General features: G+C 37.1%; 2 protein-coding genes across 3 annotated transcripts; one reads left to right on the forward strand and one right to left on the reverse strand.

Annotated features, from left to right (window-relative positions):
- Positions 1–16,433: 16,433 nt before the first annotated feature.
- Positions 16,434–20,119, forward strand: eef1a1b (eukaryotic translation elongation factor 1 alpha 1b). The gene is made up of 6 exons (XM_026204374.1): positions 16,434–16,700; positions 16,798–17,103; positions 17,189–17,406; positions 17,510–17,766; positions 18,107–18,341; positions 19,284–20,119. The coding sequence occupies exons 3-6, from the start codon at positions 17,256–17,258 to the stop codon at positions 19,406–19,408; spliced, it is 768 nt and encodes a 255-aa protein (XP_026060159.1). The 5' UTR covers positions 16,434–16,700; positions 16,798–17,103; positions 17,189–17,255; the 3' UTR covers positions 19,409–20,119.
- Positions 20,120–20,284: 165 nt separating this feature from the next.
- On the reverse strand, positions 20,285–114,286 carry kcnq5b (potassium voltage-gated channel, KQT-like subfamily, member 5b). 2 transcript variants are annotated; one of them, XM_026204372.1, is made up of 14 exons: positions 113,410–113,762; positions 44,201–44,291; positions 42,002–42,128; positions 38,561–38,736; positions 38,250–38,375; positions 37,042–37,152; positions 35,951–36,046; positions 34,865–34,959; positions 33,943–33,969; positions 31,425–31,645; positions 27,583–27,691; positions 25,486–25,617; positions 22,832–22,958; positions 20,285–22,080 (listed from the first exon to the last, which is right to left on the reverse strand). In XM_026204372.1, the coding sequence occupies exons 1-14, from the start codon at positions 113,760–113,762 to the stop codon at positions 20,956–20,958; spliced, it is 2,916 nt and encodes a 971-aa protein (XP_026060157.1). In that variant the 3' UTR covers positions 20,285–20,955. The 2 variants fall into 2 exon arrangements, with proteins under 2 accessions (XP_026060157.1, XP_026060158.1); XM_026204373.1 differs by lacking the exons at positions 33,943–33,969; positions 34,865–34,959 and adding an exon at positions 35,140–35,228 and having other exon boundaries at positions 31,440–31,645; positions 113,410–114,286.
- Between the last annotated feature and the right edge of the window lie 3,613 nt (positions 114,287–117,899).

The raw sequence follows: 117,899 nt of genomic DNA on the forward strand, positions 1-117,899 counted from the left end.
TAGGCTACTGACAATTCTAGATGATAAATGACTCATTTATATAACAATCATAATTCTGAACCACATCCATGATAACCCGAACAGAGATTTATTATCTGCTGTTATGATGAGCCTATCATGTGAGTAGCCTACATGTATGTTTACTTTTAGCATGACTCTGAAAATAGTATTACTTTCATCAAAATTTATTTGACATATTGTAAATAAATTAAGAGGAACTGAAAATTATAAAGTATACTGAGCTATTGGTTGTCGCCTTACATCTGAGTGCAATTAGACAATAAATAACTTATTTGTGTGATTAATTTAGTCTCCGTTTTCTTGTTGTAGGCTGACTGTAACCCAATGAGAGCCCAGTGATGGGTAAGGAGAAGCTCCATATCAACATCGCGGTCATTGGCCATGTGGATTCAGGGAAGTCCACCACCACCGGCCACCTCATTTACAAGTGCGGAGGCATCGACAAGAGGACCATTGAAAAGTTTGAGAAGGAAGCTGCAGAGTAATAGCAGGCCAAGTATTCAAGATCAAATAGATTATGCTACAATTTGTCGCACTTATTATTAATGCATAAAAATACTTCAGAGAAGCCCACTGTATGTAAGATGACCTACTTAAGAAATATCAAACAAGCAAGAGTTCTGAGCAACTAAACATCAGCACAAATCACAGATTAGAAATGATCCTATAAAGTATGTGTCAGACACAGACGAGGACACAGAGGATTCAGTGAAACAGTATTTAATGTGAATCAGAGGTTTCAGACACAGGTGAATCTTGACACGTGGAGGACACAGAAACAACACAACTTTCCTTCAGGTGAGTGGTGGTGCAGACGGTGACTCAGACGAAGACGATGGTAGTAGAAGTTCCGATGAGGATGAAGAGGGGAAGGCAGATCAGGTAGGTAGATTAATGTCGTTCAGGTAAGTGAGGAGATCGGTGCAAGACCAGACACTGAGTGATGGTGACTGGTGGCTTTATATGTGGTGCTGGTGATGATGCACAGGTGTTTAGAATTCGGGTGATTGGGGATGAGTGGGTGTGGCGTAAGTGTCCGATCCTGGGAGTGTAGCAGGTGTGGTTGTGACAGTACCCCCTCCTCCACGGGCGGCTCCTGACGGCTGGGATCTTGTACGACGACGGGGTCTACCTCGGCCACGGGGAGCGGGGCGGTCTGGATGGTCTCGGTGAAAGTCAGTGAGAAGGCTGGGGTCCAGGATGTCGTTGCGATTAACCCAGCAACGCTCCTCCGGGCCGTAATTCTCCCAGTCTACCAGGTACTCCAATTGTGGACCCCGTCGTCGAGAGTCGAGGATAGCTCTAACCCGGAAGATGTCGTTGTCTTCTTCGATGGCTGGAGGAGGAGGTACGGCATCATCACCAGGCTCTGTGGATGGAGGAAACAAGGGTTCAGTGAAGGGTTTGAGGAGTGAGACATGGAATGAGGGTGAGATGCGGTACTGTGCAGGTAGCTGGAGTCGATAGGTCACTTCATTCAGTTGCCGTTCAATGGTGAATGGTCCGATGTATCAGGGACTCAGCTTACGGCAGGGCAGCCGGAGGCGGATATCCCTCGTCGAGAGCCAGACTCGCTGTCCAGGTTGGTATTGCGGTGTAGGTCTTCGAGCGTCCGCTTGCTCCTTATGCCTCCGCACTGCCCGCTGGAGATGCACGTGAGCCGAGTCCCAGACCCTCTCGCTCTGTCGGAACCAGTGATCTACCGCTGGGACCTCCGAGGGCTCACCTGACCATGGGAAGAGTGGAGGCTGGTATCCGAGGACACATTGGAAGGGGGTGAGCCCGGTGGTGGATTGCTGGAGGGAGTTCTGAGCGTATTCGGCCCAGGGTAGGTACTGGCTTCAACAGTTCTGGTTACGGTGGCAGTATATCCTCAGGAACCTCCCAAGCTCCTGTATCTTACGCTCCGTCTGGCCGTTGGTCTGTGGGTGGTATCCGGAAGAGAGGCTGACGGACACCCCTAGAAGACGGAAGAAAGCGGACCAGACTCTGGAGATGAACTGGGGACCCCGGTCGGAGACGATGTCCTCAGGAATGCCAAAGTGGCGGAATACATTGTGGAACAGTGCCTCTGCCGCTTCAAATGCAGTGGGAAGCCCTTTGAGAGGGATGAGTTTACATGACTTTGAGAACCTGTCAACCACTACCAGCACACAGGTGTAGCCTTGAGAAAGAGGGAGGTCAGTCATGAAATCTATACCTATATGGGTCCAGGGACGTTCAGGAATGGGCAGAGGCACCAGTTTACCCTCCGGGAGTCTTCTAGGGGTGTCTGCTATGGCGCAGACGGAGCATCCCTTGAGGTAGCGGACGGTATCCAGAGCCATCGATGGCCACCAGTAACGTTGTTGAAGGAGCGAGAGGGTCCGCCTCCTGCCTGGATGTCCAGATCCCGGAGAGGTATGAGCTAAGTCCAGGAGGGTAATCCGATGTTGAGGGGGGACGAAGAGTTTCCCTCCTGGACCTCCCGGCGGAGCTGGGTGTTGAAGGTTTTCTTGTTCAATCAGATGATCAATGTTCCATTGGATGGGACTTACAATCATGGCTGGAGGGAGGATTGGTTCCGGAGATTCGGGTTCAGGATCTGCTTGATGAAGACGGGAGAGGGCATCGGCTCTATTGTTCTAAGAGCCAGGACGGTAAGTGACCTTGAAGTTGAATCTCGTGAAGAACAGGGCCCATCTGGCTTGGTGATTATTCAGTCTCTTAGCTTCACGGAGGTATTCCAGGTTCCGGTCGTCTGTTACTACCTCGAAAGGGAACTGGGCTCCCTCCAGCCAATGACGCCATTCTTCCAGAGCCAGCTTGATGGCCAGTAGTTCACGGTTACCGATGTCATAATTTTGCTCCGCCGGGGATAGCTTCTTCGAGAAGAAGGCGCATGGATGGAGTCTTGGAGGATCCCCCTGCCGCTGGGATAGGACTGCTCCGACTCCGGTTGAGGAGGCGTCCACTTCCACAATGAACTGTTGCTTAGGGTCAGGGTGGACCAGGATCGGAGCAGTCTTGAAGGCCCGCTTGAGTCGGTGGAAGGCTTCTGTGGCTTCGGGGTTCCAGGACAGAGACTTGGGCCGGTTCCGGAGGAGAGAAGTTAGAGGGGAGCTGAGTAAACTGTAATCTTGGATGAATCTTCTATAGAAGTTGGCAAAGCCCAGGAAGCGTTGGAGGTCTTTAATGGAACCAGGTTGAGGCCAGTGTGTTGTAAGGGAAACAGGTCAATTTAGCTCAAAGGGAATCATTTAAGATTTTAAAGGGAATTTGAACAGAATCACTGTTTCACGGCTGTTCACGGAGACGCGCCTGCGGTTCAGTGAACGAGCCGTTTAACATCAAATCTGCGCTGGATACTAATATCCAAACTATAGTGAAACCACTATCAATTAGCACAGTAACAAGATCGACAGTTTAAGACATTAACTTGTAAGCACAAAACACAAGATACTTCTCTTTTCAATATGAATAAGGCTTTATTAGATAAATCTAAGACATATAAACTAATCTAACACATAAACGCACGCACACACACATTCACACAAGTTGCAGGGAGGTCGAAAGTTAGGGAAAGATGAGTTTAAGAGAATGGAAATATGGAATCCCAAGTTAACAGCAATACGTTAAATTGCATAAACATGAACAACCATCAATCACGTAATTAGCGCTCGCATTGAGTTCCTCAATGAGGTTAAAATTATATTAGATACACCAGTAAAGGTCACAGTCTGGAGGTAAAGTTACTTGCATCTCCTGTGAAGAAGGAGCCTCGGTGAAAGGGCTATCCCGAGGTCGTTGATTGGCTGGAAGTTCAGTCTCTGAAGTGACGTCTTGGGAAGCCCGTGGTTGTTGGGCGTTGGCTGAAAGTGCAGAGTCGTGTTCGCTGGTTGAAGTTGAATGGACGTTACAAAATTTAACTCAGAACACGAAACTCTCAAACGGAAAAGAAAAGAAATAAAGTTTGACGAGACTAGGTTGTGTTCCTTCTCATAGTAGCAGCAGGCAGGCACGCTGGAACCGCGCTCAAAGAACAATGATGACTACCGCATGGCTAGATGCTACAAGCTAAAGCTAGGTAGCAAAGCTACAAGCTAAAAGCTAAGAGCAGGCATGACTGATAGCACAAGCCATGCTAGACTAAAAGCCGACATGGCTAATAGCAGCAGCTAGACTAGAACTAAAAGCAGACTAAAAGCAGACTAAAAGCAAGGCATGACTAAAAGCAGAATTACATCGTGTCCAAAGTATTTAAAACTTCCTGTTGGCCACCCCTCAAATGTTGCCTTGACCAATCAGATATGTTCTTGAGTCTTGGGTATCATAAATCATTTGTTTATCTTACCAAGCATGTGGTTCTTGCCTCACAGGGTCTAATTTTGGACATGATTCCTATAACATGATTATGATATATTTTACAAATAAATGATTGTCAGGACAATATCAAGCAAGAAAATGCGATTATTTGAATACTAGACATGACTAGGTATCCTATAGTTATCAAAAGACATACACAATAAGTGATTATACATGATAGTCAAATGTGTGGGTTACACATAAATGAATATGGAGTTAAGCAATAGAATGATTCATTCATAAGTCTTTTTTGAGTTCATTCTGGTCCATATATAATGTATAAAAAGGGTTTCTTTGCCATTCTCTGGCAAAGGACTTTTCTGTGAAGACAAAGGTTTAAAGCCCTTCCCCCTTAGGAATTTCAGTCTGGTTTCACTGGCTGGGGGGGGAAGTCAATGCAAGTATTTAACTTGATCTCCTGGGTTTACATGTGATGTCCAGCGTTGCATTCCAATCACGAACAATAAATTTGACAATCTCTTTTTTGAATTAAAATTGTCAATAATTGTTCTATTGGTGTTAATGTTGAAAGCTGTTGGGTGAACAAGTTGGTTGGTTGGTTATCTTGTTTGGTTCCTGTGGCACTAGAACTGATTTATGACTTCCTGAGGAATTCAGCTCATGTTTCAATGCACACAGCTCTGATAGACTCTTTGATTTGTCTGATTTGACTCATTTCTGCTACATATATCCCCCTTTCGATCGGCGAGGTGTTTAGGTGAAGACATCGTCGATCGCTGGAGAAACAAAGGCAGAAGAAGCAGACAAACACAGCAAACAGCAAGACAACACCTCCATGACAGTTACTGTACTGGTGCAGGCATCAGGTTATTTAGGTACACGTGGTTAAGTTCAATTAGTCAATGTAGTTTAGCACATTGAGGATAGTTTAGATGGTCTTGGAAATTGTTTTTATTTTGATTCATCAATCAAATTTGTGGTTAACTTTGTTTGGTTCTTCTAGGTTGTCTTACTTTACATGTTTACCATTAGTTTTCTAGTAATTTCATTTTCAATTCAATGGATTGACCTATCATGCATGGAGCTCTCTGGCTTCCATTCAGTTTAGAGTGGCTGGCGGATATTAGGTGTTGCGAGTCAATCCTAATATCAGACCTTCAACCCTCGCAGGGTGTCTAGGCATTTCACCTACTCAGGAAAGAGGGGAAGGAGAAGGATAGGTAAAAGAAGAACAAAACAAAACAAGGCTGCTGTGGGTTTTCCTAGCATGTGTTACAACTACTATTGAGCTAGGATGTCAGGTGCAGCTAGTGTGTCGTGAACCTTAACTTAGTGTCAGGTGTTCTACCTATTGTGAGGATGGCTGCACGTTTCTTCATGGTGGGTATGTGTAACTTTGTTACGCTAAAAGTTGGATATTCTACCTGTGGGAAGAATATGTTTGTTGACTGTGTTATCAGTAGATGTGTTTACCTCTGGGTGTAGGTAATGTTGTGTATTACTGGTGTAGTGCATGTGTGGTCAGATCTGTTCAAGTCGGTGTTGTCTCCCCCTTTTTCTAGCATGTCACTGAAGACTGGCTCTCTGCATCTTTGGCTTGGATGAGGGCGTGTCCATGGTCTAATGAGGGGTCAGTCCAGCAAGGCAGGAAGTTCTTTAGCACGCCGTCGGAGGCAGTTTGGCATGGCTGTGTGAAGCTGAGTTGCAAAACTTGTCTCCTATGTTGCATTCTTCTTGTGATGCCTTCTGGCTGTAACAGACTTTCTGACCTTCTGTGCTCTGGTGGTTGCTGTTGCACAGACAGGGAATGTGGTACTTGGAGTTGGAGTTCATTTGACAGTTTGTTAGTGACTGAGGTGATGTCCTTTAGTACCTCAGATTTTTCATCAACAGTTGGCCGTGAAAGACTTGTTCATTCTGGGTTGTTGTTGAACAGGTGCTTGTCATCTCTGATGCGGTGCACCAGGTGATCACCGGCCTTCCGTTCTGTCGCTGGTCACAGCGAGCATGACTCAACTTTGTGGTCACCTGCATGTAAATTGTCTTGAAGGAACTCTCTTAGTTGTTCCATGACTTGTTCCGTGTCTTCTAATAGTAAGCGGTTATGTTCTTGTGAGTACTCAGCACTGTGCATGTCTGAGTGGTGCTGAGGTGGGTTTTGTTGTCGCTTACCCACACGAGTTGCTCTTGGATGAGTCAGGTGATTACCTTTGGATATCTGGTTAGGTTTCCAGATGTTCTTATCCTTTTGGTTTCTTGAGAAGCGTGGCTGGTCCCATGGATTTTTCCAGCAGTTGGGCTGAAAGCGGTCGTGGATATGGGCGTCACGTTCTCTGTGCTCTTGATGGAAGACTCTGGTGTTGTGATGCCACTGGGTGGCGTCCAGTGCAAGGCTTGAGTCTTTGTTGACAGAGTTCAAGAGTGTGGATGTTTTGTTACCTTTCTTTGAGGCCAACTTCTGCTTGTTATAGGCCTTCTGTGTTAGGTCACGCAACTGTTGGATGGTCATGGAGTTCGGACAGGCCATGACACCTAGATGGTGACTTACTCCGGGGTGCAGATTCTTTAGGAAGAGGGTTTTGAAGTTCACATCCTCTTCAAGGTCAGAGTTGTTGTGTGCACCAAAGTAGGCTTGTCGGAGTCGGTTGTAATAAGCTTGTGGAGTCTCTTGACGACCTTGTTTGGTTTCCAAGGCAGTTAACAGTCCATGTTCAGACTCTGGGTCTGTAAACTCTTTAATCAGGACCTCACGAAGTCGCTGGTAGTTTGACTTGGTTTGACTGGGCTGTCGATCTAGAAAGTTTCGTACCTCGGAACTGGACGTGGCTCTAAGGAGGTATAACCAGTCTCTGTCAGTCACATGAGGTCTCACTTCCAGGTGAAATTCGATATCTCGCAGGTAAGCTTGGATGTCGGGGCTCTCTGTGGAGTTCGGGTTGAACCTGCTGATGTTTTTAGACAGCTTGTTGAGGTCTTTGATGGTCATCCCGTGTGCAGCTTCAAGGCCTTGGACGGGAGGTTTTCTTTCGTTGGCAGGAAAGGGTTGTGTGGCGAAGGCAGGTGAGGTTTTGGGTTGTGGCCCTTCGCTCCTTTTGTCATATGCCAGTTCTTGGACGTGGGACTCTGCTCTGCTCAGCAGTGATGAGGCTAAGAGATGTTTCTCTTTCCTTGGCTCTAGTTTGTGCTTGTAAGCATTTTGGAGTTCTTTTCTGACCAGGTAGAGCTCATCGTTGGTATCATCTAGTTGTTGGGTCAGATTGTCCATTTCAGTTCTGTACCTTTCAAGGTGGTCTTTCAAAGCACTGATTTCAGAGTTCTTGTTTCTGATGTCTAGCTTGGCTTTCTCTAGTAGCTGTTCGGCATACTGGAGTCTGTTTACCAGGTCTTTCTGAGCAGCCGTTGCATGTCGCTGGTCGAGCTGAGCTGCTGCCAGGGCTGCTAGGAGCTTCATAACTTGTTCTGTTGTATCCTGCTCCCTCTCGCTGGGTGCTTTGAGTTGATTTTGAACTTTCACTTCCAGCTTGTCTATGCGACGTTGAGCACCTGTCAGCTCCTCTTGAAGGTGGGTGATGTGCTTGTCGCTCAGTTTCAGCTGGGTTGTGAAGGCATAGCTTAGTGAGCTCGTGATCTTGACTAGCTCCTCGTGGTTGTTGTTCTGGCTTGAATCTTGTGTCAGGAATCTTCTCAGGATTAGGATTATTATTAAAAATAATAACAGTTCAAATGTCTTTGGAGTGAGGCTGTCTGTCATGCCTCTCAGCCAAATGTTCACATCTTCCCCATGGGCAATGGGGTCTGCAGTCTGCGGCATGTTGGCACGCTGGGGAGAAGAGAGACTGACACAGATCTGTGTGGAGTAAAAGCCTATGTGTGGTGGGACAACTAAGTGTTGTATCAGTGATTGTGAACCACTAGTGAAATGTGGTGATGACTGTGTTGGTCTCAGGGTGTCTAAGTAGACTAGAGATGCGAAGACTTTGTCACTCTAATGAGGAAGAGGAAAAGAGAGACAGAGGTGAAAAACAAATTCAAATGACAAGCAAAATTTCTGTTTTTCAAATGAGGAAAATTATTTTTTCCAATTAAATGTTATCAAAAACGTAAATAATATTATTATATTTCTTGCTTTGGACAAAAGTATACAATAATAATTCTGATATCTCTTTTCTTAGTCTGACAGGATTGACACCGTACACCTTTCAGTTGGACCGCTCACCAGGGAGTCAGCGAAGGCGACAGTTGCTCAACACGTATCTCTATTAAATTGATCTCAACGATGGATGAGATGCTAAAACTTGGAATGCGTTTCCAAATGTAGGGAGGTTAGGAAGAACAAATGAGAGGATGATTACAATCAAATTCATAAGGATGATTCGTCGTCTTTGGCACGATTGTGTATTTACTTCACTTAGAATTGATTGATGGTTCTTACATGTCCTACAAATGTAAAAAGAGAAGAGGAAAGTAAAGGAGAGAGAGGACGGAGATGGTAAGTCTCAGAAGCGGTTACCTCAACTACAAGGAGAGCGTTGTGTTAGTTGCTGCACAACTAATCAAACAAAATAAACTTTAAATGAAAGAGAGTTGTCTTTCTAATTTATTTGAACTCATAGTGAGGGATAACAATGTCTCCTTTTAGGGCTCAGGTTTGTCGTTCCCAGGCTAGGATACACAAAGTAAAGAAATGGTAAGAAAAAGTAAAATTTAAAAAATTAATAAATGGGCAAAATATGCAAAAATGAAATAAAAAAAAAAGGAAATCAATAAGTAAAACAATAGTGGTTAAGTGTATAACCAAAATAGGAAGAGGGGTAAAACGCATTCAAATAATTAAAGGTCTGAATAGCATATATTCAGATGGGTAATAAATAAATTAGGAAGAATAAGTTTACTTAAACTTCCAAAGTTCAAGGCTTATTCATTCCTAAAATAATAAGACCCAAAAGAGAATACTAGAAATAAAAGATCATATGAAATGATCTGAGAGGGAAATTTTAAATGATTCAAAATAAATTTAATGTTTCAATTAAATTTCAATTTGACAATTAATAATTGTGAGTCAGTATTTCCCTTTCTAGTAAAATGAAAATAAGTGGTCTAGTGAGAAAACAGAGCGATAAAAAGAAAGAGACTAACAAGTGTTAGTTAAGATGTTGAAAATGGTTAAATCACGTCAGCGTTGCCCAAACACACATTATTCTACCACTGGATGGTAATGCTAACGGCTAACCTTTGAGGCTAGTGGCTTTAGTATAGACTTCAATGTAAATGCAATGGTTTCGTTAGCTTAGCGACACCGCAGAGTTTGTGCGCTGCGCGTGCACAGTTCAGAGTTGCTCCAGAAGTACGTTAGGCTTCCGGGTCACGGTCGTCACTATGGCAACCAAAACACATTCTAGTGGATCAGCACATGAATCGTTGCATTGTTGCAAATACAGTTAAGCATGTTACATGAAATGTCGGCTCATTTCAACACTGTACAAATAACAACACCGCCTTTCAGTTGGTTTTGCGATGTGGCACTTAAACTCTCAGTTTGTATAGAGTTAAATTTATCTTAATTCAAATAGCAGCTTCCTGCTGTAGTTAAGGGAACACAGTTATATCAATCTCAGCAATTTGAATCTCCGTGCCAGTTTTTCTGGACACAAACATAAAAGTTTTCCTTCGCTGTTGGTACACAGTTAAACTTTACTTGATCAAGCTTTTAAAACACTCCCATTCAAATTACTCTCGGACACACGCAGTGTTACGCGAGATTGCATTCACTTTGTGAACGGATACAAATGGGCAAACATTGTTCTCTAATGTTTAACGTTAATTTAGGGGAGTAGAATATCAAATTTGATTCGGCAGTGGAACACGCACTGGCAATCAAACTATATGAAATATGAATACGGGGACTTTGATAAATAGATTGAGGAACCCGCTCAAAACTATTCTTTATTCACCGATTTATATCCCTTTTGAAACACTAACAGTTTAGCTCCGTTCAGCAAACAGTGACTGAGATAGCGTTTGAGACACTGGAACACGCAGTGAAATCAAATCAGCTATAAAACAAGGCATTACACAAATGAGGAACACGCTCAATTTCTACCTTATTGTACGATCTCAGATGTTTACTTTTAAGTTCACTTACTGCTGTTAACAAAGGGGAGACGGACTCGAGTTAAAGTCTCCTCTAGCTCCTTTCATTCAAGCGGGAGGGCGCGCTGGTTACGTCACGCAAACACACACACATACTCAGGTCTCGGAAGCTTTTCATCCGTCATTCCTTTAGCAAAATCAAAGATTAAATAACTTGGTTTATGCTCACAATTTAGGTTAAACTGCCCGCATTCTCCACCATAATAAAATGTAAGGGAAACAGGTCAATTTAGCTCAAAGGGAATCATTTAAGATTTTAAAGGGAATTTGAACAGAATCACTGTTTCACGGCTGTTCACGGAGACGCGCCTGCGGTTCAGTGAACGAGCCGTTTAACATCAAATCTGCGCTGGATACTAATATCCAAACTATAGTGAAACCACTATCAATTAGCACAGTAACAAGATCGACAGTTTAAGACATTAACTTGTAAGCACAAAACACAAGATACTTCTCTTTTCAATATGAATAAGGCTTTATTAGATAAATCTAAGACATATAAACTAATCTAACACATAAACGCACGCACACACACATTCACACAAGTTGCAGGGAGGTCGAAAGTTAGGGAAAGATGAGTTTAAGAGAATGGAAATATGGAATCCCAAGTTAACAGCAATACGTTAAATTGCATAAACATGAACAACCATCAATCACGTAATTAGCGCTCGCATTGAGTTCCTCAATGAGGTTAAAATTATATTAGATACACCAGTAAAGGTCACAGTCTGGAGGTAAAGTTACTTGCATCTCCTGTGAAGAAGGAGCCTCGGTGAAAGGGCTATCCCGAGGTCGTTGATTGGCTGGAAGTTCAGTCTCTGAAGTGACGTCTTGGGAAGCCCGTGGTTGATGGGCGTTGGCTGAAAGTGCAGAGTCGTGTTCGCTGGTTGAAGTTGAATGGACGTTACAAAATTTAACTCAGAACACGAAACTCTCAAACGGAAAAGAAAAGAAATAAAGTTTGACGAGACTAGGTGTTCCTTCTCATAGTAGCAGCAGGCAGGCACGCTGGAACCGCGCTCAAAGAACAATGATGACTACCGCATGGCTAGATGCTACAAGCTAAAGCTAGGTAGCAAAGCTACAAGCTAAAAGCTAAGAGCAGGCATGACTGATAGCACAAGCCATGCTAGACTAAAAGCCGACATGGCTAATAGCAGCAGCTAGACTAGAACTAAAAGCAGACTAAAAGCAGACTAAAAGCAAGGCATGACTAAAAGCAGAATTACATCGTGTCCAAAGTATTTAAAACTTCCTGTTGGCCACCCCTCAAATGTTGCCTTGACCAATCAGATATGTTCTTGAGTCTTGGGTATCATAAATCATTTGTTTATCTTACCAAGCATGTGGTTCTTGCCTCACAGGGTCTAATTTTGGACATGATTCCTATAACATGATTATGATATATTTTACAAATAAATGATTGTCAGGACAATATCAAGCAAGAAAATGCGATTATTTGAATACTAGACATGACTAGGTATCCTATAGTTATCAAAAGACATACACAATAAGTGATTATACATGATAGTCAAATGTGTGGGTTACACATAAATGAATATGGAGTTAAGCAATAGAATGATTCATTCATAAGTCTTTTTTGAGTTCATTCTGGTCCATATATAATGTATAAAAAGGGTTTCTTTGCCATTCTCTGGCAAAGGACTTTTCTGTGAAGACAAAGGTTTAAAGCCCTTCCCCCTTAGGAATTTCAGTCTGGTTTCACTGGCTGGGGGGGAAGTCAATGCAAGTATTTAACTTGATCTCCTGGGTTTACATGTGATGTCCAGCGTTGCATTCCAATCACGAACAATAAATTTGACAATCTCTTTTTTGAATTAAAATTGTCAATAATTGTTCTATTGGTGTTAATGTTGAAAGCTGTTGGGTGAACAAGTTGGTTGGTTGGTTATCTTGTTTGGTTCCTGTGGCACTAGAACTGATTTATGACTTCCTGAGGAATTCAGCTCATGTTTCAATGCACACAGCTCTGATAGACTCTTTGATTTGTCTGATTTGACTCATTTCTGCTACAGTGTAATGGCGTCCACCTTCCCCTGGTCCATCTTCACGCCTTGTGGGTCGATGATGTATCCCAGGAACTGGACTGAGGGCGTGTGGAACTCACATTTTTCCAATTTGAGGTAGAGGTGGTGTTCCCGGAGTTTTCGGAGTACGAGCGTGACATGTTGGATGTGTTCCTCCTTGGAAGTGGAGTAGATGAGGATGTCGTCGATGTAGACAATTATGAACTGGTTAAGGTATTCTCTGAAGACTTCATTCATGTAATTTTGGAAGACGGATGGACTGTTGGATAACCCATACGGCATGACCCGGTATTCGTAGTGTCCGGAAGGGGTAATGAAAGCAGTCTTCCACTCATCCCCCTTCCGGATGCGGATTAAGGTGCTCCTCAAGTCCAGTTTTGTGAAGATCTTGGCTCCGCGTAGTTGTTCTAATGCTGCTGGGACCAGGGGAAGAGGATAGCTGAATTTGATGGTTTGAGAGTTGAGGTGGCGATAGTCGATACACGGCCTCAAGCCTCCGTCCTTCTTGGCCACGAAGAAAAAGCTGGAAGCGGCAGGGGAAGTAGATGGTCGGATGAACTCCTGAGCGAGTGCTTCCTGTATGTACTCCTCCATGGCCTTCTGCTCCGGGATGGACAGTGGATAGACTCGTCCTTTAGGAAGGGTTGCTCCAGGCAGGAGGTCGATGGCGCAGTCCCATGGCCTATGAGGTGGAAGTTTCGTTGCCAACCGCTTACTGAACACATCCTGGAACGCCCGACATTCCGGAGGGATGACATGATCAGCCTCAGAGTCGGGGCTTTCCACTGATGTGGACTGGACCGGTAGGGATGACTTCTTCCCGGGAGGAATGACCTTGGGAATTTTAGTTGGGGGAGTGATACAGGTAGGATGACAGGATTGTCCCCATTTCAGGATCTCATCAGTGGGCCAATGGATGTGAGGTTGGTGTTGATTTAGCCAGGGGCGTCCCAGGATGATGTCTGCGGTGGATTCCTCCAGCACCATAAACGTAATGTTCTCCTCGTGCAGGAGTCCCACGCGGAGGATGATTGTGGGGGAGAAATAGTGGACACGACCCTTGCCCAGCGGTTTTCCCTGTATTGTTGTTATTTTGAGTTCGACGGGGCTTCGATGACGTTTGGCACTTAGACGAGTTAATGTTTGCCGGTTGATGAAGTTCCCCGCCGAACCGGAGTCGATGAGGGCTTGTACTGAAACGGAAGAATGGAGATGTCTTAGAGTAACCCAGGTTTTAGTCAAAGGAGCAGTTAGAGGTGGAATATGGATGGTACTCACCGCTGGGCGTGGAGGTCGTACTGGACAGGATGGTAAGAGGTGTCCATCTCCCCCACAGTAGAGGCACAGCCCGGTGTTAATCCTCCGCTGACGTTCCGATGTGGATAGATGGTTAGAATCCACTTGCATGGGTTCTGGTGCTGGAGGAGCGACAGATGGTATAGCGGGCGGAGGAAGTACAGCGGGAGTGAGCGGATGACAGGCAGTGAGTCTCTGGGCAACTCTAATGGATTTTTGGATTAGACACTCAAGTCCCAGTGAGTCTTCATATACCACAATCAACTCTTGTACTCTGTCACACAAACCGTGGCGATATGCCGTAATTAAGGCGGTTTCATTCCAGCCGCTTATGTAAGCGAGTGTACGGAAGCGTACGGCATAATCACTCACGGATTCATCTCTCTGTTGGCGAATTGTAAACAGTTGATCATGGACAGATAAGGCCGAAGTTTGTTGACCAAAGACGGATTTTAACGGAGAACAGAAATTTGTTACCGATCCGATAGCTGAGGAGTTAGAGTCCCAGAGAGATTGAGCCCATTGAAGAGCTTTACCTGAGAGCAGGTTGATGATGAATGCGACTCGACTGCGTTCAGTGGTGAATAAATGACAGTACACTGTAGTAGGAACCCGCTGTAATCCTCCGCCGTGCCGCTGTATGTCGCAGGTTTGGCCATGGGACTCGCAGGGGCAACTGAAGAAGTGACCGGCGGTGTAGCGGTGATAGTCGGAGCAGAAAGTTGAGTTTGTTGTAGTAGTGAGGACCGTACAGCGTTAACCAGTTCGGTGAAGGGATCCGCGGTGCGGTCCTCGCCTGTATCTGGAGAGCTCTGCATCTGGTCTGGTCTTCTGTCAGACACAGACGAGGACACAGAGGATTCAGTGAAACAGTATTTAATGTGAATCAGAGGTTTCAGACACAGGTGAATCTTGACACGTGGAGGACACAGAAACAACACAACTTTCCTTCAGGTGAGTGGTGGTGCAGACGGTGACTCAGACGAAGACGATGGTAGTAGAAGTTCCGATGAGGATGAAGAGGGGAAGGCAGATCAGGTAGGTAGATTAATGTCGTTCAGGTAAGTGAGGAGATCGGTGCAAGACCAGACACTGAGTGATGGTGACTGGTGGCTTTATATGTGGTGCTGGTGATGATGCACAGGTGTTTAGAATTCGGGTGATTGGGGACGAGTGGTTGTGGCGTAAGTGTCCGATCCTGGGAGTGTAGCAGGTGTGGTTGTGACAGTATGTTAATAACATAAAGCAATTGTTCACCCAAAAATATTCTGAGAACTTACTGACCCTCAGGCCATTCTCATTCTGCCGGCACCCATTCACTTTATGGGATCCATTGCTGAGCAAGTAATGTAATGCTAAATTTCTGAAGAAACAAATTCATATATTAGATACTTTATTTATTAGATTGCCTGAAGGGGAGTACAATTTGTTTTGGACAAACTATTCCTTTTAAGTTCACCCAAAAATGTATATTTTGTCATCATTTAAACACCCCCCTGTATGACATTATTTATTATGTGGAACAGAAAAGTTCAACAACACTGGACCCAATTGACTTTCATTATATTGACAAAAACATTGAGAGAAATTGCTCATTTATTTTGCCCGATATTTGTTATATTTCTATATACAGTACACATATATATATTTTTCGGTTACATAACAGCTGAAATGAGTTGGTTTTATCAACTCTAAATTGACTGACTCTGAGTTAAGCGCATGCATCACAAGTATAAAAAGCCATTATCAATGGATTGCATAATTAAATCATATTTAAAGTGCATTTTTCTTATTTTACAAATGATCTGCCAATAGAGTATGAAAAATACGGCAGTGGCTATTTACACTAAGTGACATACTTGAGATACTTTCTTAGCGATAGATGCTATATACAGTAGGCTAAGTGCAAGTAGCTCTAGATGCTATTTACAGAAAGCATGTACAGTGAAAATTGTGATATATTCTATTTACCATGTAAAACAGGCTAAGTGTAAAGAATAATTAGATGCTACAGTAGTTATGCTTTATACTGGCAGATACATTTGCACCTCAGTATTGTTGTACATTAACAGGATGCAATAATAACAGATTGTAAATGATTATATTTATTACATTTATAAATAGTTGTATCATTATTAAACACTCGTTAGGCACTTTACTTCCACTTTTAGAACATTTTGTTCATTTTTATTGAAAATAAATTCTAATGTGACATGTGATGGGAAAAGTGAGAAGAACTAGCTCGGCAAAATCTGGACTCTAACCCAATCAATCGCGTTACAAGCTAGTTTTCCGTGCCCAAAACATTACTGCCTACACCATTGAAGCCGTTATTCACATGTTTCATATTTAACCTTATGTGTCGATGGAGGGTGGAGCTACAGTAGATTTGCACTTAGTAAAAAAGACTCAGAATAATCTTGCACTTAATTTAGACACACAATCACAACTCAAGCCATGTGCTCACAGAAAACCACAGTGCCATCTGGTGGCTTTCCTGGGCACACCAGCTGAAGACTGTGACATACAATGACAAGACTGTGCTGAAACACTAAATATCAACATTGTTGGAACACTGCTTGGCCAGTCAAATTGGTGGCCTGAAAATAACCGTTGCATCTTTTGTGACAGAGAACATTTGTTTACGAAATTCAGTTGAAGACTTTTCTCTAAACAGATGTATGTTCTTTACCCTTCATAGATGGGAAAAGGCTCTTTTAAGTACGCTTGGGTCCTTGACAAGCTAAAAGCTGAGAGAGAGCGAGGCATCACCATCGATATCTCCCTGTGGAAGTTTGAGACCAGCAAGTACTATGTCACCATCATTGATGCTCCAGGACACAGAGACTTTATTAAGAACATGATCACTGGACCTCACAGGTTTGTATGTAATCACATAACAACAGCAATAAGAAAGTAGCCCTTTACTCATTAAAGTGTTTCCCTAATCTTAAACATTTAATTTCTTTTGATACAGGCAGACTGTGCTGTGTTGATTGTGGCAGCTGGCGTTGGAGAATTTGAGGCTGGCATCTCAAAGAATGGCCAAACACGAGAGCACGCTTTGCTGGCATACACTCTGGGTGTCAAACAGCTGATCGTGGGTGTCAACAAGATGGATTCTACAGAACCCATTACAGCCAGAAGCGCTATGAGGAGATTGTGAAGGAAGTCAGCACTTACATCAAGAAAATCGGCTACAACCCCGATACAGTGGCATTCGTTGCAATCTCTGGATTAATCGCAAGGTTGGGGGTTTCGATTCCCTGGGAACACATGATAGGTAAACATTGACAGCCTGAATGCACTGTAAGTCGTTTTGGATAAAAGCGTCTGCTAAATTTAAATTAAAAATTAAATCCTAACAGGTTCCCACCATCCAAACCATTCCAAACGGTTACATGTATTGGCTATGATCAGATGTTTTCTCTGTAGATGACCTGGTTCAAGGGCTGGAAGATCACTCGTAAGGATGGGAGTGTCTCTGGGACGACTCTGTTGGAGGCTCTGGATGCCATTCAGCCTCCAACCCGCCCCACTGACAAACCCCTTCGCCTCCCACTGCAGGACGTTTACAAGATTGGAGGTAAGAAGACATCCAAACTGAAAGGGTCTTATATATATATCTAAGTTATATATTTAGTAACATGTCACTCTTTTAGCATTGTGCTCTTTTTGTTGCTATTTAGGAATTGGTACTGTGCCTGTGGGACGGGTTGAAACAGGCATTCTGAAACCTGGCCTAGTTGTGACATTTGCCCCTGTGAATGTGACCACTGAGGTGAAATCTGTGGAGATGCATCATGAGGCCCTATCTGAAGCTCTTCCGGGTGATAATGTGGGCTTTAATGTGAAGAATGTCTCAGTCAAAGATATCCGACGTGGGAATGTTGCAGGTGACAGCAAGAATGATCCTCCACAGGAGGCAGCGAGTTTCACCGCACAGGTAAAGGTCTTAGTGTGCTGTTTTATAGTGTTAGAAAACGATTTATCACGATTTATTATCTACTGTAGATATATGCCTGTTAGGGTCTACACTGAAAAAAAATGTTAAACATGTAAAATAACTGGTTTTATTCAAAATTTAGTCAAAATTATTTATCATTGGATCAAACTATATACATTATTTTAGACCAACGAAACTCATTTCTGTGTATTAAATCAGGTAGAATAACTCTTTAATAAAAGAATTACCACTTTTTACAGTGTAACAAATAAGATTTCGTTTAAAATGTCCGATTTTGACATTACAAACTATTCACTGATCCGCTTTCTGTTCTGGTCAGGTGATCATTCTGAACCACCCAGGTCAGATCAGCACTGGTTATGCCCTCGTGTTGGACTGCCACACTGCTCACATTGCTTGTAAATTTGCCGAGTTGAAGGAAATGATTGACCTTCGCTCTGGAAAGAAGCTGGAAGACAATCCCAAGTGCCTGAAGTCTGGGGATGCTGCTATTGTAGATATGATACCAGGCAAACCCATGTGTGTGGAGAGCTTCTCTGAGTATCCTCCTCTTGGTAAGGGTCATATCTTAATTTGGATTTAAAGTTATGGATTCCTCTGGAATCTTTATTATAACATGCCTGAATTTATTACCAAATTCACTCCCGCTGTAAACATGCCTTAATTTTTCAAGTTCTTTTTACAAGAATATTTCACCATGTTTCAGTGGAGTGGACTTTTTATGTATTTGTCTGCAGAGTTTGAGGTAAAACACTAAGTGATAAGAGAGAAGAGAGGGACAAACAGGAACAGACTCAAAAAATGTAATAGGTCTAAAACAGTGAATATTCATGGAAGAAATTTAGTCATATCAATATGAATCCATCTGGTCATATTCTATAGGGGGAAATCTTTCGCCCTCAAGTGAAGTTTCCAATTGTCCAAAACACGATGGCGAAAGATTTCCCACTATAGTTTTCTCAAAATCTGAACACAAGGATTGAATGGAAAGTACTGAATTTCACCCATGAAAATTAACTGGACACTGATAACAGTAACTTCACCTTAAAATGTTATGTGAAAGTATACACTGTATATGTACGTAAAAATACATTAAGGTGTATATAAATTTAATAATATGGTCGTAAATCTATATTTAATAATGGACTCAAAATCAATATTATGCCAGGGAGTTTCCTGGTCTCTCTTTCTCCACAATCTCTGTTTCTGAACCTGCCAGGTTTCCACAACAAAACCCACCCAATTGTTACGCAAAACAAGCACAATCGCATTTCAAGGGGGGGTAAAATACAAGTTTTTTGGTGGTGTTCCACTAAAAATTCTGAAAATATCACATTTTCAGGGTCGCTTTAAGCCGTGGACATGAAAAACAACCTGCGGCAACAGTGATAAAGTAGCCCAATTCCACAAGAAAACCATGGTTGACCCTTATTTATAATAACTACATTTGTTTTTAATAATACGTTTATTTTTTTCGGATGATCTTCATTTCCCAGGTCGCTTTGCAGTGCGCGACATGCGTCAAACCGTAGCAGTGGGCGTCATCAAGGGGGTTGAGAAGAAAACCCCGACCTCTGGGAAGGTCACTAAATCTGCCCAAAAGGCCCAGAAGAACAAATGAATGTTGTGCTGGGCTGCGAACACTCGGGTCAGCCACACCATCCCTCCTCTTCTCAACTTCATAAACAAAGCTTGGTTAATTATCACAATGCATCGCAAAAGCAGAAGAAGGAAAAGTAAAACTTATGCCTGCTTGACAAAGATTACAGTAGTGATAAGTATATTTATTTTTAATCATATGTTCTGTTTGAATTATCTGTCTTCGTTGTGGTATTTGTTCTATTGTTAAATTATTCGAAGCACTTTAAGCAGATCTGCCTCTGGTGGGAGTGTGGAGTAAGCTTTGTTTATCCTGTAGCTTGTGTGCAATATCGAAACCCTCTTGCTAACATTGCTTGTGTAACCTGGCTTGCAATAGAAGCTAACTGCTCCAGCTTGTCCGAAAGCTATGAGATTTTATCTTAGTCTCTTAAGTTAGTTTGATGTGTTGTGACATGGCTTTAAAATTGAAGTTCAGTGTCTTTTTCTGTTTGCATGAAGCTAAAGTAGCTAGCGCACTTTACTGTCTAACCTGACAGCGCTCTGAACAAGCATGAGCCATCTTGTTTGCACTTGCACTCATGTACCTTAAGGGGAATATGATTCTCCATTATCTAATGTATTTCGGTTCATAACCAACATCAAAATACATTTGAACTCAGATGCCTGCTTCTAAATTACTGGACAAAGAAATAACAAGAAGACATTTTCACAGACATCTTTGATGGTGCTTTTGTATTTTAATCAGACATTTGAGAGCTCTGACACCAATGTTCACTACTGGTGCACATGCAAACAATTTTTTTTGTAAATATCATTATACAATAATTATTTATAATGTATATTGTATAATGATGTATATTTACAAAACAAACTAGATTTTAAGGTGGACTGTGTGAATTGTGTTTGCGTTGTGATCAGAGCTAAAAAAAAAGAAAGACAAATAATAATAAAAAAATAGCAACTGATGTAGAAAGGAAACTATGAGGTGCTCTTCTCATCATTTAATATGCTTTATCAAAACTGTACAATTTTTAGCAGCATCAGTTTCCTACAACATGTCTGGCACTTTTTTTGTTTTTACATAAGAAAAGTAAACAACCTTTTAATACAATAAAATCAATTCAGAAAGTGTGACATATTTCTACTTATGTCTTATGTTCTGACACCTCATTCTATTTTTGTCATATTTTGAATATTGGGTTGATGAGCCATTCTTTAATGAGACTGGAGACATGCAGTGTTCATGCAGTCCAATGGATAGTTTATGCCATATCTGATTTTGATCATTTCAGGAGTTTGATTATTAATCTACCACATTCTATTAGATTTTTTTTTTTAAATGTTACAGTACATTTTAAAAAAAGAACAATGCATGCAATGATATGTCATGTACAGTGGCCAATATAATTTCTTTCAAATAAACCAAAATAATAGAACACGTATAAAAAAAGATCTAAATTAGCCTTGGCCTCATAAAAATACAAAACAATCCAAAATAACTCTCGTATCAAAGTTTCATTCCATCAGAGATGGTTTCTAAGAGTTTGTAATACATTAGTAATGTAGTTATTTTAGTCGAACATGTGGCATGTTCATAGTCTCACTGCTGCCTGTATCGGGAGTATGTCCACTTTCTAGGTTGTGACTAGCACCACCCGTATTACTTGTCCTAAGCAGCTCGGAGGAGAAGGATGCATCATTGGGGGTCTGGGAAAGAAAGTTGAACCCTTGAGTATGTGTCTTAGTTGAGAGCTCAAGGTCTCTATCGCTGATGAAGAGATCAGCTTCTCCCCAGGCCCCTACTCCCATCTCAATGCCCCCAGCTGAAGACTCCTGGCTGCTGCTAACGCTGGTGGAGAAACTCGCCTGACTAGAATGCGTGTCCACACTGAGACCTTCCAGAACAGGCTCCATGAAGTCCTGAACAGAGAGGGATTTCCCTAGTCCTCTGCCTCTACTGCATTGGCCTTGAATTGGGGCAAGAGGAGAGACTGGAACAAGAGGGTCCATCTCTGCATCCATGCTTGTATGTCTCCTCCAAGAACTGTCCTCTTTAGCACTGGGTCTGCTTTTTTGCTGAAGCTTGCAGCTAATACTAGAGTTAAGCCCAAAGTCCATCCCGACTCCTCTGAAGCAGGATTTGGAGTAGTCGGTAGGGTCCGACCTAGAGGGTCCCATGCTGCGAACATGACCTGCTTGTGGAGGAACAGAAGAAAGTTGAAGCTTTGAAGAGGTCGGGGATGAAAGAGGAGGAGGTGGTTGACTGACACATGGAAAGTGGCCTACAGAAGAGTGAAAACTGTTGGCGCTGAGGATTTGAGAAGGACTCCCTTGTGCTGATGGACACTCCATGGATGGGGTTGAAGGAACCTGAAAGGTTGATGGGTTAAAAGGTGAGGCAGAGGCTGGATGGAGCCCGGGAGATGATGCTGTGGAGTTGTTCTGGTTGTGGTTGAGTTCATTGGGGGCTAATATTAGTTGGAGTGCTCTGGGGTGATTACCACAGATGGACTGGCTGACCTGGGAGGAGCAAGAGAGATCTTTACTTAGGATGGTGCTCGGATAGTCTAAAGTCTCCTCCAACCCAAAAGGAGGAAGAGGGGAGAGAGTGAGGGCAGAGGAAGAACCCTTCTGCAGAACCTGACGGTAGATGTCCAGCAAGGAGTCCAGCTTAGTTTCAATAGACTGCACCTATAGAGACGAAACATAGACATACTGTTTGTTGAAATACATGTGTCATGTTCAATACAGTGGTTCTACATTAAAAACAGTTACAGGGAAAATTAATATCTTGATCTTGTGTGTGTGTGTGTGTGTGTTTTTTTTCTTTGCATTAAAATTTTTTAAGATTAGAATTTGCTAAGGGCCACTGCTTTATTATTATATTTAATATGATAGTTAAGAAACTTTGAACCATGAGACAATGACATTAGAAAAACAACAATCTCAAGGTAAATATAATTTCTGAACAGAATATTAGAGTAATTTCCCTTGTAAAAAGAAAATGTAAAAATTTAATATATTATTTTGTATTTAGGATACAAGCTATGAAAACAGCCTTATCATTGGCCAATTTTATTTCAATAATGTTAAACAAATCCATCACCATCAGTTTCACCCCATAATGTTATTAAACACAATTCATCTTTAGAAATAGAAACAACACTGCTGGCCATTTACAAAACTAAAAAAAAAAAAGAAAAAAAGAATGTTATAGCTGGTCCATAAACTAGCGAGAGTAAGAAAAGTGTGTTTTAAAAGACTTTATTTTCTAGAAGTCCACAACTCTAAAACTGGCCATAGTTGAAGAAATAAACACCTAAAAACCAGTGCAGTATTCATAGATTCAATGAAATATGAGATTAATTGATTCAGTGTGTCATACTGTGTGGGACATGTGAGTAAGTAAAATCGCTGTTTAACTGAGTGTCTCTAAACTCACCTGTCTTTCTACCTTACACACCCTTCCCAGCATGCTCACGTCTTCCAGAATGTCTGAGTCAGATAACAGCTTTTCTCTGACCTTCTTATCCATAGGCATCTGGCCCCTACCAAGAATCTGATCCACCCTAAAAGTGAGAGACAGATGTTAGCAAAAAGACTGGATTGAAATCTGTTTAAAGAAATACAAATACGAAAACGAAAAACACTTTTGAAATCGTTACTACTAGCAAACCAGATTCAAGATTTATATTTTTCTTGTACATCGACATTTGATGAATTAAAAATTATATAGACTTTAGATTAATTTGTTGTTCATTTAGACTAGGGGTGTCAAACTCAATTCCTGGAGGGCCAGAGCCGTGCAGAGTTTAGATTCAACCCTAATTAAACACACCTGATCCAACTAATCAAGTCCTTCAGTCTTATTTGAAATCTACATGCTATGGTTGTTGGAGCAGGGTTGGATCAAAAGTCTGCAGGGCTCTGGCCCTCCAGGAACAGTTGACACCCCTGATTTAGACGATGAAGTGAGTCAGGAACTGTGATGTTCTGTTTTGGTCACATGGTGGCACTGGTCTTGCTTCATTATAAACCTTGGTCATTTGACTCCATAGGCTTCAGTGATAAAATAGAAACATATTTAAAGTGACAAGAAGACCTGCCATGGTTATAAAGAGAAAAATGTCTTGAAAAGGGTACTTGGCATACAACGGTCTGCTTATTTTTTTACTTTTTATATTAGACTACATATCATTTCCCAAGGTTTTATGAAATAATGTAATGTTCATTTAGTAAATACTTCAGAATCTCAGCGTTTGCATCAGTGTTTTCAGAATATTCTAACTGATTGTGAACACCGAGTAATTAGATATTCTACGTATTTGACATTTTCCCCATATGTAGCAAGGCAGTAGACATATTCAAAGGAATTTTTGAATCAAAAATGTCCTGTAAATTTCATATTATACTGCAATAATGATACACAGCTTCTCAAATATGCCACATCACATTGTCTGGCAGAACCCCAGGGTTTGACCACCACCCAGTGACCCATATATGACCAAGGAGAAGCACGGCCTCAGGGGCATCAGAACAGATGTGACATGATGAGATTAATGTGAAGGCAACATACCAGTGCGGATATGATATACTGTAGAGGTCACGAATGCGGTGGCTAATTATCTTTAAATGTCATTGTTGAGTAAATGTTTTAATTCACATATTATGCAACACAGACAGATGTTACACAAGATGGATGTACTTGATGTATCGAATCCTTGATTGACTGTGCCATTATTAACCTCTGTTGATTGGGCTGCATGTTTAGAAATGCTTGCTGCTGCTCTTTTTAAATATATGAGCATTGATTGTTATGTGTTATTATGTGTTATTGGTGTAAGGTATAAGTTTATTTATAAGTGAGTATGCTGCAATGTGTTTTGATTGGCTGTATCAGGAATGACTTTTGTTCCTATTGTGCTGTTAGCTGTAATTTATATGCAAAGAGTGAATGCCTAGTGATTAGTACACAAACATGCTTTATTTTGTGCACATGTTGGTGGTGCGATGCAAGTTCAAACCCTTCCTTTTCTGATCTTTTTAAGCGGCAAAAATACCTGCTGTACTTGTGGATCTGCTGTAAATCAGTTGTAAAAGACAACTGATGTCATTATTTAGCTCAAGAGTGTTAATCGATCAAGTATAGGTAGTTTGAGAATAGGAAGCAATGTTGTTATTCAACTCGAGGCAGTTAAGTTCAAAATCAGTTGAGTTGATATTGCAAGATGCGATTCAGCTGTAAAGTAGCTCTGTACTTTATGTAAGTTTTTGACTTTACTAAAGCATAGAAATACCATAATATGTTTGCAGATATTTAAGAAACATGTTAACATGTTTATCTGAAAAACAGTGCTACAGTTAGTTATTCTCCCTGAAAATGTGCGTTCCGGTCGGGAAAGTCTGTCTTTGTTTTGTGAATCCGCCCACTGAAAGCTTACCTAATTGTATTTCGGCACCCTGGGTTGTCAGTTTGGCGGAAAACACAGCATATTTCATTTCATTCATTGTCATGTGCACTTGTGTGCCCAAAGTCTGAGGAGGAGGGGCTGGGTGAAAAAACCTTCTCAAATATTTTGCATTTGGACTGCAATACCTAGTTTAATCACTCAGTGTCAATCCCACATACAGCACCTTTAAGAACAAATGATAATATGTTTTGTAAATAAGGATAAGCCACTCACCATTCGCCACACTAGTGGACATTTGTTATTTGAGGTCATTAACAGCAATTTGGTTTCTTACAGTCCAGTTGTTTCAGTTCATCAAAAGTTTCATGTACTGAAGTCTACATGTGTGTATGCTATAAATCAAAGATTTCTTTGGGTTTGGTAAGAAGTCCCTTCTGCTCACCAAGGCTTATTTGCTTAAATACAGAATAAACAGTGATACTGTAAAATACTGCTGCTAAATTTTCAGAAGACATTTTGTGTAAACCATCACACTTATTTATTTTTTCCAGGATTCTTGAATGAATAGAAATGGAAATCTTTCTACCATTAGAAATGTATTTACTGTCACTTTTGACAATTTAATTTTCAAAAAAAAAAAAGAAGAAAAAAAAAACATGTTTGGACAATTGTTGGGTTGTCCTACCTGGTTTGCAGACTTTTAATTCGGCAGAGCATGTCCAGATGACCGGCTGAATATTGCTCTATTACATCCTTTACATCATATGGTCGCAGAGTTTCCTTAAACTTCTTCTTCGCCACATGGAATTTCATGATCCTACAAAACCATATGCTAATGTTATTCTTCCTTTGAAGTCGTATGAAGCCCAAAACAAATATGTATGCACTAATATCTAAAATGCGAATGTGTCTTGTTCTTTTGAGCAAAATACAGTATAAATTACAATATAAAGGACACAGAACTAAATTATGCTTTTTCGACTAGATTAATGGAACAACAAAACAAAACAAACAAACCATGACCCAATATATTACAAATCAAATTATTAGCAGTTTACATTTAGGGTGACTGAGAACAACCACAGCAATGTTTCTAAAAGGTGATCAAACAACAACACAGACAAATCCAACACCCTGAGAAAGTCTGAGCTTGGGGTCACACAGACGACAGTCCAACCGAACCCCAGCTGAAAGCTACAGGGTTACCACAGCGTTTCACCTACAGCCGGGAATATTCAGTGAAGCAGGACAGCCTAAAGAAGACTGAGTTCATTTTTCATTCCTCATAATCAAAGCGCAAGTGAGAGGCTGGAAAAGATGAGCACATACTGTCAATCTAGCACTGAGCTTTTCACTGACCCACACATGCTAGACAAAACAAAATGAAGAGCGTAGTTGATGTGTGTGAAGTGTGAACAGTATTCTATCGTGATAGTGAAATTAGATAATGAGACACTGATTCATCTCATGCTCTCAGTGGCTGCGAGTATAATTAAATAAGACTGACAAGCAGACAGTGCCATTTTCATTAAAGACAATTGAGCATATTTTTGTGTGTTTATGCTAGGCTATAGAGGTTAAGTAAACCTTTTATAGTTTGATTTCTCAAAGAATTGTAAACACTGCAGATCTGTTGTGCCGTCAAACTTTGCACTCTTTGCTTGAGGCCTGTACCACAAAGTAGGTTTGAGGCAATTTCGAGTTATGTTGTTCAGTTTTGTAAGAATTAGTGGCAAAATCTGAAGTGACAAAATTTAAAGGAATAGTTCAGTCAAAAAATTAAAGCGTGTGCCCAAAATTTACCCAGGAGTAGTTGAGTTTGTTTCTTGACGGGAATAGAATCAGTTACTCACCGATGGATCCTCTGCAGTGAATGGGTGCAAACATTTGATAAAAAAACATCACAATAATCCACAAACAATCCACATGACTCTAGTCCATCAACTGACGTCTTGTAAAGCAAAAAGCTGCAGGTTTGTAAGAAACAAATCCACCGTTACTATGTTTTAACTTGCTGTTATAACTGGTGCCTCCATCCATTATCCATAATAACACCTCCTGCAGAGAAATATGCATAGATCAAGCACATTTTACAAGCCAAAAAAAGTTATAAATAAATATTTGGGTGGATTTTGATGTTAGAGGACAACAGAGAATTGACTTTTTCACTGGAGGATGGGTTATTATGCATTATGGACCATGGAAGCAACAGTTTAAAGTTGAAAACATTTTCTTGAATTTGTTTCTTAGAAGCATGCAGCTTTTTACTTTACTAAACTGATGAACTACATTTTTGTTGATGATTTCTGTATTAGTGTGATCAGCTGTTTGGGCTTTCATTCTGGCGGCACCCAATTTACTGCAGAGAATCCATTGGTGAGCCAGTGATGTTTGCTTCAAAACCCTTCCGTGTGCACACACTTGTGGACTAATCACAAATTTAGGACCAAACCCTGATGAAATTATAAAGAACACTGTGGTATTCTCAGCCAGGTTATATTTGTTTGGGTTTAAAACTAAAAGCAATTACTGTAGATAACCTTGAGTTTGTTCAACTTGTTTTGTGACATACTGTACAAACAACAGTCCAACAAAGCAACACTGGCTCGGCCATTTGTATTGTATGTGCCACAAAAAAAAAAAAGGTTTTGTGTCGAACCCTTTAATGATTTTATGTCAATTAGCACTGAGAGCTCATCAAGTGCTGACCTTCATTTATAATGTTTTGGAGTTCTGAAATACTTCAGCATTGTGAAGTGAAGTGAAATATCGCTGCTCTTACCTCACTGCTCTGATGACGGTCTTCAGTGCGGGCGGCAGGTCCTCTGCTGACATGTCACAATGACACCCTTTCTCATCAAAAGCGTCATCAGCACCAACATTAGCCTCACCTATGACACACACATTGTGTCACAAAATAAAAAAAGTCAAATTTTAACTAAAGTGCATAAAGGAAGTAGGGGTGCATGATAAATATTGGAACTGATAACCAGATGTTTATCATGCACCCCTACAAGAAAGGAGAACTTATGTGAAAACCATCTCCAAATGTAAATAATTTGGGGGAAAACAAAAAAAGGTTTTCATAAAACGAATTCATTTTCATAAAACTAATCATGAAATAGTTCAGGTCAAACTGAATTTAAAAACTGAACAATTGTACAGTACGTGTACTAAAATAAATTTCTAAGAACATGCAGAATTTTAAGTCCATCAGTGTATACAATAAAAGAACACATTTTCAACATTTCCTCAATCATGTTGTAAATCTCTCTTCTTAAAATATATATTTATGCCTGTTTTTCTGAGCTAGCATGTCACATTACATTTCTGTGAATTTTACAGCTGGAAGCACTACTTTAAGCAATCATCTAAATTGGAAATAGTTCACATTTTCTGTGTAAAAAAGAGGTGAATGTAGACTCAAGTGCATTTCTGCAGCTAGAAAGTGGTGTGTTGGATGCACACAGGATTAATCATGCCCTATGCTCCTTGAAGGATTCTCACAACATGACTAGAGAGGCTGCAATCGATCAGTCTAGTGAAAGAGGAAAATATTTACAGCCATCAGTGAGGAAGGAATATATGCTTCTGGCTAAAATCAGATGGTTTTCAGTATGCGATTTGAGGCAAAAGGATTATTGACTGTAGATTTATGCTACTTCTTGAAAAGTTCAATTATTTATAAGATTCCCATAAGTTACCACACTTACTAGATTCTCACGGACCCCTAATAAGGCCCCAAGAAATTCAGAGATTCAGCAACACTCTTTAAACACATAATCCAGTGATTAAAATATGTTTGCTAACTGAAATAATGAAATAATAAAGGAATAATAAAGAAATAAGTCACTGAAAAATGAAAATGTGCTGAACTCACCCTCAGGCCATCCAAGATGTAGATGAATTTGTTTCTTCTCAACAGATTTGGAGAAATGAGGCATTACATCAATTGCTCACCAAATGTCCATCCCCTGTTGCTCTCACATCAAAATCCACCCACATATTCGTTCAGAGCTGTTTTGGCCTCTTTTAGATTGTGCATGATCTGTATATTTCAATGAATTTTTCACTGAAGAAAGAAATATTATGGATTATGGACTGGTATTTTAGTCAGCTTTTCACTTTAACTGATAAACTGGGGCTGTGTGGATTATTGTGATTGTGATGTATATCAGCTGTTTGGACTCTCATTCTGACGGCACCCATTCACTGCAGAGGATCCATTGGTGAGCAAGTGTAGTAATGCAAAATTTCTCCAAATCTGTTCCCATGAAGAAAAAAAAAAACTCATCTTGTTCATGACCCAAGGGTGAGTAGATTTTCAGATTTTGAGGTTTAATATTCCTTTGAAACAAAATAAATAAACAAATGAATAAAAATAGTGGCTGAAAAATCTAAATAAAATAAGCAACTCAAATTATTATAATACGATTCGAATTTAATACAAAATAAAAACTACATTTTTTGTTGTCATTGAGTACTCATATGGTGAATAAATTGACCTGTGTGTCTGAGTGGGAGAAGACATCCCACCTGCAGATGGCGATATGACGTATGATGCCAGTAATATTACTCACACATACTGTACAAAGACAGGCACCAAAGGAATTGAATGATTGGTTATATTTATGTATAAACCTTGTTATATTTTGTTAGTTTGTTACGTGCATGTTTGTTTTATTCATATATGATCATGAAGCAGAAATTAAGCTTCTGAAGATGTTGCTGGGAATCAGAGAGAAGGGGATTCTCAGTCATATTAGACTGTAGTACATGTAAATACATTGTGGATCTCCTGCTTGTTTCCTGAAAGTGCTTCGCGTCTTTGACACAGTAGCATATTAAAGGGGGGGGGGGGGGGGGGGGGCGTTAATGTATTCAGAGTTGTTCACAGTGTTAAAGAGATGAATTTTCATGCTAAACATGGCCAATGTTCTAAAATATAATTTAGAAGAATGACTGAGAATTTCTGTGCCGAATTATTATTTTTTTTTCCGATTGTGGATCTAATGACGTAGACGAGAGCGGAACTCCTTATATGAGCATTTCTCTTGGAAAAGCGCGCCCGCGCACACGTTGACCAGAGGAGAGCGAGACCGTGCACATCAATGTGCTTCAGAATCGTCAGCGACGCTGCATAGGATTTGTTCGAGAATGCCTCCAAATAAGTGCGTTGTTCAGCTTCCCAAAGAACCCAGGGTTACATGAACAGTGGACGCAGTTTGTTTTTCTGGTCATTTGAGTGACAAATGTTTTATAAATTAAATTAATTAAATTATTACATTTATGAGTGAATATTGTTTGTTTGTCTGCCATTGTTTTATGTATGTTGTTTTTATGTATCTTGATGGGTGAGGGAGCACCCCTAATTTCGTTGTACCTTCACAGTGCAATGACAATAAAAGGCTATTCTATTCTAAACAACGCCCAAGTCAACGCTGGATTTGCACATCGTTTGCTATAAAAACATGGAGCCATCTCTGTGATAAAAGATCCCATTAATGTAAGTACAATTGCATCAGATTTCTGTATTTTGTTGGAAATCAGCACATAAGTGAATATATGTGAATGGAAACAACACGAAACATCAGTATTATAGCTACGCCCACGGCACGCCTCCAGGAGCTCTGCTTTTTCCGCAAAGTAACGAAAAGCTGTATTTTTCTTTCATAAATATTTTAAAACTAAAGACTTTTTGAATATATGAAGGATGCAGTACTACTAGGTACTCAAGATTAATATGAGATTAGGTGAAAATGTGTATGTTATGTACCCTTTAAGACACTTAAAGTTGGTAAATAATTTTTAATTAACCATTTGACTAAATGCTAAATGTAGCCTATATGATATCTACCGCTTTCCAGAGGATAAAGACTTCATTAATTATTTACATTAGTGAATCACAGACAAAATAACTGCCAATAGTGTGTCTTAAATTCAGCTCCACACTGACTTCTTTTATTACTGAACGTTTGTATAAAAAACAATATCACATTTGCAGGCCTCTGGTGCCCTCCTGCCATTGGTTCAATAAATAGAAATTCATTAAACCCAATTCTAATCATATCTCCACATGGCATGCTTACACACTGATGATCTGCTATAAACAAAGAAAAAAAAAGGAAAGATAGAAAAGGGGAAGAAGGAATGAGGAAATAAATGGATCCTAGTTTAGTCAATGGCCTTTGGGACCTAATCAGGAAAATATGGACTCACAATGATCCCAATCAGATGGACAAACCATTCTTACCAAAACTACCAAAAAATTATGTTGATTACAATCATAATCATCATAATCATGACAATTATCATTAGCTCGCTAATGTGTCACCATGGCTGGCCATAATTATATTGGTATTTCTATAAATGGTATTTCTCATGAAATTCTGAGGTTTTGGTATTTTAAACTGGAGCAGTCACAATGTTATTTATTTGAAGGAAGAAAAAACTATTTTCCAGTTCAGATTTTGAATTTCATTATGTCTTAGTTCAATATGAATTTCATTATATCTCTTAACTACATAGTCAGTGTAGAATAAAAATGTTTTGAGCTAAATTCTCAATTCAATACAATTAAATCACAGCGGTTCAAAGTAATTCTCCAATCAGAGTGTTGTTCACCTTCAGTAGTGGAGCGTGATTGGCTCTTGAGACGGAGGGAGGGTCTGAATCGGGTGCGGTCATTAAAACTCCAACTCTTCTGGACCTTGGTAGGACTCGATCCATCAGTGCTGATCTCAGCTCCAGGCGAACGTCTGTCTATAACAGATGTCTGCCTGCTTTTAATGCTCTGTCCACGTGGGCTTGCCATTCTTACCCGGTCCTTAAAACTCAGTTTCTGACTGAGAGGGGGGGAAAAGAGAGAGAATAAGAGAGTGGAAGAAATAACAGCACTTTCCTTCCTGCCATGAGCCATGGCAATGATCATCAAAGAGTTGCATGAAGTACAAAAATCGCAGAGGCCAAGTCATTTTTTATGAGTTCTGCATTGCTTGCTTAGACCTCCATATTAGAAGTGCAGTCAAACAATCACTCTAAACAATCATTATGAAAGAGCCCTTCAGGTACAATATGCCAGTGTAAGATGAAAGACTCTAGAGGAGCATCAAGAAAAGAGGGATACAAATCCTTCACATGTGCCTATAATTTTCCATGATATCTACCTGTCTATCTATGTACATTGATTTACTTCATTGTGGCTTGAAAGAAAGTATTTTCACTTGATCACAAATATGTTGAGATAATTATTCAGAGTGAGATTAACTGTTCTCTTATTGCATGAAATGTGAGTAATGAAATGCATTTTTCATGCATGGCTATTAACATGGCACAGGGTCAACACTGTAGATCATCTTCTAGGCTAATTTATTAGGTTATTAAAATCTCTAATGATGAATATCATTTAGTCACATATGAATTTAGAGATATTCACAGTTCACTGATGCAGAGGCCAGATCAAGTCTTTAAAGGTCAAGTTTAAGTCAAATATCATTTATGGTGAATTTTTGCAGGCAAAAAAACGTGACTTATCTCTAGTAACTCTCAGACTAAACAGCTTTCTGTTTGTCAATCCGATGAAATTGCATAGTCAACTTAAACTCAATGCGAGATTTTCCAGACGAGTGGAAATTTTGTAGCCTTCAATTGGAAACTCGCTAATGTGCAGATTTCTATTGAAATGACTGGATTTCAAACGCAAAATTGCATCGAGCAACAGTAAAAAGTGACCATACTTTGTTGGTCAGATTTACTAACAGAGTGCACCAGCGCAAGCACAAGAGAGTTCTATAGAACACTCATCAGAAATCATTATCTGTATTGAGTTTAAGAGAAAATACTCTGCAGTCCTCTCAGTTTCAGGGAAAACAATAGAACAGACAGCTGAACATGAGTCAGAGAAAAGAGCAGCGGCCACTCAAAAATGCAGCACTGCAGTGAGTCATCCACTTCTGCTCAATAATGTCACATTAGCAACTATACTAATTATGGTATCATTGCCTCTTGGTCATTGATGAGCACTGCATCATAAATGAGTGGATGGATGGTCGTTTCACACAAACAACTGGTCAGAACCCACAGACACAACATTTCCAAACACTCTTTGAAATGTTCACTCTCAGACAATTGTCACAGACAAACAATTGAATTTATTTGTTCTGCACTTAATAAATAAATAACGATGTGGAAATTATTTTGTCTGGCCTTGTTCATACTGGCCACGCTAATATGGCTCAATTTGAAGTTGTATCTTAGTAATTATGCAAATAAGTCCACTAGCTCTTTCTTATATCTGGACTGATGAGACTGTACATTAGTAGCTGCTGTGTAATGCAGTCATTCAAACAGCCTGACTTGACTTTTCTCATTATTTCTCTCTCTAATTGAAGTCAAGGCCCCCAATAATCACATTTGTCTGGTAAGTGACAAAACATGAAAACATGAATACATCTCAATTATTGGCTATTCCGTTACATCTGTTTAATGTATACATGGCCAATGAAAATTAGAGTGCACTTCATAACAGATGGCAGTAAACAGTCTCAGACATCAGAGGGAAGATCAAACTGATCAAACATAGAAGCCTGTTTCCTTCTCAAAAGTAAACATAAAAAATTAATCGTGAGATGAAGCTTAAAAAAAACCCCAAGTCTTAATTGTGGTCAAATCACAACTTGAGATATAAAGTTGCAATTGCAAGAAACAAAGCCATAAGTGGACTTTACCTGAATAAAGTCAAACTGCAAATCATACGGTAAGATATAGTCACAATTTCACAAAATTTAAGTCACAGTTACATGGAATGATGTCACAGTTGTGAAATATTAAGTCACACTGCAAATGACCCTGTCACATTTTGAGATTTAAAGTCACAGTGAAAAATAAACTCACAAATATTAGAAATATAGTTGGAATTACAATAAATAAATCTTCGTTTTATATGATAGAAAGTGCCATTGTGAGACAAAGCCTTAATTACCTTTTTATTTTTAATTCCAAGGAAGAAACAGGCTTCCATAGTCAAATGAGGTTTAACACAAGCATAACAACAGCAATGTTTCAAATTCGGTCTCAGCTGTAAATTATTTATAGTGTAGAGTAAATAAGATATACAGTATATAAGATATGGAACAATACAAACCTTGTTGATGACTCTCCTTGATCCTTCCTTTGCGTGGTGTAGAAAGAGAAATACATAAAAGGGAGATGTTTTCAATGAATCTTCAGTAGAGAATAAACTACACATGAAACAGTTTCAGATTCACTGGATCCAGTTTATCATTGAATACTTCATGCATACTAATGCATTAAAAGCAACAGCCAGTTCAAATCATAATGCATGGATAAATGCAACCATTAGCATATACATGCATATCACAACATGCAGTATTGCATGACATTCATAAGCTCAAGCAAACAAATGTGCCATATTTGAAGCCCTACTAAATGACTAGTTTATTCTCTGTGTATTTATAGTTATGCTTTTTAGCAGGTCTATTTACATTTCATGGTGCTGTGTGATATATGCGCACATACTGTATGAATGACAAGCCAAAGGCGCTGAAGTCTTTATCTTAATCAGTTAGACAATTTGACTGCTGCTAATACTATTTACCAAGACGGAGGACTGCTCATGCACTTCATCTATAATTGGCCCATTATAACAGAATGTGGGCATAAACGCGAAATGGAGAGAAACATTACAGTCCATTCGCATCGTTTTTTCCCTTTCCCTTTGAGAGAAAGACTGCAATCAGGTGATTTCATGGACAGCTAGCCCTACATTAGACCTGTTTTTGTCTGTAACAATGGATCCTGGTTTATACTGATTTCTGTGCATGACTATAAACATATGAGATAAATCCGTAATGGACAATGTACTTTTTTTGAATGTTGTAATGAATAGGACGTGCAAACAAGAGGGGAACGTGTGGGAGGCAGGCATAATTATGTTGCACTAAGGAATCAAACAAATATAGGGAAAGTGAAAAGTTTTCCTCTGTGGAAATATAATGAATGAAGCCAGGGATAGACAGGAGATGCTGCCAGGGGTTTGTACCTACTTTGTAGGACTGCAGGTATGCAACGCCTTCAAATGAGGTTTCCAGGTAGCAACGGAAACCGAGTTCTCATCAGCCGCATAGCTACGCCACACACACTACATGCAAAAATATATAAAACCAAAAGAACAAAGGATAAAGGCAGAAGAGGAAAAAAGACAAGAAGAACAAGCCCATAGAAGAGAAAGAGAGGAAAAAACAAAACAAAAAGGAAAAAGTAGATTAGTAAAAAAAAACTACACAGGTTTTTTTCGGTCAGAGCGGGCATCCATACATGCCTCGGGACAGGGACTGTAGACTCATAGTGACGCCAAGTGGCCTCAAGGTAAGGACGACTACCATCGGTGGAGTAATATCGCCACGCAGCCTTATTCAGGGTTAGGGAGAGTAAAACATGGTAAGCTGAAATATAAGGCGCACACACACACACACATTCTCTCGCTGGTATTCCTATCATTATGGGGACATTTGAAAAATAATGTTTTTTCTACTGTACAAACTATTTTCTTTCCCGTTACCCTAACCCTAAACCTACACCTCACACAAGCTATTTTAGATTTTTCAAAATACCTCATTCTAAATGATTTATAAGCTGTTTTCCTCATGGGGACATCTGGCCCTCATAATGTAGGGAGTACCAGGTACACACACTCACACACACACACACACACACACACACACACACACACATTCTTGCATATGTGGTTTACAGCGACTCTCCATAGCCGTAACACACATGTTTTATGAGGACAACTCCCTAATGCATTTTACAACAAACTCTTAATTGCTGGTATCCAAACCAAATCTGTCCATATTAAACCAGTATGTCCAAGCAAATAAAGTCTCTTTGCTGTGAAGTGAACCATGTTTGTCTGTTAGGTAAGACTATCTGCAGTCTCAGCCATTTCATAAAAGATTTATCAGGCAACTGTGGTGCATTCAGACACAAATAACAGATATATACAAATATATGAGACCATTAGAAAACAGTATACAGTATAATAATGACACTACAAACCAAATTATATTGTATAGAATTGTGTAAAATCCCCAAATGTGAGGGCAGATGTGATGACTCTGGTGTCTGACCTGTATGAGGCAGGCAGCAGGGTTCCTTCTCTTCTCAAAGTGCTTCTGTCTGTGCTGTTCTTGAACCTTCAGGGCAAAACCTGAACCCAAAATACCCTGCAATGCAAGTAAAGTAGAACCATGTCACTGATGCTATAGTTTTGAATTAGACAACAGAACTAGGAAACACACACATGCTAGCAGCTCTCTGTAAAAGCATCTTCCACTACCAACAAGCAATAGTATTACATGTTCACTTGACATACAAATATTTCTTAACATATTATGTCAAACTGAATTCTTACAAAGTTGGTTTATTACTACAATTTAAGAAGTTCTACTAGGGATAGTTCACACAAAAATTATGTCACTAATTTGTGTAATCAATACACTAATCAATGTATGTTAGTATATTCCAATATATATTCCAATATATGTATATATATATATATATATATATATATATATATATATATATATACAGTAGTAGCACTTTAGGTTTTATATTGCACAATCATCCAACTGACTGTAATTTAAAATATTAAGTTACTAACTCAGCAGTTTTTGGCTTTGATTATGAATAGTATAACATTTAAAACCACCAAATGCTCTGAAAACAATGTTAAGTAGCATGAAGCTTGCAGGCAGGAATATATAGCATTAACTAAACTAAGATGAGTGGTCAAACTCAGCTCCCTCAACGTTTTATCATTTCATGATAAAAAAGTTTAAGTCCAAAGGGGTGAGCGGTTTAATTCGAAATGAGAACATCAATTTCCACTATTTCCCTCAACTCATTTAGGCTGATTTGTAAATTTGGCTGAAATCCTTGTTGCTCTGACAGGGTAAACAGCCAAACTGCCTTTGCAATTCACAAAGACACCTAATAAAATTCTGCATTAGGAAAATTTAGCAGCCAGGAATAAGATTTCACTGTGTACTGAAGGCTGAAAACCAAGAAGAACATTAGCGACTGTCTCAATTATGCAAATGATTTTCTTTATTGGTGTTGCTTGTGGAGAAGGGACAAGATAAACAAACACTGGATTAATACTGTAGATAGTGTAAGGAAACGAGGTATGAGGATGTTTTGTGCTGTAATTAAGGTTTACCGCGGGCAAAGTGAAGAAAGAGATCCCAAGCATGGCGAAGCCAGCAGATAGCATCCGTCCAGTCCAGGTTTTAGGAGTCTTATCTCCATAACCTATAGTAGTGAGGGTGATCTAATAAAATAAAAAAAACACACACACACACACACAGAGAGGGTCATTAGAGGACTTTCCAGTTTGTATATGTGAACTACATAACTTATATATTAAATAAAGTGTATTATAATAATTTATGACAGAATGTCCTTTAGGACTCAGATGTAAAATAGTTTACAATATTGCAAACAAAATGTTATTTTATATAGATTTTTTTAACTGTTTTGTATTTTCATTTTTATATTTTATTTTAATGAATTTATTAATATTACCACAAACTGCATAGGCCTAACATTAGTTAACATTATAAATATGACATAAACTGAACAAAAAACAATTGGTTTTCTGAATGGCTCTTTAAAAATTGTGCATTATTAACTGCATATCATGGTCGATATAAACCATGTTTATCTTCACTGCAACTGAGCTGTGTTTAGTGTAGTTTGGGTTATTTTTTTTTTATCTTGTGAAATTTTATTGATGGGTTTTGAGGATGATATCAACCAACTTGCCCAGCTGGCATCTGGCTAAATTGGCAAGATTTTATCTATTGACAGACTGAATTTGCGTGACCTCACCATGACCTCATCAGAACAGATGTGCTAGATCATTTTTTTACTTCTGAATGGTGTTTATCTCTGTACTTATGCATATAAATCTATATTTGTCTTTTTCGTTTGGGTTGAAACAGTCTGAAGGAGCCTGAAATCTATTCTCTGAACCATCAAAGGCATCCAAGCGAGACCAGAGATGCCGTTTGTCATTTTTGGCCATCATGATTGCTTTCTATCTCCATGGAAATGGAATCTAATGGTCCTTCGTATAACCTTTATGAAAAAGGTTTCAATTTCCCAAACAAGGTGCAAGGAAATGATCAAAAGGCTGAAAAGTGTGAGCCTGAAATCATTACTGAAATTTGATATCAATGATCATATTAAACTGAAACCAGTACGTCTTGCAGTTTTTCCAGTAATGTTGGACACTACAGCCAAAATTACCCAGAATGCATTAGAGTCACACGTATCTGGCACCACAAGAACTTCTTTTGTAAAGCTCTGTATAGGTGAGAATAATGCTGTGACTCTGGTGAAATGCACCATTGTGAAGAGACTCACCGTGCCCCACCACAATGCATCCGCATAGGTGGCAAAGTCTTTATTGAACTCTTTTTCCACCAGATAAACCAGGAAAGAGGAAAAGATGAGCACAAGGAACCCAATGTACCAGGCGGTGACCAATTCCTGTTAGACAGAGAAGCATTTTGAGGACATTTCGAGGACACCAGGATGATCCTTACAAAAGTACAGAAAGTACTTCAGAATATGATACAGAAGTTTTTGCTCATAAAGCAATGCATGCATTTAAATTGTAAGTAACTCAAAAGCAAATAATTCTAGATGGTGACTTGTCAATGCAATAGACGTACCTTGCTGTGTGCATAAACTACAGATCCCAGAAGCTTCCAGGTTCCTCCACGGCGGTCCATGCGTACCATTCGCAGGATCTGTAAGAACCGTAAGCTTCGCAGGGCAGATGTTGCAAAAATGTTGCTTTGACTCCCAGCCGAAACCACCGCAAAAGAGGCAATAAGCACTATAATGTCTGACGGTTAGGTAAAAGAACAGAAAAAATGATGTCAGAAAACAGTTTACATGCGTAGCATATCACAGGAGATATAATTCGCCAAATGTGTTTTAACAGCATATCAGATTCAAAAATATTTATTTAGTTAGTTACAGTTTAATTTTTTTTTCAATTGTCAATGTAGTTTTAAATGACTATGACATCTCCTCAGCTCAAACTAGACAATTTATTTCTCAAATGAGAGTTCACAACATAGCCATTCTGTTCATGTAAATGATTGAAAAGAGTGATTTCTAAACTGTTATTTTGCCCATATTCTGTGGGAAATGAGGACTGAGGGAGGAGAAAAGAAAGAAAGAGACAGAAAGAACAAGCGAACGGACACGGGAAGTTCACACAGAAACCACATCCACTTGGAGAAGCGACATCAAACCCTCAAAAAGCACAAACAACTACTCAACTGCAATAATATTTTTTTCTCTTTCTGATCCTCCCTCTAATTTCTCAAATACTTTGTAGTCGATGAACTCAAACTTTCCAGAGAAAAGGGCACTCTACTGCTCTGTCGTTATAAGTCAAATCATCACATCGCATGTGTTCTTAAAGTCTTTGGGGAGTCTCGAGCTGGGAGAGAAAATGCTTATTTAGGTGTAGAAGTGCACTCTGGATCTATAAATTATGACTCCGTTATCCAGCACAGCAGAGAGATGACTCATGTACTCAATGAAAAATACATCAGGCCTTCACATGAAACAGACCACCAACACATCAGCCCAATTGAAAAAAAAAAAAGATTGTTCCGCTATCTTTTAAAAATGACAATTAGAAAAAGATTATGGAGTTTCGGGTCCAAAAGCCTGAAACCTCTAGTGACAATGCTTTTATTTGTCATGTTTCTAATATAATGCAGCTTACATTAAATATATAACAATTTCAAATTCCTCATTTTTATGTTTATGCCAGATTTAAAGGACAGCAATATGGATAGAGAACTCATATTTTAGCCAGAAGCAAAGGTTTGACAAACTCATCTACATCTAGGATGGCTTGAGGGTGTTTATTTTATTTAACTACTCCTTTGATATGATAAATTGTATGATTGATGAATTATAAATCTAGTTATACATTGCAGAATAGAAATGTAACAGTTTTGGCTTAAAATGAGTGACAGAATATGTTGACTGTTACTTGGAGTAAGTTTATTCAAATCTGCAATATATGTTTTTAATTTGTGCAATAACTAACTTTAAGAACAGCCAGGGATACCCATTCTTGGTGTTGCTATAAACTGCTGGAGGGTACAACAAAATCCCATACATCATCATCTGAACACCATTCTTTCTTTGACAGGGTTCATTCGTCAGTTTAACACACAAATACCATCTAATGGCAGCTAATAACTTGTTGAATCAATTAGTACACATGCACTCACTTTAAATGTTACAAAGCAAAATAAACCCTGAATAAGTTTATCCTGGGGACAGCTTTGCAACCCATCTGTTAAAAAAAACCTTGAAACTACTTAAAACTTTCCAGCAACAATCATGGTTTATGATGCATGAATGCAGTATTTCCTAAAACATGTTGCTGCTAGTCGATGTTCGCAACAGTATTTACCCTCAGGTTCTGTAAGACCTCTGGGCACATAAACATTCCCTCATAATGAGTTTTAATGATCTAAAATCAATCACCTGTTATTAATTCTTCATGCATTCTGTTTCCATTAACATCATATTGATGAAATGGGGCTTTAATGTGCATGCGTGTGGTATAAAGTGACTTCAGCCAGAAAAGAAAATGACATACAGTAATTCTATGTTCACATGGTATCAAACCAGATTCACAAGGTTCAGAAGTCTCTTAAACATTTCTACGTTCAAATGTGTTTCAAGAAGTAGTCTAATGGTTATATGAAGAGCTTGCACATGGATATGGATATTAAATGGCTAAAGACCAACCATTAATCAAATTGTTATCAGCATTTCAGCTGCTCCCTAGTTCAGTTCTAAGTGCACTAGCAAGAGAGTCAAAATCATTCCAGCACTGAGACATTTGCTCCATATAAATTCCCAGAATGTCTGCCTATGACAAACTGAAAAATATTAAATCCGAATGGTCAAGGAGGAGCACAAGTGTGAATGTGTGAAATAAGTATGAATTTTCTGTTGTGAAAAGAGATTAGGATTTTAATGAACTCTAATATCTCGTGAGCATGAAACCGCACCGATTTCAGAATGGTACTGTACGGCTGAAAATAGCTATGCTTTAATGTGCAACTTTGTACAGTAATTGAGTCATCAGTGTCTCTGATGTTTGGGATCAAGACCTTGGCTAGTGCCTGGGTTTGAGTTCACAGTATAAAAGGGGAATAGTGATCAGATTGAGGTATGGCTTAATAGAATCTCAAAGGACATTTGGTCTGCACACAGACCATTATTAATGAGGTTCATTATCTCCATTTAGATCGATAAGGCCAGGGCTAAGTGTTAGCACTTAAAAACAGACACCACAAGCAACTACACACACTTATAACAAAGCAAGTATAAATGAGCAGGATTTGGTAGTTTTTTGGCGGCCACAACTAGAGGATGCTGGGTAAAAGGTTTGGGGTCAATAGGTAATTGCAGTTAGGTTATTTTAGAGGCATAAGGCACTTCCTTAATGGTGATCTACAGTTATGAGGCTGTTGCCTTGGTTACACAGGAATAAACATAATTTGTGTCATCGTGGAATGATGAAAGCTGACTTGAGCAATTCATTTGTCAGGGAAGATAGTATTAGTGTTATTAATAGCTGCCAAAGCACATGACTAACACGACGAACTGGGACGAGGAATATAAACCTAGCATAGATCAGATTTGTGTACTGCACCATCCAAAGTTTGGGGTAAGATTTTGATTTTTTACGTTTTTGAAAGAAATCTCCGATGTTAACCAAGTCTGTATTTATTTGAAAGCAATTTCTTTCAAATCTCATCTACTGCTGTGATCGAAATGCTGGCCTGTGCTGTTTATGGTAAAAATATATATTTAAAATAATGATATTTACAGTTTCATGGAGGGAAGATATGTTTATGGCTAGCAAATCAGATCAAATCTCTATTCAAACCAGGTTTGAATAGGTTAAATAACAGTGAACCCCTTTTCTAATATGGATCTCACTCTTATCACCTCGTTTAGTTTGGTTAAATGAGAAAAGTCTGGAAAATCCTGAACTTAAACAATGAAAGCTTCATGATTCGCATTTCATGGAGAGAAACTTTGCACATTGATTGAAGGCTCACCTATAACACAGAACGGCTTCCTTGCGAAGCGAAGACGTCCCTGCCATCCTCTGTACCGGCAACAACAACCAGCAGACCAGATTCGAATGATGAACTCAAGCCCAAACACCACAATCATCACAAACTCCTACAAAGACAAAGAAAGACATTTTCAGGGTTGTTTGTGTGGGTGTGCACTGGTATCATCTGTGGTTGTGAAAATGATAACACTACTAACCAGCTACATTACACACATCACTGCTGGAATTACACAGTGAGATAAGTACCGTACATTGCTTACATCAGCACTTTTTAATAAAGAAACACAGGTGGAGGTGTCCTTGCCTGTCAAATATAATCTGTGGGTCAGCTATTTCTTGAAACAAGTGGAACATAACTGGATTATGGATCCATTAGTGAACTCTGTTTTAGTCATATAATGTGTATTTAGTGCTACTTAGAATCCTTAGTTAGACGAGCTACAAGATCCTTCAATTTAAAGAACTCAACTACAGAAGTCTAAATGTTTTCAAAAATGATTTATTCAGAGCATAATTTATCTGGTCAAAAAAATGTAATTTAAATAAATAAACAGTGGAAAAACACAGAGATGAATAGCAACATTCACTGTAAATATACCACATTGGAAGAAAAACATCATCACAAATACAGAACTTTTCTGCCAGGATATTGTTTTCAAATATTTTTTAATATATTTAAGAAATCTAAAAAAAAAAAATGTCCCAAAACATATATTTGCTAACATAACGCTTTATGCTTGACAACAAATTATGGAGTTTTCTGCATTTATATTCACTTTCTTTTCTTCGTTCTTTCTTTCTTTCTTTCTTTTTCTTTTTTTTTTGTGAAAAGATGAACATATATTATACAATTTATATAAATATATTTTTTGGCAATTTTTATATATATTTTAAATGTATATAGATATATATTGTTAAAATATTTAAAAATATATATTTGACCTCTATATTTCAGTCCAAGAAAAGGCATTTTCTTGCCGTGAAATACATTAAAAAAATATATTTTGGTAATTGAAGGTTGAAACTAAATATGTTCTATTTCAAAAACATATTTCATTGAGTTTCACTGTTTGCAAAATATATTTGCCATGTATTTCAAATATAATCTAGCCACATAATATATATATTTTTGCCATATAGGCTTTACAGATATTTCCTTTAACCCTAAAACACAAAGCAATATAATTTATAGTACAAAATACACATAGACCTCTATACAGAAAATCCCATATTAATGCCGTACACTGTACAAATGAGGTGGTTGTGTTTGATTAATACTTAATTTTGCCCACTATAAAGCATTTTTCCTATTATAAAGCATATACAAACATGAGCCAACACAATAGGCTAATGCACACATACAGCAGCAGATGTTGACTGGTAACCTTATATGGAGTCTCTGACTCAATTCACAGAGGTAAAAGCCATTTTAAAAGAACCTCTATTTAGTTTACTTACCTCCTGTCTTTGCATTATCAATTAAAGGGGCAGCAGTATGACTGAATAAAAGAGTCAATAAAACAAATCAAGTCCATTTGTACGGCCATCATTACCAGTACACAAACCAGCAGGCTTCCAGGAACAGAAAAGCAGCATAACATGAGCCTTTGATCCAGTTTTCATATCTCTCACCTGTAGCTGGCTTTTGTCAGGGCTTTGTAATCAAATAACTATTGACAATATTCCATCATTCTGCATTAAAGGGATCAAGTAAACCACAAGCTCTAAAAGTGGGGCATATTTGGTTGTGTTTATATTGTGATTTACTGATTTGGTTAGCTTGACGTGTGTTGTACAGTACTATTAAAACTTCACCATATTTGTCTAAATATGTGTGATACCCATCATAAGACAGATAGCAGCTGAATTTGGTGAAGAGCAGAGGCAATTTACTTTAGAGAAGTAGAGAATATTGCCTTTATCTCCTGTGCCAGGATCTGACTTTTAATTACAGTAACATTGAAAACCATAAGCGTATAAGCATATGCTATTTAACATTATTTAATAAATGCAGGACGTAGCATTAGCGTTTAAGACATACAACTAGCTGTGGTATTAGAGTACAGTTAACACAGAGTTCATGTGATTTAAAAAATAAAAAAAAAACTTCTTAGCATGAGACTGTTCTCATGCTTTATCCTGTTTGGATTTTGTTTTGACACTGCAGTTCAGCTCTTACCAAGATCAGGAGACGTTGAGAGGCCATTTCCTGGTGATCTGGAATGGTTGAGAAGACGGACAGCACCAAGCAGCCAAACACCAGGACAAACCTGTCAAAAGAAACAACAACAACAGGGCGAACAAAAATTACATCATTGAAAGATTTTGTCATGCACAAAGAAAAAAAAAATGGCTTGTATTTATGATTCAACGTCTCTAATAAAAAAAAAAAAACTTTCCTTCAAATATTTCAAACTCTTAAGTACCATAACGTTAATTTCCCATCAACAATATGAAGTATGGCATGAGGAAAACCGCTGCTCAGAGTACAACTGTATCTGAAGATTTGCATTATTGACCCCTTCAGATAACGGGTGGGAGACATCTGTATTTGATCACTGGTCTTCTGCGTCAGCCGCCTGATCTCTCTCTCCCTCTCTTCCATTAGCTTTATCCCTCTTGCTCCATCTAGTCTGGTTCCCACTGTTTCTTTTTCTCAACTACTTCATCTATTTCCCTGCAAATCTCATGCCTCCATTCTTCTTTCTGTCTTGCTGCTATATTCCCCCACATACTGTAGAAAGGTGAAGAGACACTGAGGACATTTATGAACAAAAATAAAATATAATAATAAAATAAAATAACTATCTTGTCAGGCTACATTCGCAGTGATAGATGATCTAAAATGTTCAGTAGCTTGAAATCCCACTTATATAACCTATATACTAGAAGTATCAATAAGACAAATCACTCAAACTTCGGTAAAACCCATCTTCTAAAGCCAAGTAAAATTGCACTGCTGAACTCTGGCATAGAGCTTCACAGCCCAAAGGCCCATGAAACTCATTCCTGTGACCTAATGCAAGTGGACAGAACTGAATAGATCAGCGAAAATACAACCTTGACTGGCCCTTTGACTTGATGATGAACAGTCTTTGCTGCAGCGTGCAGTTATCAAAGAGCGTTGACTCAAGAGCATTGATGCAAAAATCATTAATTTTACAAATATGTACTGCCCTCTTTCCATGTTCTATAACCCTCTGAGGTCTAAGGGTATTTTGGGGGCCTGGAGAAGTTCTTTTTTTCGTATGGATTTCTTTATCACAGATTATCTGTTTTTGGCGGCACTTGTTTAGTTTAAAAGTAGACATGTCAGGCTTTCTATAGATATCTCTCTCATGTCTCTTCGTTGAGTATTCACTGAGTTACACTTCATTTTATTAACGCGTTTGTAAATGAAGATCAGCGCAGACAAAGGCTGCAGACAGCACACCTTGTTTGTTATCTTTATTTCATAAATGCACAGAGTTTTGTTGTTATTATGTCTGTATGCAACGAACAGATTCGATTGATGTATTGCTCTTATCTGTACGATCAAATCTGAAAGTGTAATTTAAGTTATTTTCGGGGTTATCAGGAGAAAATGCCTCATAACCCGTATATGCGTTAATCGACTCCAGAGGGATAAAAAAGCCCTACTTTGTAAAATTAAAATGATCTTCATCAAAAATGTTTACACAATTTTCCCAGTGTTCGACTGAAAATTGAAGCTCTTGAGACTCCTTTCAAGAGGCACCATGTGGTTGAGCTGGACTCTGTTTAACTGACCCGAGTAAACCAGAAGAGGCTGTAATTTAAGCCTGTATGAGAAGGGGCTAAAGGCTTCATTCAGTGTTGGTGCAGCGTTTGTGTGAAAGCAGTGGGCGTGATGGGGCGCTTCACCCTTTGACCTGCCCTCCACTCGGAAACAGTGGCCGAGCTCCTCTACAGAGAACACAGGGCAGAGGGCAGGGGCAGTGTTTTCCATAGGCTGTCATATGGCAATGTCACTGCTGAATGTCTGCATTTGCTCATAATTCCAGTCCTTTCCAAACAATGTAAATACAAAATATTGCATATGCTGTAATTTGGCCATAGGCATGAGGCTGGAAGTAATCACAGACATGCTTAAAGTTCAAGTTCTAATCCGGGACCTTTCCTGATCCCGGGCCCCTCTCTTTTCCTCTCTCTTTCGCCTCCTGTAACTAAACCGTCTTATCAAAATAAAGGCAAAAATTAAAAGAAATAAAGAAAATTATAGAACTAAAATAAAATATAAACATCAGAAGAAAAACGTTTGAGTGAATTATTCAATGTTATATAAACACATATGAAGACATTCACTTGTTTCATTCCTGAACAGAAAGAGTTTTTGGAATAAGTCTGCTTTGATTCAGTGACTCGACTGAAGGAGTCATTGAAAAAAATCCCCACTTTCATTACACAGATTGATAGTTTGTCTGGAACTCACCAACAAAGAAGCAGTGATACAAGCATTAAAAAGTCCCAGTGCTGTTCAAGTCAACCAGTCAAGTATAATTGAGTATAGCAACTAACTTTTGTATAATCCCCAATAAAACCTTGAGAGTGGAAAATAAATAAATAAAGAAAAGAAAAATTACAGGGTGACATTTGCAACAACCACCTATACCGGATGGATGGTTGAAATGAAGTAGCCGAGAAAGTAGACTGCAATAGACAGTACAATTATCTGTCAAACAGCCAGTGCCTGTCTGTTCTTTAGGGCTGTAGCATATAAAGAGAGCTCTTCTACTCTCCTGCCTCTTGTCAGCTCACTCAGACAGGACTATTTCAGTGCAGCGCCCAGAGCTAAAACCCTCTTTTTTTTTCCAGAGGAAAAAGGAAAAAGAATAAGTGCACAGAGCTGAAGTAGCTCCCCTCATCAATCATCTGTTAGCCCTAGCTAATTACACAACCCTGCTCTCCTACCTTGTTCTTTTGTACCTGCGTGTCATTTCCTGCCCTGGTGGGTGGCAGTTGGTGTCTGTGGAGTGTCACGGCCTTTGATGTTGAAAGAGAGGATCTTAACATTTACATGCAGACCACAGTAAACACACACACTTTCGGCTCTCTGAAGTGGCACTTAATAGGCATCGTTTTGCATAATCAAATTGATTTGTTTTGAAGGTGAGTGCCAGGGACGAGTGACTAATGAACCAAATCTCCCTCTCTCACACAGATATGTATCACATCATATCATTATTTCTTATTTGATGTTAAAAACAGCAGATGGAAGCCTGAAATTATATTTCTCCCAATCCCTGTCACTGTAATTTATATAACTAAACATAGTATTATACACAGTTAATAATCAAGTCTCCTACAAATGAGCATCTCTATGCAAATAGCAATGTACTAGTGAACTCACAGCAAGGTGCTGTAAAAAGTATTATTCACACCTGTCTTGTTTGATTTGACTGAATCAAACTCAAGCTCGTTTTCCCCTCTTGGTGTGGATCTTTTTGGCAGGTGTGAATACAGCAATCGCACTCGGGTGCGGACCAAACAACCGAACTGAGACCAGGCTGAAGAGGTGGTCTCGGTCCTCTTCCAAACTAACTCTGGTACGGTTGAATGGATGATCCAATGAATGGAAGACCTTAAGCACATGTGTGGCTTTGTTTACAGTTTCTGGTTCACTCAAAAAAAGGGCAGTGTGAAAGCGAACCGCATTGAACATTGTATTTGGTCCAGACCAAAGCAAGTGAACTAGTGGACATTCCTGCTGTGAATACACCCTAAATGTCTTACAATCACAAAGAATTAAATGCAAAGCAGGGGAAAAGAGAGACAAATCTGGTGTGTGTAGATAAGAGCTTTTTTCTTCACTGCCAAGTGGTCGCTCTAAGCACATGTGTGAGCCACGGGAACAGAAAAGACTGCTGAAGTGTGAGCTGTCCGTGGTCCTGCACGCAATTATAAAAACTGCACAGAAGTAACGAATCTTGATTCACAAATAATGATCACCAAACTCCTCTCAAAGGTGTACTGGCCCCAAGAAAGTTAAAGAGTATGTATGACTCTCACCCCAAAAAGAAAAACTTTGTAAGTAGTTGCCACCAAACAACAAAATCTATGACTTGAATGTAAAACAAAACATGTTTTCATCAGATCTTCTAAACCAGGAGTTTGGGGCCCATTAGGGGTCTCAGCAAGCTTAGAAATAATGCCCTTAAGATGATTTAAAATAGAATAAGACAAAACACGCACAGTCTGAATATTTGAATACAATATATGGAAGACCTGAATATAGAAAATGAGAATCCTCTTTGTGAACTGTAAGTGATTTGTACATCTATGAACAATTGTATAATGAATAAACTTGAACTATATTTTATACCACACTTTTTAAGCATTTTAATATATATATATTAGCAGGTAGAAATAAAATATTTTGTCCTAAATTTTTATCCAGTCAAGAGTCATGTAAATTGAGTAGCTAAACGGTCTTAAAAATTCTGGAATTCTGAATTTAAAATTATTTTAGATATAATTAATTGCAATTATTTTAATTACTTATCTATGTTGATTTAGATGCTGACTGTAAATATACAAGTGTTACCTACAGGACCTTCAAGGAACAAAGTCTCCCAACTTGTCCAAATGCTATACAAGTTATGTTTAGATGCAAGCTACTTTTACAAGTAAACTTGCAACCTTACAAACAACCCAAACAAACAATTCTTCAGACTAGACCAACAAAATATGTTTAGAAGCATGCATGCTGTCCCTGTGTCAGAGACAGAAGGACTCTCCTAACATAAACAAGATAAAGAGTGAGTGCTTTGGGGAGGGACTGTTTATCATGCTTTTAAAAACCACAAATATACAGCAATGCCAGCTGTCCATTAAAGCAAGTGCAGCATCTGTTTGTACAATAATGACATTATTCTAAACCACAAGGCTTAATTTCCAAGCAACAAAACAAACAGTCACCACATAACCCATCAATTAGTCTATATACAGTCTCTCTTTAATTTCATATGCCTACTATTCGCTTTTCAATCATGTCTTTACTTCAGTCTCTGTCTGAGCTCTGTTAGCAGTAACAGGCTGTCGTCAGCCCGTCTCATCATGTGAAGAACACTGCTGCAGTGTCATTGGCTCCTTGTCAGCGTTGCAGCTACTGCTGTGCAATGGTTTTCTCCTACTGAGAGAATGGTTCTTTTTCTCTCTTGCTATTCTTTAAGAAGTAAGTTATTTCCAAACGGATACATTTTTATGGCATTTGAAGACAATGCCATCTGGGATTTGAACCAATGCAGGGAATGTCTGATCCTGCATCCAGCCCAACCAGGACTTAATCTCACAAGAAATATCCTCAAAGCATTCATTTGTCAGTATTGCATAACCAGAAGTTCATCCACCTAGAAAATATAAAAAAATACGGAACTAAAATGTTGATATATGATTTTTGCATGTACATAAAATATAATAATAATCTAAATTGTATGTTAATATAAATGCTTTTGTAATAAATGACTATCTTTTATATTTACTTACTATACCGTAATATAAAAATGTATTGACAGACAAATGGTTCCAGTTTCTAATAGGTTTCATATATGTTTTACTTCATATGACAATGGAAATGTAATATGTACAGTACATTCATTACATCTGTGTATGGGAGAAGCCAAAGCATTAACATTTTGCATGTTTGATCTTTCCTCTCTTAACTCTGAGACCATGTCACTGCACTGTAAACATTTTGTTTTTGTTGTTTGTACAGAAAAAGACTGTACAAATGCTGCAGTAAAAGCCTGCTAATTGGTTTTACAATAACCTTCCTTACATATGTGGTGAAAATTGCATTTATGTAATTCTACTGTAAAATAATGTCAAATTGATAATTTCTGAAAGTACAACCTATGAATCAACATATAATTTAACAGTATATTATTTGTAAATCTGTAAACGTCTCTGCATGACACATCACACACAGTATAAAACATATATGTAATGTGTCTGATAATAAAGTTTCTTCTCATTTTTTAATCAGTAATGCACACTAGGTGTTTTGTGTTGATTGTTATATCATTTACTGTAGGTAATGTTTATTGTATTTCTTTGATGCCATGTGTGTTACCCTGTTGGTGTTTAGTGTATATGACCCTGTGCACAGTCTATGTGAGCGCTGGCCACAATTTTATGCACAGACTGCTACAGTTTCATCATAAATGTGCTCTTCACCAGTATTGCTAAGTGCACAGTTATAATGAAAATGACAGAAAGTGAGAAAGTCAAAGACTGTTACTAAAACCAGCACTGATAACCCTCCAATGTATTGTACAGTCTCCCATGAGAACCTGCTGGTGGGATGTCTGGTCTTTCTGCGTCAACTGATGTGTGAAAAAAGTGAAGGGATGAAAGAGTTGCCTTCCCTTTGATGACAACAGCTCCAGACAGAATTGCTGTTTAGTATATAGCACTAGCCTAAGTAACTTATAGTAGACTGCACATGCAAATGCACTTACATCATAATAGAAGGATGGTTTAGCAGGATTTTAGAGTTTAGTGGCAAACTGAGATACTGTGCCAAAAGCTAATCTTCACAGTGTCAAAGCACTATGCTTTGTCTTAGCACACCGACTCGAAGTGACTGTTGGTTTACCAGGCAGATGCTTGCAGTGAAGATATTTGTATTAATGTACACAGTTTTGTTCAGTGTGGTTGGAAGGCAAAATTCTGATATGCTGCTAAGCAAGAAATTATAAATGTCCACATGACTTTTGCTATTATTCACAGTCTGGAGGAGTCACTGCTAGCTGCTAAAACACAGATTTTGGCTAGTTGGAGTTAAAAGATTTCACTGAAAATTCTGAGACTTTCAAACATTTCAAAGCATGACTTTGTTGTGTCTGGAATGATCAGAATGTCTGGTAGTGTGTGATCTTCAATCATATGTATGAAGCCCATATTTTCTCTATAACCATTTACCAAGTCATTCAAAATCTGTTCAGATAATAGTTGTGTAGTGCATTTCAGCCTTTCCTCAATGCTAGTGTGCTTACAAATGTGGGTAAATGCTTTTTGATAATTTAATATTAAAATAGGTAATAACACAAGCCTGCATGCTTAATAGTAAAAACTATACCAGATGTTTGTTATACAAACAAATATGTACTTTATTAATCCCAAAACGACAATTGACGATTTATGTGATGGCTTATATAAAGTCTTACCTACCTGCAGGGTTAAAGTCCTGAAGGGCTATGCAGCTATAGAGTTAGCGTTTAATCCAAACTAATGATGAATGCTGAGCGAAATGTAGTTCAAGAACTGTGCTTAATGCAGCACCACCTGAAATGTGCTTCTAAAGAGGAGGAAATTAACTTAAAGAGAGTTCATGTAGAAAGTTATGCATGGTTGCACACATTGTTTAAAAATGCTTAAACATTCAACTTTTTTTTAAACCCAGACTCTTTGAACATTAGGAAATTAAGTTTGACAGGACTCCAAGAGACTTTCCAAAGCGTTCAAATATATATAACAAAAAAGCACATACATCAGATTCAAACATAAAACCCCCTCCTGCTGCCTGGCTTCTCTTTCATCTTAATATAAAAAGTTTTTCTGTGCTTTTAAGGAAAACTGTGATTGTTTAGCCACGTTGAGAGAACAGCAGCCCCTGCAGAATCTGTGCCTGAAATAAAGCCCTAGCATAGTAATTGAGGAACTGCAGGGGTCCAGATGCTGATAGGACTAGAGGATTACTGCAGTGCTTCTTCCACTTCTAAACCAGCTGCTTCAGAATTTAACAACTCAATCTGTACAAACTGGTTAGTATGTGCTAAAATCTTCCAAACAGTTTAAGGAGGTTTATGTTTCCAAATGACTGAATGCCCTACAGGATACAATTATGTCACAGCAGAGTCTCTTTAAACATTAAAATCTTCTTTATTTTATTTTTTTGTTAAATTCCCCCCACATCCCCTTGCCTTTGCATTGCAACACCTAACTAGCATTACCCATCAAGCTCCCACTATCTTTCCTTGTATCCCTCCAGCATGATACCTCAGACAAACCACAATTAAAGGATAACAGATGGATTGCATGCGTCAAGCGTCTAATGATATTTAGCAAGGCAGAACACTTGGAGTGAGCGGAACAGCTGGGAACACTAAATAACATTATAATCCTACTAAGTGTGTAGAATAACTTCTGTAAATGCTCTGTCATGACAGTTTGCTCACAGACCATTGAGAGCTAAGTAATCTAGTTAACAGCAAAAATAAACATGAGACAAGTATGTTTAATTCCTTTTTTAAACATTCAAGATCGCATCTGTGTGTTTGATAAAACTGCTCAAACTGTGATATGAAATGATGCAATTATGCCATATTAAACAGATTTTAAAAGCAGCACATCTTCTTTAATAGCTTTAAAAGGCGATGATCGTTCTTGCCCTTTCGGCTAATGGACACATACAGCCGGACTCACAGATAAAACTGAGGAGCAATTTATTATATAAGGATATTGCTGATATACGAGCCAATATATGAGGTCGCACAATAGTCTATTATCACTTCTAATGTTTGATGAACTGTTTCAAGGAAATCAATAAGTAATATAAATGTCCCACATCCATCAAACACTTTAATACACTAAACTGAAAACAGCCTTGATTGCAATAGAACGATTTTAGAAGGTTATGGATAAAATCCCGGTGCTCAATATCTATCTATCTATCTATCTATCTATCTATCTATCTATCTAAATCAGTATATTATAATTATCTGTAAATGGCACTTATTACAGGCCAAAGCAACATCTTGGTCAATGGTGTCAAGGTCTCTTAAACGGTTGCCATAGTTAATACAGTACACAGGCTATAGTACTCAACATGTCTAATTTTATGAACATAAATTAATGAAATGGCAGGAAATTGGTTGAAATGTTAGTATTAGATATTAAGCAAACACATATGCTCACGCAGACTTGAAACTCTGAAAAAAATACTGGACTGGATTCTACAGCCATCTGGCAGTAAAGGCACAGACACTTAGTGCAAACTGTGTTAAGTCTGTCGCCCCACTTTAAACGGCAACCATTCATCAGACCTGTTTATATGTGAAGCTAAATTTCAGCTGATTGATCGTGGCCTTCTCTTTCTGCCTCTCCACAAACGGGTATTAATGACAGAGGGTCACACGGTAATGAGACACCCAGACACCTTCTTCTACTCTCATCATGATGTTGGTTCCTCTCTCAGGGGACAGGGTCTGTGTTGTTCTCTCTGCAGGCTTGTATCCAGAGAAAGACATTTTTACGGGCCGCGCAGCCTTAGTGGAAGATGATAATGGCTTTTAAAATTCCTGACATTTACCGCAGTTGTCAATTATAAATCTTTTATCTGCTTCAGTGACATAATAGAGTGTCTGTAAGGATGAAAAAATGGAAAGACTTTTTTAAAATTGAGTTTACACATGTAAGAAGTTCTTAGTAATGCACCTTTTGTATTCGTGTTTTGCCATATTTTTATATAATTTTCAAGAAAATCGAAATTGAAAACAGTTTAAGTTTAAAATCCAAAAATATCATGTGTAACCATCCAAACACTCTCAAAAAATGTTGGGTTTATTTATTTTCCAACAACTTTAAGTAAATAAAAAGTACTAAAATATTTCTTTACACACTGAATACATGTGAATGCAAATTGGTTTATAAACATTTTTCTAAAATAAATGTATTATTATTATTATTAATCATAATATATATATATATATATATATATATATATATATATATATATATATATAAATTATTAAAATAACCTAAATGTTCAATTTATAATTATTATTACATTTTGAGTTTCACATGATAAGTCATTTCTGTTTTTGAGTCAATTCTTCATGTTTGGAAAATTTTAATTCATTTGGAAGAGAAATGTTTTTATATATATTTGCAGTTATATATTGTCATGTTATTGACCCATCTGTGAAGTTAACACACTATCTCAAACTTGTGACATTTTTAACACTATGCTTTCAATTTGCATTATTTGCAGCTGGATACTGATAGTGTAAAACAAAACAAAAAACCAAACAAAAAAAAAAAATACAGAAAAGGGTCTTTTTGTAACTATGACACAGTTGCTATAGCACAAGGACTAAAGGAGTTTGTTTCCTAGATTGTGAATATACTAGGTTTAAGATGGAGATGATATTCCTGTACGTCATGCAGATATGGATGGGGAGTTAAAGTTCCTGTAAGGCATGCAGGGTCATCAATGAGGTCTGCAACTTCACATATTCAGTCTATCACTACACTACTGTCTAAAATGCTAATCTGTTTGTGTTTATCTTTGTTTACGTGTGTCAGTGGGAGTTATAAAACCATGACCTGCGTGGGATCAGGATTCTAGTGAGATTTTGTATATATATATGTGTAGAATTAGCCCACAAGTGCACACTTCCTTCTCTGTTATAACAGTTTTATGCATTACATGCTCTTAACCTTGAGAAAGCCACCTGGGTGCTTGTTTAGAGTAATGTTCAGTCACAATATTTGAATCAAACCGTTGCCAAATGAGAGTGGAATCAATCCAGAAAAGGAAAGCGCCTGCAGGCAACAATCTCTCTGAGAACAGAGGCAACACTGCAACAGAACACAGATCAGATTCAAAAAGAAAACCTTTTAGCTGTAATGCCCTTGTTTAATGTATTGTTATTGTGCGGCTCTCTGCCCATCAGCTTCTATTCTATTCTATTCTATTCTATTCTATTCTATTCTATTCTATTCATAAAGACATAGTTAATTAATAAGGATAGTCTGATGGACCAAAGAAAGCAACCATTTACCAGCCCTGCTTTATGTTGTTGTTCATGTATGTTTTATTATTTGTATTTTTTTGCAAAAGTATTTTTATGAATTTGCAGCTGCTTTTTCACCTTTTTTCTTTTTCTTTTTTTCTTTTCTTTTTTGTTGTTGTTGTTGTTGTTGAATAAATTAATAGCAAACATTATTAAACAGAAAAGAAAAGAAAAGTAGTGGCTGCTAAACATTCAGCTTTGCCTCACAGGAATAACATTTCATTTTAATATTTATTAAAAAAGAAAACTTTAAATTGTAATAATATTTCACAATATTACTGTTTTTACTGTGTTTTTACAAATGAGAGACTAAAAAATATTCTGAGCACAAAGTTTTGAACAATAGTTTGTATGTTACTAAAATTGTATCATATTTCAGGGCAGGATCAGCCAAAAATAAATAAATACAACTTTGTTGAACCATGAAAGGAGATGGAGGAGGTATTAATCTGGGGTTTACCTCTATACAGTCTGTATCTTCTCTCTTGTCTAAATCTTGATGATGATGAAGAAGAAAGTGTCTGAAGGCACAGCTTCATATAGAACGTCTAGTCTTTCATGAATTAACCAAAAACAGAGATTCTGAAATGGCTTCTCAGTTAAACAGAGCTCTTTCTTTCTGGCTCAGTTACTGTATCTCAGAAGCAAGATCAGAAGCAGTGTGGAGTTTAGACAAACTGACTGAGGAGGACCCTTAATGCAAGTCCACAGTAAAACTTTTTAGTTTGTTTTTTTTCTTCAGTAATTTTTTGGAAATGTGTTTTAATTATATAGTTCAAAATAACATAGTATGCATTTATTTATTATTCTTATAATTCTATTATAATTATGTGTTGTATTTAAGTTTTCAAAGTAAATAAAGTATTATACCAACTTGTGTAAATAAATGAGACATATACTGTACACTGTCTGACCATGCAGAACAAATTCATCACTTGCTTAATGGCAGTGTGGAAAGTCAGTCTTAATGTCTGGAAATGAGAGAAATGTGAACAAAGCTATGATCAGAATTTAGTTTACTGTATAGGGATGTCAATCATTCCTTTTGTTTTTTCTCATTTAATGAGCGATCAGTGTAGTACTTCACTCTCTGAATGCTGATGATCTGATCTCTACACCAAACAAACCACTGAAGTGTTTGAACTGGGGGCCTGAACAGTCCTATTCATACTAATCTCCTTTAGCTCCAAGATATGTTTATTTAGCAAGAGTAAACACAATTTTATGAAACACATGCACATACACACACTTAAGTAGAGCAGTCAGCAGTTCTCAGGGGAGCAAGCTGGAGCACAGCCAGATGCAAAGAAGTCAGTAAACACAAAGAAATTAAATACAGAATCCACTGTAATATAGGTGAGAAACATGATCCAGTACAGAAAAAGAATACAGGTGGTAAGTGAAATATCATTACATTTTATATTGATTATGGAAGCAGCGTTTCTTCAAATGAAGATCAAATAATAGAACAACTATTCATTCCATATATATATATATATATATATATATATATATATATATATATATATATATACACACACAAAAAGGAATTACAGATACATAAACATAAAACATTGTATAGATATATATGTTAATATATGTAACTGTTCCATGTCTAATAGGTTTCATATGTGTTTTTACACCATATGGCAATGTTTCAAATATGTATATATATTTTATTTCCATATGGGATATTATAAACTCCCTTTGTAGACATTTAGTTTTGTAAATTTTGACTCCCAAAATGCATTTAGCACACATTTTGTAAGTGTGTTCAGGCCATTATCTAGTTTGATTCAGGTGCTAAATAACAGACGCAGAGGGTGCAAATACATGGCACAGTTTTTTCCAAGTAAAAAAATCACTCTTAACGCTTTTTGTGTATGCTATACAGTTGAAAGTATTTAGTCTACAAGTCTTCAATAAATAAGTGCATTACCTAAAATAGATCCTCATCAGTGCTGTATGATATAACAGACCTCCTCAGTCCAAAGCTATTTAGCCTAGGCACGACAGCAGGAGATGATGGATGGTCTATTGGTCTATGATAAATGAACTTTTCAGACCCTCTGAGGATTCATAGAAAAGGCAGTACTTTCTGTGTGAGTCATACACACTCATCCAGTACAGTTGCTTATGGACTCTCATCTATTTTATGATTGATCATGGCAGCAGACAGCAAATGACGCCAGATTAAGGATCAATAAAGCTCCTGACACTGATCAATTTCACAAAGATTTCACAGCAGCTTTTAATCTCCCTGGTTGCCAACAAACAGCTAAACATTGTGATGGAGACACATAATAATAAACATGAGAAGGAATGAACTGTGAAAGGTTATTTATAATTAGAAGGCTCCCATAATGAACGGATACTTCTAATAGCCTGTCTTGTTGCAATTTGGGAATATTCCATTTGACGTCAATGTTTAACAAGGTAACATATCTACGGAAAGAATAAACTGAGTCACATATTTGTCATACAAACAACATTCTTTTAGCTGTCCTTCCTGTAATCTCACATCAATTGAGTTTGTGTGTTTGACACGTTCATTAAAGCTAATAAATGGTACTATTAGCACATCATTGGGAGCCTTGCAGTTTTAAACATTACAATTTAAATATTTCAGCACTGAGGTTAAATTATTCATTTGAACAACATAAGAGATAATTAAATAATAAGAGAAAAGAAATTAGCAGCACCATAAACATAAAAATGAGCTCGTTTGCCATTAAACTTCCTTTTTGTACAAGGAAGGAGATGAGCTAAAGGAAGTAAAGCATATTATAGAGCCAAACTTGCACTGATATGAAATTAGTTAATAACTCTTTCCCCGGTGGAATTTTTGAAAAAAGTTGCCAGCCACTGCCAGCGGCCGCCAGTATATTTTGCTGTATGAATATTTGAAATTGTAATACACCAAAATAAAGATCAGAGCCTCTACTTAAAAAAATTAAATAAAAAAACCTTTAAGCACTCTTGTTTTTATCAACACTTGAATATAGGTAGGTTTTACAAAAATGCATAATTTTGAGCAAAATGTTGAGAAGATCGCAAAAAAATCACTTCCATCAATACCTTCAAAGCTTGCACAGATATATAGCACTTCCTAGATCAACATTTTACTCCGTAACATTATGCAGTTGTCATTTATATGCTGTATATTGCTGATGATAGCATTATTTTCCATATGCATCTGTTTACATAAGAGTTTCTCCATCCTGTTCACATGTGTTTTTGTTCGGGAGGTTTTGTACTCGTTCAGAAGATGTGTAATAGCGCCCCCTAGTGTATAACAGTGAAGTTACAAAAAGGCATAAAAACTTGTCAATGTCGGGGAAAGAGTTATCTTGTCGATTAGGCTCGTCCAAAAGAATGTGAAAACACTGAAAAAACAAAACTCCATTTACTCCAAGAGTAAATTATTAGAGTTTTAAAGATTCCACTAGCACGTAAAGTGACCTGCAATTGTTACCATAAAGAGTTAGCTCTACCTGATTTAACCAATAAGATTTTGTTGGTATATATGAATGCATTTAAGTTGATTCAATTATGTTAAATAATATTTTTTGGTTCTTCAATTTTGGATTTTAAAATATTACATTCAAAGGAATACAAATACTACTAAATAAAACGGGAAACTTGACAAAAACATGAACTTGAATTCTTGGGTCAATTCGATGAACATTTGAGCCTTCGTGAAGTTTGTTGTTGAAAACTGGGCCAAGCTGACTGGAAGTATTTTCCTTGTGCAGTTAGAAGAGTGGAAAAGTTTTATAGAAGTAATACTGGAAGATTCTTGATGGTCTCACATAACCCTTGACAAATCAATGTTTGTCTTTAATACAGCTACTTAAGGTTCTTGCCAACACTTGCACTATGGCAGCTGTCTTTTTAAGAGACTAAAATAGTTTTTATATTGGACTGCGGAAAACTTCTTAAATGTGAAAGATTATTTCCAGCTAGACAAACAAAAACAACCTTTTTTTCCCTTAAAATGATAACTGAAGAGAAATATTGGATATTTCATAATTATCTTGAGGACAGGTAAAAATTCTAAAGCGGTTTGCCTACTTCATTTATGAGTTATTAATATTACTAATATCATTAATAATACATTAATAATTAGTAGTCATTTCTATCAGTGAATTATCAGCGTAAAGAAAAAAATTATTGGCAATACCATATATGTGCCATGCCAGAGTAAACCTATTCATCCCAAAGTAGTCTTGTGTTTATTTTACAATAACAATAGAAACGATACTTTATGAATTCAAAATAGGCACATTGCTAACAAGAACCAGCCAGAGTCAGGGTGGAAAGATGATATAAATCCTAAAATGAAATTGACTAATCTAGGCACTTGGTTGGAAGCCCACCGGTCGGAACGTAGTAAAGATATTTTCCATCTCCTGATAGAAGAGCCAGATGTGCGCACATAAGTCATTCCACACATCTTCAGTTCATTTACAAATCTTATCATAATGGAGACAGGCCCAATCATAATTCAAACACACTCAGATCTGCTCAGGGAGGAAAGCAAAACACTCTATCCTGCCAAAATGGTGTGGTCCTAAAAGAGACTGCTAAGCAATACTTAAACGAACAAAAACTGTCCGTATCTTGTGACAGGAAAGAAAATAATGGGGAAAATCTGAAAATAATATCGCAACTATTTCATATATTTCCTCGGTTATAAGGTTTCTAACCTAAAGACGCTGAGATTACAGAGGAACGATAAAAGAATGTCTGAGTGAACATTATGAATGAAGAATGGATGAGCAGACAGACAAAGACGGAGCCAAACAGACAAACATAATAAAATCCAGGAAACTAAAAAGGTACAATTACACCTCAGTCTGAATGAAAAACAGATGTGGCTAGTATTCACCTGATCCTGTACTTTATCCTTAGCTATAGATCAAAATGAAACTACAGAAATTTTTTTTTTTTTTTTTCAAATGCAGCAATGGTAGATGAGATATATATATATATATATATATATATATTATGATATGATGTAATTAAAGTGAATGACAAGTTCATTCATCTTGTTCACTTTCAGCAGGGTCAGGATTGCAAAGACGGTCACCCCAAAGCTTCTTTCACTAAGAAAAACTAGTTTCATTGCTAGCTGATTGAGTGTACATTTGTGTATATGTAGGTCAGTTCTATTAGTCAGTGTCTTCTGAACTCTGTAAAAAAATAAAAAATGCTTGTGTTGTAATTTTAAGTTAGTATAATATAAACGGCTATGCCAGACTTTCAGAAAATATGCCAGACTTTTATTCACAACATGAAAATGAACAAGATAAAATAATGCAAAAGTATGGAAATAAAGCGCTAAAGTTAGCTATTGCTCAGTCAGGGTTTAAAAGTTGGTTTGAGAGAGTAATAACTAACAGGATTGAAAGTAAAATGGAGGACAGGAAAATGTAATTATCACCAATTCAAATTGTTTTAAAACATGTCTTTCTATAACTGTGAATAAAAAAGAAAATAAAAACAGAATAAAAATAAAAATAAAATAATAAACAGTACAGCTCCCAGGTTCTTGGCAACATCTGTTCTTCTCAAATTACATCATTTAAAAAATCGCTTCACTGTGATATTCACATGCTCACTAAATAGAATAATGCGAAAACTAACTTCAATGATATCCATAAAAGTGACTTTGTCCAATATATTTAGATCACAAATGATGATAGCAAAGTGTACTCAATAAGAGAAATTAAATATATATTGTCTGCAGGTGAGGCCGTTTCTTATTGGACATTACTTTTTTTCTGGATGCACATAATTTGCTTTCTGCGACATTAGTATTTCGTTTTTTCACTTTTCTTTATGTTTTACATTTAACTTTCTTTCATTTTAATGCTATGGAAATGGCACAACTTCACACTGGCATAATATGTATTCAGTTTAGATGAGTGTGACTATAAACAAGCTGAGAGAGACATTCATCCTTGGTAAAACAGATGCAGTGATAGGAGTTCTCACAAGCCCATATACCACTAAAACATTTCTAGAACATGATGGGGTATGGTATGAAACAAACACACTGTCTTCCAGCAGAAACGAATGGATGTCCTTTGATAGTGTTTTAGCAGCTGTCTAATCCTTTTCACATTCTCTCTCACTTTGACTTTCTACTTCTCCTCCCTGCTTTCTCTCTTTAATCTCTAACTGTTCCCCTTTCTCTAATCTTTCAGATAGGCTGTGTTATATACTTTTATAAATATCGATAGATCATGCTTTGTTAGAATCCTTTGTTGAATGTGTGTAGTTTCCACAGAACTCAAACAAAACTGACTGTTCAACAGACACTCTTTGTGTGTTGTGAATTTTGAATCTTAATACATTCGCTAGATGTACAGTTAGGCTGTAAACATTATCAGATCACCGTTGTTTACACACTGCACGACTATTTGGGGTAGAATTTCGATGCTGCGGTGTTCACACTGCACAATGGATCTGCGATAGGGAGTTACACACTGCATGACTTTACAATAGGAAAATCACCAACAACTCTGTTTGGTCCTCAAGATATTAAAAATGGTATAGCTCCTGCCAAAGTTTGACTAAACGTTCCTCCCTTTCTTGGGTCCAAATAGACCAAGAAGGAGTCTTTCTCGGAACCAAAGCCATGCTTCCTGATATTGTGGTCTTAACTCCTCCCAGAACTTCCCACTGCCCTGTATCTTGCTCTCATTGCCTGTAGGTCAACGCCGATGTATTTTTCAGTCAGAACTCATTTCAGACAGCAGGATTTTGAATCGCCGACAGGTCCAGATATTTAGCATGGCAAATATTTCATGGGCATCGGTGACAAGCAGGCAATTATCTCAGATTGTGTGTTTGCTAATTCACTAACGTGAACGAGGACCAATTTGCATTTGTTGGCAATTTTGCAAAACCTGTCGGTGAGTGAAAATCGGGGCTAAAATCGTGCAGTGTGAACTCGGCATAACTCTTTCAAGTATTCAGTATCATAATGTTTAGTTAGTTAGTAAGTTAGTATAATACAAACCCGATTCCAAAAAAGTTGGGATACTGTACAAATTGTGAGTAAAAAAGAAATGCAATAATTTACAAATATCATAAACACATATTTTATTCACAATATAATATAGATAACATATCAAATGTTGAAAGTGAGACATTTTGAAATGTCATACTAAATATTGGTTTTCTAGACACGTAAAAGCTTCACAAAATCTTGAGTGAGGTATTACTGATGTATTTTATGTTGTAGAATAAAATGTGAAAATTTCTTGAGCTCTTGTTAAACACAGGCCTTATTTCACACATTTAACCAAAACACATTCAAAAAGTCTATTGATTTCAACACAGTGGAACCAGAAATCCAAAACTCCTACCATGTTTATAGGTATTAGTTTAGTTTGACTCTATTGACTCTGATCCAATATTGTCAAGCTGTTCTGGATGTTAAAAGCAACAGAGTGATAAAGGCACAAAGCCACAGAGAGGTAGGGGAGTTCTGGGAAGAAATGTAAAGTTACAACAATTCTAAAAACAACAAACAAGATTCAATTTGCACACAAATACAAATTCTATTAGGTTTAGCAGGTATGAATAAAGAATACATGTGTGTTTGTGTGCATTTGTCAAACATCTGTCTCCAACCATGCTGTTTCCGTAAGATCCAAAGGTAGAGCTGCTGTAAAGTGTCTGTGGATGCATATGGAAGATTTCATTGTCAAATTTGCCAGCTGAATACACATTACACATTCTCCTGCTGTTCTTGAGCTCTAATCCTGTTAACCCTCCTGTTGTGTTCGGGTCAATTCAACCCAAACTCGATTTTCAAGCTGCTCGAAATATTGGTTAAACTATTTGTTCCAGTTGAGGTCATAAATGTGTGTGCATAGAAGTTTTTTGTCTGTTTTGTTTTTTAAAGGGGGGGTGAAATGCTCGTTTTCACTCAATATCCTGTTAATCTTGAGTACCTATAGAGTAGTACTGCATCCTTCATAACTCCAAAAAGTCTTTAGTTTTGTTGTATTCATAAGAGAAAGATAGTCTGTACCGATTTTTCCCGGAAAAACACGACCGGTTGGAGGCATGACGTGTGGGTGGAGCTAAAGAATCATGAGCGCCAGTAGGATTTTGTGTTGAGAGCATGTGGAAGCTGTAACAGCTGTGAAGGCTGAAAATGAACGAGAGCAGCAGCAGCAACGACTCGCTCCGAGCGGGGCTCGAACCCGGGTCTTCGGGAGGGGAAGGGGACGCACTAACAAGAGGCAGAGATATTTGAAGCAGTTTTACTCACCGCAAGCGGTTCCAACACGCGATCGTGACCCTTTTTCGTTGGGACTGCATTATCCTTAAGAAATAAACGATGTGCAAATCCGGCATCAAATTGGGCCTTGTTTGTAAAACAAGCATCTTCGAAATGCAGGGAACAAACAAAACACTTGCACAACTCCGTTGATGCTCTGTAAAATAAACTCCATCCACTGGTCCCTTAATGCTGTTTTTTTTTGGTAATCTGTGCAGGGTTGTCTTGCCCTGGCAACCAAAAACACACTCCTTTTGTGACATTTTGCGACGCTCTCGCTCTGATCAGTGAATGCCTCTGCTCTCAGTGCTGTGCTATACGGGAGCGCGCGCTCTTCCGGCAGAAGTGTCCTTATAAGGAAATTCCGCTCCATCTAACGTCACACAGAGCCATACTCGAAAAAAACTTTCCGAAACTTGTGACAAACCAACTCTTTAACAGTGTAAAAAACTCAGTATGCATCAAATAGCATTTCACCCCCCCTTTAAGGCAGTACAGCTTTAGCTATGACTTAGAATTGCTTTCCATGTTATTTGCTAAAAATCAACACTTTGAAAAGCACTAAATGTCAGGTAGAAAACAGAAAACCTGTACTGTAACACTAACATATTAAATATATAAAAAGTTATGAAATTTAAGACTGAAATTGAGATAGGTCTTCTGAATCATCCCAGGAAAATTAACAGGTTCTTTATGTAGTTGAGTTTCTCATAAAATGTCAAAGGATGTTCTTGGTTGTTAGCTTTTTGGATATGAATTACTAGACTGAAAAGAAGTATGAGAAACCCATTACCCTCTCACAAACAAAATGCAAGGAGGAAGTACAGATAGCAATAAAAATACCTACTACTTCCCCCCATAGTGTCAATTTTTGGCAATTTGCATAAAAAATAAAAATAAAGTGACTAATAGTCAGTGCTATGATGATACTGGTAGTTTAAATCTTTAATAAACACGATGAATGGTTTGGTGAAAAACTGTATGTTTGTAACACTACAAGACAGAAAGGCAGTTTCTCAGGAGTCTCAAGCTAAGAACGAATACTCACCCGTCTGTTCATGCTTCATCAATTATTCATCAGGGGAAATTGAAAAAGGCTGTCTTTAAATATTACAGCAAATCTGAGACACATCATACTACATAGGCTTCCAGTGTGTTTGTAGTATGCATAGATTCATGCTTTTCTAAGATCACTTTCACTGTCAGGGTTCAAATGGACTTATTAATGGTTTACTATCATTTCCACATTTCTACATTAAACACTGAGAAGATGCTGCTGGTGTAGTGGTGCTCAAAAATACTCAGATCTGCAATGTAGCAGATGCTGGGCTTTCTGTTGCCATGGAGAACCTTGCAGTTTAAGCTCTGCTGTATAATGTGTATCCACCAGACCTGATGTAAAGAGGTGAGCAGCACACACATACACACATGGTGACACTGTTATATTGCATTGTGAGTCCTATCCTATCAGTTTTTGAAAATCATAATGTTATAGGACTAGTTCAGTCAGTTATGAAAATTATGTGATGGTTTTCTTACCCTCATATTTTTTCAAACCTGTATGAAAAATAGAGAAACTTTAAGGAATGTGGTGGTAGTGGTACTAAACTCTTAAGAAATGTTTCTTGGGGATCAAATAAGCACATTAGACTAATTTCTGAAGCATCATGTGACACTGAAAACTGGAGCAATAGGTGCTGTAAATTTAGCTTTGCACCAGGAATAAATTACATTTTGAATTACATTGTTATTTGCAATTGTGATCATTTCACAATATTAAGGTTTTGATATAATTAATGCTGCCATGATGAATATAAAGAGACTCTCAAAAACATCTTACAGACCCCTAAATTTTGATTGGTATAATGAATGCACTTGAAATGAATGAGGATTGGCACTTCTGAGCTTCAAAATGGACACAAAAGCATAAACATACCCTTTCCAAGGGTTTTGGATGGTCCACAAAACAGGTCCAATTGATACATTTAGAAATGTTATATATATATATATATATATATATATATATATATATATATATATATATATATATATATATATATATATATATATATATATAGGAAAATAAGTAACCTAAAAATTATAACGTCTACTGTTAAGTTAACTGGTTTTATTCAAGTCAACAATATTATTTAATTTCACTGAATCAACCTAAATACATCAATTTATACCAACAAAGGGTTTACAGGTTAAATCAGGAAGAAATATGAGGTAACGATTGCACATCACGATCACGATTGATCTACATTAACAATGAATTTTGGCAGATTAAACAAGGCAATTAACAGTACATTCAAGTTTTTTCAAGTATGAGTGCACTCTGGGAATTAAATCAAAGACCTTTAAATGACATGCTCATTTAAGAGCCAAAAAATAACTAAAAAGTATATGCTAATCAATGTGATCCCAGGTGTGAAGGATTACCACATGTATGTGTATGTGTACAGTAAGTGTTTGTATTTAGGGGATTGTTTTAGAGGAGGTTAGCTGCTATTGAGTGAGTCCACCCGAACTCCCGCAGAGACTCTTAACACAGATGTAAAGGTCACAATGGGGTCTACGAAAACCTGAACTCTGCCCATCTGTCACAGACACTCTCTTTCATCTTTTTCTCCACTTCTTTTTCCTCTTTCCTCTGTCTGTCAGAATCATTATCTCTCTGCTTCCACTTTTTAATTGTTCCTCTATTTAAAGAACCCCTTGTTCGCATGTGTTCTCCCGTGGTGCAGTTCTAGCCCTTAGATATATGTTTTACCAGGACTCAAATGATAAAAACACTGAAAAACAATCATGGCATTTATGCAAAGTGCATTTTTATATTTATCTAATTGAAAATCACGATTTCTGCAAATAATACTCCACATGTGAAAAAAAAATAAATAAAAGAGAAGAAAATGGTTTAAATATTATTTTCGCCTGACACCGAGTGTTGATTACTGTTTTTTTTGTAGTAGTAGTAATGCATGGCAGAAAATATTATATTTTAATAAGACACCACAATAAAAATAAAAATTATGGTCTTTGAAAGTTGTCTTAACATTGTTCAAGTATCATTTTGTCTTTAAAGAACATATATTATTTCGGTATGATATATGGACTTAATAAACAATAAATAATCTTTGTATGAATGTTTTTGTCTTTGGAAAAATAAATATTTTTAGTTGAAATTAATTGGCCTAGCGGTTAGAGAGTTTGACTCCTAACCCTAAGGTTTTGGGTTTGAGTCTCGGGCCAGCAATACCATGACTTAGGTGCCCCTGAGAAAGGCACTGAACCCCCAACTGCTCCCCGGGTGCTGCAACATAAATGGCTGCCCACTGCTCTGGGTGTGTGTTCATGGTGTGTGTGTGTGTTCACTGCTGTGTGTGTGCACTTTGGATGGGTTAAATGCAGAGCATGAATTCTGAGTATGTGTCCCCATACTTGACAGTGTGTCACATCACTTAAGGTTTTCACCAAACCATAAAAATAATTTGAGGAAAACTAATACATTTGGCTGTAACAAATTAGAGTATATATTTTTAAGTTGATACAAAGTTTCTTTATTCAGTTTATGGTAAATGCATGGTAAACAAAAACAAAAAAATGAAACAAGAAAAGTTACACAAGTCAGCCAGAGGGATCAACATCTCTGTGAAAATATGGCCTGGGAGAGATGCGACAAGACATCTGTTCCTTCTTCCTCTCACACATGCATGCTCTCGGCTTCCTATTTTCCTGCACACCTCTATTCCTTTTACAAATTTCTCATTCCTCCTGCTCTTCCTCTCAGGCCACTGGCTGGTGTTCTCAGAATTTCAATATGAAATATGACCTCTCAAGGTCCCAAAAATAATATACCCTGATTCTACTTGTGTGTGTATGCACTAAAAAAAGTTACCTAAAAATGGTGAGATCTAAACAAACTGGTCTAATTAAAAGATATTATTTAACATCAATGAACCAACATAGAGTATGTACATAAATTTATACCAACAAAACAAACCAATTGCAGGTCATAACTTTTAACAGTGATGGACTTTTTGTTGTGTTGAATTCCTTGTCAGTTGTAAAAGAAGTGTTCTACAGTATAAGGCCTACAGTGCTACCCCTTTTACAAATAATCTTAGTTCAGGGGTAGAAAAATCTCTCATCATTTTTCTTAAACTCTACTTGTTTTAAACCTGTATGAGTTTCTTTCTTCCACTGAACACAAAAGAGGATATTCTGTGGAAGTCAATGGCTACTGTCAACTGTTTGGTTGCCAACATTCTTCAAAATATTTTCTCATTTCAACAGCGGAAAGAAAGAAACAGGTCTGGAACAGCTTGAGGGTGAGTAAATAACAGATTTTTCATTTTTGGGTGAACAATCTCTTGAAAGGGAATGAGTCAACTTCACCATCAGTCTGGACTGGATAATTGTGAGTGCATTTTACAGGAAATGTTCCCTATCTGTCAGTCACTACAAGGTCACTTGGGGGCCCCAATCATCTCTGACTTTAAGAATTAACACCAATGATATTTGGCTATTGGATTTTGCATACCTGAACCACACCTCATGCATACATATAAATAGGCAACAGGTGCATCCACTTTTCAGATTTTTGCTTCGGAGCCGAATGGATGAACGTGTTGATCTCCACAAAGCCATTCATCATCTGTCTGGAAGCTGTTCTGGTTGGCATGACTGTGCGAACAGCGTTGTCCCTGTCTGTAGCGATTCCCATGGGCACTTCAACTAAAAGAGCAGATTTCCTAAAAGAGCCGTTCCTTCCATGTCCTCTTGGTTGCCGTTGTTACCTGTCTTCTGAGGATGGACACAATCATTGTTTTCAGTGTCTGGGCATCCAACATGCTGAAGCATTTTGAAGCATATGAGCATGGCTTTGCTGCGATCTCGCATTTCTTTTGTAAAAAGAGTGTCACCCTCTGCCGCTACCTGTTCTGGTCTCTCTGGCTTGAGCAGAGAACCACGGCTGGTGATCTGGGAGGTCTGAGGTTTACAGTAAGAGCTTCTCTGCCAGCTGAGTCCCCACTGACCTCTTACTAGGAAGATGACAAAGTGGCTCAGTCGTGGGCAACCCGGAGATGTGAGAATCTGCTCTTTTCAAGGAGACGGCGAGGATAGCACTGCTCCCTCTCCCGGAGGAGACCTGGGTGGAGAATCTTCTGTTTCATTCTGTTTCTGTTCTGCCGCTGGCTCACTTACGGAGTTCTGTGAAGATCAGTCAGAATGTAACATCCAGCTCTACTCCCTGTGTCTATGTTGATTGTTCTTTTGGTGCCACTTGTATATGGCTTGCCCTTCCTAGCTCATCTCGCTTTTTCGCACAGTTCGAGCTTTCATTCAATATGCACATGCAGAAGCGCATTATCAGATGCATCCAACCCCAGGATTGGTTTAGGGTAGGGTTAGGTGATGTCAACAGAATTGGCATTGGACGCTGTCTACAGTGAAACATCATGATGGATGATTACATCTAAGGTGGGGCTGTTTGGTAGGGTTGGGGGTTTTGGGTGTGCCTGAATTGTAAATCCGTATTCAGAAAGGCATGGAAAACAACAATTGGTAATGGTTGCCTGTTACATTACAGTACATAAAATTCTCCAAAAAGGGCCTCCTTTCTCAGGGGCTTGGCACCATATGACACCCGTGTCTAGATCTGTGGAACCTCCATGTGTGGCTCCTGGATGGGACATGGCAGACTTGAGTTGGTGGACACCATCACTCACGCTAGAATTCCCTTGACAAGGCAAGCCTATGCACTGAAGTAGAATCTGTTCACAAACTGGTGTTCTTATACCCAAAAAGACCATTGGAGATGCACGATTAGAGTGGTGCTTTCTGTCCTGCAAGAAAGGTTGGAACGTAGGCTGTCACCCACATAACATAGTTTATGTGACTGCTATCGCAGCACATCATGATGCAGTGGACAGCTGGTCCATGTGAAAGCACGATCTCATCATGGATGAGGCAGATCCAGCCTTGGTGCTGCTGTGTCTGCTAAGAGCGCTGTGCATATAAGTGAACTGCACCCAGAGTTTTAGAAGCTCTGAGCAGGTCTTTGTCTGCTAAATAGGTCAGAGGAAAGGGAAGACTGTCTCCAAGCAGAGGTTGGCCCACTGTATAGGTGATAGTGTCTGGCAGACATCTGTATGGGTTTTTTAAATCTCATAAGGCATTATTACTGTTAAATAAATGAACAAGAATGGTTTTCAATGTGTGAAATGTTTTAACATTGAACACTTTCTATCTACTTTCTATTCTTTATGTTATTTATTATAAAAAATAACTAAACTAAGAAGCTAAAAAAAATAATTTGCTACTTGACTTTCTTGTTCTCAAAACTCTTTAACAACAAATAAAATTTAAAGGGAAAGGAGAGGCAACAGTTTTTGGAGTCAATAGGCATGCAGAAGCAGAACCCCAACAACTGACAAAAGAACTAGTCAAAGAGTTCCAGATCCTCCATTGAAAGAGCAAATTTCACAGACATTATGTACCCTTCTCAGTCTGTTTGTAAGGCAATTCAAACCCCTTACATACCAATGCTGTGTTTTTCTGTCATTTGAGAAATAACCTAATTTCATCTGAAACGAATCAGTAAAGTGTTTTCTTAACACACACTTTTAAGAGGGTGAAAGATAAAATACAGTAGTAACATCCAAGACTAAAGTGGATAACCACATCTGAAACTCCAATAACATGGAGACATTGTTTAATTTCTGTAATCCAAGACTGCTTAACAAACAGACTTAAAGAATTAAACAAAATACTCCCAGAATGAACCCTGTTTTCTTTCAAACCTTACACAGAAAGTACATTAAAATAGGCTGGGAAGGATTATAGTGTTTGCTAATAGAACAATGTTTAATTTGAATAATTTATTTTGTGACTGTATGATACAAGAAAAAAAAAAAGATTTATAACACCGTCTACATTTAGATGATAACAAACCACACAAGTTTTGCCTGAAAGTATATATAAGATTAGCATTAGCAACATTCTTGCACAGAACATTAATATATTTAATGTAAACTTTCATGGAAATTAAATCCAAATAAAGTACTTAATTTCCTCCTGATGCTGATCAGAGCAAAATGAGCACAGATGTTCATTCACTGCATTGTTCTTCCAGTGGTAATTTGTGCCAAAGCTTTGGCACTCTATATATATATATACTGTTTACTAGGTCACAGTGTGTGTGTGTGTGTGTGTCTAGACGCAGTAGCATTGCTAAAAAGTGACAGTCCATAAAGGCTTTGGAAAACCTAACCCCCTTCAAAATTTTCCATTAATAAAATTCCTTGACTCAGAATTAAGGAGGGGAAATAAATCCAGAATGTCCATGTCTGCAAAAGCACTTTTTTTTCCTTTTTTAAACATAATGTGATCAGCAAAGAGTAAAGGGAAAAGACTTTCATTATGTTCCTTTTTCCTCATTTAATCTAAAAAAGAAAGAAAAAAAAGAAAGAAAAGGAAAATTAAATGCAAAGTAGTAATGAAAGCCAAAATTAAAATCCTGAGTGCTGTGGAAAAGACCATATGTTGTCCTTCTAATTAAAATTCTTTAGAAGATTTTGTGTATGGCACTGAAAAATAACACTTTCTTCTAAACATTTCCACAAAAAGACTAATGAATAATTGTAGCTGCTACATAAAACTGAACAATTTTTTTGGGTAGTTTAAATGAATAAGGAATATTTATAATGTGTGCTTCAAAACTCCATTCTAGTTTTTACATTTAATCTAGTTTATTTTTAATTTTTTTATTTTTTTTCTAGAACCCAAAGCGCTACAAACAAATACAATTCAAAAACTACAATAAATGCAATACAAAATAAAAAGTATAAATCAAAAAATATTCATTACACTACAACACAGTGGAATATTACTGACAGTCCATAAAAGCAATTTTAAAAAGATGAGTTTTCAACAGCTTCTTAAAACTGGCTATTGTGTGAGCCTCTCTAACAGCAATGGGGAGCGCGTTCCATAACCTGGGTGCAGCAACAGAGAAAGCTCTCTCGCCCATAGATTTTAATCTATAGGGAGGTTGTTGAAGAGTAAGGGAATCAGCAGACCGAAGGGAACGAGAAGGCATGTATCGGGTGACTAAGTCACAAATATAAGAAAGGGCAGTTCCATGTATAGCTTTGTATGTTAATGTTAGAGTTTTAAAAACAATACGTGACTGTACAGGAAGCCAATGCAAACTATAAAGCACGCCTGTGATATGCTGACGTGATGGAGTATATGTGAGAATATGAGCAGCTGAATTCTGGATATACTACAGGCGTTTGATTAATTTAGCAGGTAAGCCAATGAATAGTGCATTGCAGTAGTCAATCCTGGAAGTAACAAATGCATGTATAAGCCTTTCAGCGTCAGGTGGAGTGAGGAAAGGCCTAATTCTTGCAATGTTTCTGAGGTGATGGAAAGCAGATTTTGTAATACTCTTAATGTGAGAGTCTAGTGTCAGATGAGTGTCAAAAATTACTCCAAGGTTACGAGCCTGCGCAGATGGAAGTACTACACTGTCATCCATAATCAAATTAAGATTGCTACCCTTATGAATAGCTGCTGGTGTGCCAATGAGTAGAACCTCTGTTTTAGAAGAATTCAGTTTTAAAAAATGATGGTGCATCCATGTTTTTATTTCCAGCACACACTCTGAAAGAACTGTTGAGGTGAGAGTAGGATCAGACTTGGAGCTGATGTAAATTTGCGTATCATCTGCATAAAAGTGATACCCCAAACCATATTTCCTAATAATTTGTCCCAAGGGAAGCATATACACACTAAACAATATAGGACCCATTACAGATCCCTGAGGAACACCATGACAGACCTGTCCAAGTTCAGATTTGTTGTTTCCCAAAACAACAAACTGGGTACAATCAGTGAGGTAAGATTTAAACCAGTTTAGTACCATACCAGTGACACCAAGCCATCTCTCCAGCCTGTTTATCAGGATAGAATGTCACACTGTATCAAATGCAGCACTAAGATCCAACAGGACCAGGATGGTGGAGGCTCCAGAGTCAGCTGAGATAAGCAGATCATTCATAACTTGAACCAGGGCTGTTTCTGTACTATGTCCCTTTCTAAACCCAGACTGAAACGGTTCAAAAGCTTGTTGGAAGACAAGTGTGAGTGGAGCTGTGCCACAACAACAGAAAGAACATAAGGGCACATGACCTTTGACCTCTTAATCACTCAACAACCTACTATTTGATCATAAAAACGTAACTTAAAATTCCAAAGTTGTCAGTCATTGGAAAGGTACAGTTAAGTGCAAATCAACTAAAATTACAAATTAAACCAACAAATTTATATTAAATTCAGAAAAAGAAAATAAAATAAAAGCCATTACATATTATGGCAACTGTACTGCATGCAAATATAAGAAATTCCCTAATTAAATGATAATAGGGATGAGAGACTTTAAATTAAAAGATTCATTCAGCAGCTCCTGTAATTAATCAACCAGTACAATACCTTCCTCTATACATCAGTTTTGTGGAGACACACACACTCACGCTCACATTTTCATAAATGTCTGTTGCCTGGAATGAATGTCTACTGCAGGTGTTAATCTAATAGGAAATACAACCTATACCCAACCACTTTCAAAAAACACACACTCACTGCCATGCATTCTTGGGCATGAAAAGACTGTTAGATTCACTCAGATCACGCTGGGAGGAATTCAATAACACAGGCATGTCCTAAAGAAAATATGATCACAGAATTTGGTGCCTTAACATTTCCTCTCCTTTATCTCTCATGTCACCGCATGGAATGAAGTGGCCATTCTGAACTGCTTGTGTATTAGTCTGAAGAGCTGTTCCTGTGCTGCCTGGGGACAGCAGCTGTTGGTCCCAGCACACACGGACTAACAGTGAAGAGCTGTGTGTGTGTGTGTGTGTGTGTGTGTGTGTGTGTGTACAGCATTTGTCAGGTCGGCTTTGTCCGTGAACAATTGGTATGTGCCATTCCTTGTCCTCATGCTAACCCAGCACTAATTGGGATTAACATGCGTCTACACTGGAATACCAGAGGACATAAACACAGGCATAAAACACACTCTCACAAGCCGAGTCAGACAAATATAGTAAGCAAATGAATGTTACGATGGCAAATTATTTGGATATCCTGTGAAGAAATTGTCTTTGCTCAACCAAAAAAACATCTCAGAAAGATCAAGATCACATATTTTGCCCTCCAGTTAGCACTTAAACATGAAAGTGCCTAACATGTAATAACTGGTCTTTATTTTGATATTTTATTGATCACTAATCAAAATGAATAGAATTTCAGTTGTAAACAATAAATCCATTATAACCATAAATCATAATGAAAACAGATTATGATTATTAAGATTTTCTCAGGTACTTTCTCAGGTAATTTCTCATAGACAATCACTCAAAATCTTCTTAAATTCCTCACTCAAAACATCTAATATTGATTTACCTGTGAATTTTTTTTTTTTTTTTACTACTATATACTACATTATACACACATACAGTCACTCACACATACACACACACACATATATATATATATATATATATATATATATATATATATATATATATATAGATATAGTAGAGTTTCAGAGAAAACCAGACAAATTATAGATTCAGTCGGGAGCATTGAAACGAAACGGTTCATTAACACAAATTAACACATTAACAATTGTAACTCAGAAAGGAGATTGTTAAATTTGGGGCAAGTAATCAAGATTGATGGTCAAAGAGATGCACAGCATGACCATCACATGCAAATCCATGATAGTAATCATGATCACAAGCTTTTTGGATTGACATCCCCCCAACTAGAGGACAAGAACCAGGCTGAAATTCCTTAGAAGACCTTTTAACCTCTGGTCTCCACAGAAAATACCCTTACGCAGTGGTGTCAAAAGTACTGGCATTCATTACTCAAGTAGAAGTATAGATACTAGGGTTTAAAAAGACTTTTGTAGAAGTTGAAGTATCAACTCAAGATTTTTAATCAAGTAAAAGTGTAAAAGTACTGGTTTAAAAAACTACTTAAAGTATAAAAGTAAAAGTAATGTAAGGGGGAAAAAAAGCTTAGGCCGCACCACAGGGGCCTATTGTGCACTACCCCACCACCTCAAAAAACATTTTTCTAAAGGCCATAGGCCATAATGACTATAATGTTATATTAAAATGTTCATGTTGAAAAATTTGGGATGCACTAGGCTTCCTGTTTCAGCCGCATATATGAAAATACAAAAATGGTGTGCACATCCCAAAGATCCAATTAGGACGCAGGTGCAAGACAACTAAATGATATAGACAAATAAAGAAGTGAAGTCTGAACACTGAAAACTATTGCTCCAGAGGAATTTAATCAAGCAACGTTTCGACCTTCAGGTCTTCCTCAGCCGCATATATGCCCATTTAAAATGAACGCACTTTAGTACAATGCAAATACATTAAAGGACTAGAGATATGATGACTAGTTGCCAATAAGTATTGTTATGGTGCAAAAAGTCAAACTTCAGAGGCTTGTCATCAATAACTTTTAATGGAATGTACATCCAAGATTAGCTGCAGGAATCTGCGAGGGCAAAGGACAAGAACATTGGTGCAGGCTTAGTAACAATTACTCTTGTATGGTTGTCTATTTACAGTAAACATTATAGTGCTGTCAAAATGAATGATTAATCCAAGTGATTAATCAAAAACTAAAACTGAAAAAGAAATCATAATCCTGATACTTTCTTGATTGATAGCTTCTTGTATTTGGTACATACGTCTGCTATGTCCAGTGTTCGAGGGGTAACGAGTTACAAAGTTGGTATAGCCTACTTACCACAACATTGTCAATCGCATCGTCAATCGAAAACGCTAATTTATTAAAACGTCTCGCTACCGAACTACGTACAGTAGCTTAATTTGTAGAGGACGAAGAAAAAGCACTAATTTGGTAAATGAGCCAGTGAGAAATAATAACTTTTAAGTAGGGTCCAGTGCCTTTTCAATACTTTTAAAACGATACCGGCTCCTAAACGGTGCCTGAACCGATACTTAAAAAAAAAGAACCACAAAAAAAACTATGGATAACTTTAAAGAACATTACAAATATTTAAAATAAATCCATAGCTTGTTGTGCAAGTTGTGCTTCCCTTAATCTAAGGCTAATAAATGTATTTCACAATCTGGGTCATTATTTAATACAAAACCACACATAATGTTTCTACTGTATCTCTGTCACTCACTCTGATATTTAGTTAACAGCACTGTCTGTCACTGTCTTAAATCAGTTCTGTGAATTACTGTATGGTCATTAATGCATTCTTTATAAAGTAGCAACAATGTCGTTTTTAAAATACAGTACTGTGCAAAAGTCTTATGGAAAAAATAGTATTTTCTCCCCAAAAAGGGTTTTAAGCCAGTTATTTATATCTTTTGCTGTAGTGTGTCAGTAGGAAATATCAGTTTGCCATTAATTAATAATAATCTAGTGTGATTTTGAATGCACAAGCAGTCTGACAATGGGAAAATGAATGTTTGGAAATGATATTTGATATATAATGATATTTTATACTGACACACTACAGCAAAATATATAAATAACTGTCCGAACATCATTCTTTTAAGTGATAATAGTAACGTGTCTAAGACTTTTGCACAGTAGTGTATGTATAAAGTACGTATGATTAAATTAAGTATATTTAAATAAGTTTAATTAAAGTATGTGTTCGTTCATATGTGTTAAGGGCTAGATTTTCGCTGGAGGAAACCGGCTGTGGTGTGATGAGCGAAAACTTTACAGATGAGAAACCGACTGCTACCTCGTGACCTTTTGTAAACTGTATTTATGACAAAGAACTGCACAGATATGGATATTCTAACAATCTATCGATAAACACATACCTTGTGTCCTCTATTTGTTTAAGTGCGCATGCGCTGCTCCGTTCGCGCTCTGCGGATTGAAGAGCTGAAAGACGGGAGGAGACCGGTCTGACGCTGCTTTCATGTGAAATTTAAGGGGACTGACTCTGAGGCGATCGGATACCGGTTCCATACTCAATCCTACTTTTAAGATATATATTTTTTGATAAACGAACCCAAAACTGTCTATGTCCTGGCTGGACTGTGATGTGATTTGTGTCACGTGCAGGTGCGATGGATCGCGTACAGACCAATAGGGTGTCGGAATGGTATATGTTTATACTTATCATCCAACCACAATCAAATTCACTCCATCCGGATGGCGCGATTTATCTGGATAGGTTTTTTTTGTTTTTTTTTTGAATGATGACAAGCCGGAATGAAAACAAGCCAAGATGAAATATCAGTAACGAAGCTATTTTTAAAATGTAAGGAGTAGAAAGTACAGATACTTGCCTGAAAATGTAAGGAGTAGAAGTAAAAAGTCGGCTGAAAAATAATCACTCAAGTAAAGTATAGATACCCCAAATTTCTACTTAAGTACAGTAACGAAGTATTTGTACTTCGTTACTTGACACCTCTGCCCTTACGCCACAGAATGGCACATAAACTGCCTTTCCATGTAAACATGCACCTAAATGACACTAAAACGACTTAATAAAATGAGCTACTAATCATTTATTTATTTTTGGTCATCACTTTCAGCCATGCTTTTTGCCATTACTTTTTGTGTTTTTTCAGCGCCGTTGTCTGCTGCTACTTAGCCACAATGAGAAGAAAAACCTAGTCCCGTCAGACTTTACCTCTATTCTTTTACTTAGTTTCTTTTCTTTTCTGTTGAGAGTTTCGTGTTCTAAGTTAAGTTTTGTAATGCTGTGTCTCCGAGTCCGACCTTGAGTGTCTGTCTAAAAATTAAACTCAGCGTCTTCAGACAACGCCCGACCATTGGCTTCCCAAGAAGTCACTTTATCGACTACTGAACTTCCAGCCAATCAGCAAGCTCGGGAAACCCTTTTTCGGCAAGAACAAGGGAAATCCCTAAACCAGCCACACAAGTACCTCCAGATTCTAAACTGGTGCATTTAAAATGACTTTTAACCTCATTGAGGAACTCAATTCGAGGGTTAATTAAGTGATTGATGGTTGTTCAGGTCTATGCACACATATTGCTATAAACTTGGGATTTCACATTTTCCTTCTCTTAAACTCATTCTTTCCTTACTGTCTATCTTTCTGCAACTTGTATGAATGTGTGTGTTCATGTCATAGATTAGTTTATATGTCTTAGATTTATCCGATAAAGCTTTATTTATATTTGAAAAGAGAAGTATCTTTTTCTGCTTACAAGTTAATATCTTAAACTGCCAATCTTGTTACTGTGCTAATTAATAGTATTTTCACTATATTTTAATATCATTGCAGAGTTGATGTTATATGGCTCGTTCAGTAAATCGCTTGCTGACTCAGTGATCAGCCATAAGACAGTGATTCTGTCCAAATTCCCGTTTAAAATCTTAAATGATTCCCTATGAGCTGGATTGACCCGCTGAAAGTTTGATGGGATTGACACTGATGTTTTTTTGTCATCCATGAACTCAAAACCATAATCACTAAACAATGATTTTACACTTACAATACACTAATAAAAAGAATGACAAACTTAATCCAGTGGTTCTCAACTGACTGACAATGACCGAAAAATAGTTTTAATTACATTTAATAAATAAATAAATAGATTTAAAATAGAAATACAAATGTATAAAGCAGGAGAAAGTGCTTTCCATGTCTTTTATTGTTGATGTCAAAGGCATCTATGGTACTGTGATGCAAATTCATCTGTCACTTGGTAGAGGCTAGCCAAATTAGCCAGATGCCAATATGGACAGGTTGCATGATATGTCCTCATCCCAGAAAACCACGAACAAAACTATGCAAGGTAAAAAAAAAAACAAAAAAAAAAAAACAATATGACACACACTGTAAAAAAACAAAAAATTTCCTTGCAGAAAATTACCAGTACTTTTCCATTAAGTTTACCAAAATTTTCTTCAACCTTAAAACACAACACAATAACTTATCTCAACATGTAACTCAAAATACAGGTTAGGGCTGCACGATTATGACAAAACTCATAATTGTCGATTATTCCCTTGAAATTGTAATTGCGATTATATATTACGATTAGCACAATTTAGATTTAATAATTTTTTTAACAGCTTTATGCCATTGTTTGAAGCCACTGCATGCCATATTGTTATATCAAAATAAACCAGCGGAAAACACTCTTCCTGAAAAACTTCTTTTTTTTTTTTAAGCCTCAAATATCATATATATATATATATATATATAATTATTATTATTATTTTATTTATTTATTTTTTCTGAGAAACCAAACCAAAGTAAATATATGCATGGTATTATGTTATATTAAAACAAAGAAATTCAAACAATTGGGAAAAAAAACAGTTTAAGATAATCTGTAGAGAGAACAACAACATATCTTATGCACACAGAATGATGTAAGTGAACTTTTTTTTTTTGTGTAATTGTGCCTTTAAACGATTACATAATTGTGTCATCTGTAATTGTAATTGCGATTACAAATTCGATTAATTGTGCAGCCCTAATACAGGTAAAAAGTGAAAAATTAATACTGAAAAAAAATCCTTTATATTAAAGTACATTAAATGTTTAATGTTAGAGTTTTTTTTTTCTTTTCATTTAACATTGTTTATGTTTGAGAAATAATTGTGGCACTGTGTTAGTTTGTTCTATAGAAAATCTGATCGCTGATGCAAAACTAGTCCCTTGCCACATGCTCATGAATGCAGACAAAACAGACAGAGACACAATGGTAATTTACCTTGGTAAAAATGTGATTATCCTTCTGCTCTATGGAATTTCTGAATGAAATAATAATCAGTTTTAATAATCAATTTTAATGGTGCTAATGTAAATGAACACTGGGAAGAATTACATAAAATGAAAATCACAAACCATATAGTCAACAAATTAAAAATATCCTGACGATGACATTTCGATATTTCCTTTGTTTGGAGCTGTGAAAGGGCAGGAAAAAAGGTGGTGCATAAACTGACTGATTAAAGGAGAGGAAGAAAAAGAGAAACACACACAGAGAGAGAGAGAGCAAAAGAGCAGTACAGACAGTTGTTCTGCCGATTGCGTCATTACAGTTTATTTAGTATCTCCACAGGCGAGAGTGCAGAGAGGAAGGAGACACGCACATACTGTACAGGCACAACACATGATCAGTGGGGCTGGGAAATCTGAGGACCACAGTGTGACGGTATGACTTTGTGTTCAATCCAAGTGCAATATAAGCACAGTGGACATGATAAAAGTGAATGAGGCCAATTCATAACATGATGACAGTCACCATTTCAAAAGTAATTACCAGATGCAAGAATGTTAACGATTTCTGGGTGGGAAATTTTTTTATATGTGTATAAGTTATATCCAATTTTATGGATATTTTATCTTAAAACCCTAAAGTGACTAAAAAACAATGATTTAAAAACTTAACATTAACTTTTAAAAGAAAAATCAGTGCAAAAAAACCGCACCCCTTTGTTTCCAAGTTCCTCGCTTTTAGCTGTTTTTACAGAAAAGGAGGGTTAATAAATATTTTGTTTGGTTTGAGCTTGTATTCGATCAGGAATATTTATTTTACCAGCCATAAAGATGACATCAAAGTGGATGTACTGTTAAGGACACATACCTCTCTACAGATCACATCTGAACAAAGACGGTCAGACACCAGACACAAGTAATCTAAAGACTTCAGACATTAGAAGCAAATTTTGTTAAACAGGGAAGGAAGGAGCCGAGGAAATGAGTGAAATTTCCATGCAAGACATAGCTTTCACCCAAACAGAAGGACAATTAGGAAAAGCTAATGGATAAAGCCAGCACTGGCTCTTCCTGCCTGTTGTTGCACTATAAGACTGTTATGCAGTAATGGTCAATGGACACATTCATTAGGCACATTCACTCATAACATAATGGTTCCTATGTCTCCGTCCTTTTGTCTTGTTTTGAAGTTTAAGTCTGTACTCTGTTCCTATTTCCTCTTTCAGGTTTCCCTTACTGTCAGTTCATTGTTTTCACCTGTTTATTGTTAGTCTATTACCCTTTGTGTTGGTGTATCAGTCTTGTGAGAAGCTTTCTCCTTATGTTCCTAATTAATTTCATTGGTATTGTTTAATATGGTCTCTTTATTTCTAATTAAACAGCTGCTGGATCCTAGGATCCTGCTCCCCTTCATGTCTATGTTCGCCTGTGTTGCACATAGTATCATATGGTTATATTTCCTGAATGCTAGCTCTTATAAAAGCATATGTATGTATGCTTGGTGGCTCAGTGTGAGTCTTTATTACATATATGTCCCCAGCCCCATGGAGGGAGTTCTAGAGGAAAAATCTTGATAACCTAGAATCAATTTGAAAAAAAAAAATTGGATGTAAAATTTTCCACTGAAGTAAAGGTTGATGTTACGGTTTGAAGATGTGCAAGTTGCAATAGTTATTCAGCTCCAGGAAAACACCAAACCTGCTTCTTCAGGACGTTTTTCTGATCTGACTAGTATTGACATGTCATTCAGGCAACCCACCAACTAGTCAATTCTGCAAATATGTCATAATGAGAAATTATACTTAAATGGTTGGTTCAATAAAAAATGAATATTCTGTCATCATTTACTCCCCCTCATGTCATTTCAAAACTGTATGACTGTCTGTCTTCTGTGAAACACAAAAGAAGATAATTATCCCTTTAAGTATGGTTGTCAACATTTTACTTAAAGTATCTAGCTGAGAACATACTGCGAAAGTAAAGTTTTCACATTTTATTATACTTGTGATTTGAACAAATGACCACATTTTTGTAAAATTACAGATTAAATGGATGTTACTGGCTTTAAAAGTTCAGCCATAAGTGTAAATTACATTTGGATTTACTGAGATTTTAATGCATCAGCTTATTCAAATGGACAAAAAGAACAAGTCATGATGACCTGCAGAATTATACCTTTTACTCTTTACTTTATCATTTTAGACCTCATATGTTAGGTACAGTTTTTGGAGGACTAATTGAGCAAAATATTCTGCTTCAGCAGTACTCAAGAAAAGTGCAAAAAAAAAAAAAAAAAACCTGAAACAATCCAAATGTAGTGCAATCACTCTTTATACTCCAGCCTGCATTGTAATTAGATATTCACTTGTGTAGAGCATGTGTCTTTGATTTGATCTGCACACTTATCAGATAATCCGTAAAGGTAAAACTATTCATTAATACTTAAATCATGTATTTTTTTTTGCATTTTCAAATGGCCAGTAACTCTAAATTTGACTTGGGATGCTTTTGTTATACCCTTGACACTGCTCTTACAATGTTTTCTGAAAAAGTTCCTCCTCATCTGTCTGTAGAGAAAACACTTCTGAAAAGCAGTGCACATTTTATGATAGACATGTTAATGCAATTTCAGAGAGTTTGAGATTAATTTACCATGTAAATATAGTAACACTTGAACGACAACGTCTGAAACCAGTGAGTCTGTGTTAAATGCCAATTCAAGAATAACATGTTTTTTAATGAAAAAAGAAAGGGGATGGGGGGAGGAATCATGTTGGAAAAAGTTCAGAGGGGTTTTATTTAATTACCTAGGAGGAAGAACAGCTGCTTCAGAGCACAGCGACAAGATGACTTTGTGCAACGTTGTACTTCAATAAAGCTATACAAGATAATACAGCTGTTCACTCTGATGTCCTAAATTCTGAAAAAGTATTAGCATTTTCAAGCCATGGTTCAATATATATAATATATATATATATATATATATATATATATATATATATATATATATATATATATATATATATATATATATATATATATATATATAATATTGGTTGTTGTTAGACTACAACTATACCTTAAGGAAATGAAAAAATATGAATATAATTAAAATGCTAAAAATGTATAAAAGGTAATGTTTAAAAAAGACAAAAAGGACCCTCAAGACTTACATTTACAACTTTATGTTACAGAACAAAATGTGAAAGGCTCTTCAAGTATTGTTAACCACAGACCTTTATTCATAAAATCAAAAACAGCTATCCTAAAAACCCATAGGATATTCTGGAAGCAATCCTTCCAGATTGGCCTACAAATTGATGCGATGACTGAATAGCTCTGCTACAGAGAACATCATTTAAAAGGAAGTCAGGAATGACATCCATAAAGACACTACAGCGGTAATGTCCCCCCACAGACATCAGGTGACTAACACATTTGCAACACCAGCATTCAATCAATCCTAAAAAGAGAGCCGAGAGAACTTAAACATATGCGAGGCACATGCTTGTTGTGCATCTTTCCAACCTACTGATTCACTACACGCGCTAATACAGTGGCTAATGAGGGGCCATTACAGTGGCCAAAAATAGCCAGAGGACGCAATGCCAGAGCCTACCGTTTAGACTAATAAAAATATATGGACCATACTGAAGCCACATTCAGAGAGAGTGAGACAAAAGGAGAAAGAGAAAAGTGATGGAAATAGAGGCAAATCGAGGATGACAGAGAGAGGCAGTCTGCCTTCTCCTAATCCTCTTTAGATGTATTTTCCATAGGAACTGCAAAACTAATAGGATGTACTGTATGTGTGTCGTATACATGTCCACTGGACAAAGCTGGTTTGTGTGTGCCGGACAACTAATTTTACTTTTACAGTAAGTAGCTCCACTTGGCCATATACCCTTTCCAAGTGTGATATTTACTCTTGCTCTGCATTTTTTTTTACATTTCAATAAATATCCACGCAATGGATTTACTCCAGCTGGTTCAAGTTGGTAAAGCAGATTAATCTCATTTACCAATCACAATCTGCCTTGTTTGAATTTGACTTCTGTGTAAGTTGTGCTTCATACATTGTTATACTATTGACGACAGACAATAGCAGTTATTTATTCATTTATTTTTTTGCAGTGATCATGCCTTTAAGACTTCTATATGAAATAACCTTCTGTTCTAATTGGTCAGTGTTCATCAGAGCAGGCCAAGCTGCTAAATATTACACACTGAATGGTCATATGTCTATCTTCTGATAGAGAAAATGCAGCCCATCATTATGGCAAAATTGAAACCTAGGGTTATCTTGTGACATCCTAAAATGGTTTATTTTCTCATAACGACAGGCGAACCGTCCATTATCCTGCTAATTACATGGCTAGTTAGCATGTAAATAAATAAAGGGCCATGGAAAGTTGATCTGAGTTGAAATTATTGTATTATATGAGAAGAAAAAGACCACAAAGTGCTGTGAGAAACTGGTACAGGGTAGAAGGTAGGTTGCAAAAGACGATAAGCTTAATAATAATAATCTAAAAATATTTTATTTGAACTAGCAGGAGCTTTGTATATTATTTTATTACACAGCATACATCTTACATTTAAAACGAATTGAGTTTCCATGATATGTCTCCTTTAAATAAACAACATTTTGTTGGTCACCGCAACATTATGAAAGTCAAGAGTTTCTCAAACAACTGCCTACTGGTCTTGCGTAACTTTGGTTGTATAGTCTTAAGATGGCAAGGTGATGCTTATAAGGTTACACATAATAAATATGTCTACTTCTGAAACATAAATAGAGCTGCCCAAGTCTAATCTTCAGCAGCGATGATAATACAAACAGCAGACCACAGACACACACTCACACAATTAAGATTCGCTCTGGTCTGAATGACACCTTTATGTACTGAAGGGAAGGTAGGAGTGCAGAGTCACACACAGACTCTGTGTCTGGAGTTGATTTATTTCAGGCCATTGCTTTCTAAACAGGACATGCACACACATTGCTGCTTATTATACTTCACTCTAAATGCTCTTGTAGGTGGATCGTTCCACAAATAACTGCCTGTCTGTGGTTCACGGCTGAGACAAAACTCTGTTGAGCCGTAAACTGTTGTTTTATACACTCCATTATTCTGATGTCCATATGATGACACTTGGTCACGCTGATTGATGACATTCGCTGAACTACAATGGGGCTGTTGGCTTACTCGCATCTCCTGCTGCCATTTTCAAATAAGGCTGGGATGATATTTTTTCCTTCATTTCTTTTTCCTTTTTTTTTACAATGGAAAACAAGTGCTAGCAAGATTAGCTGCAGTGTGTAGACTTTTATGACCACTCTAAAAGCTAACCAAGGTGGAGGGTTACAGCCTGTCGGAGACAATTTTCCACTTACGGACAAGTGGGGGTGAGAGCATGTGTGTGTAGTTTAATGTGGTAGGGTAATTGTTCAAAGTTATCCTTCTTTGTGAAGTTATGATACAAGAAGAAAAAGAGAAAGGGGGATGGAGAGAAAGAAATGCAATAAAAAGACTAAGTTAAAAAACTGTTTGCCTGATGCATGGAAAAATCCTGGAATTTTGTCTCCAGCACATTGGGCCTCATTTATGAAACGAACGTACAGTACAACAGAAAAATGGCTGTATAGTCATTTCGCTTCTATGCATAACTTGGAATTTATTAATATTGACATGAACGGTAGATATTATCAAATCTCACGGGGTGAACTTGAGTGCAGCATAGTAAATCTGCTGGAGAATAGTATAATGATAGCATTGTATTCATTTAGATTATTCTCCTGACTGACAACTGAAGCTCATCATTATGGCAAAATAAAAACCTAGGGTGATCTTGACATCCTAAAATGGTTTATTTTCTCATGATGACAGGCTAAACATACATTATGCTGCTAATTACATGGCTAGTTAGCATGTAAATAAATAAAGGGCCATGGAAAGTTGATCTGAGTTGAAATTATTGTTTTATGTGAGAAGAAAAAGACCACAAAGTGCTGTGAGAAACTGGTACAGGGTAGAAAATATTCTAAATAAAATGCTGTCAAACAAACATAAAAGTTTCACAGCTCATTTTTGCACATGTGAAGGATGATGTTTTATGGCAATATTGGAACATGAAGGAACTGCAATACTGTTCTTCATTTTTTTTTACATAATGAAGAGCAGTTCAGCAATCAAATGTTACAAATAGGAATATTGGGATTCTTCTAGATCATTTTTATTCTTGTTCTGTTCTAAAGAAATAAACTGTGACTGCCTGCTTTACATATTGGTCACATTGCTTTCAAGAAGATAGTGTTTGAACAAAATAATTAATAATTTCAACTTATTTTTTTAATAATACAACAAAAATAATAGATAAAATGTAAAGTTCTAAACAATATTTTGTTAAAAATCAAGATAAAATAAAATTAATAAAAAATGAATAATAAAAAATCTAACAATCTAAATCAATCTTTTTTTTTTTTTTTTTGGCCTCACACTCTAAAAAATGCTTGTTTATTTCCTCAAGCCAAAAGTGTGGGTAAGGAAGCTGGGTTGATTTGACCCAATTTGGTCTGGTAATCCTTCATAATCTGTGTTATATACTTCACACAAGTTTAACCATTCTCTGAGTGACACTTTCACTATCAATGTTCACTGCGCTCATGAAAGCAGTAGGCTATGTGTGGAAAATAGAAAAAAAAGTAATCGAAGCAGAAAGGGGAGAAAAAAAATCTAACTTTTTGGAGAGTTGTCTCTCACACCAAAATCATTTGGTGACCAAAGATAGCGAGTGGACACTGAAAAAGAAAGAATGGCACATGATAAGAGTGAATAGAAAGTTTAAAACCTGTTTATTTGCCAATTCACAAGGGTGTACCTTGACCATAGTAAATGGAAGAAAAAGAAATGGTCAAATCTGGTCTAAAACAATATTGATTCAACAATGTTCACTAAGCGTTTAAAAAGCCATTTCATTACACTGTATAAGCTGTATAACTGCTATTCTTTCCTGCACCTTTTTCTCACTAATGTGTTCATAATATTTTTATTAATTTACACACACACACAGATACAAAAAGCATTCTACTTTCTTACAAATGGATTCAAGCTCACATTCACTTGATCTGCCTCCAACAACTGACGGACAAAATTTAAAACTGAGATTTAAAACTTTTAAAAGAAAAAGCTCAATAAACTACCACACATATATTATAAACTACGAACCAATATCTCTTGCTTTTGTGCTTTGAACTTTTCCATGCGAAGCACAGTGCGCTGTCACTCCGTGTTGCCTCATATGCATTATTCTGCGCTTGGAGGGTAAGCGTAGTCTTGGCTTTTCCCCCCTTTTTTAAGTTCCTCAGTGCTAAACATGGTAGGCAAAGATACAAAAACTTCACACACTCACACACAAATAGATGCTCGCATGTGCACACATACACACTTTAGTTAGGCTTAATCTTCAAAAACGCCTGAGTGCAAGCAGAATAATACTTCCCTTGCTTTTCCTTTCTGTTAAATCACAGAGAAAAAGGTCACAACATTAATACAGTCATAACAACAGCGCTGACAGCATATTGTTCCACGCGTACCCACTAAAGTTATCAGGTTCTTCCAGGGTCCAACATGTCATCTTTACAAAATGTATTTAATAAGACTCTCGTTGAGAGTCACGGGAAACGGGAAGCATCATTATGAAGAGAGGAGATACCAAGGGGAACGTTTGTCTTCCAGACTGATCCTGGACCAGTGTCTCTGAGCTGCTTACTTACTTTAAGTGTTTTATGGATTTTTATGGATTCGGATGATGACGAGTCGAAATTGTGTTAAATGAATAGTGTTTTTGCTTTGTCAGTCTAATGTAACTTTGTAAATAAAGGGATATTACAAGAAGAAGGGAGAATGAGAGTGAGAGACAGAAAGCTGGGTGAACTGGCTTTGAAAATACAGTTACAAGCCCAAGGCCACAGCGCACACACAAACCCAAACAAACACACACACACAAGACTCAGAGCTCACCTTCAACATAATCATTTCTCACTGTGTATCAGTGTGTGTGAACTGGCATGACAGCACAAACAGAACAAGGGTGGTAGCAGTCTGCCACGGCCCCTCTCTGTGCCTGCTGGATGATTTGGGCACCTGCTTTGCCACAACCCTGGCATGCACAGATGTCCTCTAATATGAGCCCACCTACTGGACCTTCCCCAGATTCCCTGAATTGCACAGGAAGAAATAACGAGCAGTAATATCTGTCAGAAACATTAGCTGATCTAAAATAAGATGCTATTAACAGAGATGATTTCCAAAAGTGGCTGAAAGCAAATAACCCAACGCTGTCGATCAGAGAAAATAAATTCTGATAGACTCATTTCAACAAGCCAACAGAAACTAGAGCCATGCTTACCATAATGTTAAAATACCTACAGTAGATTCTACATCAGCAATTGTTCCTAATTATCATATTTTTGCACGCTCGCTCACCATACTGGAAAGGTCAAAATCCACCCATTAACACATGCAAGTGAACTAACAAATGCAGCCCCACACGGTAACAGCCCACTTTAACCAATTTTCACTCAATTTGGCAAATAATGCATGCACAATTGCTGATAACAAACATCTAAAATGATCAGAGTATTGCTAAAACATCCTCATTATGCATATTCAACACAACAGTACACAGCGATGGTAGTGATCAGAAATAAAACAATGTTATAAACCATAACTCAATGTAACAGTTTTCCCCTAAAAGTCATAATATATTTGGTTATTCACAAAACAATTATAAAAGTCAGAACACAAGAAAAATTATGTTGAATTATATATTTTTTTAAGCCCAGCTTTTGAATCATAATATTGTAAAGAGTTTTACTTGCTGACTGATTTGTAATATGCATATACTGTACTAACACATGCACACAAAGATACAGTAGATAGATGGATGAACATTTAACTATGCAAGGTAGCATAAGATAGACTAGATAGATAGATAAATAGATAGATAGATAGATAGATAGATAGATAGATAGATAGATAGATAGATAGATAGATAGATAGATAGATAGATAGATAGATAGATAGATAGATAGATAGATAGATAGATAGATAGACAGATAGATAGACAGACAGAAAGATAGATGTGTGTATTTGTGTTTAAACAGTTAAACAAAAAAAAATATCGATTTATTTTCCAAAATTAGGGAGTATAGTATACATCATAGTTAAATGTTCATCACTTAAATTAAATGAAGCATCATCAAAAAGTAAATGTAAGGTAGCATAGTTTATTATTATAATAATCTGACAGTAAAAAAAAAAAAAAAAAAAAAAAAACTGATATGTTTTCCATTCCAGGAGCAATGAATACCTACATATTAACGAGTAATCTATGTATTAGCATCTATGATTCTCATTCCTTGTCTTCAGTGAAGAATAAAAGGATGCCATTATAATCCAAAGACCTAAAGTGCTTGCCGTGTAAATTTTGTAGTTCGCATCACAACGCTCACTTGCAGACGCTGTGCAAGGTCTGCGACCTGCGACTGTTATAAAACATTCTTTACCACAACCACCTGCCTGAAAGGGTAAATGCTGATCTGGCACTAAAACATGAAAGGAATGGGCATCCATTGTACAAGTGATTGCTGGCATGGGCTTAAATGTTTAATCTGGTTATTCTGTCAAGGCTATCCTGTTTTTCTCCAAGAGCCTGACATTGTGCTGTTGGTTGACTGATGCCTCATTTGGCAGAGTCTGCAGCAGGCCAAGATTAGTAAAGAGCTTATAATTAAATGCACCAAGTATCGCTCGCTGTAAACAGCATGTCTCCTGCAAGACAAAAAAAGCCACCTTGCACGCCTGTCACGACTGTGCTGTAATGTGACCACAATAGCAACAAGATTCATCATTTACTCAGCTTATGCTATTCCAAACTTATGTGATTTTCTTTTTCACAAAACTCAAAAGTACACATTTTAAGAATGTTTTACATCTTTTTGTCAGTACAGTTTTTTTGAAAAAAAAAAAGACCTGGCTTTAAATAAAAGATATCCTTTAATATTGCTTAATCAACGTAAATGCATTCATTTATATTAACTACTGAGTATTATTCTAAACCAAAAAAGCAGAAGCATTCTATAAATATCTTTTATTGTGTTCCACACAGGAAGACAAATTATACAGGTTCGGAATTACATAGAATGAGTATTTGATGAAAGAATATATTTTTTTTTAGAGAAACTACTCCTTCAACCCATTTGAATTTACAGGAATTCAGTTTTTTTTTTTGGTAAAATGTTGTCCTGCGTTAAAGTAGACAGAAGGAATAGAGATCATTTCCTCTGTATAATCATTTAAATTGGCAATCTAATTTTGACAGAGCCCCTTTGAGGGAAGCTGGGGATCTTTTAACCGGAATACAATAATTACTGTTGACCATGATCTCTCACAGCTGAAGAAACTTCAAAACCCTTCAGGCCATTTATAACCTTAGATGTGTGCATTTAATGACATCATGCAACAACACAATTGATATTTTGAATAGTTAATTCTCTTAAGCATGGCCACTAGTCTCATATCTTAAATAATTACAGTTTCCTGACATGCTGCGTTCTGCTTCCAGAGCGTGTGAGAACGTGTCAGAGTGTCTGTTTTAGAGTGTGTGTCAGCTGCACCAGCAGCTACTGAGGATTTCCTATTAAAAGACGGATTAAGTTTTCATTCCTGTATATCACAAAACCTCTTACACACACACATACACATACACACACACACACCAATTTTCAGTTTGGCACAACAGTCAACTGAACATCCAAAATGTACTAAAACTAACAAAACACTTCATATGTCTCAGATCAACTTGCATAACACAAAACTTTTCACCACCCATTAAGCAAACGTTGTTACTCTTAAAACAGTGACCTCAATCACACAAACATGTGGCACAATACAATGTTTTCTTAAATGATTCCCTGTAAAATGTCTTTACAACACAAGAATCCTGGCTCGCTAATGTTTAGAGTTCAGTACAAGCTGTTACATGGTCTATGTGTTCATTACAGAATGAAATTATTTCCCCTTTTGTATAGATGCTAATAGATGGCGCGTATCCCCCTTGGCTCGGTTTGTTTGGGCATATGTGAACATGGCAATCATGCTCAGATCCTCGCCAAAACAATCGGTCTGAGAATGCAGTGGTCTCGGATCGATTAAAAATGAATTCTGGAGCGGTTCGGTTGTAGTGAGAAAGCAATCTGATGCAACAGACCGACGAACCAGGCTATATGCAAGGTATGATGGGTATTAATAACGTAAGTTCTGGGAAAAGCAGTAGACGGTCCAGGCGTCCCAATGGGCATACTATCCACCCTGTCTGACCTATATAGTATTGAAAATTACTAATATCATATAGAATTTAGGATGGATAGTATGCCCATTGGGATGCAGGTGATATTTGTGGGTGAGCACATCTTCGCCATTCAAAATGAAATCATGCTTTTACATTTTATAATGCCGTCTTATTGTTTGTCTTTGTAGTAACTGTTAGGTGCATTTTAAGCTATGAGCGGAATACTGGAAAATAAACCGTGAAACTTTGACCAATGAGAGGACAGTTTACTGGCATGTGACTTGTAGTAACAATTTTGGTCCGTTCAGAAACTTTGCCATGTGAAAGTGAACGCACCAAGAATAAAAAGCAACACTGTAATAATTTTAATCTCTGTTTCAGAACAAAGCAATCTACAGGTGTGAAAGCACACTAACACCTGTGTGGATGCTCAGCTACATCTGTTTTAATAGTAATGTATATTTTTAGATATGATATTACTAAAATATTAATTTGAATATCTTTAAATATGATATTACTGTCGAATTACAGAAAATTATTGTTTTACTTAGGTTTTTGCAAAATTAAACAGTTTTCAAAAATTGGCCTAGCCCAAAAAAACTCTCTCTCTCTCTCTCTCTATATATATATAAACCATATCTCAATAAGCTATTGGTAAGTATGTAGTGATCTGTCTCTGTGGACTGGATTTATTTTCTCTTTATAGCTGTTTGCAGAAGAAGCACAGACAGAGATCACATAAGTCACTTTTTTTAATAGCAAGCAGCTTTTACAAGGCCAACTGTTATGAAATCTGTGAGGGGAAATCGTTCCCTCAAATGAATTTGTATGTGGACTGCTATTGAAATGACTAGATTTTACTCATGAAAAGTAAAAAAATCAAAAAAATAAAGCACAATAGTACACAAGTTAATAGAGAAAATCAACTGCTATACAATTTATTAATGTTATTATTGGAATAGTATGTTCAGGATTACATATTTAACAAATACTCAGTACGACTAAATTAATGTTTACTAAGATTCAATTTTTAAATGCACTTTATCTTAGCCCAGCTTTGCTCTCTGTAACTTTCTCCACTTATCTCATCTGACTAAACTTTAATTTCTAAACAACTGTAAGTCAGCATAAAATCCTTAAACCTCACTTTACATAACAACTAATTTGTCCGTAGTGATGCTTCACAAAAAATACTAAAGTAAACACAACTGCAAGCATCATGGGTCATGGGATCATTTGATTGAATGCAAAAGCCACTAAAGCACCAAAGAAATGCTTCCTCTATTTGTGTACCACACGGGTGCCTGCGGGGCAGCTGAGCAAACAAACTCTTATTTCATGCTTGAACACATTTAAGCCACTGGACACTGGAAAAGGAAAAGAGAAAGAAAATAAAGAAAACTGTTTGCTTGTGTGTAAGAGACATCGTAGCATCAGTGGAACTTTATTTGCATGAGCTAGCAGGAAATTCTTTGAGAACCAGTATGTGTGGGTGAGGAGAGTATAAGGTTCATTCTAAGCTTCGCAAGCTGCTGCAAGCTTAAAGACTGTATTTCTCAGCACAAAATCATTTACAATCACCACTGTACAGTCTGTATTACACCAGTACAATATATAATCATTTGTACAGAGAGAAACATATGATGTCCATATAGTGGATCTTTGTTGTACTGTATATATATAATTCATTCCAGTATATTATATGCAACTGCATTCTCTTTTTCCACCAACAGAATTTATGATTTAATTGTATGATTATTTCCCATAATGTTTCTTATACTTAAATAAGCTATTTGAATGTTAGATTTATTCACCTTTTCAGCCTTATTTTAATGAGAAGTTTTTTACTGGAAAAGAAATGTTGGATTCCGAAAGTTACAGTATACCTTTGTGGTACAATGGATTCTTTTATATGAAAATATCAAGGGAATTTTGATTTCTCATGGTAGGACCCCTTTAAATGCATCATCCCAGGATGACTCTGCATATCTAATTAACATGCCGAATGAAAGACTCCATTCATCCCATCAAAAAAAAAAAAAAAAAAAAACTCTTTGACTGAACTATCATTAATGTTTCAGCTGAAAGACTGCAGCATTCCTCAGGGCATAGTTTACTGTAAACCACAGAAAATGATAAATGAACTATGGTATTACTTGTCATACCAGTAACATTTTGTTATATTAAGTGATTGATGATCATGTGTCTGTCTTTATGTCAGACTTGGAAATGTTTGTGTGTGTGTATAAATACTGTATGAGTCTACACTGTGTGGGCATCTAAGAGGGCTCAAGATGGCCACAGATGTTATTACAGCCTTAGGGTCTCTTGCTCCCTTTGAACCTCCATTCTTAACAGACAGCCACACAGTAGCACAATTAGGGACAGCATTTTACCCAATGACACGTGCATACTACAGCACACACATAGACACACGTGTTTCACTGTCACGATGGGGACTTTCCACTAAATTCTGATGTTTTCAAATTTGCATAAAATCATTATTATAATAATTGTTATTGTTATATAGTGCCTTTGTCAAATTACTTTACAGGATTATCTACAAAAGGGGAAAATAACAGACATTAGACACAAAAACAATAAAGGAGGTAGAAAAAAAATATTAGGTGCAACAAAGCTGTAAATTCTAAAGCCATGATGCATGAGGAAGCATTTTTAAAAAGAAGTGGACCCAACACAGAACCCTGAAGAACACCATGTGAGACAGGGGTAATACGACTGTATATTTCTGTTTAGAAATAAACAAATGACTGCCCTTCAAATATGATGCTAGTCAGTAATATTCAGACAGAGGCAAAAGCAGAGCTGAGATCCAAGAGAAGAAAAATAATGTCTGCTCAAGTTATGAGGTCAGTATGTAGGGTTATTAATTTTTTTTTATTATTATTAAGCCATTTTTGTTTTGGGGACTGTTGGCTTAACCCAGTTTAAATACTTATGTAATATGACATAAACATCAGGAATTTGATTGACATGACAATATTCATTGACAGCAAATATTGTTTATTCAAGGCTATTTGTTTTAAATAATATCAAAAACTGCATTGTTCCTATTGCTGCCATTTCATGCAGTTATATTCAAGTAAATGTTCTCTACATGTGACAGCAAAAGCAATTGCTTTGTAATTGCACTTGTCAGATACACCTCCAGGCACTAAACAAGAGACATGTACTTATGTTTTCTTAGCATTTGGATAATGCTACTAAAACGCTGTGACAAATTTAAAGAACACTATAAAGGCAAACGAACACACACACACACACTGACTCCTGTCGTACAAGTCTGCCTATTAAATAAGCCCCAAAACAGACACACAAGTTCACACACTCATAGTTTTTCACAATGGCCTTTTTTAAAATAAACATTTTGACTTCATATACCATTTGATTAGGCTTGAGGTTCTTTTCACTACTAAAAACTAAATTATCAGAGGCAAGTATGTGACATTGAGGCTGTTTTTAACATATACAGTATTCTCTATGATCTCTTTCTCTCGTACAGATACAATTTCCCATTTCCCCATTTAAGAGCCACTTTAAATCACATCCCATAATGCATTTACATAACCACCCATTCAAATGCAATGACAGCCAAAATCTGAGTGACATTTTCAAAAGTGTCGCCTCATAGCAAACAATCACGAATAATAGAGGGTTGCTAAGCACACATACACACACCCACCGACACTCATAGATATAAAACACATGCTCAAATAAATGTACCCGATGCAATTTTTCATTGATGGACAGGGATAAGAAAAGCCATCATAGACTGATAATAAGGTGTGGTTATGGTCTCATAGCTACCAGATGAGTGAGTCATGTTGAAATGTTTTGGAGGCGAAAACAAAAGACAGTAAATTATTAAAAAATAAACAAATCTTAAGTAAATAAGTTGAAGGGGGAAAAATAATTATAAAGAAAATATAAATGGGATGCTTTATCATCTCTCAAAAACAAATTGCATCTTGTTAGTACAGGACCAATGTTTTGAATTGAAGAGCAAATGGAAGGATGCATTAGAGTTAAGGGACCCCCGATTTAAAAAGATATCAATACAAATGAAAAATATTACATCAGCACAACTTTGAAGAGAAAAACATACAGTACTATAGTCTTCCTAATATGAATGATTGAAATACGTCTTGTACAAAATGTATTTCAATGAATCCATTTTGGTTCCAAGTTATATAAACATATATTTATTATTGCCTGGAGAGTGATCACAAAGTTCAGAACAGAAAGTTCAAAACACACCCAGGGCTGCCGATCCTTGTCTTAACGACCAAAATAATAAAGTTTACAAATAAGCTTTCAATTATGATTATTCACACTCTTAAATTACTATAAATTTCCGTGTTTGCACCTTTGTGCTGAACACTCAAGTTCAAGCAGGTATTTTTTTATGTGTGAAGTCCAGTTCTCATCTCCAGTGATTTTGTCGCTCCATGTTGCCAGTGGTTAAAATCGTAAGTGGCTACTGGTTGCTAGGAACATTTATAAATTACATTCATGGATGTTATTTCATTGTTGAATTTCTTTTCGCTACAAATACATTTTCTATGGCGAAACATTTTTATATATTCCATGAATAAATATATAATATTTTAAACAACATGTTATTTGCAACTTGTATACAGCCAAAGCACAAACCCTATGATTTGTTTATGTATTTAATGATTTATCCTTTCATTCATGTTTTCGTTCATTCCATTCTATCATTCATGTACATTACCGGTATTAGCGGAGCATTTCTCTGTGTGCGTGTGTGTGTGTGTGAATGTTTTCATTCAGTAGTAGAGGGAACAGGGTGTCCATTCAGGTCAGTGCATGATGATTTGTTTTTTAGGACAGTTGTGATTCTCTCTCATCAGGCTCTGCCTGCTGATATAAGCACAATGTAAAGGAACAGATCTAGAACGATCAGCTCATCAGCTCACTAGGGCCGAAAACATGGAAACATATTGAGGAAATTTCCTTCTTCAGTTCAGTTCCTGGTTTCCAATTAAATCAGTTCAAAAACTTAAGACGCCAAATGATTTTTTTAGGTGCAACAGAATAAACATGTTTTATTTAGTTTTTTATTATTATTTTAAAAAATATATTATTATTATTATTATTATTATTATTAAACATTTTAACATTTCAATCATACTGTCATGTGTTTATGTCTCATCTTTTCTTGACTTTATCAGCATTTTAATCCATCTTGTAGGTGACCTGGGAACTAAGGTTCACTTAAAGTGGGAACTAAATGTCTTTTTCAACTTGAAATACAGTCACGCATTGTTTATTACACAGAATCTGTACTAATATCATGCACCATAATCATCACTTGGCCAGTGAGAGAAGTTTGGGCTCCTCATCAATGCTGTAAAACACTCTCAAAAATATAGGTCAAAATGCCATAGAAGAACCTTGTTTGTCTAAATGGTTTCATAAAGAACCTTTAACATCTGAAGAAGCTTTATGTTTCACAAAAACATAAAAAAAAATTCAGATTATAAAAAGGACAGAAAGAGATGGTTCTTTAAAGAGCCTTTGACTGAATGGTTCTTTGTGGAACCAAAAAATGTAACCCTGGTCAACAAAACCACTAAAGTATAATTTCTTTAAATTGAGATTCATACATCATCTGAAAGCTGAATAAATAATCTTTCCATTGATGTATGGTTTGTTAGACAATATTTGGCTGTTAATGATGTTTATATTTCAATATTTTGATGTTAATTCATGTTCATTATGTACTTTAGTAGACTAGTGAAGAGAAAGGTATGATAGGTTCACGTGCTGCTTGAACTGGGGTACTTACTCGAGACCGTGCCTGCCACATTATAGAGCGCCAAAACTGAATAATAATTAGAATAATTTTAAAGCTGACACTTTGTTAATTATAAAGTTACAAAGCACAAATCTTTTTGTGATTACTGAACTGCAAGTGAAGTGAATATCAGATAATGAAGTCCACACATTAACAGAACACAAGATCTTGTTAAGAAGCCATATTATTAATGATTATAAATGAGAAGCGTTAATGATATTGCCAATATCCACACAACTGACAGCTTTACCTGATGTAGTTTGTTCAAGTTGTGCACAAAATAAACGCTGTTTTTCTGCACTCTCTTCAAGTCTCCATCATTTCTCTCTCGCGCACTGCTCAACTGAGCTGTGTTTATCAGGTGTTCATCAGTTTTTTCCAAAACTTTGATATGCATCGTTTCAGTTTAATGCGCAAACATAACAAAAGATGTGATCGCAAAACAATCAGTAAAAAAGGCATTACACGCACAATTTAAGTGATTCATGTACCTGTAAATCCATAGGCCTAGTCACCAGTGGTGACAAAAGCTAACACTTCACTCGCAATTCAACTTTTATGATGCAAATGCGACCGTTTTAGTTTCAGTTTGGAGCCCTGTAAGTGGTATTTAAATAAATATTAAGCAGCAAAAACTGTTTTCAACATTGATAATAGGAACCATTATCAATAACTGAGCACCATACCTAAGCAACAAATCAGCATATTAGAATAATTTCTGAAGGATCATGTGACACTGAGCTTTAATATCAGAGACATAACTATATTATAATAGAAAACAGCTAATAAAAATTTTAATATTATTTCAGTATGATTTTTTTTTACTGTATTGTAGATCAAATAAATACAGTCTTGGTGAAGAGAAAAGGCTTTTAAAAACATTAAAAAATCTTAACTATTCCAAACATTTGACTGGTAGTATATATACATATAATCAGTATGCAACATTAATATTAACCACTACATTATACCTGAAAAAACTATGTAACTTTTGATATTGATTTCTTTTCAGTATCATTATTGTACTTATTACTGGAACTGACTATTCTTAATAATACAGACTGAAACGGTGGCAGGAGATCCTCAGAAAGCACATATCACCCTCACTCTCTTTCTTTTACACTCATACATTATTCACATAAATAATTGTTGTTGTGCTAAATTAGAGCAACACAGAAACTTCAGAAACCGCAAGCAAATGCAAAACAGACTTGAATCAAGAAATAAAACCAGAGAAAGAAAATAAAGAGGGTGGTAAAGCCACTCTGAGACATATTCAGAGATGTGAAAGAGAAAAGAGAAAATTAACTCTGCAAAAGATAAAGGGCAAAAAAAAAAAAAAAAAACAGTGGAGAAGAAGAGCAGGTATCAGTGTGAGAGCTGTAGAGAGTCCAGCAGTGCTAGAGATGCCCCTGCAGCTGCTGTCACATGATCACATGTTTGGCCTCCGGCCGATGACGGGGTCAGGAATATTTTTAATCTCTGCCAGTCTCATGCCATCTTCCCAGTCCCCCCCTCTCTCTCTTTCCCTCTAAAACACACTCCGTCTCTGTCTCTTTTGCCGCCGCCCACTCTGGCTGGGTGTCCCTCTGTAATTAGGGCACTAACGAAAGCTCCTTGTTAACAGTTGCTGTTGATTTGCTGTGGCGATCTCTGAATCAGTGCCTTGACACGCTAGGACTTTAACAACTGCTCCTTCGTGAATGTGAGTGGTCATGTGCAGGGGAATCATGCACTCATTATTTTTGAGGGGGCATGAGTTGGGGGTGGGGGTTTGAGGTCATCATGTGACGCATAGCATCCACAACAGCACTTACGTTTTTTTTTTCCTAAATGCATAAAAATGTATCTTGATTCTCACCTTATAGATTATGTTGATCTACTGTAAATTGGGCGATGGGTCAAAGACAAAGTAACCTAATAATGTAATCTATGCATGCATATAAACCTGTCTGTTTACATAACAACAGATACTGTATAGATGTCATGACATTGCATATTTAAGTTTATATTTAATGTGAATTTGTTATATATTAATGAAGAAATTGCAAGTTAGGCTACTACAATTTCATTGTGCAGAAAGGGAGAAAAGAACATTTTCACTGACAGTCTAGTTCAAGCACTCTCAAAAACTCCCATTAAAATCACTGAAACTGTTTACACTATAAAATTAATATCTCACAGATTAGTACACATATTTTGTTTCTGACGAGAGAATTCATCAGAAAGAGGTATTCAGGCAGCAAGCAAATGAAGAAAACAACGGCATTTCAGCGATGACTCATCCAAACACCTCTGATTGGTCAATGCACTCATAAGCTCAACAGCATTGTTTGTGATTGGTTATAATGCTCAGTGCTGTAAAAACGCATCAGTATCTGGCTCAGCGCCAGCCAGCGAATGCAGGTTTGAATTTAGCAGCTGATGATATGACACATGCCCACTCACTTTAAATGTGCATGACGCCTCTGGGCATGTGGTTATATGCTGAGGCTTCAACAATTATTTGAGAAAATCAATAATAATAGATAAGGACAACAACTGACAATGATCGTCCACATCTCTTATCAGTTATGCCAGTTAAAAGTAGAAAAGAATAAGCACTTATATTTGTACAGTATAATATCAATTATGTCTATGGAATTTCCCCATAATGATAGGAATACCAGCGTGTGTTTTGAGCGTGCATGCATGCGCGCGTGTGTGTGTGTGTGTGTGTGTGTGTAGGAGAAAGTAGCAGTAAGGGGTATGTGGGGTATACAGGGTGAATGCCATTGTTGACAAATGTTCTTCTAATGCTGTTCTCCACCCAATCACGAAAAATACAGTTACACCCAGCATGTCTGTTGTATCTAAAACCACAACTTGGTGACAAACAAGACTGTAACAACATAAAGACTTCAACAAAGGGAGAAAAGGGAATTAGAGGACATAAACTACCTCAAAAAACTAAGTACTTAAATTACACAAACTAGTGGGTGTCAATTGTTTGTGTGACAACACAAGTCAAATTTTCTTGTTTGTTTGTTTCTTAAAGTAATAGTTTATCCAAAAATGGGAATATTCTGAAAAGTTGCTCACACTCAAGACACATTGTAGATTAATTTGTTTTTGAATTTGGAGAAATTTAGCATTACATCACTTGCTCACCAAAGGATCCTCTGCAGTGAATGGGTGCCGTCAGAATGAGAGTCCAAAGATCTGCTTAAAACATCACAATAATCCAAAAGTAGTCCACATGACTCTAGTCCATCAATTAACATTTTGAGATGTAAAGAGCAATAAGTAATCACTGCTTCTGAATTCTCTATCCAAATACTGCTTTCTCCACTGAAAAAATCCATCTCATCAGGAGAGAAATATAATAAGCACTGTTTACAAGTCCAAAACATATTTTTGGGCTGGACTTTTTCACTGCCATTCACTGCAGAGGATCCATTAGTGAGCAAGTGATGTAATGCTAAAGTTCTCCAAATCTGTTCAGGCGAAGAAACAAACTCATCTACATCTTTTTGGAGGGGCTAAACTTCATTTAAAGTTTCAGAAATAATCAATCCAGGATATTTTGCTTTGTCATTGTCAATAATTTCCCCCAGAAATTGTATTAGCTGGTCAGAACGGATCTCGTAAAGACAAAAGTCATAAAGCTTCATGAGCACAGCCGCTAAAAACATTGGCATTGCTAACTCTCTGAATTAGCTCTTCCAGAAGATTTTAGGAATACTAAAATTGTGTGACTCTGTATTACATCCAAATACAACAGGTGTTGTTTGAAAAAGACAGATAGATAGCAAGAGAGAAAGAAAGACGAACGGAGAACATGTTTGAGCAGCCTGGAAAATACTTATAACCCATATGCTTTCATAGTGACATTATTAATGGCCAAACAACTAGCAGTACAACAGGCCTTTGAGGCCATTTATTTCACATCAAGATCTACAAAGACAAACAAATAAAGTAAAGTGATTCACAAGCGACACCTTAACAACAAGCCAAATGTAGTAAAACAGTTAATGTGTCTTAAATTTAATTACACTGACTCTTTTAGAAACATAATAAAGGACCAATAAAGGTGCAATAAAGGACCAGATTGTTTCGCCTCATAGAAACTACTCTGTTAGGACTGATGAGGCACTGTATGAAAAACACATTATTTATAGCTGAGTATTTCTTTATTTTATTTCCTTTATTTCTTAAGGATAATGCAGTCCCAACGAAAAAGGTCACGATCGTGTGTTGGAACCACAGGCGGTGAGTAAAACTGCTTCAAATATGTCTGTGTTGTTAACTTAGCTATCGGCGTGTAAGCGCATCAAGTAAACAACATGCGATGTTGTCATCAATCTGCACTTTCCGCATGTACAGCTTAAAAAAAAAAAAAAAAAGACGACAAAGTGGAACTTAGTCATTTTCCAAAACCGCTAAGCAAATATATACAGTTTCAATACATACTACATAGAGATGTCCTGCTGTAGTCGTTGCTGCTGCTGCTCTTGTTCAATTTCAGCCTAAATAAATAAACGGCTGAATCTGACTGTAAGCCATGGTTTGTTTTGGATGATGTTTTTTTCCTCACGATAATGTCACAGCTTCCAAACGCTCTCAACGCAAAAGCCTACTGGCGCTCGTGATTCTTTAGCTCCGCCCACACGGTAAAAATCGGTACAGACTATCTTTCTCTTATGAATATAATAAAACTAAAGACTTTTTGGAGTTATGAAGGATGAAGTACTAATCTATAGGTACTCAAGCTTAACAGGATATTGAGTGAAAACGAGCATTTCAACCCCCCTTTAAATTAACACTTTTGAGTAAACTTTACCCAGGTACACAATGTTGTGTCAATTTTTAGCAGTGTTATCATTTTATATTATTTTCATTGTTTGACTGTTTCGTTGTTTAGTGCTGTGAGCAAGTTTTAGGAACAAAGAATCAAGAAGATGTGAAACATAGGGTTAATGTTACCCCTACGACAAGCATACTTGCAAAGCATGCTCTGACATGAAATTACATAAAAAAAATAAAAAAAAACATTGAGAGAACATGCAGAGATTTAAGAAGTAAATAAATATTAATCCAAACAGTAAGGATGAAATCACCTAGAAAATACAACCATGTATGTACATTTATTTATTTTTTTGTCAGAATATATGGGCGAAAGGATGGATAAAACTAATCACTAAATAAAAATACTTATTCTTATCCATTTATGGTAACAAAAGTGCTCCAAACCTACAGACATACCACAGGTGTATGACGCCAGGGTTGTCAAGACACTAAAGCATGGTTGCTTTAAAAGCTATTTCACATGGAGAGACATGGAGTGAGAATATAAAGCATTTTATTCATTAGGCTTCAAACTGCCTCTTGGCTGTTTGTCTGTGATTACACCCTGTTGTCAACAGCTGTTTGGCCACGGATAGCACAAAAAGAAGAGAGAAAGAGAGAGATTTATATTTTCTGTTGTGCAAGAAAAAAAATATCTGTGTGAACCAAAAAGTGAAGGACAAAGCTAATTGATGATGTAAAAGAAAATTAAAAAGGACACCACTAGTGGAGTTACTAACTAAAACTAGAACAAGTCAAACATATTTTGATTTATAAATCAAGAACATCAGCAACAGTTAACTAAATAGTTTGATACATACAGTGTGCCTAAAATGTGGAGACTTCGGAGAACTGATTCAAAGCACAAATGAAAGATTCATTTAAATGAACTGTTTCACTCTCGGAATAAAAATGCACAGAGCGGTACAAAACCTAAGATGCTGCCTTATTTTTTATTTCATATTTACCCCTAAAAGGAACATATTAGTACCTTAAATCTATATATGAGTACATTAAAAGTGGTGCTTTTTGAAAGGGTACCACTACAATTACTGGTTTCTAAGTGTAAAATGTAAGTGTAGAATGACTTTCTGATGCTGAATACAAGATACTGTATTGTAAGGATATTTTAGAAAAGCATACATCTTACCATTACAGATTTAAAAACCAACAACGTAGCATAGTGTCATGCTATATGACACCATTATTATTATTTTTTTTAAACATAGCTTTTTACTGGAAAGGCTACATTATTTTGTTTTGTGCAAGACAGATACCGTATGTCTCTGATTAAATTTGAATGAGTAGCTGCAGTCTGGAGCCCTGCTGTTTAACTACATTAAATGAGTAGTTTATTTGTCAAATTTAATGTCAAGTCCACAATTTGCAACCCCAAGCTACTGTTAATCCTCTTTCCTCAAAAGACTGGCTTTCCATTGTTTGATTGAAAGGGCTAAGGTTATATTGATATGTAATGCTGTATAAAAATAATCCTAAATTTGGAGTGCTGAAGCTCATGGAAGAACTTGTCATGCAGAAGCGGCAGATGACTCTTAGCATACATGTATATGCAGTCCTGAACAAAACATCCTCTTTAGAAAGGCATTACATTTCCATATTCAGGAACAAATTCTAGCATGCTAGCCAAAACAATGACACATTATCTTCCTGTAAAGTGACAGAGAATTTTCTGATTTCCCCAGAGGTCTTAACATGAGCTGCAGTGGGTTTAGCTGTGGTCTGGAATGAAACTGAAGAAGCCCTTGTTGATGCAGGTGGAACAGAGAGTGTAGAATGATACACTGACTGCTATGAGATTGATTCCTAAGGTTGCTTGCTGCCTTTATCAGTAGGTCTACTGGTGCAGAAACTCTCAAAAAGTTAAACTGCCAGCACTGCCAACAGGAATTCAGTTCTGACATTTTTTTCTATTCCTGCAACCAGCTAAACTAGTGAGATAACAGATATCTTTGAGTTCTTTTTGATTGATAATTTCTGTATAACAAGTTCAGCTTAATGATACACCACCAGTTAACACATTTTAGTTGTAAGACTGTAAGTTGTTCTTTTTAATTTAATTAAGTCAGATTAATTCATCAAATCATTGAACATTACTTCAGTGAACGTAAACCTGATACTGGCCTACAGTCCACACTTATATTGTACCATTTTACAACTGAGTTTGGCTGTGCCCAGTTAGACCCAGTGGATGTTCACACAGAACCGATACTTGTATTCAGTCTACGGGATTTGGATTTATTAGTTTTTCACAGCTACAGGATGCTTTTGTGAAATGAGGGCTGCTTTTTAAGATGTAGTGTTGTTTAAAGTAGTTCAACTTTGACATGAGTCTCAAAATGTTTTGGTCTTTTCCATCAGTGGTGCTCCAGCTTGCCATCTTTGATTACAAATTTGCAGAACTTGCCACACCTAGCTGTTTCTGAACACAAGAATACACCTGAATAGCTCTTTATTCATTTCATACTGTGTGTGGTTCAGATTTATTATACACTAATGAGTTTTTTTATTTTTATTTTTTTACCCAAATGCTGGTTTCAGCCCATTGGGTCATTTTATTGGGTTGTTTTTAATATTTTTACACAGGTACTGGGTTATTTTTTTAACCCAAATGCTGGGTTCAGCTTGCAGTTGTAATATTGTAAACTATGCTGTAATAACCCAAATAAATTTAATTTGTCCATTTTGTCCATGTGTTCTTGCTTAATATTAAATGTTGATCTTTTTATTATTATGTGTGTGAGTTTAAACTTCCAGTCCATTTTAAGCCAGCAATATAATAATTAGTAAACAATAGATGGCTTAAAACAACCCAGCATGTTTGGTAAAAACATTTAACCCAACCAGCTTGCTCAAAATAACCCAGTACTTGTTCTGCCCATATTTACAAAATAACCCAAAGTTAGGTTGTTTTTAAACCTGAATGCCTAAAACCCAAAATAATAATAATAATGACAATAATAATTGTTATTGTTATATTATAGCATTGTATTGTATGTAATTGTTATATTATTATTATTATTATTATTATTATTATTATTATTATTATTATTAAAAAACCGTTTATTTAATTTCAGCTAGTAGCCAAGGCAACATTTTAGATTTTTAACTTGATGTACTAAAATATCCAAAACTTAAATGAAAAAAAAATAAAAATAGTAAAAAAACAAACAACTAAAATAAAAACAGAGAACATAGAAATAACAAATGTTCAAAATATTATAATAATAAAAATATAAAAGTACTAAAATAACACTGGTGTGTTTTACCGAGGTGCACATTAATGCTTATAATTTATTACAGTAAATAAACAATAATGCACACATATGGACGAACGCACACACAGATATAAACACACTTACAGGCGGCCTCACTGACAACCGTTTCTGTGACTTCATTTCCCAGAGTTTACAAAGAAAATTGGACAGTAAAACACAATTCCAGCTTATACTAGCATCTATGAAGGACACTTTATATGACAGTAGTGGGGTAAAAGCCACAATTACTTTTGTAAATGGAGCCACGGCATTTCAGTGGCAATTAAGGGCTCACTCACAACCCAGATCTTTCAGATTGCATGTGTGTGAAGCTTAGGCAGAAGAGTCTGATGCCTGGGACTGTCGCATGCCATGACTTACGCAGACGGAGGGTTTGAAGATAATTTACACTGACCTGGGAACAGTCAAGGCTGAGGGGAGAGGGGTACAAGGAGGAACAGCATGGGGGAGGGTGCAGGAAGTGGGGACATTAATGTGGACGAGGAGCTGCCCATGTGGAGATATGGAGAATTTGACATGTGACATGGGAGCAGTAAAAGGACAGAGTTTGAAGAAAACACTGAACAAAACTGCTTATTCAGTCACACACAATGCACATTGTTTTATAATACAATTACCAAGATGAATTTCCCATAACTGTATTCTTTAATGAAATGCATTTCATAAAAAAAAAAGAATGAGAAGAATATCAAACTGAGTTTGGTTTGCTGATTTAAGCAAACATGGCACAGCACCAGGGGATGATGGAGGGCAAACCTTATTTGAGGTTATTTACTATATAAATATAATCTATATATACTATTAATAATTAAATCCATTTTGCTCTTCAAATTTTGGAGAATATTTTCCATTACTTACAACAATCCTTCACAATTCTCTTAGAGCTTACAGCTTATAGACAATTATACTGATATACAGAAATTGTTAATTCGTTAAAAAAAGATTGTAAGATCTGTCTCTGGTCTTTAAAGTCAGAATATTAAACATGGCAGTAATGAAAGACCCACACACAAGTGTTGTCTTCAGTTGTTCAGCACACGAACAGCAGCTGCATGTTGCTCTGTGATCAGGGTCAGATGAACCCTCATGTGCACAGACACGCCGTCTTTATAACTGATTTCGCGATAAAGTAACTGAAGTGGTGTGTGGGCACGTTTGTGTGTGTGTGTGTGTTTGAGGGAACGTCACTGGAAGTTGATTGCTCATGACAGGCCAGTTGGATCAGAAGGGTGGCTGCTCTATAACCATCACTCTGGAGTTTCTAGAGACCTACTAGTCTGGTTTAGGCTAAATACACAAGACATTGACAGATATTATAAGCTACAAAGAAAAGGAACATTTGTTTCAATATAGTTTATTTAAAGTTTAAGCCTACGTCTGTTGTATTAGATTTAAGGCATACATCTGTGTATTATTTCATGTTTTTTATTCAGGCTTAAAACACATGGTTCTGTGCCAAGTTCTTAGAAATCTGTTCTATTTGCATGAATCGCATATGATGCAAAATGTTTTAAACCATTTTCAAATAAAGAGATAATGTGAAAAGCCCCACTCGGAATTGGTTTTGGAACTGGTCACTGTGGTACTCTGTCGCTTTAAAAATACTGTCATTAATTATTCACCTCATGTCATGGTATGGTGAATGCATGTCAAAGACTCACACGGAAGAGATTAAGTCATTTTTGTTTTCTTTGCACAAAAAGTATTCTCACAGCTTTTAAAAAATCAAGGTTGAACCAATGATGTCACATGAAAAAAAACACAGTTTTAAGCAAGTTAAAAACTTGATTTTAACTACATGGGGGTCTTTAATAATAAATATAATTGGGTTTTGGGGGAGTAGCACAACATGATATTTTACAACCTAAACTAATCTTGACTTGTCATAAAAAAGCTATTTTAAGAAGCTCACTGACCTAGACACACAGTCAAGACAGTAAGCAGTAGCCCCTGCATATTACCATCCTGTTTTAATTTTTCCTGCATGTTTCTGCGAGCAGAGAGCCTTCAGCCTTCTGTATACCTCTGCATAGATATAGGGATAGAATAAAGTATTACAAATTAAATTACACACAACCTTTAAAGGGTTAGTTCACCCCAAAATGAAAATTCTGTTATTAATTATTCACCCTCATGTCTTTTCACACCCGTTAGACCTTCGTTCATCTTCGGAACACAAATTAAGATATTTTTGATGACAGAATGTTGTCAGATTTCCTTCCATTGACTGCCTTTGTAACTACCACTTTGATGATTCAAAAACTTCATAAAGAGATCAGAAAACAAATCCATATGAATCGAGTGGTTAATTAATTTAGGATTTAATTGAAGTTTTTGAAGTGTCAAAGTGGTAGTTACAAAGGCAGTCTATGGAAGGAAATCTGACAGCATTCTGCCATCAAAAAGATCTTAATTTGTGTTCCAAAAATGAATAAAAGTCTTATGGGTTTGGAACGACCTGAGGGTGTGTAATTAATGACATAATTTTCATATGCACTGCAGTCTAGGAATGGTTAACTCACCCACTTTTCCATTCAGGCACACACACACGCGACAATACAAGTTAGGACCTCTTCGTGAATTTCCAGGATTTCCAGGAGGACAAATAAGAACAAGTTTTGGTTGGCACATAGTGTAGCACTTTACAGAAACATGCTAAGGCCTGTTCTTTCTCACTGGTTAAGAGCAAGAGAAGAGGGCAAAGAAGGATTATACCAGACCTGAGAACAGCTCTGGGAACTGACCTCTAAGACCTCTCCAGTCTCACAGAGAAAGGCCTGCCCTCTGACTACAAACTTCATACTTGCAAATAAATCTAAAGAAAGACAGGAGGTCAATGAAGGCCCACTATCTGGGAACATGGGCATATTTCAGAGACTATTTGAATTCATTTATTAAAGAAACATATGTATGCATATTTCATAAAAATAAAAATTACACATTTTGGCTTCTAAATCATTATCAAACAAATATTTAAGAAGACATAAACACATAATTAAAAAAAAAACGAATTGCATTAGACATACATTAGAAATATGCCAAGATATTTTTCCTATAATATCTATATATGTATATGAGATATTTGGGCCACAAGTAGCATGGGCAGAAATGAAGGTGAATGAAAACAGTGAGTTAACACTGGCTTGTTTATTTTGGAAGGTATCAGGGGTTGGGTTGGAACTAGTGGAAACGACGAGCCAAAGCTGGTAAGAGAGGTTCTTTCATTTGGAAACATGCAAACAAGGCTCTCTCTCTGTCTCTTATTTCACACTCACACCCAATACAAACACACACACGAATACACACATATATATTCAATAATTTATTCAACTGCATGCTTTAAAACTGAAGGCTAAAATTAAATGATTCTAAAAATAATGTCAGTGGTCAATACATTATATCCTTTAATTTATATATGTATGTTTTGCCCCTCATAAAATGTTAAAACCCAACAGTGCTTGTGTGTTTGTGTTTGTAAATATGAATTCAATGTCAAAAAAGGGGGAGTCGTGGCCTAGTGGTTAGAGAGTTTTATCTCCTAACCCTAAGGTTGTGGGTTCGAGTCCCGAGCCGGCAATACCACGACTTAGGTGCCCTTGAGGCACTGAACCCCCAACTGCACCCTGGGTGCATACATGGCTGCCCAATACTACAGGTGTGTGTTCATGGTGTGTGTGTGTGTGTGTGTGTGCACTTTGGATGGGTTAAATTAAGAGCACGAATTCTGAGTATGGGTCACAATACTTAGCTGTATGTCACTTTCACTTCACTTTCAAAAATGAAAAATCTAATATGGAATGACACACTGTATGCAGTGATATAATGTTTTTAAACAATCATGTGCCATATCTAGCGCACTAGGTGTTATTTAACTTTGGGCTGTTTTGAGCACATGGAAAAACAGGGGACATTTTCACAAAGGGCTCCACCCGGGGACAGTCTGCCCACCCTATCTAATAGGTTTGGACCTCTTAGACCTTTTTTCTACACAAACTCTATTCCACATGAGAAGTGTTTGATTGGATGAGAGTGCCCATTGCTTCTGGGAATTACAAATACTGACCTGCTGTCCTCCTTTTGTTCATCAACTACCATATTGTTTTTTTCCAACATAGGCTCATTGAAAAAAAATGTACCTCTACCTACATTTTTGTAAAATACCAATAACGTACCCACATGCAAGCATACTGTACAACCCCCTGTAGTTTCCTGCTGGAATTAATTCTAGTTGCAGTAAAACCTCAACAATGTGTATTCCTTTTTATAAAAAAATATGATTACAGTGGAATATTTTCAGAAACAGGTGCATAATGTATTAAAAACATTATGCAAATTAAAAATATTGGAGAACAATGTCTCTCCCGCCTCCTTCCTCTTAGACTCGATGCTCACGTGGGTTGCCAGATGCAACAAGGAACAAGCACAAGTGACATGTTAGGTCGAGTAGTCTTACACTGTAAGTTGATGAGTTGATTTATCCACATTTTTTATTTCTCTGATCATAGAGATTTTTAGGTGGATGCGAGGCTTTTAAGTCAAGTAGGATCTGTGATCTCTGACCGAGTTCATTTGCTGGCTTACATGGCTGCAAAACGCAATATTATCAGGCAAATGGCATCCTGGTGTGTCAAAATACTATTGGTGAAATACTAGTCTGGAAACACACAGACCAAGAAACAAGAAAAGACATTCCGACCCAGAACTCACATTTCAAAGAAAAACCGGCTGTAGCAATGCTTCTCTGAGAAACAAGTATGTGGACATAGAATTGCAAACCTATTATGCTATTTTCTTTTTTGCTATAGTGATTAAAAATTACATACAGTACCCTTAATAAAGACTTATTTGCAGGTGGTCCTTGCACAATACTATGTTATGAACTCAAAACACTTTTAGAATATCACATGATTTGTAAATGAATACTTTTTGACATCTCACAATCAGTTTCTTATGCATGACTTTTCCGACAGTATATTTGCTCAATAGCTCACCTGGTACAGCAATTTTGGTGTGATTTGGAGCACTTTGTACAAGTTCAGTAAAACATGAGTCCTGGTAAAAGAACTCAAAGACTTATAGGAGCAAGCTGGCATGGTTGCTTTAGCAAACGAGTCATTATCCTACATTTGCTTTTGTAAACACTATTGGTGAGGTTTAGGGTAGGTGGTATATTATTTTTAAATGTAATCAACCTTATACCAGAACTCACTGGACATTTAATTTCTAAACTGCTACAATACACACAATGGCCAACATAAAAAAATGTTGCCAGAATCACAAACTTGATTTAAGCACCGCTCATTAGACATTTTACTGTGTTTGCAAGTTTCAAGAACCGCGTTACGCAGTATGATTCATCTGAACTAAGTTAAGCTGTTGCTAAAGTATCCGTTTCCAGAATACTGACTGCTCCTCTTCTCAGCTCAAATACTAGCTACATCTGCAGGTGCTTTAGGGTTTCATTGTGGTTAGTATATTCAACAGTGGGGATAACCCTGTGACTCAGAAAGAACACAGAAAATCCAGAAAACTTCATTTACTAACATCATGATCATTCTAAAAGTAACGATGACCCAATGTGACTGTGTTTGCCCTACTAAGAAAAAGTTCCTCATAAGAAGGAATAGTACAGTTTGAGTTGTGTCTGCTGTGTTCAAGCAGCAGAGAACTGTTTCACAATGTGACCAGTAGCTTCCTGTTTCTGAGAAGTGTACATGGGGGCACGTGTCTGTTTGTAAGACACTGCAGAGAATGTCTTCTTAAACCTAAAAGCTTCTAAAATCTGTCAATGTATAGTAGCTGTTTGATGTGAAACAGGAAGTCTGATGATCAAAATATATTTAATCTTACTAAAACTCTCTATTACTCACAACTCTTTTACCGAGACTCTCTTTCCTGTATGTTATAAGAAAAAGAACCCACTAAAGATGCATTCACATGTTCTTTTTGGAGACAAAAGAAAAGTGATAATAAAACCAAGCGTTTAACTTGTAAAAACATGTTCCTGTTCTTAGCAATTTGATGCCACTCAGGCAACAAAAGGCTTTTGGATAATACATACATTCATACATGTTCCTATCCAGCATCTCGGACCATAGGCAGGAAAACACCCTAGATGGATGGCCAGTCTATCAAAGCTATTAGATAATATTAACTAATTATCATTTAGGCATTGTTTTAGCAAATTCATATCAATGCTACAACATGCATATTGTTATTTTCCAATCCATCTCTACTCTACATTAGTTCTCATTGAATACTGTATCACTCTAAAATACATTATGGATGTAAAACTGATTGTGAATTGCAAATCATGTTGACTTCAAAGAGATAATTATGACACCAATAAATGTGTCTATAGTCCATAGAATAAATATCACTGAGGTTTCAGTGTTGTTTTAGACCCCACTGGCTTTCATTATGAGCAAAAACAGATCTTGGTAACACTTAAATATAGAGAGCAATTCTCACTATTAACTAGTTGCTTATTAACATTCATATCACTAGCCTATTGTCCGTTTATTAGTACTTATATAGCACATATTCTGCATGACCATATTCTATATACCTAACCCTCCCAACACCTAAACTTAACAGTTGCCTCACTAACTATTAATAAGCAGCAAATTAGAAGTTTATTGAGGTAGAAGTCGCAGTTAATAGTTAGTAAATACTGATATTCTTTTATGTTTGGCATCACAAACGCGGACCCAAACACACGTGGCATGCGTCCTGTTATATAAATGTTGAGTTTAGGGTGAAGCATGTCTTTAAGTTTTAAGTTTGCATTACTTTTCCTAAAAACAGCTGTACAGAGGAATGGGTGACGCGGTAATCTGCTTATGAGTAAATTTGTGGTATATCTGAGTGAGTGTGTGTGGGAAGAGTATGGTAAAATGTTACAGCACAAAAAAACAAAAAAGAGCAAAATAGCCACTAAAAGGTGAATGACAACTCTGCTTACAAATGTCAGATATGACAGTGTTAGGTCTCACACTCCAGTGTCTCTTTGACTTAATTCAAATTCTGAAATGGCCTGAAGATCCACTAGTGAAAACCAAGAAGGTTAACAGCCTCTAAAACATTCGTCAATGGTCTTCAAACAATGGGGAAATATCACTCCATAAACCAGCCGAATGCAATTTCATCAGCTAATTCACATAAAAAGGAACTAATAATGATACAAATGAGAACATTTGTATGCAGATCTTTCAATGCGAATGAAATTATAAGCACAATTTTTAATAGCCTCTCAGAGGAAAGGCTCTGCTCTTTGCATGATTGACACAAACAAGGGTAACATGGCCCGTGTCACTTTCCCTTCAAGTGTCTGCTGACTCTTTCTCCTCCAGCAGCTGTCAATCACATTCAAGTGTCACACTTTTATGAGGCTTCGAGGCCAGCATCTGCTGAAAAGCATCACGGCAGGGGGAAGTAGAAGTTGACAATGCTGGTGGGAAGCATGGAGTTTTCAACATGTTTCAATACCAAGTTTCATTTGTGTAACAGAGCTTGTGTAAAGGTTTGCAAAAAAGAATTCTTCAAATTTTTTTCCATTTAAGGTGAAATGAAAACAACAGTGTAGCATTACAATGATATAATTCTTACTAACTGAAACGCACCTTTAAGATTCACTCATTATTTGTAATTCTTTGAGTCGGTTCAGGTTAGGGTTATCATATTCATGATGAAGATCAATATATATCCTTAGCGTAAACAGCGGTGACCATTTTTTGGCATGACTTACCTCGCAGTAAGAGACTCTCATAACACAACAACACTCTACCTTATTACGCTCATTATCTGAAGAACACAGTGTTTGGGCTTGCAAAGAACACTTGGTGAGGAATGAACTGTATTGCCCAATCCTTGTAGAACCTACAACAGCAAACTAGAGAAAACATAACCTGTCTCAACTCAGTCTTATAAACGGATGATCTGAGGACAAATAATTCAAGACTAAAAGCATAAAATCTAATTGACCATTTCATGGGAGAATTCATAAGCATAAATCAACAAAGTGCTGAAGTAATGAAAATAAGTGTAAGATGTGTGTAAGGTAATATGTGCTAACAAGGTGTTGAAGTCTGTCCTTCTTTCAGCAGCCTACGCATGAACACAAGATTTGCAAAAAAAAACCAATGACATAGAAAATGACTTCACATGGATGAGCAGTTTGATTTCTTTACTAGAAGAAATGGTAGATCACATAATTTGACTGACCATGACATTAGCCTGGTTTGAAGATGCAAAAACCTAACTTGTCCCACACCCTTTAGGGTTTTAAAAGAACAGCTCACACATAAATGTAGGTAAAAATCATTTATTTACCCTAGAGGTCACTCATTCCAAACCTGTTTTGACCTTTCAAGCCTTCTGAAGTAACACCTGAAAGATTTGTTTTAAGAATGGTCCACAATTTAGGTTGTTATGCATAGATTATCTTTCCCCTTGGTGGAAGACATTCAATTAAACTTGAAAAACTAAATTTTATTGTGCAAAGACTTGGGATATAACAAACAATATCGCATTCATGATACTGGAACTCTAGTCTCCAGTTCACTGTAACTGAGTGGAAAAGAGAAACCATGACAATACTGCAAAACTTCAACATGTTTGCCTGCTTTGTGTGTTCATGGTATACAGTTTACATGGTATAAACAAATGAGAAGCACTTAAATCCCCATCCCATCAATCTTACTATGAATGAATATCATAGTGAGAATCATATCGTCAGGTTATTCCACTTCACAGTAATCCTTGCTTGATTGAAAATTCAAGACCAAACCCCGAAAGAACAATACACCCTCTTGATGTGATGCTGTGATGTTTGTGTGCAGTCTGTCAGCCGAACATTCACTGTTATTGTTACTACCAGAATAAAAAATAACAAGTCGAATATCACATAATGCAATCTACCATGTCATTCCACATCTATTGATTTTGCATTTATATTAAACATACAAAGGCTTTTATATATGGCTTTAAGCGCCAATATTCCACCTCAGTGATGTTTCCATTCATACGTGGCAATAGTACGGAAAAATCTTAAAAGCAACAGGTACGTTTTCTAGCTGGAAAACTTTGGAGAAATTGAGCAACGCTTTCAGTATACACGAGCAGACTGTGAAGGTACAAAGACGGCACTTACACAAAAGCGTGGTAGATAAAAGCCCAGGATCTTGGTCTCTCCAGCACGTTGTACAGGTAGTTCTGAATCCTCCGGTAGCGCGCGTTTCTCCGGCCGCTCTGCGCGCCGTACACCAGAGGCTTCCCGAGCAGACTCAGCCGAGCGCCCTGCTTCCCCCGTTCTCTTTCCGTGGCCGATGCACCTGCGGCGGCGTGAGATGCGGACAACAGTCCGTCCTCCGGCCGTGAACAATTGTTCTTCATCGTATCACCACATTCCACATTATGCAATCCGTAACTTTCGGCGTGGTGCTCCGGTGAGGTGTTCATCCAGAGGCCGGAGCCGGCCTCATCTCCGCTGTGGTTGCGGGGCATGGCATCACCAACGCGGACCCAAACACGCGTGGCATGCGTCCTGTTATATGTCTGGTAGATGCGACGGGAGAGCCAAGAAACTACCAACGCAAAATGTCAAAAACACTCAAAATATATAATTTACCTCTGGTAGTGACGTGCGAACGCCACTTTCTTCGCTCCTGATATGAACACACTTAAGTAAATGGGAGGCGTATAAAGTCGCTGCAGGCGCTGACCCACGAGAAGAGCCCGTCAAAGCGACTTTATATGACTGCAGTGTGTCTTGCCTGTGTGCAGCTCGTGTTACTCCAGCGCGCGCTTTTGATGTCGCTCCTCTCACACGCTTGGCGTTACACGCGCACAGGAAATATCAAATGTGACACTCTGCGCGCTCATGCTGTAGCCCATGACGTTTCCGTAATATTCATGTAAATGCTCCTAGTGCACCCGCTATGAGCCTATATAGTCTCACACTTCTGGTAGTAGGCTACTAATTGAATAAACAGTGATGTAGACATGAGAAGTTCTGTGTCAGCTCCGTCTCTGGTAAGCTGACGGTTGAGCAGTCATGCGCGTGTTTACATAGTAAAATTATTATTTGCATAACAACTCGTTCTTAAAATCGTATTTCCTAAAGTTAAACTGGTACAGTGCGATTCCGCAGTAACAGACCACGAGGGTTCCTTTCAGAAAAAAAAACGCATTAAGTTTCCGTTATTAAGAGGAGCTAGCTTTAAACTCTCACATGATGCCAAATCAAACGGTGTTTTAATGTACTTACATAAAGGACATTTAATAGTTTTCATAAAACATTAATTTTATTGCAAAATACAGCTTCAGGAAAGAAACCGAGTTTGCTTGAGGAGGTAACCATAGCAACAGTCTATTAGGCTAATGTCCCTTTCCGGATTCGCTACACTTGCAAAACAACAACAACAACAATTATAGCCTAATACATATTATAAAAAGCCAGTTAAATATTTGTGCCAGATTTCAACAAATTGGGGAAATGAATTATCCCTACCAACAAAAATTCGCAGAATGAGTAATTAGCATGAATCCCACTCTGAATAAATTGAAAATAGATTCTAATTTAATCTAATCTAATTTTATCTCTAATGAAAGTTTCCTTTTAAATAAAGACTGCTAACTAGTTAGGCACATTTTCCCTTTTATCCAGAGCCTCGTAGTATAACTGTCAGGCAGCACGTGTCTAAACCCAAAATAAAATCCACACGAACTCTGTGTTTTCTGTGTGGGCTTGCTCGCCCTCCCCTAGAGTTAAACTCTGAACTCCTGCTGGATCATAACGATCCATCTGTGAGAAGAAGAAATGTCGGACAACATACTTATTCTTCTTTTAATCTTCTGGAACGCCGGCATCTTACTATGCAAAAGACTCAAGAGCAATTTAAGTCTATTTGATTGTCAAATGAGATGCTCTTAAGTTTAACGGTCACTGGTGGACCAGACTGCAGTGCAGGCTGAGGCACTTCTTCCATCGGTTTTATTGGCTTCAGACACTTTTCTGTCACGGACCCCACACATAAATAACTGATTGGGAAACTGTGGCTTTTTGTTCTTCCCTTGACCACTGCTTTCTTTTTGGTGAGCATTGTGTGCTGTGTCAGTAGCCTAAGCAACATCTTGCGCTGGTCCATATGTCCATATAAATAAGTATAACCAGTAAAGATGGTGAATACTAATTAATTTAATCAGATCTGTTTTCCATCATTTTTTTTTTTTAGATACAAAAAAAAAAAAAATTAACATTGTTTCAGGACTCAGCATATCAATAGCACCTAGGCCTACATTTGTCGAAAAGTGATGATTTACACGTGCCTCATCATGGGCTGCATTCCATTTGCTTCTCAACCTTGTATCCAATGACTCAGAATCCAGCATGTATGTAAACAGTATGTGACGGAGTTCCAATCATCTATATTAGAGGCATAGACTCACATTCATTCTAGCTCATCAAGGGCTAAGAATAGAAGTAGGCCTATACACTTCACCATCTGTGTGCTACTGGTGTTAATGCGATTTACTCTCTTACGCATTTTTATATGGTTAGAAACTTGAGAAAATGATCCAGTAAAGCCCACAATGGAAATTATTTCTATTTTCCATGAGCTCTTTTGCTGCAACCAGCACCATCACTTGCCATCAGTCATGAGTGGAGCACTGGGGTCATTGGCTGAACACAGGGACATGTATCAGGCTAATTGCTGTGACGCGAGCTGGAGAGGCAACGGGGAAGGACATGCAATTATGTGGATCTTCAATAGACTACAATAGAGGTTAAGAGAATTGCATATAGTTACTTTTTTTGTTTTAGGTGGAGTGTGTACATTAATATGGTCTGGTTACTTGTAGCCTATCTCTGTATTAGACTGACTTGTACATACTGGTTCTTGATTTTAGAATGAATCAATTGATAGATACATTCATGCTTTACCAGTTTACTCTAAAACCTGTGGTCTTAAATGATGGCATTAATTGCATAATTCTTCTTTGAATGCAGGGTTAAGTCTGAGCATGGCAAAGAAAGCGAGCCCTGACGGGATGCTGAGAGTGCTGAGTTGATGATTCTCCACTGTGTGATCACACGAACCGAATCTCTGAGGAAGATCCTAACAATCGTCTGCCCTCTGCTGCTGAGTGTAAGGATAACTCTCACGACGCCGTTCAGTCAGCATTGGGATTGCAATAGAGCAGACCTAGGTAAATTGTCACAAAGAATATCTAAATATATTTCAGTAACTTTAAAAATTATAGTTTGAAAAAACTGCCTCTGAAGCTGTCCAGAAGAATTCCTTAGCAATGCATATTACTAATACTTACGGTAGGAAATTTACAAAATATCTTATTGGTACACGATCATTACTCAATATCGTAATGAATTTTGGCATAAAAGAAAACTCGATAATTTTGACACATACATTGTTGGCTATTGCTACAAGTAAAACAGTGCTACTTATGAGTAGTTTTGTGGTTCAGGGTCACATTTTGGCTCTTTAAATGTGGAACATAATTACATAAGCAAAATTACATACAAAATAACCCAAAAGCGGTGCTATTTACAGTTTGCCTTAACGTAATTTTTACATAATAATAATAAAAAAAACTTTCCACTTTATTTTTACATTTATTAATTATAAACACTGATTTGTAGAGGAAATAACTTAACCTTTTACTGCCATCTGTTATTCTTCAAGTTATTGTTTATTTTGGCTATAAAATATGCTCACATTTTGCATTGCAAAATAAGGTGGATAATATAAAAACGAATGACAGATTCTTAACACCGTGACAACATGTTCCATTATGGGGCAAGATGTGTAATAACTAGCTAGCCTCCCACGTGTATAAGCTTCCCATAATGCTGCAGCAAGTTGGATGATGTCATGAATGAGACTTTTCTCTGAAATTTTCTGTACTTTGGTTTTCTTTCCACTCACATAGCCTACACTTACTGTATGCGCAAATAGCATTATTGTGAGAAATTATAAATGTTGAATGTTTTTGCTATTGTTGCACTTATGAACCGTGATTGGTGGAAAATGGATGGAAACTTCCTGTGGTCCTCTGAAAGGTCACGAATGGGGTCATATACAAGACAGATTGCATACAGATGTTATTGCTCCTAAACAAAGCCTTAGAGGGTATTGGCCAGAGCCAACATTATAGAAAAGCACTATTAGATGATTAAATATATGGTTAGAAATGTTGGAAGTATAAGTGAAGGTCAAAAGCAGTGATTGCTTTTATTTATTCTCAAACAATCTTAATATATGGGCTAAAGTCTGTTCATCTCATCACTGTTGATAAATAAAAAATTCCATGAACAAGAAAAGAACAAACATTGGGTTGAAATTTCTTTCACACACTTTTTTTTATTATTTGGAAATAATAAAAATGAACTTTTTCATTTTTTTTCTTTTTAAATATAAAACATACACATCATATGAGCCACACCTGTATACAAACAGAAATGTTGCAGTGAATACTTTTTCTTTTTCATCATCTCAGTGGAACACATACTAGAAGTTGTAAACAGTCAGCATTGTTTTTCTCCTCTACCCAAGAATACTGATCAAGTTAAAGAAACACCTGTCTCTCATGAAGAAAAACAATCCAAATGTTCTGATAGCA

Source organism: Carassius auratus, chromosome 26 (genome assembly GCF_003368295.1).
Source record: "Carassius auratus strain Wakin chromosome 26, ASM336829v1, whole genome shotgun sequence".
Taxonomy (NCBI): Eukaryota; Metazoa; Chordata; class Actinopteri; order Cypriniformes; family Cyprinidae; genus Carassius; species Carassius auratus.

Coding starts and splice junctions, on each gene's coding strand:
- eef1a1b (XM_026204374.1), top strand. CDS start 17,256: ATGACCTGGTTCAAGGGCTGGAAGATCACTCGTAAGGATGGGAGTGTC. Junction 17,407..17,509: donor GGACGTTTACAAGATTGGAG/GTAAGAAGACAT, acceptor GTTGCTATTTAG/GAATTGGTACTGTGCCTGTG. Junction 17,767..18,106: donor CAGCGAGTTTCACCGCACAG/GTAAAGGTCTTA, acceptor TGTTCTGGTCAG/GTGATCATTCTGAACCACCC.
- kcnq5b (XM_026204372.1), bottom strand. CDS start 113,762: ATGCCCCGCAACCACAGCGGAGATGAGGCCGGCTCCGGCCTCTGGATG. Junction 36,047..37,041: donor CTTTCTTCACTTTGCCCGCG/GTAAACCTTAAT, acceptor CTTGCATTGCAG/GGTATTTTGGGTTCAGGTTT. Junction 22,959..25,485: donor ATTAAAAGTCTGCAAACCAG/GTAGGACAACCC, acceptor TCTCACTTTTAG/GGTGGATCAGATTCTTGGTA.